At 56.3% G+C, this 138,153-nt stretch overlaps 7 protein-coding genes, 1 long non-coding RNA gene and 1 pseudogene across 9 annotated transcripts; 2 read left to right on the top strand and 7 right to left on the bottom strand.

The window, feature by feature from the left end:
- Window positions 1–3,742: 3,742 nt before the first annotated feature.
- On the bottom strand, window positions 3,743–6,432 carry LOC119249746 (leukocyte immunoglobulin-like receptor subfamily A member 5). The gene is made up of 6 exons (XM_054697388.1): window positions 6,359–6,432; window positions 6,180–6,215; window positions 5,714–6,001; window positions 5,269–5,571; window positions 4,383–4,569; window positions 3,743–3,882 (listed from the first exon to the last, which is right to left on the bottom strand). Exons 1-6 carry the CDS (start codon window positions 6,390–6,392, stop codon window positions 3,750–3,752), a joined length of 981 nt encoding a protein of 326 aa, XP_054553363.1. The 5' UTR covers window positions 6,393–6,432; the 3' UTR covers window positions 3,743–3,749.
- A 3,285-nt stretch (window positions 6,433–9,717) lies between these two features.
- LOC119249741 (leukocyte immunoglobulin-like receptor subfamily A member 6) lies at window positions 9,718–17,746 on the bottom strand. Its single transcript, XM_054697387.1, is given in 7 exon segments — window positions 9,718–9,860; window positions 11,011–11,310; window positions 11,587–11,868; window positions 16,490–16,792; window positions 16,936–17,223; window positions 17,450–17,485; window positions 17,627–17,746. Coding segments are annotated over 7 exon segments (1,386 nt in total). The 5' UTR covers window positions 17,661–17,746.
- Window positions 17,747–20,446: 2,700 nt separating this feature from the next.
- Window positions 20,447–33,911, bottom strand: LOC119249745 (leukocyte immunoglobulin-like receptor subfamily A member 6). The gene is made up of 10 exons (XM_037517206.2): window positions 33,160–33,911; window positions 29,086–29,229; window positions 27,212–27,320; window positions 24,296–24,492; window positions 24,068–24,103; window positions 23,581–23,913; window positions 23,142–23,441; window positions 22,657–22,938; window positions 22,084–22,383; window positions 20,447–20,946 (listed from the first exon to the last, which is right to left on the bottom strand). The coding sequence occupies exons 4-10, from the start codon at window positions 24,342–24,344 to the stop codon at window positions 20,759–20,761; spliced, it is 1,488 nt and encodes a 495-aa protein (XP_037373103.1). The 5' UTR covers window positions 24,345–24,492; window positions 27,212–27,320; window positions 29,086–29,229; window positions 33,160–33,911; the 3' UTR covers window positions 20,447–20,758.
- Window positions 33,912–50,059: 16,148 nt separating this feature from the next.
- On the bottom strand, window positions 50,060–68,312 carry LOC119248732 (leukocyte immunoglobulin-like receptor subfamily A member 6; annotated as a pseudogene).
- A 20,422-nt stretch (window positions 68,313–88,734) lies between these two features.
- CDC42EP5 (CDC42 effector protein 5) lies at window positions 88,735–93,589 on the top strand. The gene is made up of 3 exons (XM_037517205.2): window positions 88,735–89,148; window positions 89,466–89,606; window positions 93,057–93,589. The coding sequence occupies exon 3, from the start codon at window positions 93,057–93,059 to the stop codon at window positions 93,516–93,518; it is 462 nt and encodes a 153-aa protein (XP_037373102.1). The 5' UTR covers window positions 88,735–89,148; window positions 89,466–89,606; the 3' UTR covers window positions 93,519–93,589.
- LOC119249747 (uncharacterized) lies at window positions 90,227–92,152 on the bottom strand. The gene is made up of 3 exons (XR_005126211.1): window positions 92,048–92,152; window positions 91,817–91,943; window positions 90,227–90,613 (listed from the first exon to the last, which is right to left on the bottom strand). It is a non-coding gene; the product is annotated as an uncharacterized LOC119249747 (long non-coding RNA).
- A 977-nt stretch (window positions 93,590–94,566) lies between the features above and the next one.
- Window positions 94,567–96,440, top strand: LENG9 (leukocyte receptor cluster member 9). The gene has a single exon (XM_037515607.2). The coding sequence runs from the start codon at window positions 94,567–94,569 to the stop codon at window positions 96,037–96,039; it is 1,473 nt and encodes a 490-aa protein (XP_037371504.1). The 3' UTR covers window positions 96,040–96,440.
- Window positions 96,441–97,235: 795 nt separating this feature from the next.
- LENG8 (leukocyte receptor cluster member 8) lies at window positions 97,236–107,314 on the bottom strand. Its single transcript, XM_037517194.1, is given in 17 exon segments — window positions 97,236–97,403; window positions 99,275–99,482; window positions 99,559–99,688; window positions 99,761–99,829; window positions 99,914–100,015; window positions 100,547–100,832; window positions 100,992–101,022; window positions 101,025–101,131; window positions 101,208–101,486; window positions 101,867–102,055; window positions 102,257–102,398; window positions 102,626–102,878; window positions 103,567–103,677; window positions 104,372–104,473; window positions 104,792–104,966; window positions 105,596–105,686; window positions 107,185–107,314. Coding segments are annotated over 16 exon segments (2,385 nt in total). The 5' UTR covers window positions 105,634–105,686; window positions 107,185–107,314; the 3' UTR covers window positions 97,236–97,240.
- An 814-nt stretch (window positions 107,315–108,128) lies between these two features.
- TTYH1 (tweety family member 1) lies at window positions 108,129–126,720 on the bottom strand. Of its 2 annotated transcripts, none has more exons than XM_037517196.2 (13): window positions 126,508–126,720; window positions 123,371–123,549; window positions 121,420–121,531; window positions 120,611–120,831; window positions 119,417–119,512; window positions 118,324–118,396; window positions 117,917–117,992; window positions 117,441–117,496; window positions 117,235–117,327; window positions 116,969–117,061; window positions 114,121–114,263; window positions 113,740–113,820; window positions 108,129–113,623 (listed from the first exon to the last, which is right to left on the bottom strand). In XM_037517196.2, the coding sequence occupies exons 1-13, from the start codon at window positions 126,631–126,633 to the stop codon at window positions 113,590–113,592; spliced, it is 1,383 nt and encodes a 460-aa protein (XP_037373093.1). In that variant the 5' UTR covers window positions 126,634–126,720; the 3' UTR covers window positions 108,129–113,589. The 2 variants fall into 2 exon arrangements, with proteins under 2 accessions (XP_037373093.1, XP_037373094.1); XM_037517197.2 differs by lacking the exon at window positions 108,129–113,623 and adding an exon at window positions 113,953–113,998.
- Between the last annotated feature and the right edge of the window lie 11,433 nt (window positions 126,721–138,153).

The following is a 138,153-nucleotide window of genomic DNA, read 5'->3' as shown; positions in this document are numbered from 1 at the left end:
CCTTCTCACGTGAACGGTACTTGGGTAGAGAGAAAAGTAACACCTATGTTCTTAGTTGGGCATTAAAACGGGGAAAGGAGTAGTGGAAATATTCATGGATTCCGGAGGCGGAATGACCCAGTTAAAAGTATTATCATTGCAAATACTATCATTAAAGACCAGGCGACTTTCCAGGGAGCAATGAGCATTGCTTGGTTGCCTTCCAAGACCCACGCTGAGCCACATTTGTTAATGAGGAAACATAGTGTGGTATTAACTCACTACAACATGTGGGGTAAGTGTCTTGGCTTTATTCCCCATCCTTGTCTGAATGAGGAACACTAAAGTGACTAAGATTCTTTTCCACATCTCATTTTGCTCTTTTTTCAAACCTATTTTGGCTCTTTCATTTCAATGTCATTAGATTCCATTCTCTCCTGAGTTCCCATGAATAGGAGTGAGATCCTAAATTAGGCCCATGTGTAGGGTATTAAAAAACATTCTTGGGCCTCTAGGCTCAATCTTAACCCAGGAGTTAGCAAACTTTTCTGTAAATGACTAGAAAGTAAACATCACAGCCCTGGAAGAGAGGCCTGTGAGGTTGGCCCTGAGGTCTGAGCCAATTCTCTCCCCTCAGGCCCTGGCCACTTGAGCTCCTGAGCCTGAGTTTCCAGAACAAGGCTGGCAGCACCGCCCCACCAATCCCCCCCACCCCTCCCATGCCCCCCACTGACCGAGGCTGAGAAGAGCAGAGAGGACAGGGAGCGTGGTGCCCATTCCGAGCGCCCCTGCTGTGCAGCTGGAGGAGCCTCCGGGGTCTGAAGGACAGACACACAGCCTTGGCGGTCAGTGCTGATGGCCCCTGCCTGGCTCCGCAGCTGTGGCCCCCAGGAAGGGCTGCCCTCTCTGGGCCTGGCTCTGACTTCTCCAGGGCCCTCCAGGGCCTCTGCACGGCTCAGCCCAGGCGAGCTCTCCCCTGGGCCCCTCTGCCTGGCATGACCCCTGCTGGCGAGGCCGGGTTCCAGACTCGGCCCTGACAGGGTGACTCTCCCAGGGCACCCCACTTACGTCCTCAGCACCCCCACAACTGGATCTACTTTGTCTTCATCCATGACCAGCGTTCATGGTTCCCTCCCGCACTCACGGGGACGCACACGGGGAGAGCCGGGGCGCCATGGCCTGCTCTGTGGAAGGGAGGCCCCCTGAGAGGGGACAGGCCACAGGACGTCAGGAAGGACACGGCGCGTGTCGCTGACCACAGACGGGGAGCGGCGCCCAAAGAGCTTGCCTTGCATCCAGGTGGTTCGCGTGCCAGGCCGAGGGCCGAAGCTGACTTCCTGGAAATTGTTCAGACCAGCACAATGGATTCCGGATCACCCGCGAGGCCCAGACTCGCAGTGCAGCTTGGACCCCGTCCTCATGGGCCAAGTGATGAAATTCTGTATCCCGTTAAAGTTCTTTGTCATATTTTTGCTGTGGTTTCATATCGAAGCATCCAGGTCTTCACGTGTGATACACGAATGTGTCTGGTGTGTAGATTGGCTTAACTAAAAAAACAAGAGCCGGCCACACACAGGACCTCGTAAGGCAGCCCAGGAGAAACTCCTCCAGACCTGGCTGGACCCTGAGGACTGCTCAGACGGGGCTGAGCACATCCCCCTCCCCAGAGTGCTGCCTCCGCAGAGCCACTGAGTCCTGGGGTCTCTCAGGCCAGACCTGGGAGGGGCGACCCACCCCTCCTCATTCCCTGAAGCTCACCCAAGAGGAGAAGGGCCACAAGTGCTGGGGTGCGGGTGCTGCCTCCCATGATCCCCAGCAGCGCAGACAATGTGAGACCCTGGCAGGACAGACAGACCCAGGGTGTGACCAGTTCCCTGTCAGGTGACAAGAAGGGGTTCCCCGTGGGGCCTCACAGGAAGGGGAACAACAGCCCCTCTGTGGGGCCCTGCTCTGCTCTCAAGAGGGTGGTCCCCGGAGTCATGGGATCTGGGACCTCCCAGAGCAGATGTGAGACCCCGCAAGCCCCCAGGATCTCCCTGCCCGGTGGCAAACCCTCATCCAGAGCAGGCCGGGCCCAGGGCAGGAGCCGAGGATGCAGGAGGCCGCCTAAGACCAGGCGGGGCTGCTCCCCCCTGGCTCTGCCTTCCCAGCCCGGGCTGCGTTCAGCACAAGAGCCAGCCCCGGGGACTCTGAAACGCTCCTATTTCCTCCACGGCGTCGCTCCACACAAGGAAGCTGGGAGGTTGCTCTGGTGGGGGCGCGTCCCCGGCCGGCGGAGCGCGGTGCAGGCCTCTCCGCGCCCCGGCGCACCAGCCGGCGGGCGCCCCCGGCCCCGCTCACGCCTGCGTTTCGTTGCCCCGTGGAGCGGGCCAGGACCCCGCAGGGGACGCGGGGGCGGGATTCAGCCGAGGAGACCCGCCTGGGCAGCGGCTGCCGGGAGAACAAGGCCCGGCGCGGGCGAGGCCCGGCGGGGGCGGCAGGCAGGAGCGGAGGAGCCGCGGCTGGGCAGGGACCGTGGGCCGTGGGCGCGGGCGGAGCGCGGGGCGCTGGCGCCGGGGAGGCTGGTCCCCGCGCCCTCACAGGGAGAAGGAGGCCGGGCTGCCTGTGACACTGTCCGGTGACCCCCAGGAGGAGCCGCCGCCCCTCCCGTCCTGGGAATGTGGTTTCACTTCCCGGAGCTTCCGCTCTGCCTCGGGCTCTGCGGCTGCGGCACCTCGGGCTTCTCTCCGCAAGCGTCACCCCGGACCCCGACCCCGGCCCCAGAGGGACCGTGACTCCAGGCTGGGGCCAGGCCAGCTGGAGACCATAACGGGCTTAAACGACCCCGGGGGACAACACTGACCGTCCCCACCCCCCAGCCCCCACCCCTCCCCGTGGGCGTCCAGTCCTCCCGCTCTGAGCGAGTCCAGACAGGCGGCCCGCGCCGCAGAGGACAGATGTGGGGCGCGCACCCCCCGCAAGCAGAAGCGGGTCAGAAGCGCCCCGCATCCGGCCCGCAGCGCGGGAGCAGCATCCAGAGGTGCAGGGACGACCCCGAGGACGCTCACCTGGGCGGGAGCCGCCCCAGCCCAGGACACGGAGGCTGCTCTGCCCGGAGCCCAGCCAGGGTGTGGGGCCTGCGCTCTCCTCGCGTTTTCTTTTTCTTTCTTTTTTTTTAAAAAAAGATTTATTTATTTATGTATACAAGCACTGGGTACAGTCAGAAGCGCGGGAGGGCGAGAGAATTCACCAGAGCCAGAGCGGGGGGCAGAGCAGGCAGAAGGACCGAAGGACACTGCTGAGGGGGCAGCGGGCGGCAGGAGAGGTCTGCGCGCCATGCGGGACCCTCGCCAGCTGCCGGGGATCGAACTGGCTCTGCTGAGGCTGCAGACAGCCTGGCAACCCAGCGCCCAACGGCTGCGCCACCGGGGAGGCCTCCTCGCATTTTCTTTTACTAAAATCTGCCCACATCACGTTCAATTCACTTCAAAGACCCCATGGACTCACATTGGACTCACAATGTTAAGGTCTCCACGTGGATCGATTCCAGGCTATTTTCTTCACCCCAAAGGAACCCTGTGCCCCAGAAGCAGGCAGTCTCCAGCCCCTCCCCTCACAGCGTGAGTGTGACTGCAGCTCTGGGGTCCCCGTGTCTCTGGCTTCATGTAAACGTGATCACCACGTGTGAGGTTTACACAGAGCCCGTGGAAACAGGACTCTCCCCACTTGTGCTCATTGAGAAACTGCGTCTGTGTGTTGATAGAATGAGTGACATCGGCTCAATGATTCCTTTATTTTGAGTTAGAGCTGCAGCTTTGCTGTAGGTGACAGTGCACTCTCAAGAGGGAGTGCAGGCATGTTCTGAGGAGAACCTCCATGGTCAGTGTGTCCAGCAGCCTCCGTGTGCAATGACCACACAGTCCCCTGGGGGTAGAGCACACACTAGCTGTGACCCGGCAGCACCAGGGCGTCGAGGTGACTGTAGCAGGTTCCTTGGATGGGAGGGAGGGGCTGGGGGTGCCAGAGAGGATGCCGGGAGTGGTTCCAGATCCACTTCCTCCACATGAACCTGGTTTTTACCCCTTATTCACTTATTTACAGTGGATTTGGAGTTCTGGGGTATGGGGATGCAAATCAGGGAATGAGGAAATTAAAAATAAGGAAATAAGTTGACTAAACAGCAGAGAAAGCCAGGAAGGTGTATAAAGGGGAGAACCAAGGTGAGGCGGGGGCATCTCCCTGTCATGGGGTGATGGGACACAGCCAGGCCAGGAGAGCCAACATGGCAGGAGGGTGGCACCAGGAGGAATCCTCCTCTGCAGGGACCCCCAGACACTCTGTCCCCAAACACCGCCATGTTCTCTGCAGATTGTTCAAGCAAACAGGTCTCAGATTTTAGACTAGGATCTCCTGGGCACAGTCACCTCCAGGCTCTTGCGCTCTGGCCGGGGCCTTGTCCCCTCCCGGGCCCCCCTCCTGCCGCGTCTCGGGTCCTCCTGTGGCTGTGAAGAGCCTCCAAGAGCAGGACCCCCAGGGCCAGCAGGAGGAAGGCGGCCACGCCCAGGCGGAGGAGGTTCCCCAGCGTGTAGTCCTGGGGGCGCGGGGCTGGGCCTGGGGGAGAGAGACACGCAGGTCACGCAGGGGACCAGGGCACCTCCCGTCAGGACACGGGGTGAACGTGGGGAGGGTCCTTCTCCATCCGACCAGCCCCTCCCTGCGGGGCTGCAGACTCCTCTGCCCTGGCAACCCTGGTCCGCGCGTCCTGGCCCTGACTCTCCCTCCCGGGCGGACACTCGCAGCCGCAGCCCACGAGCAACGCGACTGTCCTGACCGGCGGGGACACGCAGAGGGACATGAGGCTGCGTGTCTGCCGCCTCAGCGTCGGGTCTGTGTGGCCCGTCTACGCGGGCCTCTGAGGGGTCCCAGTGACGGTCCCGAGGGAGACGGGACGGAGCCGATTCCTGGACAGAGGAGCCGAGAGGAGCCGGGACCAGACGGGCGAGGCTCAGGCTGCGGGACGGGCAGGTCCCCGGATGGTCTCAGCTGCTCTTCACCAAGGAAAGAGCCACCTTTGTGAGATGTGGGGTGCAGGGGAGAGGGGGGCTGAATATCTAGGGCTTCTGCCTTTGAAAGAAACCAGGGGGGACAGGACAGACCGCGGAGAATCACCTGCTCCTCCTCTTCCCTTGTCCCATATCTCCCACCCTCTCCTGGGCTGCGCCCACCTCAGTGGAGCCTCCGTTATTAGTGTCTCAAAGTCCCGAGGATAGGACCTGCGTGTCCGGCAGGGAGGACAGGGGAGAGCCTCACCTGAGACCAAGAGCTCCAGGGGCTCACTGGGGAGTGACCACACCTGGGGGGTGCTCCTGTAGTAACCATAGCACCTGAGCAGCCACCTGTGATTGGGGGTCACAGGGCCCACAGGAAACAGGGCCTGGAACTGCCCATTGGGGAGTTGCTGTGAGTCCAGGGTCCAGGAGGAATTGTGTTCTCCTTCCTCAGTCAGACGGAACCTGTCAAATCCCTGCCATGAGCCACACTGGAGGGTCACGTTCCCTCCTGAGGTCACCATGGGGCTTGGCAGGGCTGAGAGGCTGGGTATGGGGTAAGATCCTAGGAGAGGGGGAGACTGTGTGTTAAATGGGGACACTCCCACCACATCCCCCAGGGCTGGGCTGTGAGAAGGGAGACACCGTGAGAGCAGACCCCCTCCCTGAGTACAGAGCCTGAGGCTGGACCCAGAGTGTGCTCTCACCTGTCAGCACCACCAGCTCCAGGGGGTCACTGCGCTCTGACCAGCCAGCGGGGCTGTGATAGTCACAGAGATATCTCCCTGCATAGTCCCCTGTCACATGTCGGATGGGTAACTGGGCCTTGTCCCCCGGCTCCAGTGTGGTCCGTCCTTCCAAGGAGCCTGAGCTTCCCTCTTTATACACACGGAACTCCTGGGCTCCCAGGGTCCCCTCACACCAGATGGTCACAGGATCCCCCCAGAGGATCACAGAGCCTGGCTCAGCCCAGAGGGCGGGTTTGGGCAGCGCCCCTGGAAGGAATCAGAGGCTGGTCACAGGCAACCCCACCCCAGTTCCCAGCCCTCAGCCCAGACCCTCCCGCATGTCCCCTTCAACACCCCAGACCTGCTGTTCTCCAATGCCAGCTGCCCAGGGGTGGCCCCTCCCCAGTGAGGAGGTGGGACCCGGGACACCTGGGCACAGACTCACCTGCCTGCTCTGGGGTCCCGGGGCCCACACTCAGCCCTGGAAGAGAGTCCAGTGAGAGGCCTGACCCGAGTCCTGACAGAGCCTCCTCCCAGAGCCTCCCGAGTCCTGGGTCCCCTGACAGACCAGGCCTGGCCTTGGGGTCCCTCCAGACCAGGGCGCCCCTCCCTCCTCACACTCACCCAGGCAGAGCAGGGCCGTGAGGCTGGGGGTCATGGCGTCCTCTCCGTGACCTGGCTGTGCAGATGGAGGGCCCAGGGTGCCGGCAGGTTGGACAGACACATGGGTGGGGACACTGGGGACTGGTCCTCCTTGTCATGGGTTGTAAAGTCATCTCCCCACAGGAAGGGGAACTGTTCCCTTCCCCCTTTGGGCCCTCCTCTGGTTTCAGGGAAACACAAACAGAACTGGTGCCTCCTGAGGTACCCCATGTGGGAGGGAGACCCAAGGCGTGTCCTCCCTCAGAGCCTCCCCCTGGATGACCTCACCCTGCACCCGTCCACCAGCACATCCTGCGGTCTCACCCTAGGCAGGGTCCCCTGGCCCTGGAGTTCTCAGGGAGGGTCCCTGCTGCCTGCAGAGCTGAGGTCAGAAGGCCTCCGTTACTGTCCGCCTGAGCGTCAGGCCTGGACACGGATGACTGCCCAGGGGGACACTCAGGGACACAGGGGAGACTGGGCCTCTCCTGCCTGAGTGTGGCTTCTCTGTTCACAGCCCCTCAAGGCTTCTCTTTTTTCTGGCAGCAGCCTCCACCCTCACCTTCCTGGTGAGTCACTCTTGCGCCCCAGGCTGGCACCCCTCCCTTCCTGGGACTTTGGCCTAGAACTTAAGGGATGGGGAGTGGGTTAGAACCTGAGAAGTTTAAGGAAATTGCTGTTTAACTCACTGTTTGTCTACAGCCCTCCGTGTGTGAATTGAGGAGTCAATTCCCGGTCAGATTATTTTCCGATTTGTCAATGTGACTTCATTGTTTATTTACTAATCTGGAAGCTGATTTTTGTCTCTTGATGACCCTTAAGTTTTCTTACTGGCGTATGACCAAGTGTGGGTTTATTTGATGAAGAAAAACATCTGTAAGATTAAACCATACACAATAATTTATTCAAAGCGGATAAAGATATAAGATCTGAAACCATAAAACACTTAAAAGAAAACTCGGGGACACCCTCCAGAGCCGGCCCAGGGACACAGCCCAGCACAGTGGAAGGGATGCAGTTACAAATGACTGGTCTCTCAGATAAGAATTAAGAACTTTGTCTTCCCTCATCTCTTGCAATTCCCCCCTTATTTGTGACAAGTTTGCCTTCTTTATGACCCGGATCCCAGAGAAGCATTAGAAGTTTGTCTTCCCCTATTTCTTGCAATTACCCCTGGTTTGGCAGATTTCTCTTTATGGCCAGGCCTCTCAGATGAGCATTAACAAGTCCTCCTGCATTTCCAGGAAGAGGGAAGAAAAGCAAACTGGCGCCCACCTGTCTCCATCTACCCCATGCCCCTCCCCTTTGCAGACCCTAACCCATATCCACCTTTTTTTGTGTATAAAGACCCCTGCCCTCTGCCAAAGAGCAGGCCGGTTGTCTCTCAGACATGAGCCGGCTGCCCTCCTCATCTGAAGACAAATTAAACCACTTTCCTTTGCCTCAAACTCTTTTTCCTTTTGTTGGCTGAGGGAAACTGAGGCCGGCGTTCGGTATCAGAAGCAGATACACCAGCGGCTTTGGCGGAGGAAAGGAAGGAAACCTAAAGGAGGCATCACAAGACTGGAAGCCGACTCACACAGGAGGTGTGTAGGCGGGATGAGCAACAGCCATCAACCCGGGTACAGAAACCAACACCCTTGGGCATCAACTCCCAGATCAGGAGGCGCAACACCAGGCAGGCATCGGACTGCTGTAGGGGGTGTGAGAACACAGACCATCCACCCACGAAGAGGAGCCCCTCCCTACCGGAAGAAGATGATAAAACCTGGCACTGCCCCCACAAAGGGGCGGCGTCCGTCTGCCCCACTGTGACTGTGCAGCCGTCCCTCTGCCCTCCATGACTGTGCAGACGCTTGCTTTCACCACCTCTCTCCTCCGCAGGGCAGCGGCCTCCCGGTTGCCCGTGCCCCGTACCCTGCTGGGGCTTCTCAGCACTGACCTCCCTCAGCAGAGGCCTCTCTGCTCAAGGCCGTCCGCCTGCGACCATGCAGGCCTCTCTCAGCAAACCTCTCCCTCTCGGGCAGCTCTTCCTGCCCGCTTGTGTCTATGCAAGTGTCCTTTACTTTTCTGTCCCTTTTCTAATAACCTGCTCTTTAATATAACCAACATCTCTGTCTCGTGGAGAAACTTGCCTGGGAAACGCCGCGTGCTGCTGAAAGGGGAGCTCTGGGGACACCTTTCCCAGAGGGAACCCACGGACCCCGCACTCCAAACTCACCGCCTCCAAAAACGAAATTAGGGTGAAGTAAACTAAATTTTTTAAAGATTTATTTTATTTAATTATGCATACAAGAACCAGGGTGCAGGCCAGAGATGTGGGAGGTGAGAGAATTCACCAGAGACAGAGTGGGGAGCAGAACAGGCAGGTCCACTGAAACACAGTGCTGAGGGGAGTAGCAGGAGACAGGAGAGGTCAGTTCCCTGGCCTGGGATCAAACTCGTGCGGTGGAGAGCTTCACAGTGCCGAGCCTTAACCCCATAGGCCATCAAGTAGGTCCTGAACTAAAAACTTTTTGACTAAAAGAAAACCACAGGAACAAAGAAGAGCCTACCGCATGTGACAAGGGGGTCATTCCAAAACATACACCCCAATCGAAGATGGGCAGATGTCTAGATAGACACGTCTATTTCTTAGGGTGAAGGAATTTGAATAGAGTTGGAGTGGAGAGAGAGAGAGAGGATTTCAAGTAACAGTTTCCCAACAAAACACCAAATGTCGCAGGGAATGCCAGGCTCGGCCTGACGCGCGGCGCTGAGGCCAGAAAGTGGCCCCAGGTCTGAGGCCTCCTGGCGGGGACCACAGTAAAGACCCCAGAGGCAGCCCAGAGACGGCCGGAGAGACTCAGAATTCAAAATACGCTCCATCACCCAGCTTGGGGGCAGGATAACAGCTGCGGGTGTCCCGCCAGGACCAGGAGAGCCCCCGACGTGGCCTCACCCCTGCGCCTCCTCCCAGAGTCTCCTCCCAGGGTCTCTCCATGTTCCCCCACTGGGAACAACTGTCCGGCTTCTCTGATCATAAGGGAGACGCGGATCCAGCCACAGGGGGCGCCGCCGCAGCCTGGGGGCGCGGAGGCACCAGATGGTGGTGGGGACTTGAGGAAGAAGTTTTCACCTGCTATGGCCAGGATGCGAGCGCTGCCGCGGCCACGATCACCGCAGGGAGAGTTCTTCAGGAAATAAAAATGGAAATTCCATATCATCTAGCATTCCTCTCTTAGCTATTTGCCCTATAAATTAATTAATAAATAATTAGAAAATGGTGCTACAAAAAGACTCACACACTCCTAAGTCCAGAGCCGCACTGTCCGGAATGACCAAGGCATGGACCCACCCAAAGGTCATAAAGATTCATGGGTCCGCCTCTGGGCCCTCCTGTGGCTGTGAAGAGCCTCCAAGAGCAGGACCCCCAGGACCAGCAGGAGGAAGGCGGCCACGCCCAGGCGGAGGAGGTTCCCCAGCGTGTAGTCCCCGGGGGGCCGGGCTGGGCCTGGGGGAGAAAGACACACAGAGGTCAGAGCACAACACACCACACCCCCGTGTCTGCCTGACAAATCTGACAAGCTGGTAACTGGCAACAGGAATAGCGGGAAATACCAGGTGACACTGAGGTGGGTCCTGACCCCGAGCAGGACTCATGGAGGATGGCTGGAGGGGGAGCTGATCTGGCTGCAACTGGTCACATGGAAATCCAGGGGGAGCCCTGCTTGCTCCTCCCCCTGACAATGACAACCGCTGTTCCTAGAAACCGGACGTGACTGCAGTGAACCGAAGACCCCGGATGGAACTTCTGGACCTACTTTCACAGGAAGTCACTGACTTGGAAATTCAGAGCTTACTGAGTCTAGACATCCAGGATGCACTGGACTTGGATGAGAGGACAATGATTCCCGATATGGATAAGTTTTAACAACGAGCTCAGTGCCAGAAGGTTCAGCCAATTCCGCTCCGCTCATGCCTCCTGGGGCGACCACAGCCCCTGACCTGAGTGAGCCCCTCCTGCTCCCGCGTGGGCTGATCCACACATGCAAAGGACCAGGACCCCGGGCTCAGCACCAAATAGCGCTGAGACGCCTGCACTGTCCCATGTCAGCTGGGCTGTTGTCGGGTCCTCCACAGCCCCCAGCAGGCACCGTGACCCCAACAAGGCTGAGTCACACCCTCCCTAAAGTGCCACCTCCATGCCCAGTCTGGTGGGAACACCCTTCTGTGAGAGGGAACCTGAACAAGGAGAAGCTGGGATCCAGCCGAGGATGGAGGCACATGTCTCCTCCTGCCAAGAGGCCTCTGCTGCCCGCAGCCTGAGTGTCCCGAGGGTGCAGGGCTGCAGACAAATGACGCTGGACAGGGACAGGACAGGGCGAGGCTCCAGTCTCCTGCCTCCATCTCCCTCCTCTACGGCTGCTCCTCTCCCCCTGCCCACGCCAGTCATGGCTGTGACCTTGGGCGCGGGGGGCGGGGGTGGGCAGGAAGGCAGGAGGGGGTTAGAGTCACTGTCTTTCCCACCCTCTGTGGCCCCATAACCTGTGGATCCCCCCCTGGATGTGTCTTCCTTCCGACGCTCTAGAAACTACTGGAAAAGGATGAGGCTGAAGGCCTGGACCCTCCATGGACATGGGGTGGGGCCTCCTCACCTGAGACCTGGAGCCGCAGGGGGTCACTGGGGTGTGACAGCAGGAAGGGGGAGGCGCTGTGTGAGCTGTAGCACCTGTAGGTGCCCCCGTGGGCTGAGGTCACAGCCCTGAAGGTGAAGAGGGCCTGAGAGGGGGCAGCTGTGTCCTGCAGACGCAGGCGCTGGGGGGACGCAGGCGACCCCTCCTTGGAGAGGTAGAAGGTGTCCGAGCGGGCGTCAGAGCGACACTGCAGGGTCACGTCCTCCCCCGGGGACACGGTGGGCCCGGGCTGGGCTGAGAGGGAGGGTTTCGTGTCCATTCCTGGGGGGAGGTTTGGCATTAGAGACCCCCCCAACCCCACACCCCTGACCCTGCGCCGAGGGCCCCTGTCCTGCTCCGGGGCCTCTGGGACGCCTGGTCCTCCACTCCTGTGTGGGTCTCTCTATGTCTGTGCCCCTCACCCCCTTTCTCGCTCGCGCTCCCTCGACCATTGTCCATCTCGGCCTCTGCCAGGACCCTCCCCCTGGACACGCCACCCCCAAGGTGACCTGGGCCCGGGGCCTCAACAGCCCATCAGGACCCAGGGCGGCTCCTCACCTGCGATCAGGATGTCCAGGGGGGCGCTGGGGGCCGACCACGCGTGGGAGAGGTTGTGTCCCCTGTAGCACCTGTACTGGCCCCCGTGGGTGCGGGCGACAGGGCCCAGGGGGAAGTCGGGGCTGTGCTGCCCGTCCAGACGCTGGGGGCCCATGTGCCCCTCGTCCTTGGTCAGAGCGAACCTGCCAAAGCCGGCCCCCGAGCCGCACCGCAGGGTCAGGTTGTGTCCAGACAGCACCAGGGGGCCCGGCTGCGCCGACAGGGAGGGCTCCCCATATGCTCCTGGGGACATGGGGACAGTGGCACCGAGGGTCACCCCACATTGCCTATTGGGCAGCGGTGAGTTCTCACCGTCCCTCCCACACCCCTGCGCTGTGATCTGGACCCAGGAGTCCACGTCACTGGGCCCCACGTCACCCCCGGCTCCCCTGGACACGGGCTTAGCCAGTCCCTGGGGTGCAGCCTCACCTGTGACCTGGAGATGCAGAGGGGCGCTGGGCGCGGACCACAGGCCGGGGTAGGACATGGAATTATGGTAACATCTGTAGGTGCCCGCATGGGAAGGGCTCGAGGGGCCCAAGGGGAAGAGGGCCTGGTGTCTCCCCTGAAGGTACCAAGACCCGCTCTTGGGTTGGGGCAGGTCAGCGCCTCCCTCCTTCAGCAGATAGAAAGTGCCGGATGTGCCCTGTGATGTGCCCTGTGAGCTGCAGGCGAGGGTCACGTTCCCTCCTGCGGCCACCACAGGGCTGGGCTGGGCTGAGAGGGAGGGTACAGGGTACGCTCCTGAGGAAGAAGGAGGAAGCTGTGGAAAGGGGCCCAGCACCCCGATGTCTCGGGTATAGACATGAGGGGGGAGGTCCCCTGAGCCCACACTCCTTCCCTTCTGCTGGTGAAGGGGCCCGAGAAGGGAAGACACCCGGCTCCTTCTTACCTGTCACTTTCAGGACCAGGTAATTGCTCCGCTTTGACCTGCCATGGCGGCTTCGATAATGACACCAGTACGATCCCTCCCAGCCGGCATCCATAGATTCGATGAGGAAACTGACCCTGTTCCTGAAGTTCTGAGGTGTCTTAATCTCGATTCGAGAGCCCCCCTCTCTGTGCAGACAGTAGACCTGCGCCTGCTGAGACCCCTGACACCAGAGGGTCACAGGGCTCCCCACGGGGACCACGGGGCCTGGGTCGGCCCAGATGGCGGGTTTGGGGAGGGTCCCTGCAAAGGAGTCCGGTGAGTGTCGGGCTGCCTCTCCCTCAGTTTCCCCAGCCGTCACTCAGCCCCTCCAGGCAGGTCCCATCGCCCACACCACTGTGCTCCCCCCACTGTCCGGGGGCCCTGGGCTGAGGCAGGAGGTGTGGGGAGCACTCACCTGCCTGGACCTGGTCCCGTGGGCCCCGACACAGCCCTGGAAGAGAGGCCTGTGAGATGCATCCCCCCATGGGGAGCTCCTGGTTGGGCCCTGAGGGCTGCTCAGATCAGGGGCTGAGCACATCCTCCCTCCCCAGAGAGCTGCCCTCACAGAGCCCCTGAATCCTGGTGTCTCTCAGGTCAGACTCACCCCCTGTTTTCCCCTGAAGCTCACCCAGGAAGAGAAGGGCTGTGAGGATCGGGGTGGGGGTGCTGCCTCCCATGGCCCCCAGTGGTGTAGACGATGAGAGTCCACAGAGCCCGGCAGGGCAGACAGATCCTGGCAGGACAGGCACCCCCAGAAGGTGTGACCAGTTCTATGTCATGTGACAAGGCGGGGGTTCCTCATCTGCGGTCTCACAGGAAGGGGAACAGTCCTTGAGGGGCCTCCCACTGATTTTCCTGAGGGGCACGGGGAGACGGGAGCTCTGGGCCTCCCAGAGAGTTGTGGGTCCAGCAGACCCCACACGCCCCGCCTCTGACAGGCTGTCCTGGGAGGGCCCTGGCCAGGGCGGAGGCGAGCGGGCGGCAGCGTTGACCCGAGACCATCTCAGCTCCGTCTGACTCTGCCTTGCAGAACCCCGCGAGTGCTGCCTCACTTTCCGTCCTGCCCCTTGTGGGCACGTCTTCCCTCCAGGCGATCGCCCCATGTTGGCGCGTCCCGATGGAGACCCGGGGTGTAGCTGCGGGCCCTGCCCTGGACGCCTCAGCTGCGGGTGGCAAGTGTGGTGAGAATGTCTGTGCAGGGGACCCTCTGCCCGCACTCTACGGCTCCACAGGCAATGGAAGAACGCGACGGTGAGACTCGGTGGGAAGTGCGTCTCCCCCCAGTGGCGGCGTGGGGACCTTCTGAGAAGGGGAGACCAGGATTAGAGGGGAGACAGGCGTGGGGGCGTGGTGTCCTCTGCAGGGAACCTGGGGACCCTAAGAACTGCAGCACAGGGCCTGGGCCTGGCGTCAGCGGCCTGCACACCTTGTCAGACGCGCCCCTCCAGACGCAGACGTCTTCAGCGACGAGTCTGAGCTACTGCTGAGGCCGGGCCCTGCGCACAGCAGGAGACACCTGTGGACAGTACCAGGGACAGACCCAACGGCCCCTGCGCCGGCAGCGGTGGGCTCCTCCTGCAGCCCCTGCAGAATCCCTGCCCCGGGCAGCAGGCCCGCGGGACACCGGGGCGGGGACTCGCCGTCATCGTCACGGCTGCTGGCCAAGGGGCCGACGGGCCTGGGTCAGTGAGGAGCGGCCTGAGGACCCGCAGTGTGGTCGTGGCTCAGGGCGTGCCTGAGGTGGAGGCTGGGGTGAGTGTGGGGTGTGGGGGGCCGTCCGTGCTTGGTCAGGGACTTGGGCTCGACCTGGGCATTGGACCCGCGCAAGAGCAGTGGAGACTCTGTGTGTATTTAGGGGCGGTGGGGCCCACAGGAAGGCTCTGAGGGGAGACCCACAGCAGACAAGGCTGAAATCATGAGAGGAAAATCCTTCATCAGTGAACGCGGCCCTGTCTTAGGAAACAACAAGACTGAGGTGGGGGTGCCTGAACCCCAGCTGTGGCTGCGGGGTGGGCCAGGCCTGGAAGGAGGGCGGGCAGGTGGGTGCTCCTGGCATGTGAGCTGGGAGGGGGCAGGGATGGGGCTCTTCCCGGGGCCTTGCCGACCTGGGGTGCCAAGGGGGCCCTCACAGGAGGAGACTGGATGAGAAAAGGGGGTTGCGGATGTTGGAAGCTGGTGCTGACCACAGAGCAGCCGTCCCTCCCGGCCTGGCGCGCGGAGCTTCTCCACCCCCGTCCTCCCTGACTTCCCGGAGTCTCAGCACCTCTGTCCGTCACATCGTCCAGGGCTCTGCCTCGTCGCATCCGCCCGCCTCTCCCCGACCCGACCCTCTGGGGTGCGCGGAGGGTGTCCCAGCGTGGCCGACGCAGTCGCTGGGCAGTCACGGGGCCTCCTTCGGGTGTTTGCCGTCGCCCCTTCCGGCGCCCGGGCCCGTCCTCCTGTCTGCCGGGACGGACTCTGAAGGGGCGCCGGACTGTCTTTAGGCAATGAAGCGGAGCTCACAAATAAATAAACACAAATTTAAAGTATAACTTATTTAGAAAAGAAAAATGACTTTTTGCATTTTTCTTTGCTCTTCTTTTTCTTTGCGATTCCTTTCTCTTGGCCTTACGGCAGCGGGAGTCGTCCACGAGGCGACGTCTGCTGGAAACGTGTGTGGCTGCTCGGGGCTCTCCCCCGGCTCGGAGCGGCAGGGAGCGGCACGCAGCGCGCTAGAGACGAAAAACACGGCGTCACCGAGCCTGCCCGGGAAGCGAGAGTCTCGGGTCACCTGATGCATGGAAATCTGGAGGGACCTGAGCTCACCCCACCGCGGCTCCATTTCCAGGTGGGCTCACCCTTCCCCTCAGCCTCGCCCATATTTGCTTTTCTTTTCTTCTTTGACGGCGAACACATTCATAGCCGAGGTAGCCCGTTGGGCTCCGTTCACACCACCCTGAGTTCGTGGGAGACATCGAAATCACCCGGGACCTGCTGCACCTCCATCCTCTCTCTTGGCAGGTGTGAGCAGGGGTTGAGCTTGGCCACCTCAAGGTCACAGAGCCCTCTGCCCCGGGCCCAGCAGCAGGGCACTTGGTGACTCAGTAGCGCCCAGGCCCGCTGTCCTCGGCCGCCCCAAGGGACTCTCAGCGGGCTTTGGGGTCAGAGCTGAGGAGCTGGAGACTCCACTACGGCATCACGGCGTGGGGTGACTAGAGAGGGAGAAACTGAGTCCCAGGAAGGCGCACTGAGCCCGACAGTGTGTGGGGCATGGCCCCAGCCTTCCGGGTGGGATGAGGCCGATTCACAGAACGGGACAGGAGGGGAGCCATGGAGCTGATGCAGCGTGGTGGGGAGGGGAGTCCCACGTTTAATGACAGGAGGGTCCAGACCTTCACCTGCTCACAGCAAGGTCCCTCCACCTCCCAGGGACCCACAGACAGTCCCCGCGCTGCCCAGACCAGCTTCTGGCCTCCAGCACAGTCACCTCCAGGCTCATGGGCTCTGGCCGGGGCCTTGTCCCCTCCCGGGCCCCCCTCCCGCCGCGTCTCGGGTCCTCCTGTGGCTGTGAAGAGCCTCCAAGAGCAGGACCCCCAGGGCCAGCAGGAGGAAGGCGGCCATGCCCAGGCGGATGAGGTTCCCCAGCGTGTAGTCCTGGGGGCGCAGGGCTGGGCCTGGGGGAGAAACACATGCAGGTCACACAGGGGACCAGGGGACCTCCCGTCAGGACACGGGGTGAATGTGGGGAGGGTGGGGCTGAATATCTAGGGCTTCTACCTTTGAAAGAGACCAGGGGGCACAGGACAGACCGCGGAGAATCACCTGCTCCTCCTCTTCCCTTGTCCCGTATCTGCCACCCTCTCCTGGGCTACGCCCACCTCTGTGGAGCCCCCGGGGCCTCTGGTATTAGTGTCTCAAAGTCCCGAGGACAGGACCTGAGTGCCCTGCAGGGAGGACAGGGGAGAGCCTCACCTGAGACCAGGAGCTCCAGGGGCTCACTAGGGAGTGACCACACCTGGGCGGTGCTGTTGTAGTAGCCATAGCACCTGAGCAGCCACCTGTGATTGGGGGTCACAGGGCCCACAGGAAACAGGGCCTGGAACTGCCCATTGGGGAGTCGCTGTGAGTCCAGGGTCCAGGAGAAATTGTGTTCTCCTTCCTCAGTCAGATGGAACCTGTCAAATCCCTGCCATGAGCCACACTGGAGGGTCACGTTCCCTCCTGAGGTCACCATGGGGCTCGGCAGGGCTGAGAGGCTGGGTTTGTGGTAAGATCCTAGCAGAGGAGGAGACAATGTATTAAATGGGGACACTCCCACCACATCCCCCAGGGCTGGGCTGTGAGGGGAGAGACACCCCGACAGTAGGCCCCCTCCCTGAGAGCAGAGACTGAGGCTGGACCCCTGAGTGTGTTCTCACCTGTCACCATCACCAGCTTCAGGGGGTCACTGTGCTCTGACCAGCCAGCGGGGCTGCCATAATCACAGTGATATCACCCTGCATAGTCCACTGTCAGGTGTGGGATGCGGAACGGGGCCTTGTCCCCGGGCATCAGTGGGGTCCCTCTGTCCCAGGGCACAGAGCTTCCCTCCTTATACAGACGGAACTCCTGGGCCCCCAGGGTCCCCTGACACCAGATGGTCACAGGTTCCCCCCAGGGGATCAGAGAGCCTGGCTCAGCCCAGAGGGTGGGTTTGGGCAGGGCCCCTGGAAGGAATCAGAGGCTGGTCACGGGCATCCCCACCCCAGTTCCCAGGCCCCAGCCCAGAACCTCCCAGACATCCCCTCCATCACCCTAGACCTGCTGTTCTCCACCCATCACCCTAGATGTCCCCTCCATCACCCCAGAACTGCTGTCTCCACCCCCAGCTGCCCAGGGGTGGCCCCTCCCCAGTGAGGAGGCAGGACCCGGGACACCTGAGCACAGACTCACCTGCCTGCTCTGGGGTCCCGGGGCCCACACTCAGCCCTGGAAGAGAGTCCAGTGAGAGGCCTGCCCCGAGTCCTGACAGAGCCTCCTCCCGGAGCCTCCCGAGTCCTGGGTCCCCTGACAGACCAGGCCTGCCATGGGGTCCCTCCAGACCAGGGCGCCCTCCCTCTTCACACTCACCCAGGCAGAGCAGGGCCGTGAGGCTGGGGGTCATGGCGTCCTCTCTGTGAGCTGGCTGTGGGGATGGAGGGTCCAGGGTGCCGGCAGGAGGGACACACAGAGTGGGGACACCGAACACTGGTCCTTCCTGTCACGGGTTGTCAAGTCATCTCCCACAGGAAGAGGAACAGTTACAGGGCAGGGAGAGGGGCAGCCCAAACCCTGCAAACCTGCCTATTCTAAATGGGTTCTGCCCTCCGCCGCATCAACACAAAGCATATGAGACTTTAATGGGAAGGAACTTCCATACAATTAGGAAACAAGACAGGAAAGGCAAAGAATCTAGTTTCTAAATCAAGCACCCAAAGTTGCCCGTCCCCTCGTGGATAAAACTCCATTCAGATGGCATTGGCCCAGAGCAAGGCCCCAAAGCCTGCCACAGTCTAAAGCATCTTCCAGTGGGGACCCACAGAAAAGGGTCAGAAACAACCAGACAAGCCCAGAAGGAAAAGAGCAAAATCAAGATAAAAGCTGCCATTGTCACCTCCCCACGGGTCTCACCCACATCTGTGTCACCCAGTCCACGACCAAAAGACAAGCGCAGTTTCTTCATGTGTCTCTAGGCTCCATGCGCCTCCTCCAGGTCTCCTTCTGGCTCCATCCTGCTTCCTTCCTTCCTCAGTCTCCTCTGCAGCTTCTTCTCTCCCTGCTCAGCTCCACCCTCCCTTGGGTGGGGCAGAAAACCTGGAACCTCCCCCTTTCCTGGGGACCCCCCTGTCACAGAACTGTCCTCAGGGCCCAGCTCTGGTTCATGGGAACAGCAAATAGAACTGGTGTCTCCTGAGATGGCCCTTCCTGGGAAGGGAGACCCAGGACACGTCCTCCCTCAGAGCCTCCCCCTGGGTGTCTTCACCCTCTACCCGTCCATCAGCACAACCTGTGGTCTCACTCTGGACAGGGTCCCCAGTCCCTGGAGTTGCTCAGGGAGGGACCCTGCTGCCTGCAGAGCTGAGGTCATGAGGCCCTTGTTACCATGCACCTGAGTGTCAGGCCAGGTCACGGATGACTGCCCAGGGGGACACTCAGGGACACAGGGGACACTGGGCCTCTCCTGCCTGAGTGTGGCTTCTCTGTTCACAGTCCCTCATGGCTTCTTTTTCTTGCAGCAGCTCCACCCTCACCATCCTGGGGAAGTCACTCCTGCCCCCTGGGGCTGACGCCCCTCCCTTCCTGGGACTTTGGCCTAAAATTTATGGGACAGCCAGTGGGTTAGAACCTGAGCAGTTTAGGGAAATTGTCCTTTAAATCATTGTTTGTCTACAACCCACTCACCGAGTGAAGTGAGCACATTCATGGTCAGATTTCTTTCCCATTTGTCAATGTTACCTCATTGTTTATTTGCTAGATTGGAAGCTAATTTTTGTCTCTTGGTCACCTTTAAGTTTTCTTACTGGCCTATGACCAAGTGTGGGTTTGTTTGACGAAGAAAAACATCTGTAAGATGAATCCACACACAATAATATATTCAAAGTGGATTAAAGATGTAAGAACCGAAACCATAAAACACTTCAAAGTAAACATGGCGACACCCTCCAGGACAGCCCAGAGCCGGCCCCAGGGACACAGCCCAGCAGCAAGGGCAAGGGGAGCAGATAAACCAGCAGGATGAAGTAAACCAGAAACTTTCTGAACCTCAAAGAGAATCACGGAGATAAAGAGGAGCCTGCAGAATGGTGGACGATAGATCCCAGCACATATGGGCTAATCCCTAATATACACCCCAATCCAAAATGGGCAGATGCCTAGATAGGCAATTTTCATTTATTTCTTTAGTGTGAAGGATTTTAAATGGAATTGGAGTGGGGGGGGGAGAGAGAGAGAAAGATTCAAATAATAGTTTCTAATAGAACTCCAAATATGGCAGTGAATGCCAGGCTCAGCCCGAAGTGTGGTGCTGAGGCCAGAAAGCTTGACCCAGGTCTGAGGCCCCTCCTGGCGGGAACCACAGTAAAGACCCCAGGGACAGCCCCGAGAGCTGAGGGAGAGACACAGTCAGAGACGGAAGACGGGGATGCAAGAGCTGCCACCTCCATGGGAACCAGATGGAAAGTTCTTAAGGAAGTAAAAATGGAAATTCCATCATTTGCCAAAAAGAAAAACCGCTACAAACAGGCTCACGCACTCTGAAGTCCAGAGCAGCTGCTGGAAAGGCCAAGGCGTGACCCACCGTGACGCCCGCCAACAGCCTGATGGCTACAGACGTGGCGGGGAAGTGCTCAGCGGCATATGACGCAGCTATTAAGCAGATGAAGCAGCGCCTTTAGGAACAGAACGGATGGAGCTGGCAGCGCTGCACTAAGTGAGTAAGTCAGATGGGAAAGTCATACGGGAGATCTACCCGAACTGCGAAACAGAATGACAAAACAAGCAAAGAGACAAAACGCACACTCTCAAATGACAGCAAAAAAAAAAAAAATCTTGTCCAAAGTGAAAAAAATGTGCTGGTTCCCGAGGGACAGTGGGAGGAAGAAGGGGTGGAGGCGTGGGCGGGCACTGGCTCAGGTGGTTGGTGGGGGAGAGAGGGATGTGTGCACAGGGGGAAGAGTAGATGCACCCCCAAAGTCATCATAATGAGCTGTAGCACGTTGGCCACAGAGGACAGTGTGGTCAGATAAACTACAGTGTGTTGACAGCGTGACTGGATGGAGAGAAACACAAGCTCCCCTTCAGACGCTGCTATAAACTATCTCATGAGGTCAAAATAGTGAAGTGTCTAGTAGGACAGCACGTGTGTGAAAACCAGGGGAGGGAGAGGGTCCTCAGGAATGTCCTCCTGGATCCTCGATGCCTCGGCCCTGTGATCCTCTTTCTGTGAGGAGAATAAGAAGCCACCGTGGTGTTTGCCTCTGCAAAGGGCCGCTGGGTGACGGGGAAAAGCAGACAGACCTTTCATGGAGTAACCGAACTTGTACAGAGTCCAGCACATAGACCTGTACAAAATCTAAGCACAAAGCTTAAAGAAGTGGGCTAATTCTTTTAAAAAGGTTCGGGTTTATCTTCCATACTGCTTTGAATAACCGAATAGAGAAATACGCTGGACTAGAGTTGATTTTGTTTGATGATTTCAATTTTCAGTGCAGTTCATTTAGTCGTTCAAAGGTCATAAAAATTCATGGGTCCGCCTGTGGGTCCTCTGGGCCCACCTCCTGCCACATCTCGGGCCCTCCTGTGGCTGTGAAGAGCCTCCAAGAGCAGGACCCCCAGGACCAGCAGGAGGAAGGCGGCCACGCCCAGGCGGATGAGGTTCCCCATAGTGTAGTCCCCGGGGGGCCGGGCTGGGCCTGGGGAGAAAGACACACGAGGTCAGAACACAACACACCACACCCCGGTGTCTGCCTGACAAATCTGACAAGCTGGTAACTGGCAACAGGAATAGCGGGAAACACCAGGGAACACTGAGGTGGGTCCTGACCCCGAGCAGGACTCATGGAGGATGGCTGGAGGGGGAGCTGATCTGGCTGCAACTGGTCACATGGAAATCCAGGGGGAGCCCTGCTTGCTCCTCCCCCTGACAATGACAACCACTGTTCCTAGAAACCGGACGTGCCTGCAGTGAACCGAAGACCCCGGATGGAACTTCTGGACCTACTTTCACAGGAAGTCACAGACTTGGAAATTCAGAGCTTACTGAGTCTAGACATCCAGGATGCACTTGACTTGGATGAGAGGACAATGATTCCCGATATGGATAAGTTTTAACAACGAGCTCAGTGCCAGAAGGTTCAGCCAATTCCTGCTCCGCTCATGCCTCCTGGGGCGACCACAGCCCCTGACCTGAGTGAGCCCCTCCTGCTCCCACGTGGGTCGATCCACACGTCATGGGGCCGGGGCTCCAGGCTCAGCACCAAATAGCGCTGACACACCTGCGCTGTCCCATGTCAGCTGGGCTGTTGTCGGGTCCTCCACAGCGCCCAGCAGGCACCGTGACCCCAGTAATGATGAGTCACACCCTCCATAAAGTGCCACCTCCATGCCCAGCCTGTGTGGGAACACCCTTCTGTGAGAGGGAATGTGAACAGGAGAAGCTGGGACCCCGCCCAGGATAGGGTCACTCATCCTGTCTCCTTGTGCCGAGAGGCCTCTGCTGCCCACAGCGTGAGTTTGTCCCGAGGCTGCGGGGCTTCAAACTAACGACGCTGGACAGGGACAGGACAGGGCGGGGCTCTGAGTCTCCTGCCTCTACTCCCTCCTCTGTGGCTGCTCCTCTCCCTCGTCCTCTCCCCCTGCAAATTCCAGCCCCTCGTGGGAGGGGTGTAAGGCAGGAGGGGGTGAGAGTCACTGTCTTTCCCACTCTCTGTGGCTCCATGACCCGGGGTTCCCCTCCCAGATGCGTCTCCTTCCAAAGCTCCAGAGGCTACTGGAAAAGGCTGAGACTGCGGGTCTGGACCCTCCACGGACATGGGGTGGGGGCTCCTCACCTGAGACCTGGAGCCGCAGGGGGTCACTGGGGTGTGACAGCAGGAAGGGGGAGGCGCTGTGTGAGCTGTAGCACCTGTAGGTGCCCCCGTGGGCTGAGGTCACAGCCCTGAAGGTGAAGAGGGCCTGAGAGGGGGCAGCTGTGTCCTGCAGACGCAGGCGCTGGGGGGACGCAGGCGACCCCTCCTTGGAGAGGTAGAAGGTGTCCGAGCGGGCGTCAGAGCGACACTGCAGGGTCACGTCCTCCCCCGGGGACACGGTGGGCCCAGGCTGGGCTGAGAGGGAGGGTTTCGTGTCCATTCCTGGGGGGAGGTTTGGTGTTAGAGACCCCCCAACCCCACACCCCTGACCCTGCGCCGAGGGCCCTTGTCCTCCAGGGCCTCTGGGACGCCCGGTCCTCCACTCCTGTGTGGGTCTCTCTATGTCTGTGCCCCTCACCCCCATTTCTCGCTCGCTCTCCCTCGACCACTGTCCATCTCGGCCTCTGCCAGGACCCTCCCCCTGGACACATCACCCCCAAGGTGACCTGGGCCCGGGCCCTCAACAGCCCATCGGGACCCACGGCGGCTCCTCACCTGCGATCAGGATGTTCAGGGGGGCGCTGGGGGCCGACCACATGTGGGAGAGGTTGTGTCCCCCGTAGCACCTGTACTGGCCCCCGTGGGTGCGGGCGACAGGGCCCAGGGGGAAGTCGGGGCTGTGCTGCCCGTCCAGACGCTGGGGGCCCATGTGCCCCTCATCCTTGGTCAGAGCGAACCTGCCAAAGCTGGCCTCCGAGCCGCACCGCAGGGTCAGGCTGTGTCCAGACGGCACCAGGGGGCCCGGCTGCGCCGACAGGGAGGGCTCCCTGTACGCTCCTGGGGACACGGGGACAGTGGCACCGAGGGGCACCCCGCATTGTCCACTGGGCAGCGGTGAGTTCTCACCGTCCCTCCCACGCCCCTGTGCTGTGATCTGGACCCAGGAGTCCACGTCACTGGCCCACGTCACCCCCGGCTCCCCTGGACACGGGCTTAGCCAGTCCCTGGGCCTGGAGGGACGTGACGAGGTGCAGCCTCACCTGTGACCTGGAGACGCAGAGGGGCGCTGGGCGCGGACCACATGAGGGGGTAGAGGTAGGAATTATGGTAACATATGTAGGTGCCCCCGTGGGAGGGGCTCGAGGGGCCCACGGGGAAGAGGGCCTGGTGTCTCCCCTGGAGAAAACTTGAGTTTCTTTGTCGGGGCGGGTCTGAGTCTCCCTCCTTCAGCAGATGGAAAGTGCCCGATACGTTCTGTGAGCTGCAGGCGAGGGTCACGTTCCCTCCTGCGGCCACCACAGGGCTGGGCTGGGCTGAGAGGGAGGGTGGGGTCCCCGCTCCTGAGGGAGGAGAGAGTGTGTTCGAGGGGGACCATCACCCCAATACCCAGTGAGGACAGTGAGGTCTCCTGAGCCCGCTCTTCCTCCCTCTGCCCGTGAGGGGGAGCCCCAGTGGGAGGGGACCCAGTTCCCCACTTACCAGTCACCACCAGGGCGAGGGGGTCACTCCTCTCGGAGAAGGCGCTGGTGCTGTTTTCGGAGGAGGCGCTGGTGCTGTTTTCGGAGGCGGCGCTGGAGCTGTTATAGGCGCACTGGTATCGTCCCGCATCGTGCGCACTTGTGTGTTCCCTGTGGAAGCCGACCCTGTCGCTGGAGCTGTGTGGGCGCTCCGTCTCCACGGCTCCAGAGACCCTCTCTTTGTACAGATGGTAGACCTGCGCCTGCTGAGACCCCTGACACCAGAGGGTCACAGGGCTCCCCACGGGGACCACGGGGCCTGGGTCGGCCCAGATGGCGGGTTTGGGGAGGGTCCCTGCAAAGGAGTCAGGTGAGTGTCGGGCTGCCTCTCCCTCAGTTTCCCCAGCCGTCACTCAGCCCCTCCAGGCAGGTCCCATCACCCACACCGCTGTGCTCCCCCCACTGTCCGGGGGCCCTGGGCTGAGGCAGGAGGTGTGGGGAGCACTCACCTGCCTGGACCTGGTCCCGTGGGCCCCGACACAGCCCTGGAAGAGAGGCCTGTGAGATGTATCCCCCCCAACTGGGGAACTCCAGGCCTGGCTGGGCCCTGAGGCCTGCTCAGATCCAGGGCTGAGCACATCTCCCCTCCCCAGCGTGCTGCCCCCACGAAGCCCCCGAGTCCTGGGGTCTCAGACCTGGGAGAGGGGACCCAACCCTCCTCATTCTCTGAAGCTCACCCAGGCAGAGAAGGGCCATGAGGGTGGGGGTTGGGGTGCTGCCTCCCATGGCCCTCAGCGGTGCAGACGATGTGAGCCCAGCAGGGCAGACAGATCAGGGGTCTTGACTACTTCTCCATCCGAATGACAGGCAGGGTTCCTCTCCTGGGCCCTCACAGGCAGGGAGCAACCCTCTGCAGGGTCTCTCTCTTCTTTTCCTGAGGACAGGCCACCGGGGATCTGTGAGTCTCCCCAGGCCCGACAGGCTCTCCTTCCCCTTTTTGGCAAACCCAGGCCCAGCAGGCAACCCAGACCCAAAGGAGGCCAAGGACACTGGGCGGGGCCTGAAGACAAATCACTTTCAGTTCTAATTTCCTTCTGCCCATTGCTTACCAATTTTTTTAAATAAATTTTATTTTTATATTCCCCATACAATTGCAACCCCCTTATTTTGACCCCAATGCCTCCCCCTCCCGCCTCCCACCCCCATAGAGTGTCTCTGGTTCATAGTATTTTGTTCATTTTGATTTTCACTTTCTTATAGTTATTCATTTTCCTGGTCCCTTATTTAGGTTTTCTAGATTCCTGCTATGAGTGAGACCATCCGGTATTTTTCTTTTTCTTTCTGGCTTATTTCGCTGAGCATGATCCCTTCCAGCGCCATCCATGTTGCTGCAAATTGCATGTGTTTCTTACCATTTTTTAAGTATATTTTCAGAGGCCGCCACCCTGTGAGTACAGTGGCGAGTGCCCTGGCCTCCTTCAGCCTTTATAGACGCTGCGTGGAGTTGGAAAGCTCTTCCTCTCCTGAGCTTCTCTAGATGCAAGTTTTCGTCTTTGATTCCTTCCCCAGACTTCCAACGTCCCTGAGCAGTGACGTGTTCAGAGAGTCCCTGGGGAGGCTGGCGGCCCCTTCCCTAGACTCACCACTGTGGTTGTGACGACAGAAACATGCGCGTATGGTTGATAACTGGCAACAGTTTTAGAAATTGGCAGGAAAAGCGAGGGCAGTGAGCATGAGTAATACCTGGACATCCAGCATCTGAGTCACGGGGTGCAGGACCTTCAAGAGAAGGGGAGACCAGGGGCAGACAGGGTCGGCGCAGGTGTGGGGGGGGACAGCATCCTCTGCCAAGAAGCGGAGCATCCTAAGAACTGGGCCATCAGGTGGCTGGGCCTGCTCTCACAGGGCTGGCCTCCCTGGGAGCACACCTGGATGGTGTCTTTCAGGTAACAGGTCATCTTAAGTTGCGGTGCTAGCGAGCTGATGGCTGGTGGAGAAGGCCTCCCGTGAAGAGAATGGACGTCGGATGTCGTGGGGATGACAGAGTGATAGAATCCCAACATTACTCCAACCCCTAATCACGAGCGATCATAGATGGTTCATGAGAATTTTCACGTATCCTCTATACGAATCCTACACCTCAAACCCTTCAAGCTGTGTGGGGGGGAAGGCAAGAAGAGTCTCGTTTTCATGGTCTGTGTGGTTTGGAAAGTCACTGCGGTGGTGAAATACTCAGAGAGCAGCCCCTAGATGCCCAATTGGGGTGATGGCAGGATGTGGGGGTGGGGTGTCCTGGGGTCAGTGTGGGTTGTTCGAGGAGCTGCTTTCCTGGGGCTGTTCTGACTCACTCAGCTGGACCATCAGCCACAAGCAACATCACATGAGATTCTTGGATCTTACTGGAGAAGGAGGAGGCCTGTGAGGGCTTGTGCAGGGATCACCGGCAGTAGATAAATTTGCTGCCGACAAGACAAAGCACCTCAAGAAGAAGTGGGCCCTGCAGCAGGAGGCCCAGGTGGAGGCTGAGGTGGGGGTGCCTGAACCCCAGCTGTGGCTGTGGATGGGCCAGGCCTGGAAGGAGGGCAGGTGGGTGGGTGTTCCTGGCATGTGAGCTAGGAGGGGGAGGGGCTGGGGGCTCTTCCAGGAGCCTTGCTGAATTGGGGTGCCAGCAGGGCCCTCACAGGAAGAAGACCAAGGGGAGCAGAAAACTGGGGGATGTTGTAATCTGGTACTGACCACAGGGCAGCCACCCCCCATTCCCGACCTGGTGCGCAGAGCTCCTCCACCCACTTCCTCCCTGACTTCCCGGAGTCTCAGCCCCTCTGTCCACCTCATCGCCCAAAGCTCTGCCTCTTCGCATGCTCCTGCCTCTGCCCCTTCGACCCTTCGTCTGCTGTGAGTGTTTCGTTCGCACCTTGGGCACAAGTGCTATCTGGGGACAGTTGCTGGTTTGGTGCGTTTCCTTGCATCCCTTCTCGCCATCTGAGGGCCTGGAGCTGCCGTCACTGTCGTGACGAGTCGTGCTATGAACGCGTTGGCAGAGGGGCTGGATTATTTGTAATTTCATTTCTGATTTTTTTTCTCTTCTGGATAAAATGTGATTCCAGTGACGTCACTGACAACATGTGATGCATGTGATGGGACACCCATACACACTCCACAGCGACCTTCACCCACAGCCAATTTTCCACCCTCCCATCATAAAGGCAGCCTGGTAGAGGCAGGTGTTTGCCAATCACTTCTGAGAAGGATTTAATATTTAAAATTATAAAGAACTAATAGCTCAACATCCGCCAGTCACAAAAAACAGATTAAAAATAGGCAGAGTGGGGCCTCCCTGGTGGTGTAAGGGGTTAAGATGCAACCTATGAAGTTGTCTGCAGCCTCTGCAGCACGAGTTCAATCCCTGGCCAGGGAGCTACCCACATGGCACAGCAGACCTCTTCTGACTCGCCCACTGCTCCCCTCAGCAGTGTACTTGGGTCAGGCTGCCTGTTCTGTTCCCTGCTCTCTCTGGTGAATTCTCTCACCCTCCCCCACACCTCTGGCCTGTACCCCAGCTCTCGTACACACAAATAAATAAATCTTAAAAAAAAAAAAGGGCAGACTCTCGAATACACACTTCAGCAAAGAACACATGGAAACACACTCACCCTCGATTATCAGGGAAATGCACAAGGAAATCGCAGCACGTTATCCCCGCAGGCACAAGCGGGAAACCTAAACATTGCTGGTAGGGATGGCAGACTGGCACCGTCACTGCTGGGAAGAGTATGGAGGGTCCTCAGAACATGTAAGAGCATGTCTTTGTTGATTGCTGAGTCATAGTCCATTGTGTATGCAGACCACATCTTCTTGATCCAGTCACCTATTCTGGGGCATGCCAGTCACAGCAACATGGATGGAGCGGGAAGGGATCATGCTCAGTGACATAAGCCAGAAAGAAAAAGAAAAATATCAGATGGTTTCACGTATAGGAGGAATGTAGAGGAACCACATAAGGGATCAAGAACAAGAAAGTAATTATAATACTTTAAAAATCAAAATCAACAGGCAACTATAAATCAGAGACACTCTGCACGGGGGAGAAGGAAGAAGGATCAAAACAGAAGAGCACAAGGGACTATGGTGATGGGACCCGGGTGAACGGGGGGTGGGTTTTTCACAGGGGCTACACCTGGGAGGAGAAAGCATGCACTGTACAAAAATGAGGACTGATGTAAAACATATATTAAAAAAAACCCTGAAGAGTAGAAGTATCGTAGGATCCGCTACCTCTCGGATAGGTTTTTACCCAAAGACATAAAAATGCTCTGCAAAAATGTGTTCACTGCAGCACCTCCTGCAAGAGCTAAGATACGGCAACAGCCTGACTGCATTCAAGGGGAGGCTGAGCGAGAAGGTGTCGTAGGTGCACGCGGTGCGATACTACTCAGCTGCAACAACAACAAAATCCTGCAAATTGCACCAACATGGATGGACCTGGAGGGTACTTTGCTAAGTGCAAGTCTTCTCCTTGTGGTGGAGACACATGATGTGGGATCTACCGTGGTACAAATGCTCCTGCAGTAACATCCTGTGGACTACAGGCGTGGGCTTGTACTGCTAATTTCGAGAACTTGCTAATCTTGCACAACTGAAACTTACACCTAAAAGGAAAATTTCTAGGTCACACGGTGGTTCTGGCCTTGACTTTTCAGGAAGGGCCAAGCCGCAGTCCACAGCAGCCGACCCGTTTCACATCACCCCAGCCCAGCGCGTGGGTTCAGATTCCTCCACGCGCTCAACAGCACTGCTCACTTTCCCCAAATGATGACCCATCTAGGGGGTGTACCCTGCCAGTTACTGTTCTATCTTGTAGAATTATCTTCCCTTATTTGTAGGGTTTCACTTAAGAATACACACACTCCTAAATTATTCATGGTGTCTTCTTTGCAACTTCAGGAAGCGGAATAATCGTAAACACAGAGTTCTCTCAATGTTCTCACACTTCACCCATCCATCAGGTTTGGCCATTTGCAATTTTTGTTTATTTTCACCGACACAGAATTGTTGAATTTCTTCACAGAACACCACATTTCTATCTTCTATTTGATACTTCCATCTTCTATGTTGATTAATACTGTGGGCAGTGTTTTAATTAAAATTGGCTGATACTATCACTCTCAGTGTCCTTGTGGCTGGAGCTGGTCCATTCGTGCACGTCTCTGAGGCCTCCCTGGAGACCACAGCGCGCATCTGCACTTTAGCAAGGGGGGCCCAGTGCACCCGGTCAGCCTCCAGCCCCAGGGGCAATCACTCTCGTTATCTCTTTGCCTCAGTCTGGACCAGCTAGAGGTAGAACGTGACATCAGTGACCCTGTGACATGAAGCAGGAATAATCCTGAGGGTAAGGAACAAGGAGGCGGGGCCTGGGTGTGGCACCTCAGGTGTCCTCAGCTTGCAATTGTGACCTCAATTCTGCAAACTTCCCCGATCGGCCTGGTGGCCCCGTCGCACCCCCCAACCCCCCATCGCCCCGGGGCACCTTGATGTTGGCGTGAAGGGAGAGGAGGCACCACAGAGACTCGTAAATCTTCAAAACTTCGTGTTCACAGGGGTCTCCAGGGGCGTCTGCCCGGAGCTGTCACCTCAGATAAAGGGTCTTGAGTCCCAAACCTACAGGGGGAGCCTGATAATAAAGGGGAGGTTGTGGGGGTCAGATGGGCTCAGGCACCGTCTAGATTTAGCTCCTCGGGATGGATCTTTGTGATGCCAGTTTGATGATGGACTAAACCAGATCTCGTGGTTGAGCTGGCATGTGGTGACTAGAGAGGGAGAAACTGAGTCCCAGGAAGGCGCACTGAGCCCGACTGTGTGTGGGGCGTGGCCCCAGCCTTCCGGGTGGGACGAGGCCGATTCACAGAAAGGACAGGAGGGGAGCCATGGAGCTGACGCAGCGTGGTGGGGAGGGGAGTCCCGCGTTTAATGACAGGAGGGTCCAGACCTTCACCTGCTCACAGCAAGGACCCTCCACCTCCCAGGGACCCGCAGACAGTCCCCGCGCTGCCCAGACCAGCTTCTGGCCTCGGGCACAGTCACCTCCAGGCTCATGGGCTCTGGCCGGGGCCTTGTCCCCTCCCGGGCCCCCCTCCCGCCGCGTCTCGGGTCCTCCTGTGGCTGTGAAGAGCCTCCAAGAGCAGGACCCCCAGGGCCAGCAGGAGGAAGGCGGCCACGCCCAGGCGGAGGAGGTTCCCCAGCGTGTAGTCCTGGGGGCGCGGGGCTGGGCCTGGGGGAGAGAGACACGCAGGTCACACAGGGGACCAGGGCACCTCCCGTCAGGACACGGGGTGAACGTGGGGAGGGTCCTTCTCCATCCGACCAGCCCCTCCCTGCGGGGCTGCAGACTCCTCTGCCCTGGCAACCCTGGTCCGCGCGTCCTGGCCCTGACTCTCCCTCCCGGGCGGACACTCGCAGCCGCAGCCCACGAGCAACGCGTCTGTCCTGACCGGCGGGGACACGCAGAGGGACATGAGGCTGCGTGTCTGCCGCCTCAGCGTCGGGTCTGTGTGGCCCGTCTACGCGGGCCTCTGAGGGGGTCCCAGTGACGGTCCCGAGGGAGACGGGACGGAGCCGATTCCTGGACAGAGGAGCCGAGAGGAGCCGGGACCAGACGGGCGAGGCTCAGGCTGCGGGACGGGCAGGTCCCTGGAAGGTCTTGGCAGCTCTTCACCAAGGAAAGAGCCACCTTTGTGAGATGTGGGGTGCAGGGGAGAGGGGGGCTGACTCTCTGGGGCTTCTGCCTTTGAGAGAGACCAGGGGGACAGGACAGACCGGGGAGAATCACCTGCTCCTCCTCTTCCCTCGTCTCCTCATCATTCTCTCTGTGTCTCTCTGTTTCTCTCTCATCCGCCTCTGGAAGCCCTCTACGTGGTCAGGAGAAAAGACTAATAATTTGACTTTTGCCTTCACACATCCTCTGCCCATCCACAGCAAACGAACAGAGCCCGGAACCCAGCGTCTGTTCACACCCCGAAGGACACGGATCAGTGTTGTTACAAAACTGGGTGAACACAAGAAACGCTTTCTTGTGACCCGATTTTGAACAGTTTCCACAAAATAACTTTAAAATTAAGGTCTGTCATCACAGATTCAGTGTACAATGTTTTCAATAAGCTTATGCATATTTCAGAAAATATAAATATATAAATAATCTACAAATGTTTGACATAACCGGAATTGAAATCATCTCACCATAGTTCAAAACTAGTGGAAAAATAAAATAATTGTGTACATTATGCAAATATTTTTACTAAGTGAGAAACGCCTAATATAATTTAAAATATATTTTATGTAATAAAACCCTGATGTCTCGGAGTAACGAACTGAAGTGACAAGTGATCGTGGTACATATAGAAAAAATATTTTCAGTATAGTGGCCTGAAAATACTTTGGGCTGATCATAAAGGGTTTTCATAAAATCACACAAAAGAACGTATGAATTTTCACACTGTCGTCGTGACACAGCATTAAAGAAAAATAAATTGGTGGAAAATCCAGAAATGAAGTTACAGTTCAATCTTGTCTCCCCTCCTCCCTGTCCCCTGTCTCTCTCCCTCCCTGGGGACCCTGAACCCCACCTCCTGTCCATCATACCCGGGGCTCCCCTATAAAAGCCTGTGCAGACCGGGAACCTGCGTAGTGAGGGGAGGACATCGCACACCACCACAGAGAGACCAGGGGTGCAGGGTGGGTCCTCCACACACACCTTCTCCACCCTGACCCCAGAGTCACTGTCACTCATAGCCTGTCTCTCTGGCCCAGGAGCCCCTGCCTCACCCCACCCTCTCATGAGATTCTCTGAGAACAATGACCCAACTGTTACAGTCCTTAGATGGGGCCAAGATGGGGACCCTCACCTGAGACCAGGAGCTCAAGGGGCTCACTGGGGAGTGACCAACCTGCGGGGTGCTCCTGTTGTAGCCATAGCACCTGAACAGCCATCTGTGACTGGGGGTCACGGGGCCCACATGAAACAGGGCCTGAACCTGCCACTGGGGAGTCACTGTAAGTTCAGGGTCCAGGAGGAATTGGGTTCTCCTTCCTCAGTCAGACGGAACCTGTCAAATCCGCGGCCTGAGCCACACTGGAGGGTCACGTTCCCTCCTGAGGTCACCACAGGGCTTGGCAGGGCTGAGAGGCTGGGTTTGGAATAAGATCCTAGGAGAGGGGGGGAGTCTGTGTTAAATGGGGACACTCCCACCACATCCTCCAGCGCTGGGCTGTGAGAGGGGAGATATCCTGAGAGCAGACCCCCCTCCCTGAGGGCACAGCCTGAGGCTGTACCCCAAGTGTGCTCTCACCTGTCAGCACCACCAGCTCCAGGGGGTCATTGCGCTCTGATCAGCCAGTAGGGGTGCCATAGTCACAGAGATATCTCCCTGCATAGTCCCCTGTCATGCGTCAGATAAAGAACTGAACCTTGTCCCTGGGCTCCAGTGTCATCTTTCTCTCCCAGGGTGCTGAGCTTCCTTATTTAGCAAGACGGAACTCCTGGGCCCCTGGGGCCCCCTGACACCAGATGGTCACTGGATTCCCCCAGAGGATCACAGAGCCTGGCTCAGCCTAGAGGGTGGGTTTGGGCAGGGCCACTGGAAGGAATCAGAGGCTGGTCTCAGGCGTCCCCACACTAGATCCAGCCCCAGCCCAGACCTTCCCAGATGTCCCCTCCATCACCCAGAGCTGCTGTCTCCACCCCAGCTGCCCAGGGGGGGGGCCCTCCCCAGTGCGGAGTCGGGACCCGGGACACCTGGGCACAGACTCACCTGCCTGCTTCGGGGTCCCAAGGCCCACAATCAGCTCTGGAAGAGAGGCCAGTGAGAGGCCTGGCCGAGTCCTCACAGAGCCTCCTCCCGGAGTCTCCCGAGTCCTGGGTCCCCTGACCAGGCCTGGCCATGGGGTCCCTCCAGACCAGGGCGCCCCTCCCTCCTCACACCTCACCCAGGCAGAGCAGGGCTATTAGGCTGGGGGTCATGGCGTCTTCTCTGTGACCTGGCTGTGGGGATGGAGGGCCCAGGATGCCGGCAGGATGGACAGACACACGGGTGGGGACACTGGTGGGTTGTTCCTTCCCACCCAGTGGGACACTCAGGGACACAGGGGAGACCGGGCCGCTCCTGCCTGAGTGTGGCTTCTCTGTTCACAGTCCCTCACCACTTCTCTCTTTTTCTTGCAGCAGCCTCCACCCCCACCTTCCTGGTGAGTCACTCCAGGCCCCTGGAGCTGGCTCCCCTCCCTTCCTGGGACTGTGTCCTAAAACTTAAGGGATGGGAAGTGGGCTAGAAACTGAGAAGTTTAAGAAAATTGCTGTTTAATTCAATGTTTGTCTACAACAACTCACTGTGTGAATTGAGCAAATTCATGATCAGGTTATTTTCCCATTTATCAATGTTATTTCATCAAAGCTGATTTTTGTCTCTTGAATCACCCACCTATGATCAAGTGTGGGTTTGTTTGATGAACAAAAATATAAGATTAACTCCACATACAATAATTAATTCAAAATGGATTAAAGATATAAGCACCAATGCCATGAAACAAAAGAAAACATAGGGACACCCACCAGGACATCAGCCAGAGCAGGCCCCAGGGACACAGCCCAGCAGCAAGGGAGATGGTAGCAGAGAAACCAGCGGGATGAAGTAAACCAGAAATTTGTGAATCTAAAAGAAAATCACAGAAGCAAACAAGAGCCTGCGGAATGGTGGATGATAGTTGCCAGCACATGTATCAGGGGTTAATCCCAAATATAAACCGCAGTCGAAACAGGCAGATGGAATCTACCCAAAGGACACAAAAACCTTAATTCAAAAGGACACCTGCACCCCTGTGTTTATTGTAGCACTACTTACAACAGCTAAGCTATGGAATCAACCCAAATGCCCAAAAATAGATTCCTGGATCAAGAGGAGGTGGCACATATACACCATGGAATATTACTCAGCCACCAAAAAGATAAACTCAGGCCATTTGCAGCAACATGGATGGAGCTGGAAGGGATCATGCTCAGCGAAATAAGCCAGAAGGAAAAGGAAAAATACCAAATGGTTTCACTTATGGGAGGAATGTATGGAACCAATGAAGGGATCAAGAAAAAATAACAACAATAATCGAACAACAAAACCAGCAGGCACCTGTGGGTAGGAGACATTCTCTGATGGAAAGAAGGAAACGTGTCAGGGCGGGGGGGAGAAGGGCACAAGGGCCTATGGTGATGGTTCGTGGGTGGAGTGGTGGTGGGAATTTTATGGGGACTGCACAGTGATGTAAAAGATAGGAATAAAAAATAAATATAAATTAATAAATTTTAAAACGTAAAAAAATGGGCAGATGCCTTGGTAGACATTTTTCTTCTATTTCTTTCATGTGAAAGATTTTTAATGGAGGTGGAGTTCAGAGAGAGGGAGGGGGTTTCAAGGAACAGTTTCCCAGCAACACTCCACATGTCGCAGTGGATGCCAGGCTCAGCCTGACGCGGCGCTGAGGCCAGAAAGCGGCCCCAGGTCTGAGCCCTCCCGGCGGGCACCACCGTCAAGACCCCAGAGGCAGCCCAGAGACGGCCGAGAGACTCAGAATCAAAACAGGCCCCATCACCCCCCGGGGGGCAGGGCCAGGGCCGCGGGTGCCCCGCTGCGGCGCCACCCCGTCCTACCCGCTGGGTCCCTCACCGGGCCTGGCAGCGGGCGGCGTCCTCGCGCTCTCCGCTGGGCGTCACAGCACCGCGTCCACCCCGCCCGCTCCGACCTCGGCACCCCGCGCGCACGCCCGCCGCGCCACGCCCGTCGCGCCACGCCACGTCATGCCCCGCGCCACGCCACGCCGCGCCACGCCACCACGTCACGCCGTTTGTCAGAGTGCGCATGCGCCATGGGAGGGCTACCGGCCTGAAGCTTTTGACTTTTACTGAACCCCCCACCACCGGGACCAGGAGAGCCCCCCACGCGGCTCCAGCCCCGCGCCTCCTCCCAGTGTCTCTCCATGGCCCCGCCTGACGCTCAATGACATTTCCTCAGGAGACCCTCACGGCCCCGCCTGCGAACACCGGCCCGGGATCCCTGATCATAAGGGAGACGCGGAGCAGCCGCTGGGAGGCGCCACCGCAGCCTGGGGGCGCGGAGGCAACAGATGGTGGTGGGCCCCTGAGGAAGGAGCTTTCCCCGCTGTGGCGGGATGCAAGAGCTGCCGCCGCCGCTGGAGATGCGTGGGGAGTTCTTAAGGAGATAAAATTGGCCTCCCTGGTGGTGCAGGGGATAAGAAACAACCTCTGAAGCTCTCCTCAGCCATGGCAGAACGAGTTCCATCCCCTGCTGGCCAGGGAGCTACCCACATGGCGCGGCAGACCTCGCCTGGCTCCCCGCTGCTCCCCTCAGCAGTGGGTTTTGTCCGTCTGCCTGTGCTGCTCCCCCCCCCCCCGTCTATGGTGAATCCTCTCACCCCCCACACCTCTGGCCTGTACCCCAGTTCTTGTGTGCATAAATAAATAAATCTTTAAACACACGCACGCGCGCGCACACACACACACACACACGCAAAGTACAGAGGAAAAAAATTCTTCTACATAGTGAAAAAAATGTGCTGGTTCCCTGAGGGACAGTGGGAAAAGAAGGGGTGGAGGGGTGGGCGGGCATTGACTCAGGTGGTTGGTGGGGGAGAGAGGGATGTGTGCACACGGGGAAGAGTAGATGCACCCCCAAAGTTATCATAATGAGATGTAGCATGTCGGTCCACAGAGGACAGTGTGGTCAGATAAACTACAGTGTGTTGACAGCGTGACTGGATGAAGAGAAACACAAGCTCACCTTCATACGCTGCTATAAACTATCTCATGAGGTAAAAAATAGCAAAGTGCATAGTAGGACAGCACGTGTGTGAAAAATAGGGGAGGGAGAGGGTCCTCAAGAATGTCCTCCTGGATCGCAGGTGCCTCAGCCCCGTGATCCTTGATTTGTCTGTGAGAATAAGAAGCCACCGTGGTGTTTGCCTCTGAAAAGGGCCGCTGGGTGACGGGGAAAAGCAGACAGACCTTTCATGGAGTAACCGAACTTGTACAGAGTCCAGCACATAGACCTGTACAAAATCTAAGCACAAATGAAAGCTTAAAATACGGGCTAATTGTTTAAAGATGAGCATGGAATCTTCCATTATTTTTTCAATAACAAAATGGAGAAATTTTCTGGGCTAGGGTTGATTTTGTTTGATGATTTTAATTCTCAGAGTTGATTTTGTTTGATGACTTTGATTATGTAGTTAATTTGTCTTTCAAAGGTCATAATGATTCATGGGTCCGCCTCTGGGTCCACTGGGCCCACCTCCCGCAGCATCTCGAGTCCTTCTGTGGCTGTGAAGAGCCTCCAAGAGCAGGACCCCCAGGACCAGCAGGAGGAAGGCGGCCACGCCCAGGCGGAGGAGGTTCCCCAGCGTGTAGTCCTGGGGGCACGGGGCTGGGCATGGGGGAGAGAGACACGCAGGTCACACAGGGGACCAGGGCACCTCCCGTCAGGACACGGGTGAATGTGGGGAGGGTCCTTCTCCATCCGACCTGCCCCTCCCTGCAGGGCTGCAGACTCCTCTGCCCCTGGCTATCCTCATCCACTGGGGCCCTGTGCTCTCTAATGCTGCCCCAGGGGACACCGCTCTGGCTCCTGGTTCCTGGACTGGTGGGAAGGCCTGTCCCCCTGTCCCCTGTGCCCGCCTTCTCCTTTAGCGACACCTGAAGTACCTCCTCTCTGTCTCATCACTCGCAGCCCTCAGAGACGGCAGGGGACTGAGCGCCACACCACGGGGTGCACTCTGCACTCCCTGACCCCATATCCAGCTAAGACCCCAGGGAGGGCAGGGAGGGTGTCTCAGGTGTGTTAGGGTTTTAGGGAGAGACAGAACAAGTTAGGAAAGAGGGTGCCCCATCCACCATGAGCTCGTCTCTCATGGTCGAGTTGGCAGCACGACGCGCTCTCGCTGCAGCTCCCGGCAGACAAGCAGCGGGTGCTGGGCGGCAAGTCCACTCCCGACGGCAGCGGTGAGAATTCACCCTCCGCTCCGCGCGCCAGGGAAGAGTCTGCGCACACGGACAGGACAGCGCGGCCCAGAAGACCGGTGGGCGGTCCTAGGGGAGACAGTTGCTGACTGGGTGTCACCCTGAAAGTAGCTGTGATAAGGGATGAGTGAACAGCACCCACGGCCAAGGCACAGTAGGAAGAGCTGTGAAGGCTGGTGGTAAGAGCCCAACATGGTAACAGCAAAATAGGACTCCGTTTCCTCCCCCGAAACAGGGCAGGGCAGGGCCTGAGTTTCAGAATCACGAGGATTTTCCTGCCCGACCCGGGCCGCGTGGAGGCGGAGTGGACGGAGCTGGGCGGCCACCGCGGGAAGAGGACACGGTGGGCGGCGCCGCCCCCGCTCTGAGGCCGCACCCCGCGAGCTGGCAGCAGGCAGGACAGCTCCTTCCAAGGGCTGCTCTCCAGGGTCCCACGTAGGACCTGTGACTTCTGCTTTTTCAGAAAGCGCGGGCTGTTAACCCCAGTTCTGGATCCTGGCGCCCCCCAACCCCCTTAGCCAGGTGAGCTCTTGTAGCTCTGGTCAGCATCCCGCGGGTTAGTGGGGACAGGATGAGCTGGGACAGGAGGAGTTTCACACTCTCGAACCTCCTAATTTTAACTGCTACTCCGAGGCTGGGAATGTGCTGAAGAGGGACAGCACTGGGAGTGCCTGCAGGTCTGGACTCATGGCTGCCGGGCAGGGCGGCCTCACGTGCTGCGGGCCTGGGTCTGCGGCAGAGCAGCCTGCTCAGCAAGCACAGCCCTTCCCGAGAGGAACACCAGCCTGGAGTCCCAGACCCAGGAGGGAAGTGGCAGCCACGCTCTGGTGGACTCTCGCCTTCTCCAGACACCATGTCCCCAGGGCAGAAGGCATGCAATGGGGAGGGGGTGTCGGACACAGCGAGCGTGGGGAGAGGGCGGGGCTCAGTGGAACAGGGTAGAAGCCACCAGTGGTTCCTGAGGAGGCGTGAGGTGGGAGGGAAGCCTTTGTGGGTTTTTAAGTGAAAGGGCAGTTCAAAGGGAGCTGCAAAATGTGCTTGTCAGGAAACAAAGCAGTGATGAATGTGCACAGCTGGGGAGGATCAGCAATTCTCTGGCGTTTCTTTACATTTTGCGCACAATATCGTTGTCTTTGGTCCCTCCGTTGTCCAGTTGGAGACCACACTGCACTCAGCTCCCATTCCAAGCTGGCTCCTCAGCTCCGGGCGCCTTCTCTCCGATCTCAGAGAGGGCTAATAACAGCCCAGTCTCTCTTCAGCAAGCCGCTTTGGAACTCCATAGAGGATTCCTGACTAGACCAGGATCCTGCTTTTGAGTCCCTCAAATTTTGAGTAATTTGACTTTAAAGCAGCATCAGCTGTTCACTTTATCTGCAGCTCCAGGTTTTGGTAAGAGATCAGATCAAGTCAAAGTGCACAACCACCTGGAAGCGTGTTTTTGTGCCACTGGGCACTGCTGTGTAGTCTTTCTGCTGTGCCATGTGGGTCAGCTCCCCGGCTGGGATGGAACTCAGGCCTCAGTGGCTGGCGACACCTTGATAACGCTAACACAACTCCTGCCACCAGATAGGCCCAAACAGAATCAAGATTAAGATGTGCCACGGAGAGTGTGTGCAAGGACTAGATGGGAGTGTTTGGACGGAACCAAATAGTATTTGCACGATAGTAACAGCTGCTTTGAGGCTTCATGTTTAAATAGTCTTTTAAAATGCAACAGAGGGGCCTCCCTGGTGGCGGGAGGGGTTACACATCAGCACTATGGAGCTGTCCGCAGCCACTGCAGCACGAGTTCGATCCCCTGCTAGGGAGCTACCCACATGGTGCAGCAGACCTCTCCTGTCTCCCCACTGCTTCCCTCAGCAGTGGATTTCGGTAGATTGACCTGTTCTGCTCCCCACTCTGTCTCCTCTCACCCCCATACCTCTGGCTTACACCCCAGTTCTTGCATACATAAATAAGCCTTTTTTAGAAACAATAAAACACAACCGAACGCTAATAGCAGGCCTTCTGGAACAGGTTTCTAGCTTTTCTTTGCAGTGAGCATGAGACACTTGCGCCCCCTCGTGGCTCCGGGTAAGGTTCCGTTTTAAGCCGAGCCGTCCAGGGTCTGACCCCGTGAACACCCACCTCCCATCACAGCGACTCGGGGCTCTCCTAGCCAGGGCGCCGCGACCCGACATCCTGGACGGCACAGTCGGTGGCGCCCGGAGTCGTGGTCTGCAGGTCCCGGTGTGTCTTTGCTGGGAGAGCCTGGGGCACCTTTGTGAGCAGCCAGGGAGCGTCAGCGAATACCTGAATAAGACGGTGGGCGGTTCTGGGGGAACCGCGAAGAGCGAGGACAGATCCAATAACGGAGGGACGCGGAAAGGAAGAGGGGTCGGTCGCTTTGCACCCCACGGGCCCCGCGGGTTCAGTGCAGCGGGTCAGGGAGAGGGCGTGAGGCGCCAGGGGTGAGTCAGGGTGTCTGCGTGGGCTGGACACTGCGGCCTGGTGCGGGGAGGAAAAGTAGAACCTGGGAACTGCTCTCTGTCCACCACAAGGGAGGTTCTGGGGTCACAGCCACCAGGGCAGCTGCACCCTGGTCTGGGCGAAGCCCCGTATCAGGGTGTGATTCAGGGGGTATCTGTGAAGCCAATTACCCCCCTAGTAGCCCCAAGGACCCACTAAGTCCCCACTCCTTGCCCAGCAGGCAAGTTCAGGAGGCTTGAATAGAGAGGCAAGCTATACGGTTGCCACGGAAATCGGGCCATAAGACCCAAGGCCTCACCAGAAACAGCAGACCAGCTCCAGGAATGCAGAAGCAGGACCAGGGCACATTCCCTACTGAAGACCGGTGCCCCAGACCAGACATCCCAGCAGATAACTAGTGCAAAGCCATGCCCAAGTTAGAAAGTTCCATGAAAACAGAGTACACAAGAGACCCTCAAATCTTTCTTCACAGGCGAAAGTGTATCTCCCATCTCACCCCGCTCCCTTTCAGGGCACTTCAATAAGTCAACCTGCTTCGTCTTCCACTCTGTCTCTGATGAATTCCTTCACCCCAGTATTAATTAGACTGCCATAGTTTCCATGACTCCTTCTTTGCATCCAATTAATTGGCTAGAGTGGCTCAAGAGAACTCAGGAAAGCCATTTACATGCTAGATCCCTGGTTTACTTGCTACAAGAGAACATACTCAGGAAGAGCCAGATGAAGAGATGCACAGGGCAAGGGACGGGGGATGTTGCAGAGCTCTGTGCCCTCTCTGTACCACCCTCTGTGCCCCTGTACCACGGTCCTCAGCTCTCCAAAGGTCTCCAGCCTGGGATTTCTCTGAATCTCCTTCTCTTGGATTTTTATGGGGGCATCATAACTCAGGCATGAGAATGATTAAATAGTTGTCCAGTGGCCATTGATTCAACCTCCGGCCCTTCTTCCCTCCTAGGAGATCAGGGTGTGGAGGATGAGAAATACTAACCCTCTGATCACAAGGTTGGTTCTCCGGCAATCTGCCTCCACCCTTAAGTGGGACTTAAAACCACCTCATTTGCAGTAACAAAAGACTCCTTGCTCACTCAGGAAAGTCAACACTTAGGAAATTCAAGCATTTTGGGAGCTGTGGGCCAGGCAGTGTGGAGGAAGCTCAAACATACAAGAGAAATTTATATTTGGAAGGAAGGGGGGACAGCGTGGGAACAAAGGTTGAGGGGGCGCCACGGTCTAGGGTAGAGGAATCTGGGTGCTTGGATGGTGGGAGTGGGATGGAAACATACATCTGATGCGGTATGAACCTAACCCCCTAAATCATATACAGTGTTGTAAACCGATGTCACCTCAATAAGGGGGGGGGTAGGGAGAATGCATAGTAGGAAATCTGCACACCCATTGTTTATGGCCTGTCTGCTCTGAGCTAATTTTCCGGCCCGAGGACATGTCTGGAGGGTGTGGGGAGCAGTGCTATCTGCAGGCCACCCTCAGCACCGGGGGCCGAGCCTGAGGCCAGGTGTCCAGGAGGGCGATAAGGAACTCTGGGTGGACATCACCAGCTCCTGGCAGCAGAGAAGCCTGCCCACTGCTGGACTGCCTTTGGTCAGCGCACTGTAAAGAGCCAGCTGTAGATGAAATGCGAAGGCGGCTTCTTTAGGGTGTTACCCATCTTCCCGGCCACCGGCTGCCAGATTGAAGAGCATCTTCAAGATTCAATTCCTGTTTCCACTTTATTGGCATTTGGCAGTGACAGGTGGCCTGAACTCCAGCCTTCTGGTTACAGAGGCTCAGCAAAATAGACTTCTACTCACCAGGCTGGCCTGCGACAGACACCACTGAGTGTCCAGTCTGCAGCAGCAGAGACCACCCTGAGCCCTGGTGTGGCACCGTTCCCAGGAGTGATCAGGCAGCCACCCAGTGGCGGATTGATGACAATGGACTCTTCATCATGGAAGGGGCAGTGCTTCGTCTTACTGCAATTGACACTTAATCTGCATATACGCTTCTCTCTCCTACACACAATGCTGCTGCCAAAACTACTATCATCAGACTTATAGAACAGCTTGTTTGCAACTATGCTATCCCACACAGCATTGCTTCTGACCAAGGAACTCAATTCCCAAAAAAGTGGGGCAACGCACCCACGCTCATGGGATTCACTGGTCATGTGTCCTGAGGACTGGCTTGACAGAACAGTGGAAAGCCCCACGAGAAACCCTGTCACAGTGTCAACGAGGTGACAGTACCTTGCAGGGTTGATGCCAGGGTCTCTACAAGGAACAACTGTATATTACACACAGTCAGCATGGACTATATGTGCTGGTTTTGCAATAATCCCGATTCATTCACAAGTCTAGGATTCAAGGATAGGAATGGAAGTGGCATCACTCACTACAACCCCCAGTGTCCCCCCAGACGAGACACCCACCCTATTGCACCAGCAGTACCCAACTCCAGGAGAGTGGGTTCTGCTGTTGCTGTCCACTGTGCTGACTGGGGCCTCGCCATTAGATTCTTATTTCAGCACCATGGTCAGAGTCTACGGGAGCCATATCTTTCACTATTTGAGGGTGTTCCGTTGGCAAGTTTGCATAAACTGAGTCCAAAATAGCCTCCATGCAGTATTCTGACATAATATTCAGTCAGAGAATGCGTTGATATTGATTCAGACTGCCCGTGCGTCTTGAACAGAGATGGAATTCAGATCCTCGGGATGTTGGCCCCTCCCACACACAGCATGGCAGCCACAGAACAGACCAGGGTGTGATATAACGTGAGCTCTCCCCTTCCCTCCCAAGACTATCTCTTACCAGACCAGTGCAGGACACAGCTGCTGGGCATGAACAAAAGCTAGCAGACTTGGGGTCACACCAAATTCTTTGCAAAACTTCAACCTGCCTCTTGCTAGCTCTGTGTATTTGGGAAAGTGACTTTGCCTCTCTGCTTTTTTTTTTTTTTTTGGCTTAGAAGAACTGGGGTGTAGACCAGAGGTGCGGTGGGGGGGGGTTGTGAGGATTCATAAGAGACAGGAGTAGGGAGCAGAACAGGCAGATCGATGAAATGCACTGCGGAGCAGCGGGAAGACAGGAGAGGTCTGCTGCACCGTGTGGGTCAGCTCCCTGGCTGGGCATTGAACTCAGGCTGTCGTGGTTATAGTGCTGAGACTTAACCCCTAGGCCAGCGGGCTGCCATAATCACAGTGATATCTCCTGCATAGTCCACTGGCAGGAATGGGATGCGGAAAGGGCCTTGTCCCCGGGCATCAGTGGGGTCCCTCTGTCCCAGGGCAATGAGCTTCCCTCTTTATACAGACGGAACTCCTGGGCCCCCAGGGTCCCCTGACACAGATGGTCACAGGTTCCCCCAGGGGATCAGAGAGCCTGGCTCAGCTCAGAGGGTGGGTTTGGGCAGGGCCCTGGAAGGAATCAGAGGCTGGTCACGGGCATCCCCACCCCAGTTCCCAGGCCCCAGCCAGAACCTCCCAGACATCCCCTCCATCACCCTAGACCTGCTGTTCTCACCCATCACCCTAGATGTCCCCTCCATCACCCCAGAACTGCTGTCTCCACCCCCAGCTGCCAGGGGTGGCCCCTCCCCAGTGAGGAGGCAGGACCCGGGACACCTGAGCACAGACTCACCTGTCTGCTCTGGGGTCCCGGGGCCCACACTCAGCCCTGGCCTGACCGAGTCCTGACAGAGCCTCCTCCCGGAGCCTCCCGAGTCCTGGGTCCCCTGACAGACCAGGCCTGGCATGGGGCCTCCAGACCAGGGTCCCTCCCTCTTCACACTCACCCAGGCAGAGCAGGGGCCGTGAGGCTGGGGGTCATGGCATCCTCTCTGTGACCTGGCTATGCAGATGGAGGGTCCAGGCTGCCGGCAGGATGGACACACAGAGTGGGTACAAGGAACACTGGTCCTTCCTGTCACGGGTTGTCAAGTCATTCCCCACAGGAAGAGGAACAGTTACAGGGCTAGGAGAGGGGCAGTCCAAACCCTGCAAACCTGCCTATTCTAAATGGGTTCTGCCCTCCACCACATCAACACAAAGCATATGAGACTTTAATGGGAAGGAACTTCCATACAATTAGGAAACAGGACAGGAGAGGCAAAGAATCTAGTTTCTAAATCAAGCTCCCAAAGTTGCCCGTCCCCTCGTGGATAAAACTCCATCCAGATGGCATTGGCCCAGAGCAAGGCCCAAAGCCTGCCACAGTCTAAAGCATCTTCCAGTGGGGACCCACAGAAAAGGATCTGAAACAACCAGACAAACCCAGAAGGAAAAGAACAAAATGAAGGTAAAAGCTGCCACTGTCCCCTCCCCACAGGTCTCACCCACATCCGTGTCACCCAGTCCACGACCAAAAGACAAGCGCATTTTCTTCATGTGTCTCTCGGCTCCATGTGCCTCCTCCAGGTCTCCTTCTGGCTCCATCCTGCTTCCTTCCTTCCTCAGTCTCCTCTGCAGCTTCTTCTCTCCCTGCTCAGCTCCACCCTCCCTTGGGTGGGACAGAAAACCTGGAACCTCCCCCTTTCCTGGGGACCACCCTGTTACAATCTCCCCTTTTAATTTTTATTCCACCATATCTATGGTGGCACAGATCTCAGGGTGTAGTCTTAGGAGACAGTCTTTTTTCAGGGTTACAATGTGTGTAAGAAGAGCAACAATTAGTCAAGCAGCACTGTTCATGAATGTCCAGGATGAGAGTTTCCATTGCTGGAAGATAGTCCATTATCCAAGCCAAAAGGAAAAAAAAATCTGGAGCATTAGCTAAACAAGACAGCAAACATATCAAAATCACAGGGGAAAAAAATCTTAAAATTGGTTCAACTTACGCAAAAACCGAATTCTCTCAACCTCGAGCCAAACTTTTTAACAGCATAGCAAAGTTTGCAAACTAAATCTACTTTTAAACCATTTTACCTATTTTTGCATAAAATCACAGGGCAGAATAACTAAACAGCATTTTCGCTGGCTTTGCTGGAATACTCCATATAGGATCAGAGCGAACCGTTGGCATCCGGTCCATGTAGGCTTCAGGAACAAGCTGGTCTCATCAGACTCCACCTGGGCTTTCCTCTTCTTGAGGGTACCAGGACTTTTTTGTTGGCCGGGTTGTCCAGTCCTGCCAATGGAGGCAAGCTTCCTCACCTTCTTTGGAAGTCTCTGGAATCCTACGAACAAAGCAAACAGGTTCTCCTCTTCTTGGTTCAGCTCTGCTTCAACTTTCTGGAAGAACTCCTCTCAAAGCCACACAATGAAACTCATGTCCAATTTTTTTTTTAGTTTAAGCAGACAAAATCCCTATGGAAGTTATGCAAAAACAGACTCTGAGATAAGTAGCAAAAAAGAAATTACTACCACTATTTGTATGCTGTGTTGGTTTCAAGGTGGGGAAAATGTGACACAAGTTAGCTTTGCTGGAAAAAAAAACGCAACCTTCCTGCAGGTGCTGGTCACTCCAAACAAAAAAAAAAAAAAACTTTGTGGATTCAAAACAAAATGCAAAAATTATCAGTATTATGTCAAAGAATACTTTGAAAATACCAGGTGTATTCAGTCCTGTGTAGGAAATTTGTACTCTCAACAGTTCCATCAATAGGAATCTGTTGAGGTCTTTTCTCCCTATTTTTCAGAATCAATTTCTGTCAATAAATAATCGAAGTGTACAATAGTACAAGGTGACAATCCCCATTGACAATTTACATACAGATCAGGTACTGAGAGGTTTTATACACATTTTAGAAAACCAGTGTTAACATTTCTGTACATGCCAAAGTTTTACCATTTTCCCAACAGACGATGCTTCCCTTCCAGTGTTACTTCACTGGATAAGCCAAATAGGACAAATTCATCTAATGCCTTTCCCAGGAGGAAAGGGAGAGACTTTGTGGAGTGTCCCAGGAGCTCTATTGAGGTTCCACAAAATTTCCTTGATCAGCCAAATGACAGGCTACCAAATTTGTGCTTGAATTTAGATTTCTGGGCAGCTTTGCCATAAATATCAGGAAAATAACAGAAACAACAATGTTCAATCTCTATGAAGGCACCGGCTTAGTTCAATAGTACAATGTTAACAATGAAACCATAACCTTTGTGTTTTTCTCATAACTGGAGACTTTTTTTTTCAACGTCTATGCGCACCGTGTCTACCAATTTTTCAACCTCTCGAGGCCAGACAGACAGAAGGACATACAGACATACAACATATAGACAATGACAGTTTTTTTTTAGTTATGCCATGTGGAATATCTTATGTAACTGCAGTTTTAGTCCATCGGCTCAGAAAAAAGGGTCAAAGTCCAAAAAAAAATGTGGAGTGTTGCTGGCAGAAAACAGTTTCCAGTTGTCATCCTACAAACCTAAGACTTTGGAAATAGGAAGGAAAAGTTTTATTAATCACAAGAGTTACATGACCTGTTTATCACGTTAGGGTTTTAGTGTTGAAGACTTTTATTAGAAGTCAATCCTGGGGTATACTGCACAGCAACTAAGAGCAAAAGTACAGTTCACTTTTAAGTAAAAGGAGTCATCTCTTGTTAGCCACCAAGCAGGCAGTCCGTGGGTTTCCTGGAATAGAACTGAAAACGCAAAATCACAATATCAGTAATTAACTTTCAATTAAAAGGAGTCATCTCGGGCCTCCCGGTGGCGCAGCGGTTGAGCGCTGGGTTGCGAAGCTGCCGCGGCCTCTGTGGCGCCGGTTCGATCCCCGGCTGCTCCCCGGCCACCGGAGGAGGGTCCCACGTGGCGCGCAGACCTCTCTGCCACCCGCTGCTCCCTCAGCAGTGTACTTCGGTCCTTCTGCCTGCTCTGCTCCCTGCTCTGGCTCTGGTGATTCTCTCACCCTCCCGCGCTTCTGACTGTACCCAGTGCATGTATAAACAAAACAAACAAATAATATAAATAAATAAAGCATGCCTCTATTAAAAAAAAAAAAGTTTTAAAAAAAAAATAAAAGGAGTCATCTCCTTACTTCTGTTAGCCACTCTGGGACAGAAGCTGAAAGAGCAGATTCAACATCTAAGCACAGATGACACCTCCCCACACTAGGGAGGGACAACAACAACACAGGCATGAAAACCTGGTACAGTTACACGATGCACCCTAAAGAGTGCTTTCCACAACTGACCTTCCTCAATAGGAAGCAGAAACTTAGAATCTTGTCTTACACTAGTAATTGAACAAATCCAGGATTCAAAATGGCAAACATGCCCAGAACAAATTGTGTAGACAAAATTCACAGCAGCAAATCCTTTCAGACTCAGACAAAATCTTGTTAATTTTTCTGATACAGACTTTGCAAAAATTCAAGTTATCTCCAAGAATCCATCAAGGCTACCAGCACTTACCAGTTAACTTTTGTTAACACCCAGGCATACATTTGCTAATTTAAACACCACTGCTCCACAGTTGACTTGCAAATCCCTCAGGCAGAGGTCAGGAAGTAGTCAAAGACAAAGCAACATAGCACTGAAGAATCATTATTGCCTTTAGAAATGCTAATGAGACAGCAGAGATTACAAAAAGAAAGAAAAAAAAGTTCCAAAGTCCTAGCAACAAGAACCTCTGAATTTTACAAGAGCCCACCAAGTGGCCTCAGACACCATCTTTGATCTGGCCACATGGTCCAATGTACTGCCTAATCTTGAGTAAAACTGTTGCACAGAACAATTTCCACAAAATCAAATGTCTTAGCAAGTCACTACAACAAATTACATAGAGACACACAGATCTTCACAAAGCCCAAGCCAGTTTTTCAACAGCAAATCTACATATGATACAGACACACCAGAGAAACCAAAAATCACATTTGCGCTTATGGTAGCCAGTGCCAAGGGAAGCCCAAGTTCCCATGGGGCTAATTATGGATGGGTCTGTCCTAAATCATGTTGGGCACCAAATCTGTTACAGGACAGGGGAGGGGGCACGCCAACCCTGCAAACCTGCCTGCTCTAAATAGGTTCTGCCATCCGCCGCATCAACACAAAACATAAGAGACTTTTAATAGGAAGGAAATTTAATACAATTTGGAAACAATACAGGAAGGCAAAGTATCTAGTTTCTAAATCAAGCACTCAAAGTTGCCCGTCCCCTCGTGGGTAAAAGTCCATCCAGATGGCATTGGCCCAGAGCAAGGCCCCAAAGCCTGCCACAAGTCTAAAGCATCTTCCATGGGGACCCACAGAAAAGGGTCAGAAACAACCAGACAAGCCAGAAGGAAAAGAACAAATCAAGATAAAAGCTGCCACTGTCACCTCCCCACAGGTCTCCCACATCTGTGTCACCCAGTCCACAACCAAAAGACAAGTGCAGTTTCTTCATGTGTCTCTAGGCTCCATGCGCCTCCTCCAGGTCTCCTTCTGGCTCCATCCTGCTTCTTCCTCAGTCTCTTCTGCAGCTTCTCCTTCCCTGCTCAGCTCCACCCTCCCTTGGGTGGGGCAGGGAACCTGGAACCTCCCCCTTTCCTAGGGACCACCCTGTTACAGAACTGTTCAGGGCCCAGTCTGGTTCATGGGAACAGCAAATAGAACTGGTGCCTCCTGAGATGGTGTTGTAGAGCACCCCGATACAAAACGGGGTGCCTACTGTGGGTCCTCACCCGCGCGTTAAAAGGACTTATCAATGCTCTACTGCAGGCACAGTGAAAGGTTAAAAAAAAAGGTTTTATTTACAAGGGAGGGGAAATGAGAAATGTACAGCTCTGGGAGAAAAGTGGGAGACAAAGTTTAAATGAGTCCTACCGATCCGCCGATCAGGAATCCCAAAATGGCGCTCTCAGAGTTGGCCACCGCAGGAGCGGTGAAGCCAGGAGGCGAGCGATCGCTAGCCAGCGAGCCCAAGGCCCACGTATTTGGTTTTTTATATCCAACCTGGCTGCCCAACTCCACCTCAGTCCAGCCACCCTCCCTTGGTGGTGATGGGATTTGTCTTTCCAGAGCCTTGATGGCTTTAGTCTGAAGTGGGGTGGATCCACAAAGCCTCATGGGATTAACTCAGACTCATTTCCCCTAACAATGGCCCTTCCTGGGAAGGGAGACCCAGGCACATCCTCCCTCAGAGCCTCCCCTGGGTGTTCTCAGCCTCTTGCCCGTCCATCAGCACATCCTCAACAGTCTCACCCTGGACAGGGTCCCCAGTCCTGGAGTTGCTCAGGGAGGGACCCTGCTGCCTGCAGAGCTGAGGTCATGAGGCCCTTGTTACCATCCACCTGAGTGTCAGGCCAGGTCACGGACAACTGCCCAGGGGACACTCAGGGACACAGGGGACACTGTGCCTCTCCTGCCTGAGTGTGGCTTCTCTGTTCACAGTCCCTCATGGCTTCTTTTTTGCAGCAGCTCCACCCTCACCATCCTGGGGAGTCACTCCTGCCCCCTGGGGCTGACGCCCCTCCCTTCCTGGGACTTGGGCCTAAAATTTATGGGACAGCCAGTGGGTTAGAACCTGAGCAGTTTAGGGAAATTGTCCTTTAAATCATTGTTTGTCTACAACCCACTCACCGATGACGCGTGGCACATTCATGGTCAGATTACTTTCCCATTTGTCAATGTTACCTCATTGTTTATTTGCTAGATTGGAAGAAGCTGATTTTTGTCTCTTGGTCACCTTTAACTTTTCTTACTGGCCTATGACCAAGTGTGGGTTTGTTTGAACGAAGAAAAACATCTGTAAGATGAATCCACACACAATAATATATTCAAAGTGGATTAAAGATGTAAGAACGAAACCATAAAACACTTCAAAGTAAACATGGCGACACCCTCCAGGACAGCCCAGAGCCGGCCCCAGGGACACAGCCCAGCAGCAAGGGCAAGGGGAGCAGATAAACCAGCAGGATGAAGTAAACCAGAAACTTTCTGAACCTCAAAGAGAATCACAGAGATAAAGAGGAGCCTGCAGAATGGTGGACGATAGATCCCAGCACATATGGGCTAATCCCTCATATACACCCCAATCCAAAATGGGCAGATGCCTAGATAGGCAATTTTCATTTATTTCTTTAGTGTGAAGGATTTTAAATGGAATTGAAGGGGGGGGAGAGAGAGAGAGAAAGATTCAAAATTAGTCTCTAATAGAACTCCAAATATGGCAGTGAATGCCAGGCTCAGCCCGAAGTGTGGTGCTGAGGCCAGAAAGCTTGCCCCAGGTCTGAGGCCCCTCCTGGCAGGAACCACAGTAAAGACCCCAGGGACAGCCCCGAGAGCTGAGGGAGAGACACAGTCAGAGACGGAAGACGGGGATGCAAGAGCTGCCACCTCCATGGGAACCAGATGGAAAGTTCTTAAGGAAGTAAAAATGGAAATTCCATCATTTGCCAAAAAGAAAAACCGCTACAAACAGGCTCACGCACTCTGAAGTCCAGAGCAGCTGCTGGAAAGGCCAAGGCGTGACCCACCGTGACTCCCGCCAACAGCCTGATGGCTACAGACGTGGCGGGGAAGTGCTCAGCGGCATATGACGCAGCTATTAAGCAGATGAAGCAGCGCCTTTAGGAACAGAACGGATGGAGCTGGCAGCGCTGCACTAAGTGAGTAAGTCAGATGGGAAAGTCATACGGGAGATCTACCTGAACTGCGAAACAGAATGACAAAACAAGCAAAGAGACAAAACGCACACTCTCAAATGACAGCAAAAAAAAAAAAATCTTGTCCAAAGTGAAAAAAATGTGCTGGTTCCCGAGGGACAGTGGGAGGAAGAAGGGGTGGAGGCGTGGGCGGGCACTGGCTCAGGTGGTTGGTGGGGGAGAGAGGGATGTGTGCACAGGGGGAAGAGTAGATGCACCCCCAAAGTCATCATAATGAGCTGCAGCATGTTGGCCACAGAGGACCGTGGTCAGATAAACTAGTGTGTTGACAGCGTGACTGGATGGAGAGAAACACAAGCTCCCCTTCAGACGCTGCTATAAACTATCTCATGAGGTAAAAATAGTGAAGTGTCTAGTAGGACAGCACGTGTGTGAAACCAGGGGAGGGAGAGGGTCCTCAGGAATGTCCTCCTGGATCCTAGATGCCTCTGCCCTGTGATCCTCTTTCTGTGAGGAGAATAAGAAGCCACCGTGGTGTTTGCCTCTGAAAAGGGCCGCTGGGTGACGGGGAAAAGCAGACAGACCTTTCATGGAGTAACCGAACTTGTACAGAGTCCAGCACATAGACCTGTACAAAATCTAAGCACAAAGCTTAAAGAAGTGGGCTAATTCTTTTAAAAAGGTTCGGGTTTATCTTCCATACTTCTTTGAATAACCGAAGAGAGAAATATGCTGGACTAGAGTTGATTTTGTTTGATGATTTCAATTTTCAGTGCAGTTCATTTAGTCGTTCAAAGGTCATAAAAATTCATGGATCCGCCTGTGGGTCCTCTGGGCCCACCTCCTGCCACATCTCGGGCCCTCCTGTGGCTGTGAAGAGCCTCTAAGAGCAGGACCCCCAGGACCAGAGGAGGAAGGCGGCCACGCCCAGGCGGATGAGGTTCCCCAGCGTGTAGTCCCCGGGGGGCCGGGCTGGGCCTGGGGAGAAAGACACACAAAGGTCAGAGCACAACACACCAGACCCCGGTGTCTGCCTGACAAATCTGACAAGCTGGTAACTGGCAACAGGAATAGCGGGAAACACCAGGTGACACTGAGGTGGGTCCTGACCCCGCGCAGGACTCATGGAGGATGGCTGGAGGGGGAGCTGATCTGGCTGCAACTGGTCACATGGAAATCCAGGGGGAGCCCTGCTTGCTCCTCCCCCTGACAATGACAACCACTGTTCCTAGAAACCGGACGTGACTGCAGGGAACCGAAGACCCCGGATGGAACTTCTGGACCTACTTTCACAGGAAGTCACAGACTTGGAAATTCAGAGCTTACTGAGTCTAGACATCCAGGATGCACTTGACTTGGATGAGAGGACAATGATTCCCGATATGGATAAGTTTTAACAACGAGCTCAGTGCCAGAAGGTTCAGCCAATTCCTGCTCCGCTCATGCCTCCTGGGGCGACCACAGCCCCTGACCTGAGTGAGCCCTCCTGCTCCCGCGTGGGCTGATCCACACATGCAAAGGACCAGGACCTCCGGGCTCAGCACCAAATAGTGCTGACACGCCTGCGCTGTCCCATGTCAGCTGGGCTGTTGTCGGGTCCTCCACAGCGCCCAGCAGGCACCGTGACCCCAATAATGATGCGTCACACCCTCCAAAAAGTGCCACCTCCATGCCCAGCCTGTGTGGGAACACCCTTCTGTGAGAGGGAATGTGAACAGGAGAAGCTGGGACCCCGCCCGGGATAGGGTCACTCCTCCTGTCTCCTTGTGCCGAGAGGCCTCTGCTGCCCACAGCGTGAGTTTGTCCCGAGGCTGCGGGGCTTCAAACTCATGATGCTGGACAGGGACAGGACAGGGCGGGGCTCTGAGTCTCCTGCCTCTACTCCCTCCTCTGTGGCTGCTCCTCTCCCTCGTCCCTCCCCCTGTACATACCAGCCCCTGTGGGGGGGGTGTAAGGCAGGAGGGGGTGAGAGTCACTGTCTTTCCCACCCTCTGTGGCTCCATGCCCGGGGTTCCCCTCCCAGATGCGTCTCCTTCCAAAGCTCCAGAGGCTACTGGAAAAGGCTGAGACTACGGGTCTGGACCCTCCACGGACATGGGGTGGGGGCTCCTCACCTGAGACCTGCAGCCGCAGGGGGTCACTGGGGTGTGACAGCAGGAAGGGGGAGGCGCTGTGTGAGCTGTAGCACCTGTAGGTGCCCCCGTGGGCTGAGGTCACAGCCCTGAAGGTGAAGAGGGCCTGAGAGGGGGCAGCTGTGTCCTGCAGACGCAGGCGCTGGGGGACGCAGGCGACCCCTCCTTGGAGAGGTAGAAGGTGTCCGAGCGGGCGTCAGAGCGACACTGCAGGGTCACGTTCTCCCCCGGGACACGGTGGGCCCGGGCTGGGCTGAGAGGGAGGGTTTCGTGTCCATTCCTGGGGGGAGGTTTGGTGTTAGAGACCCCCCCAACCCCACACCCCTGACCTTGCGCCGAGGGCCCCTGTCCTCCGGGGCCTCTGGGACGCCCGGTCCTCCACTCCTGTGTGGGTCTCTCTATGTCTGTGCCCCTCACCCCCTTTCTCGCTCGTGCTCCCTGGACCACTGTCCATCTCGGCCTCTGCCAGGACCCTCCCCCTGGACACGCACCCCCAAGGTGACCTGGGCCCAGGCCTCAACAGCCCATCGGGACACAAGGCGGCTCCTCACCTGCAATCAGGATGTCCAGGGGGGCGCTGGGGGCCGACCACACGTGGGAGAGGTTGTGTCCCCCGTAGCACCTGTACTGGCCCCCGTGGGTGTGGGCGACAGGGCCCAGGGGGAAGTCGGGGCTGTGCTGCCCGTCCAGACGCTGGGGCCCCTGTGCCCCTCGTCCTTGGTCAGAGCGAACCTGCCAAAGCCGTCCCGAGCCGCACCGCAGGGTCAGGCTGTGTCCAGACAGCACCAGGGGGCCCGGCTGCGCCGACAGGGAGGGCTCCCCGTACGCTCCTGGGGACACGGGGACAGTGGCACTGAGGGTCACCCCACATTGCCCACTGGGCAGCGCTGAGTTCTCACTGTCCCTCCCACGCCCCTGCGCTGTGATCTGGACCCAGGAGTCCACGTCACTGGCCCCACGTCACCCCCGGCTCCCCGGGACACGGGCTTAGCCAGTCCCTGGGCCTGGAGGGACGTGACGAGGTGCGGCCTCACCTGTGACCTGGAGACGCAGAAGGGCGCTGGGCGCGGACCACATGAGGGGGTAGGAGTGGGGATTATAGTAACATCTGTAGGTGCCCCCGTGGGAGGGGCTCGAGGGGCCCACGGGGAAGAGGGCCTGGTGTCTCCCCTGGAGAAAACTTGAGTTTCTTTGTCGGGGCGGGTCTGAGTCTCCCTCCTTCAGCAGATGGAAAGTGCCCGATATGTTCTGTGAGCTGCAGGCGAGGGTCACGTTCCCTCCTGCGGCCACCACAGGGCTGGGCTGGGCTGAGAGGGAGGGTCGGGGCAACACTCCTGAGGGAGAAGAGTGTGTGTTACAGGGGGACCATCACCCCAATACCCAGTGAGGACAGAGAGTGAGGTCCCCTGAGCCCGCTCTTCTTCCCTCTGCCCGTGAGGGGGAGCCCCAGCGGGAGGGGACCCAGTTTCCCCACTTACCGGTCACCACCAGGTTGAGGGGGTCACTCCTCTCGGAGGAGGCGCTGGTGCTGTTTTCGGAGGCGGCGCTGGGGCTGCGGTAGACGCACTGGTATCGTCCCGCATCGTGCGCACTTGTGTGTTCCCTGTGGAAGCCGACCCTGTCGCTGGAGCTGTGTGGGCGCTCCGTCTCCACGGCTCCAGAGACCCTCTCTTTGTACAGATGGTAGACCTGCGCCTGCTGAGACCCTGACACCAGAGGGTCACAGGGCTCCCCACGGGGACCACGGGGCCTGGGTCGGCCCAGATGGCGGGTTTGGGGAGGGTCCCTGCAAAGGAGTCCGGTGAGTGTCGGGCTGCCTCTCCCTCAGTTTCCCCAGCCGTCACTCAGCCCTCCAGGCAGGTCCCATCGCCCACACCACTGTGCTCCCCCCACTGTCCGGGGGCCCTGGGCTGAGGCAGGAGGTGTGGGGAGCACTCACCTGCCTGGACCTGGTCCCGTGGGCCCTGACACAGCCCTAGAAGAGAGGCCTGTGAGATGCATCCCCCCGCACAGGGGAACTCCAGGCCTGGCTGGGCCCTGAGGGCTGCTTAGATCCAGGGCTGAGCACATCTCCTCTCCCCAGCGTGCTGCCCCCACGAAGCCCCAAGTCCTGGGGTCTCAGACCTGGGAGAGGGGACCCAACCCTCCTCATTCTCTGAAGCTCACCCAGGCAGAGAAGGGCCATGAGGGGGGGGTTGGGGTGCTGCCTCCCATGGCCCTCAGCGGTGCAGACGATGTGAGCCCAGCAGGGCAGACAGATCAGGGGTCTTGACTACTTCTCCATGCGAATGACAGGCAGGGTTCCTCTCCTGGGCCCTCACAGGTAGGGAGCAACCCTCTGCAGGGTCTCTCTCTTCTTTCCCTGAGGACAGGCCACCGGGGATCTGTGAGTCTCCCCAAGTCCGCAGGCTCTCCTCCCCTTTTTGGCAAACCCAGGCCCAGCAGGCAACCCAGACCCAGAGGAGGAGGTCAAGGACACTGGGCGGGGCCTGGAGTCAGATCACTTTCAGTTCTAATTTCCTTCTGCCCATTGCTTACCATTTTTTTTTAAATAAATTTTATTTTTATATTCCCCATACAATTGCAACCCCCTTATTTTGACCCCAATCCCTCCCCTCCCTCCCCCCACCCCCATAGAGTGTCTCTGGTTCATAGTATTTTGTTGATTTTGATTTTCACTTTCTATAGTTATTCATTTTCCTGGTCCATTATTTAGGTTTTCTAGATTCCTGCTATGAGTGAGACCCTCCGGTATTTTTCTTTTTCTTTCTGGCTTATTTCGCTGAGCATGATCCCTTCCAGCTCCATCCAAGTTGCTGCAAATTGCATGTGTTTCTTACCATTTTTTAAGTATATCTTCAGATGCCGCCACCCTGTGAGTACAGTGGCGAGTGCCCTGGCCTCCTTCAGCCTTTATAGACGCTGCGTGGAGTTGGAAAGCTCTTCCTCTCCCGAGCTTCTCTAGATGCAAGTTTTCGTCTTTGATTCCTTCCCCAGACTTCCAACGTCCCTGAGCAGTGACGTGTTCAGAGAGTCCCTGGGGAGGCTGGCGGCCCCTTCCCTAGACTCACCACTGTGGTTGTGACGACAGAAACATGCGCGTATGGTTGATAACTGGCAACAGTTTTAGAAATTGGCAGGAAAAGCGAGGGCAGTGAGCATGAGTAATACCTGGACATCCAGCATCTGAGTCACGGGGTGCGGGACCTTCAAGAGAAGGGGAGACCAGGGCAGACAGGGTCGGCGCAGGTGTGGGGGGGACAGCATCCTCTGCCAAGAAGCAGAGCATCCTAAGAACTGGGCCATCAGGTGGCTGGCCTGCTCTCACAGGGCTGGCCGCCCTGGGAGCACACCTGGATGGTGTCTTTCAGGTAACAGGTCATCTTAAGTTGCGGTGCTAGCGAGCTGATGGCTGATGGAGAAGGCCTCCCGTGAAGAGAATGGACGTCGGATGTCGTGGGGATGACAGAGTGATAGAATCCCAACATTACTCCAACCCTAATCACGAGCGATCAGTATCCTAGATGGTTCATTAGAATTTTCACGTAACCCCTATATGAATCCTACAGCACAACCCTTCAAGCTGTGTGGGGGGGAAGGCAAGAAGAGTCTCATTTTCATGGTCTGTGTGGTTTGGAAAGTCACTGCAGTGGTGAAATACTCGGAGAGCAGCCCCTGAGATGCCCAAGTGGGGTGATGGCAGGATGTGGGGGTGGGGTCGCCTGGGGTCAGTGTGGGTTGTTCGAGGAGCTGCTTCCTGGGGCTGTTCTGACTCACTCAGCTGGACCATCAGCCACAAGCAACATCAGATGAGATTCTTGGATCTTACTGGAGAAGGAAGAGGCCTGTGAGGGCTTGTGCAAGATCACCGGCAGTAGATAAATTTGTTGCCGACGAGACAAAGCACCTCAAGAGGAAGTGGGCCCTGCAGCAGGAGGCCCAGGTGGAGGCTGAGGTGGGGGTGCCTGAAGCCCAGCTGTGGCTGTGGGTGGGCCAGGCCTGGAAGGAGGGCAGGCAGGTTGGGTGTTCCTGGCATGTGAGCTAGGAGGGGGAGGGGGTGGGGACTCTTCCAGGAGCCTTGCTGACTTGGGGTGCCAGCAGGGCCCTCACAGGAAGAAGACCAAGGGGAGCAGAAAACTGGGGGATGTTGTAATCTGGTGCTGACCACAGGGCAGCCGCCCCCATTCCTGGCCTAGTCACAGAGCTTCTCCACCCACTTCCTCCCTGACTTCCCGGAGTCTCAGCCCCTCTGTCCATCTCATCGCCCAAAGCTCTGCCTCTTCGCATGCTCCTGCCTCTGCCCCTTCGACCCTTCGTCTGCGCGAGTGCTCCGTTCGCACCTTGGGCACAAGTGCTAGCTGGGGACAATTGCCGGTTTGGTGCGTTTCCTTGCATCCCTTCTCGCCATCTGAGGGCCTGGAGCTGCCGTCACTGTCGTGATGAGTCGTGCTATGAACGCATTGGCAGAGGGTTGGATTATTTGTAATTTCATTTCTGATTTTTTTTTCTCTTTTGGATAAAATGTGATTCCAGTGACGTCACTGACAACATGTGATGCATGTGATGGGACACCCATGCACACTCCACAGTGACCTTCACCCACAGCCAATTTTCCACCCTCCCATCTTAAAGGCAGCCTGGTAGAGGCAGGTGTTCGCCAATCACTTCTGAGAAGGATTTAATATTTAAAATTATAAAGAACTAACAACTCAACATCCGCCAGTCACGAAAACCAGGATTAAAAATAGGCAGAGTGGGGCCTCCATGGTGGTGCAAGGGGTTAAGACACAACCTATGAAGTTGTCCGCAGCCTCTGCAGCACGAGTTCAATCCCTGGCCAGGGAGCTACCCACATGGCACAGCAGACCTCTCCTGACTCGCCCACTGCTCTCCTCAGCAGTGTACTTGGGTCAGGCTGCCTGTTCTTTCCTGCTCTCTCTGGTGAATTCTCTCACCCGCCCCCACACCTCTGGCCTGTACCCCAGGTCTCGTACACATAAATAAATAAATCTTAAAAAAAAAATGGGCAGGTCTCCCCGGTGGTGCAGCGGTTGAACGCTGGTTTGCGAAGCTGCCCGCAGCCTCTGCAGCGCCGGTTCGATCCCGGCTGCTCCGGCCACCAGAGGAGGGTCCCACATGGCGCAGACTCCTGCCGCCTACTGCTCCCCTTAGCAGTGTACTTCGTCCGTCTGCCTGTTTTGTTCCCTGCTCTGGCTCTGGTGAATTCTCTCACCCTCCCGCGTTTCGGACTATACCCATGCTTATATAAATAATAAAATAAATAAATAAATCTTAAAAAAAAAAGGGCAGACTGTCGAATACATACTTCAGCAAAGAACACATGGAAACACACTCACCCTCGATTATCAGGGAAATGCACAAGGAAATCGCAGCACGTTATCCCGCAGGCACAAGCGGGAAACCTAAACATTGCTGGTAAGGATGGCAGACTGGCACCGTCACTGCTGGGAAGTGTATGGAGGGTCCTCAGAACATGTAAGAGCATGTCTTTGTTGATTGCTGAGTCATAGTCCATTGTGTATGCAGACCACATCTTCTTGATCCAGTCACCTATTCTGGGGCATGCCAGTCACAGCAACATGGATGGAGCTGGAAGGGATCATGCTCAGTGACACAAGCCAGAAAGAAAAGAGAAAATATCAGATGGTTTCACGTACAGGAGGAATGTAGAGGAACCACATAAGGGATCAAGAACAAGAAAGTTATTATAATACATTAAAAATCAAAATCAACAGGCAACTATAAATCAGAGACACTCTGCACGGGGGAGAAGGAAGAAGGATCAAAACAGAAGAGCACAAGGGACTATGGTGATGGGACCCGGGTGAACGGGGGGTGGGTTTTTCACAGGGGCTACACCTGGGAGGAGAAAGCATGCACTGTACAAAAATGAGGACTGATGTAAAACATATATTAAAAAAAACCCTGAAGAGTAGAAGTATCGTAGGATCCGCTACCTCTCGGATAGGTTTTTACCCCAAGACATAAAAATGCTCTGCAAAAATGTGTTCACTGCAGCACCTCCTGCAAGAGCTAAGATACGGCAACAGCCTGAATGCATTCAAGGGGAGGCTGAGCGAGAAGGTGTCGTAGGTGCACGCGGTGCGATACTACTCAGCTGCACACAACAAAATCCTGCAAATTGCGCCAACATGGATGGACCTGGAGGGTATTTTGCTAAGTGCAAGTCTTCTCCTTGTGGTGGAGACACATGATGTGGGATCTACCGTCGTACAAATGCTCCTGCAGTAACATCCTGTGGACTACAGGCGTGGGCTTGTACTGCTAATTTCGAGAACTTGCTAATCTTGCACAACCGAAACTTACACCTAAAAGGAAAATTTCTAGGTCACACGGTGGTTCTGGCCTTGCCTTTTTAGGAAGGGCCAAGCCGCAGTCCACAGCAGCCGACCCGTTTCACATCACCCCAGCCCAGCGCGTGGGTTCAGATTCCTCCACGCGCTCAACAGCACTGCTCACTTTCCCCAGATGATGACCCATCTAGGGGGTGTACCCTGCCAGTTACTGTTCTACCTTGTAGAATTATCTTCCCTTATTTGTAGGGTTTCACTTAAGAATACACACACTCCTAAATTATTCATGGTGTCTTCTTTGCAACTTCAGGAAGCGGAATAATCGTAAACACAGAGTTCTCTCAATATTCTCACACTTCACCCATCCATCAGGTTTGGCCATTTGCAATTTTTGTTTATTTTCACCGACACAGAATTGTTGAATTTCTTCACAGAACACCACATTTCTATCTTCTATTTGATACTTCCATCTTCTATGTTGATTAATACTGCGTGCAGTGTTTTAATTAAAATTGGCTGATACTATCACTCTCAGTGTCCTTGTGGCTGGAGCTGGTCCATTCGTGCATGTCTCTGAGGCCTCCCTGGAGACCACAGCGCCCATCTGCACTTTAGCAAGGGGGCCCAGTGCACCGGGTCAGCCTCCAGCCCCAGGGGCAATCACACTCGTTATCTCTTTGCCTCAGTCTGGACCAGCTAGAGGTAGAACGTGACAGCAGTGACCCTGTGACATGAAGCAGGAATAATCCTGAGGGTAAGGAACAAGGAGGCGGGGCCTGGGTGTGGCACCTCAGGTGTCCTCAGCTTGCAGTATCCTGTGACCTCAATTCTGCAAACTTCCCCGATCGGCCTGGTGGCCCCGTCGCACCCTCCCAACCCCCCATCGCCCCGGGGCACCTTGATGTTGGCGTGAAGGGAGAGGAGGCACCACAGAGACTCGTAAATCCTCAAAACTTCGTGTTCACAGGGGTCTCCAGGGGCGTCTGCCCGGAGCTGTCACCTCAGATAAAGGGTCTTGAGTCCCAAACCTACAGGGGGAGCCTGATAATAAAGGGGAGGTTGTGGGGGTCAGATGGGCTCAGGCACCGTCTAGATTTAGCTCCTCGGGATGGATCTTTGTGATGCCAGTTTGATGACGGACTAAACCAGATCTCGTGGTTGAGCTGGCGTGTGGTGACTAGAGAGGGAGAAACTGAGTCCCAGGAAGGCGCACTGAGCCCGACTGTGTGTGGGGCGTGGCCCCAGCCTTCCGGGTGGGACGAGGCCGATTCACAGAACAGGACAGGAGGGGAGCCATGGAGCTGACGCGCGTGGTGGGGAGGGGAGTCCCGCGTTTAATGACAGGAGGGTCCAGACCTTCACCTGCTCACAGCACGGACCCTCCACCTCCCAGGGACCCGCAGACAGTCCCCGCGCTGCCCAGACCAGCTTCTGGCCTCCGGGCACAGTCACCTCCAGGCTCATGGGCTCTGGCCGGGGCCTTGTCCCCTCCCGGGCCCCCCTCCCGCCGCGTCTCGGGTCCTCCTGTGGCTGTGAAGAGCCTCCAAGAGCAGGACCCCCAGGGCCAGCAGGAGGAAGGCGGCCACGCCCAGGCGGAGGAGGTTCCCCAGCGTGTAGTCCTGGGGGCGCGGGGCTGGGCCTGGGGGAGAGAGACACGCAGGTCACGCAGGGGACCAGGGCACCTCCCGTCAAGACACGGGGTGAACGTGGGGAGGGTCCCTCTCCATCCGACCAGCCCCTCCCTGCGGGGCTGCAGACTCCTCTGCCCTGGCAACCCTGGTCCGCGCGTCCTGGCCCTGACTCTCCCTCCCGGGCGGACACTCGCAGCCGCAGCCCCACGAGCAACGCGTCTGTCCTGACCGGCGGGGACACGCAGAGGGACATGAGGCTGCGTGTCTGCCGCCTCAGCGTCGGGTCTGTGTGGCCCGTCTACGCGGGCCTCTGAGGGGGTCCCAGTGACGGTCCCGAGGGAGACGGGACGGAGCCGATTCCTGGACAGAGGAGCCGAGAGGAGCCGGGACCAGACGGGCGAGGCTCAGGCTGCGGGACGGGCAGGTCCCTGGAAGGTCTTGGCAGCTCTTCACCAAGGAAAGAGCCACCTTTGTGAGATGTGGGGTGCAGGGGAGAGGGGGGCTGACTCTCTGGGGCTTCTGCCTTTGAGAGAGACCAGGGGGACAGGACAGACCGGGGAGAATCACCTGCTCCTCCTCTTCCCGCGTCTCCTCATCATTCTCTCTGTGTCTCTCTCTTTCTCTCTCATCCGCCTCTGGAAGCCCTCTACGTGGTCAGGAGAAAAGACTAATAATTTGACTTTTGCCTTCACACATCCTCTGCCCATCCACAGCAAACGAACAGAGCCCGGAACCCAGCGTCTGTTCACACCCCGAAGGACACGGATCAGTGTTGTTACAAAACTGGGTGAACACAAGAAACGCTTTCTTGTGACCCGATTTTGAATAGTTTCCACAAAATAACTTTAAAATTAAGGTCTGTCATCACAGATTCAGTGTACAATGTTTTCAATAAGCTTATGCATATTTCAGAAAATATAAATATATAAATAATCTACAAATGTTTGACATAACCGGAATTGAAATCATCTCACCATAGTTCAAAACTAGTGGAAAAATAAAATAATTGTGTACATTATGCAAATATTTTTACTAAGTGAGAAACGCCTAATATAATTTAAAATATATTTTATGTAATAAAACCCTGATGTCTCGGAGTAACGAACTGAAGTGACAAGTGATCGTGGTACATATAGAAAAAATATTTTCAATATAGTTGCCTGAAAATACTTTGGGCTGATCATAAAGGGTTTTCATAAAATCACACAAAAGAACGTATGAATTTTCACACTGTCGTCGTGACACAGCATTAAAGAAAAATAAATTGGTGGAAAATCCAGAAATGAAGTTACAGTTCAATCTTGTCTCCCCTCCTCCCTGTCCCCTGTCTCTCTCCCTCCCTGGGGACCCTGAACCCCACCTCCTGTCCATCATACCCGGGGCTCCCCTATAAAAGCCTGTGCAGACCGGGAACCTGCGTAGTGAGGGGAGGACATCGCACACCACCACAGAGAGACCAGGGGTGCAGGGTGGGTCCTCCACACACACCTTCTCCACCCTGACCCCAGAGTCACTGTCACTCATAGCCTGTCTCTCTGGCCCAGGAGCCCCTGCCTCACCCCACCCTCTCATGAGATTCTCTGAGAACAATGACCCAACTGTTACGGTCCTTAGATGGGGCCAAGATGGGGACCCTCACCTGAGACCAGGAGCTCAAGGGGCTCACTGGGGAGTGACCAACCTGCGGGGTGCTCCTGTTGTAGCCATAGCACCTGAACAGCCATCTGTGACTGGGGGTCACGGGGCCCACATGAAACAGGGCCTGAACCTGCCACTGGGGAGTCACTGTAAGTTCAGGGTCCAGGAGGAATTGGGTTCTCCTTCCTCAGTCAGACGGAACCTGTCAAATCCGCGGCCTGAGCCACACTGGAGGGTCACGTTCCCTCCTGAGGTCACCACAGGGCTTGGCAGGGCTGAGAGGCTGGGTTTGGAATAAGATCCTAGGAGAGGGGGGAGTCTGTGTTAAATGGGGACACTCCCACCACATCCTCCAGCGCTGGGCTGTGAGAGGGGAGATATCCTGAGAGCAGACCCCCCTCCCTGAGGGCACAGCCTGAGGCTGTACCCCAAGTGTGCTCTCACCTGTCAGCACCACCAGCTCCAGGGGGTCACTGCGCTCTGATCAGCCAGTAGGGGTGCCATAGTCACAGAGATATCTCCCTGCATAGTCCCCTGTCATGCGTCAGATAAAGAACTGAACCTTGTCCCTGGGCTCCAGTGTCATCTTTCTCTCCCAGGGTGCTGAGCTTCCTTATTTAGCAAGACGGAACTCCTGGGCCCCTGGGGCCCCCTGACACCAGATGGTCACTGGATTCCCCCAGAGGATCACAGAGCCTGGCTCAGCCTAGAGGGTGGGTTTGGGCAGGGCCACTGGAAGGAATCAGAGGCTGGTCTCAGGCGTCCCCACACTAGATCCAGCTCCCAGCCCAGACCTTCCCAGATGTCCCCTCCATCACCCAGAGCTGCTGTCTCCACCCCAGCTGCCCAGGGGGGGGGCCCTCCCCAGTGAGGAGTCGGGACCCGGGACACCTGGGCACAGACTCACCTGCCTGCTCTGGGGTCCCAAGGCCCACAATCAGCTCTGGAAGAGAGGCCAGTGAGAGGCCTGGCCGAGTCCTCACAGAGCCTCCTCCCGGAGCCTCCTGGTTCCTGGGTCCCCTGACCAGGCCTGGCCATGGGGTCCCTCCAGACCAGGGCGCCCCTCCCTCCTCACACCTCACCCAGGCAGAGCAGGGCTATTAGGCTGGGGGTCATGGCGTCCTCTCTGTGACCTGGCTGTGGGGATGGAGGGCCCAGGATGCCGGCAGGATGGACAGACACACGGGTGGGGACACTGGTGGGTTGTTCCTTCCCACCCAGTGGGACACTCAGGGACACAGGGGAGACCGGGCCGCTCCTGCCTGAGTGTGGCTTCTCTGTTCACAGTCCCTCACCACTTCTCTCTTTTTCTTGCAGCAGCCTCCACCCCCACCTTCCTGGTGAGTCACTCCAGGCCCCTGGAGCTGGCTCCCCTCCCTTCCTGGGACTGTGTCCTAAAACTTAAGGGATGGGAAGTGGGCTAGAAACTGAGAAGTTTAAGAAAATTGCTGTTTAATTCAATGTTTGTCTACAACAACTCACTGTGTGAATTGAGCAAATTCATGATCAGGTTATTTTCCCATTTATCAATGTTATTTCATCAAAGCTGATTTTTGTCTCTTGAATCACCCACCTATGATCAAGTGTGGGTTTGTTTGATGAACAAAAATATAAGATTAACTCCACATACAATAATTAATTCAAAATGGATTAAAGATATAAGCACCAATGCCATGAAACAAAAGAAAACATAGGGACACCCACCAGGACATCAGCCAGAGCAGGCCCCAGGGACACAGCCCAGCAGCAAGGGAGATGGTAGCAGAGAAACCAGCGGGATGAAGTAAACCAGAAATTTGTGAATCTAAAAGAAAATCACAGAAGCAAACAAGAGCCTGCGGAATGGTGGATGATAGTTGCCAGCACATGTATCAGGGGTTAATCCCAAATATAAACCGCAGTCGAAACAGGCAGATGGAATCTACCCAAAGGACACAAAAACCTTAATTCAAAAGGACACCTGCACCCCTGTGTTTATTGTAGCACTACTTACAACAGCTAAGCTATGGAATCAACCCAAATGCCCAAAAATAGATTCCTGGATCAAGAGGAGGTGGCACATATACACCATGGAATATTACTCAGCCACCAAAAAGATAAACTCAGGCCATTTGCAGCAACATGGATGGAGCTGGAAGGGATCATGCTCAGCGAAATAAGCCAGAAGGAAAAGGAAAAATACCAAATGGTTTCACTTATGGGAGGAATGTATGGAACCAATGAAGGGATCAAGAAAAAATAACAACAATAATCGAACAACAAAACCAGCAGGCACCTGTGGGTAGGAGACATTCTCTGATGGAAAGAAGGAAACGTGTCAGGGCGGGGGGGAGAAGGGCACAAGGGCCTATGGTGATGGTTCGTGGGTGGAGTGGTGGTGGGAATTTTATGGGGACTGCACAGTGATGTAAAAGATAGGAATAAAAAATAAATATAAATTAATAATTTTAAAACGTAAAAAAATGGGCAGATGCCTTGGTAGACATTTTTCTTCTATTTCTTTCATGTGAAAGATTTTTAATGGAGGTGGAGTTCAGAGAGAGGGAGGGGGTTTCAAGGAACAGTTTCCCAGCAACACTCCACATGTCGCAGTGGATGCCAGGCTCAGCCTGACGCGGCGCTGAGGCCAGAAAGCGGCCCCAGGTCTGAGCCCTCCCGGCGGGCACCACCGTCAAGACCCCAGAGGCAGCCCAGAGACGGCCGAGAGACTCAGAATCAAAACAGGCCCCATCACCCCCCGGGGGGCAGGGCCAGGGCCGCGGGTGCCCCGCTGCGGCGCCACCCCGTCCTACCCGCTGGGTCCCTCACCGGGCCTGGCAGCGGGCGGCGTCCTCGCGCTCTCCGCTGGGCGTCACTGCCCCGCGTCCACCCCGCCGCCCGCCTCCGACCTCGGCACCCCGCCGCGCCACGCCCGTCGCACCATGCCACGTCATGCCCCGCGCCACGCCACGCCGCACCGCGCCACCCACGTCACGCCGTTTGTCAGAGTGCGCATGCGCCGTGGGAGGGCTGCCCGGCCTGAAGCTTTTGACTTTTACTGAACCCCCCACCACCCGGGACCAGGAGAGCCCCCCACGCGGCTCCAGCCCCGCGCCTCCTCCCAGTGTCTCTCCATGGCCCCGCCTGATGCTCAATGACATTTCCTCAGGAGACCCTCACGGCCCCGCCTGCGAACAGCTGCCCGGGATCCCTGATCATAAGGGAGATGCGGAGCAGCCGCTGGGAGGCGCCACCGCAGCCTGGGGGCGCGGAGGCAACAGATGGTGGTGGGCCCCTGAGGAAGGAGCTTTCCCCGCTGTGGCGGGATGCAAGAGCTGCCGCCGCCGCTGGAGATGCGTGGGGAGTTCTTAAGGAGATAAAATTGGCCTCCCTGGTGGTGCAGGGGATAAGAAACAACCTCTGAAGCTCTCCTCAGCCATGGCAGAACGAGTTCCATCCCCTGCTGGCCAGGGAGCTACCCACATGGCGCGGCAGACCTCGCCTGGCTCCCCGCTGCTCCCCTCAGCAGTGCGTTTTGTCAGTCTGCCTGTGCTGCTCCCCCCCCCCCCGTCTATGGTGAATCCTCTCACCCCCCACACCTCTGGCCTGTACCCCAGTTCTTGTGTGCATAAATAAATAAATCTTTAAACACACGCACGCGCGCACACACACACACACACGCAAAGTACAGAGGAAAAAAATTCTTCTACATAGTGAAAAAAATGTGCTGGTTCCCTGAGGGACAGTGGGAAAAGAAGGGGTGGAGGCGTGAGCGGGCATTGTCTCAGGTGGTTGGTGGGGGAGAGAGGGATGTGTGCACACGGGGAAGAGTAGATGCACCCCCAAAGTTATCATAATGAGATGTAGCATGTCGGTCCACAGAGGACAGTGTGGTCAGATAAACTACAGTGTGTTGACAGCGTGACTGGATGAAGAGAAACACAAGCTCACCTTCAGACGCTGCTATAAACTATCTCATGAGGTAAAAAATAGCAAAACGCATAGTAGGACAGCACGTGTGTGAAAAACAGGGGAGGGAGAGGGTCCTCAAGAATGTCCTCCTGGATCGCAGGTGCCTCAGCCCCGTGATCCTTGATTTGTCTGTGAGAATAAGAAGCCACCGTGGTGTTTGCCTCTGAAAAGGGCCGCTGGGTGACGGGGAAAAGCAGACAGACCTTTCATGGAGTAACCGAACTTGTACATAGTCCAAGCACATAGACCTGTACAAAATCTAAGCACAAATTAAAGCTTAAAATACGGGCTAATTATTTAAAGATGAGCATGGAATCTTCCATTATTTTTTCAATAACAAAATGGAGAAATTTTCTGGGCTAGGGTTGATTTTGTTTGATGATTTTAATTCTCAGAGTTGATTTTGTTTGATGACTTTGATTATGTAGTTAATTTGTCTTTCAAAGGTCATAATGATTCATGGGTCCGCTTCTGGGTCCTCTGGGCCCTCCTCCCGCAGCATCTCAGGTCCTTCTGTGGCTGTGAAGAGCCTCCAAGAGCAGGACCCCCAGGACCAGCAGTAAGAAGGCGGCCACACACAGGCGGATGAGGTTCCCCAGCGTGTAGTCCTGGGGGCGCCGGGCTAGGCATGGCGGAGAAAGATGTCACAATTCACACAAATGACCAGGGGACCTCCTGTCAGGACACGGGGTGAACGTGGGGAGGGTCCTTCTGCCATCCGACCTGCCCCTCCCTGCAGGGCTGCAGACTCCTCTGCCCCTGGCTATCATCCACTGGGGCCCTGTGCTCTCTAATGCTGCCCCAGGGGACACCGCTCTGGCTCCAGGCTCCTGGACTGGTGGGAAGGCCTGTCCCCCGGTCCCCTGTGCCCGCCTTCTCCTTTAGCGAGACCTGAAGTACCTCCTCTCCGTCTCATCACTCGCAGCCCCTCAGAGTCGCCAGGGGATGGAGCGCCCACACCACGGGGAGCACTCTGCCCTCCCTGACCCCATGTCCAGCTAAGACCCCTTCGCATCTGCAGACCCAACAGCACACAGACATTTCATGTGTATCTGTGTCCCACGTAGAAGACCTAACTAAACCTCTTGGCCAACCGTCAAGAGAGACCATAGGAACACTCTGCAGACGAGGAGCTGGGCTCAGAGGGACGGGGCATGCCCAGGCCTGGCCGGGAGGCGCAGGGAGAACATGCACCCTGCTGTCTGACCCCCGCCCCAGCTTGTTTTTGGTGACTTGGACCTTTTTCCTGTGATAGGACAGGCTGCGCACACAGTCTGCAGGGAAGACCACGCATCACATGTCCCCGCTCTGTTCATCCCGACAGCCCCCCGTGAGTTAGACCTGAGGGCTGGGCAGGTTCTCCTCCGTGACAAGGGGAGACGTGGAGGCCAGAGTCCGGGGAGGCTTCCAGCATCTCCATCAGGGAGACTGGAAATAACTGGTGGACCCCAAGCCCCACCTCAGAGAGCAAGGCCGGGCAGCATCCTCCCTGCTAAGGCCCCTGACCTCCCCCAGGGAAGACCTCTATCCCCCACTGAGCAAGACCCCAGTGATTCACAAGCTTGGGTCCAGGAGTCGGGGGGCTGGGCTCCCCAGAAGATCCTGGGAAAAGACAAGAGGATGGAGGGGCTGGAGCTTCCCCGAGACCCAGAATCTGTTCAGACTCCTCTTGTGTCTACCCTTGATCCCCAAGGTCCCCTCTGACGCCGAGGGAACTCCTGGTGATGGATGGTCAAGGGGAGAAGTGGGAACACACTTGTGTCCCCCAACCCTCTGAGGGTGGGCCAGTCAGGGTGACCCTCCTTGGAACCCTCTCACTCATAGTCAGGAAGGGGGTCACCTGGACAGTACCATGAGCAGAGGGGACATAGCTGGGGACCTTCACCTGAGACCAGGAGCTCCAGGGGCTCACTGGGGAGTGACCACACCTGCGGGGTGCTCCTGTAGTAGCCATAGCACCTGAACAGCCACCTGTGACTGGGGATCACGGGGCCCACAGGAAACAAGGCCCGGAAATGTCCACTGGGGTGTCGCTGTGAGTCCAGGGTTCTGGAGAAATTGTGTTCCCCTTCCTCAGTCAGACGGAACCTGTCAAATTCCTGGCCTGAGCTACACTGGAGGGTCACGTTGCCTCCTGAGGCCACCACAGGGCTCGGCAGGGCTGAGAGGCTGGGTTTCCTGTAGGTATCTAGGAAAGGAGGAGGCAGTGTGTGAAATGGGGACACTCCCACCACATCCCTCAGGGCTGCACCATGAGAGGGGAGACACCCTGAAAGCAGACCCCCCTTCCTGAGGGCAGAGCTTGAGGCTGGACCCATGAGTGTGCTCTCACCCGTCACCACCAGCTCCAGGGGGTCACTGTGCTCCGACCAGCCAGCAGAGGTAAGATAGACACAGTGATATCTCCCTGCACAGTCCTCTGTCAGGTGTGGGATGGGCAACTGGGACCTGTCCCCGGGCTCCAGTGTCATCCGTCTGTCCCAAGACGCTGAGCTTCCCTCTCAATCAAGATGGAACAACTGGGCCCCCCGGGCTCCCTGACACCAGATGGTCACTGGATCCCCCCAGGGGATCACAGAGCCTGGCTCAGCCCAGAGGGTGGGTTTGGGCAGGGCCCCTGGAAGGAATCAGAGGCTGGTCACAGGTGTCCCCACCCCAGTTCCCAGCTCCCAGCCCAGACCCTCCCAGATGTCCCCTCCATCACCCCAGACCTGCTGTCTCCACCCCAGCTGCCCAGGGGTGGCCCCTCCCCAGTGAGAAGGCGGGACCCGGGACACCTGGGCACAGACTCACCTGCCTGCTCTGGGGTCGCGGGGCCCACACTCAGCCCTGGAAGAGAGGCCAGTGAGAGGCCTGCCCCGCGTCCTGACAGAGCCTCCTCCCGGAGCCTCCCGAGTCCTGGGTCTCCTGACAGACCAGGCCTGGCCGTGGGGTCCCTCCAGACCAGGGCGCCCTCCCTTCTCACACCTCACCCAGGCAGAGCAGGGCCGTGAGGCTGGGGGTCATGGCGTCCTCTCCGTGACCTGGCTGTGGGGCTGGAGGGCCCAGGGTGCCAGCAGGATGGACACATGGGTGGGGACACTGGGGTTGGTCCTCCTGTTGTGGGTTTGTCACATCGCGTCCCCACAGGAAGGGGAACTGCCCCACGAGGCTGACTCTCGTTTCCCCAGGGCAGGGCTGGGCTGAGAGTGGATGTGGGGATGTTCTGACCACACCTGAGGCTTCTCTGCCCCTGAGTTGCTGTCCCCACCTGACTCCTGTTCTTACTGTCTGCATGCACCTGCCCCAGGGCCACGTCTCAGACAGGTTCACACTCAAGCCAGCAGACCACCCAGCGCCCCCCAGGCCCCTGGTTAATCACACCTGAAGTCCCTCCTGCCCTGGGGGGGAGGAGACACAGGCCCAGGTTCCAAGGACCGGACCCGCCATCCCCACAGGCCCCTGCCCTGCTGCTGACGCCTCAGACACTCCCTGCCCCGTCTCCAGTAAACCACTCTGTTCTCGAGGGGTGCTCTGCGGGCCCCACTCCAGGTTGTGGCTAGGGGCGCCTCCCCAGGAGGGAGCTCCTGTCCCGTGGTCACTCCTGCCCACGGCCGAGCCTCCGTCTCCCAGCCCAGGAGCGGCCGCAGCTGACTCACGAGGAGATGCGTCCTCTGCAGAAACGGTGTCGTGTGGCCGAGCAGCGCCAGTGTCCCCGCGAGGCTTGTCTGTGCCCCCCCCCAAGGGCTCGGGAAGGGCCTCATCCACACTCACGCCCGGAACAGCCCCGGAGCTTGGGTCCTGCCGCTCTGCCCGTGCAGTGACCGCTCCGGGTCGGGCCCCTCAGCCCCGCAGCCGTCCAGGCTCAGGGAGGGGGCCGGGGCGGCCAAGGCTGCTGCTGTCCCAAGATTCCAGGCTGCTCAGGGGAGTTGGAGAGTCTCCTTAGGAGGAGGCTCTGGTCACAGGGAGTTTCCCCAGGCGTGGGGCGTCTTCACCACTCAGGCTGCTGCAGCCCAGGGGTTCTGAGGCAGCAAGAACCTGAAGTTGGGGAGATTCTCTTTCCCAAGTCCCCTGATCAGCTGCTACTTCTGTTTTGGGGAGCCAGGATCTACTGTGCTGTGGGGTGAGGGGTCAGCGGGCGAGAGGGATCCACACCTCAGCCTGGATCACAGTGCCCAGTGCCCATGCAGGTGAGGGTGTGGGGACGCTGCTGATACTGACAGCCCGAGGCAGCCAGAGCCCCCAGCCTCGTGGAGCCCTGGGGAGAAACCCTTCACCCGCACAGGCTCCTGCAGGAGGGGCCTGGGTGCCTCTCACAGGGACTCCTCAGCCCACAGGAACCCACATCGAAACCACCCCCACAGCGGAGCACACTCAGCTCCAGCTCTGGCCACCTCTGTGCTGGCCCAGCAGGGAGTGGCAGGGGGTGTGGGGGCTCCTCCAGGGACTTAACCCTGGGATCCAGGAATCCTGTGATCCTGTGCTAGGAGAGGCCCTGTGGGGCCTGCACCTCCTCCTGCCATCCGGTCTCCTTCTCACACGTTGGAAGCCACAGCCGTTTTTGAGGAGTCTGTGCCTCTGAGGTCCCGGACTAGAGAAGCAACTGCACGTGGTCCAGGGACCCCAGCGGGTCTCCACGGCACCCCCTGAAGCTCCCACTCTGGCTGCAGACGCCAGTAGTGTGGGGTCTCCAGAGAAAATGGACAGGGAACTCAGGCCCAGGCTCAGGCCCCGAGGGCAGGGCAGAAATGCCCACAGGAGGCCGCGGGGCTCACTCGGAAATGCCCACAGGAGGCTCGCCAGGGAAGAAGGCTGAGGTCTTGCATGACGGCCGCAGCCCCTGCCGGCTGGAGGGCCTGTGCTCAGTCTCAGCCCCCCATCCTCAGCCTCCGGTGCACTGTTCACACGGCACATGGGGGAGGCGCGGAACACAGACGTCCCTCCTCGCAGGGACACGGCCCCCCGGAGAGTGCCCCTCTGCCCGAGGCTGGCTGGGAATCCCCACTCTGTGGCTCCCTTTTCAGAGCAGGTGTCAGGTGTGGAGCTGCCACTCCTGGTGATCCCCACGCCGGCTGGTGGAGATCTCCACGGTGGCCCGTGCCCACCCCAGCCTGTCCTGGACCCGCACCTACCGCCAGACCCCTTCTCCGGGGCCCTGGCCGTCTCCCCGCACCCATCCACCCCTCAGGCCTGGGAACCCTCCTCTGGTCCTGTTTCGCGCCAGCTGCGGGCACTGTCTAGATCTTGGCCAGGGAGGGCAGGGAGGGTGTCTCAGGTGTGTTAGGGTTTTAGGGAGAGACAGAACAAGTTAGGAAAGAGGGTGCCCCATCCACCATGAGCTCGTCTCTCATGGTCGAGTTGGCAGCACGACGCGCTCTCGCTGCAGCTCCCGGCAGACAAGCAGCGGGTGCTGGGGCGGCAAGTCCACTCCCGACGGCAGCGGTGAGAATTCACCCTCCGCTCCGCGCCAGGGAAGAGTCTGCGCACACGGACAGGACAGCGCGGCCCAGAAGACCGGTGGGCGGTCCTAGGGGAGACAGTTGCTGACTGGGTGTCACCCTGAAAGTAGCTGTGATAAGGGATGAGTGAACAGCACCCACGGCCAAGGCACAGTAGGAAGAGCTGTGAAGGCTGGTGGTAAGAGCCCAACATGGTAACAGCAAAATAGGACTCCGTTTCCTCCCCCCGAAACAGGGCAGGGCAGGGCCTGAGTTTCAGAATCGCGAGGATTTTCCTGCCCGACCCGGGCCGCGTGGAGGCGGAGTGGACGGAGCTGGGCGGCCACCGCGGGAAGAGGACACGGTGGGCGGCGCCGCCCCCGCTCTGAGGCCGCACCCCGAGAGCTGGCAGCAGGCAGGACAGCTCCTTCCAAGGGCTGCTCTCCAGGGTCCCACATAGCACCTGTGACTTCTGCTTTTTCAGAAAGCGCGGGCTGTTAACCCCAGTTCTGGATCCCGGTGCCCCCCAACCCCCTTAGCCGGGTGAGCTCTTGTAGCTCTGGTCAGCATCCCGCGGGTTAGTGGGGGACAGGATGAGCTGGGACAGGAGGAGTTTCACACTCTCGAACCTCCTAATTTCAACTGCTACTCCGAGGCTGGGAACGCGCTGAAGAGCAACTGTGTTGTCTGAGCGGGGCGGACGGGCTGCTTGGGGGGTTGAGTTGCAGGGAAGGGGGCTGGATTCCTGTCTGGACCTATGTCCGGCACGGAAGGCCTGTCCACACAGGAAGTCTGTGCCTCCCTCCTGGGTCTCCATGTGTGTCCTTGACATGTGAAATCTCTCACAGCTCCAGCAGGTCTGTCCTCCAGTGGCCCTGCGTTCTTGACACCTTTTAGGGTTCTGGTTCTTCTAGGGGGTGAACGGCATCCACTGGAGGCTGAACTGTCCGGTGGCCTCGGCTGACATTTCGGCTCACCTGCTCACATGGAGCCTGAAGCCTGAGGCCCTGGTCTGCTCTGGAGCTGCTGAGGCCCAGGGACACAACCCCGGGGGCAGCAGCCAGCACAGAGCAGGGGCCAGAGAGGGGACCTGGACTTGGAAGGGATGGCCCAGGGCTGTGGAGGGTCACAGCCCAAGGAAGAGGTGCCTAGGAGAGCTCAGGCAGAGCCGCGTCTTTGGGAAGGACTTGGGGTCCTGGGCTCAGCCAGGAGCGGTCTGATGGGGCTCAAGGATCTGCAGTCAGTGGTGTGACCTCCTGGGATGGGTGGGGCCCAACTCCAGGGCATAGACCTGAGGCTTCTCTGACCTCATGCTCAAGGCCCTGTGGTGACTTTGTTCAGGGAGAAGACAATCAGCCTCAGGCACCTGCACCCCTGCAGACACGAGGCCAATGTGCTTTACGATTCTGGCCTGAACCCCACCTCTGCCTGGTGCAGGCCTAGTGTCCCAGCCCCACCTGGCACCTCTGAGACCTAAGCGCCCAGACCCAGCCAGTGCCCAGGGACAGCACTGGGAGTGCCTGCAGGTCTGGACCCATGGCTGCCGGGCAGGGCGGCCTCACGTGCTGCGGGCCTGGGTCTGCGGCAGAGCAGCCTGCTCAGCAAGCACAGCCCTTCCCGAGAGGCACACCAGCCTGGAGTCCCAGACCCAGGAGGGAAGTGGCAGCCACGCTCTGGTGGACTCTCGCCTTCTCCAGACACCATGTCCCCAGGGCAGAAGGCATGCAATGGGGAGGGGGTGTCAGACACAGCGAGCGTGGGGAGAGGGCGGGGCTCAGGGAACAGGGTAGAAGCCACCAGTGGTTCCTGAGGAGGCGTGAGGTGGGAGGGAAGCCTTTGTGGGTTTTTAAGTGAAAGGGCAGTTCAAAGGGAGCTGCAAAATGTTGCTTGTCAGGAAACAAAGCAGTGATGAATGTGCACAGCTGGGGAGGATCAGCAATTCTCTGGCGTTTCTTTACATTTTGCGCACAATATCGTTGTCTTTGGTCCCTCCGTTGTCCAGTTGGAGACCACACTGCACTCAGCTCCCATTCCAAGCTGGCTCCTCAGCTCCGGGCGCCTTCTCTCCGATCTCAGAGAGGGCTAATAACAGCCCAGTCTCTCTTCAGCAAGCCGCTTTGGAACTCCATAGAGGATTCCTGACTAGACCAGGATCCTGCTTTTGAGTCCCTCAAATTTTGAGTAATTTGACTTTAAAGCAGCATCAGCTGTTCACTTTATCTGCAGCTCCAGGTTTTGGTAAGAGATCAGATCAAGTCAAAGTGCACAACCACCTGGAAGCGTGTTTTTTGTGCCACTGGGCACTGCTGTGTAGTCTTTCTGCTGTGCCATGTGGGTCAGCTCCCCGGCTGGGATGGAACTCAGGCCTCAGTGGCTGGCGACACCTTGATAACGCTAACACAACTCCTGCCACCAGATAGGCCCAAACAGAATCAAGATTAAGGTGTGCCACGGAGAGTGTGTGCAAGGACTAGATGGGAGTGTTTGGACGGAACCAAACAGCATTTGCACGATAGTAACAGCTGCTTTGAGGCTTCATGTTTAAATAGTCTTTTAAAATGCAACAGAGGGGCCTCCCTGGTGGCGGGAGGGGTTACACATCAGCACTATGGAGCTGTCCGCAGCCACTGCAGCACGAGTTCGATCCCCTGCTAGGGAGCTACCCACATGGCGCAGCAGACCTCTCCTGTCTCCCCACTGCTTCCCTCAGCAGTGGATTTCGGTAGATTGACCTGTTCTGCTCCCCACTCTGTCTCCTCTCACCCCCATACCTCTGGCTTACACCCCAGCTCTTGCATACATAAATAAGCCTTTTTTAGAAACAATAAAACGCAACCGAACGCTAATAGCAGGCCTTCTGGAACAGGTTTCTAGCTTTTCTTTGAAATGAGCATGAGACACTTGCGCCCCCTAGTGGCTCCCCGGGTAAGGTTCCGTTTTAAGCGGAGCCGTCCAGGGTCTGACCCCGTGAACACCCACCTCCCATCACAGCGACTCGGGGCTCTCCTAGCCAGGGCGCCGCGACCCGACATCCTGGACGGCACAGTCGGTGGCGCCCGGAGTCGTGGTCTGCAGGTCCCGGTGTGTCTTTGCTGGGAGAGCCTGGGGCACCTTTGTGAGCAGCCAGGGAGCGTCAGCGAATACCTGAATAAGACGGTGGGCGGTTCTGGGGGAACCGCGATGAGCGAGGACAGATCCAGTAACGGAGGGACGCGGAAAGGAAGAGGGGTCGGTCGCTTTGCACCCCACGGGCCCCGCGGGTTCAGTGCAGCGGGTCAGGGAGAGGGCGTGAGGCGCCAGGGGTGAGTCACGGTGTCTGCGTGGGCTGGACACTGCGGCCTGGTGCGGGGGAGGAAAAGTAGAACCTGGGGAACTGCTCTCTGTCCACCACAAGGGAGGTTCTGGGGTCACAGCCACCAGGGCAGCTGCACCCTGGTCTGGGCGAAGCCCCCGTGTCAGGGTGTGATTCAGGGGCTATCTGTGAAGCCAATTACCCCTCCTAGTAGCCCCAAGGACCCACTAAGTCCCCACTCCTTGCCCAGCAGGCAAGTTCAGGAGGCTTGAATAGATGAGGCAAGCTATACGGTTGCCACGGAAATCGGGCCATAAGACCCAAGGCCTCACCAGAAACAGCAGACCAGCTCCAGGAATGCAGAAGCAGGACCAGGGCACATTCCCTACTGAAGACCGGTGCCCCAGACCAGACATCCCAGCAGATAACTAGTGCAAAGCCATGCCCAAGTTAGAAAGTTCCATGAAAACAGAGTACACAAGAGACCCTCAAATCTTTCTTCGCAGGCGGAAGGGTATCTCCCATCTCACCCCGCTCCCTTTCAGGGCACTTCAATAAGTCAACCTGCTTCGTCTTCCACTCTGTCTCTGATGAATTCCTTCACCCCAGTATTAATTAGACTGCCATAGTTTCCATGACTCCTTCTTTGCATCCAATTAATTGGCTAGAGTGGCTCAAGAGAACTCAGGAAAGCCATTTACATGCTAGATCCCTGGTTTACTTGCTACAAGAGAACATACTCAGGAAGAGCCAGATGAAGAGATGCACAGGGCAAGGGACGGGGGGATGTTGCAGAGCTCTGTGCCCTCTCTGTACCACCCTCTGTGCCCCTGTACCACAGTCCTCAGCTCTCCAAAGGTCTCCAGCCTGGGATTTCTCTGAATCTCCTTCTCTTGGATTTTTATGGAGGCATCATAACTCAGGCATGAGAATGATTAAATAGTTGTCCAGGGCACTCTCCGACCGGCAGAGAGGAGGAAACAACAAACCAAAACGACCCACAAGAACAAACGACGCAGCAAGCGGGACTGTGAGTGGAAAGGAACTATTGCAGCCACCACACCCCGCGAACGGGAGCTGAGGCGAACCCTGCAGGATCCGCCACAGCGGTGAGCGAACAGCTCCTGGCGCCATTAGAGAAGAACAAAGACTCCGGGAGACGCGCACACAGCCCGGGCTGCCGGTAAGCTGGCGCGGAAACGAGGCGCGCTCGGGGAGCTTGAAAAGCAAGTGCAGACCTGGATCGCGGCTGCCCAGGTCCCCGCACCTGCGACCTAGGCTTGCGGGGAGACGCACGGAGGTCCTCACTGAGGTGAAGGTCCCTCCCTGAGTGAGCAGGAACCAGGCGCCCAGGCACGGGAGCTGTGCAAAAGGCGCCATTCCCGCGCCACTGAACTGGGCTACAGCCCGCGTCCTGGAACTGAGGGCTTTGAACTGAGACCCGGGGCACGAAAATTCGGGGCGTGGTTTCTCCACGACGGTGGGGCACAAGGCAGACACAGCACCCCAAAGCTGTTGAGGTGTACCCTACCATTCCCGCTCTGTTCTCTGTCCCACGGGGTGGGGGGAGGCGAAAAACAGCCCCCCAAGGACAATAGGAGAGATCTCTGGCGCCACCTAGCGACCAGGAAAAAAAAAAGTCGCTAACACCCTATAAAACAGGACATTTCTTATGACTGCTTGAAAAGGGCAGAAGGTTTCTGGAGGACCCAGTGGCCAGCCGGGAAGTTATTCCACGCCAGGCCCCTTCCGACCAGCAGTCTGAGCCCACAGAGGGAGCAGGCACCCACGTCCGGGGCAGACCGGGGGCGCAGAAGAGTGTGCCTGAAACCGGAGGCGCAGGGACTGCATCCCGCTTCGCCATTTGAGAACAGGGACATTTCTTCAGTAAAAACTGCCTAAAACCAGCAGAAAGCTCCCCCAGAAGACAGAGATGGCTCCTGGAAGAGCCAGAGGGGAGCGGAGAAGTTCACCCAAGATGTCAGTCAGTCCGAGCAACACAGTGTCCCAACGCATACGACAAATTAGAAAACAGACAGTAGGGAGTAGAAGAACCACACGCAACCTAACAACTCCTCAGGAAAGAAGCACACCACAAAAAGAAAACCACTCCCCAGATTGCAACGACAGCAACTTGGAAGAACTTCTGAGCCTTCCAGAAAGAGAATTTAAAATTGCCATGATTAAAAAAGTGATAGATCAGAAGAAGGAAATTGAGTCCCTAAAGAGGGAAGTAAGAGAAATGCAGGAGATCAAAGAATTAATGGAGGAACTAAAGAACTCTGGGAAAAGCAATGAAAGCAGAATAGATGAAATGGAAGAACGAATAAGTAATCTTGAAGACACAGAAATAAAAAGAACCAAAACAGAAAAGGAAAGAGAAGTACGAAGGAAAAAGAATGAAGAAAGACTTCGGGAACTATCTGACTCCATGAGGAAAGGAAATATAAGAGTTATAGGAATTCCAGAAGGAGAGGAGAGAGATGTAGGAACAGAGAAAATATTCCAGGAGATAATTGAAGAGAACTTCCCAAATGCGAAGAAGGAGCTGAAAATTGATATACAAGAAGCAAGAAGAACACCAAACTTCCACGACGAAAGGAAAAACACAGCAAGACACATAATAGTAAAGCTCCCAAGAATCCAGGACAAGGAAAAAATAATGAAGCTGACAAGAGGGAAGAAACAGATAACATTCAAAGGAAAACCAATCAGGCTGACATCAGACTTCTCTGAAGAAACACTACGGGCAAGGAGAGAGTGGAGGGACATAGTCAACAGACTCCAAGAAAACAGATGCCAACCAAGAATACTCTATCCCGCAAAGCTCTCTTTCCTCCATGAAGAAAGAATATGGACCTTCCCAGACAAAGAGAAACTCCGGAATTTCATTGCGACTAAACCCCCACTCCAAAAAATACTACAAGGAATCCTAAAGCCAGAACCTCAGAGGGACGAATAACAACGAAAGAAGACCAAAAAAAAAAAAAAGTTATTAAAAGAATAAATAAATAAAATCAAAGGAAAGACAAACATAATGGCAAATACAGATGCTAACATATCAATATTAACTCTAAATGTAAATGGACTAAACTCTTCAATAAAAAGACACAGAGTTGCAGCCTGGATTAAGAAACAAAACCCAACCTTTTGCTGTCTCCAGGAAACACATTTAGCTACAAAAGATAAAAATAGGCTCAAAGTCAAAGGATGGAAAACAATCCTACAAGCAAATGGGCCAAAAAAGAAAGCAGGAACAGCTATACTTATATCAGATAAAACAGACTTCAAACTCAAAAAAATAAAAAGAGACCCCAATGGTCACTACATTATGATTAAGGGGACAATACTTCAAGAAGAAATAACACTCATTAACATATACTCACCAAACGAAAGAGCACCAAAATATATCAGACAACTGTTGTCCTCTCTGAAAAGAGACATCAGAGAAAACACATATGTAGTGGGAGACTTCAACACACCACTATCAACAATGGATAGATCAACAAGACAAAAAATAAGTAAAGAAACTAAAGCTCTAAATAAGGACCTAGAGCATTTGGGCTTAACAGACATCTATAGAACACTAAACCCAAAAAAAACGGAGTACACATTTTTCTCAAGCGCACACGGATCATTCTCCAGGATCGATCACATACTGGGGCACAAGACAAACATCAACAGATACACCAAGATTGAAATCATACCAACCATCTTTTCTGACCACGAAGGCATCAAACTAGAAATAAATCATAAAAAGAAGGCAAGGAACTATCCTACCTCATGGAGATTAAAAGCCACACTACTGGAAGACCACTGGACTAACGAGGAGATCAAAGAAGAAATTAAAAAATTCTTTGAATTGAATGACAAGGAGGACACCGATATCCTAAATGTATGGGATGCAGCAAAAGCAGTAATAAGAGGAAAATATATAGCAATAGAAGCTCACATCAAAAAACAAGAAAGAACTCAAAGAAACAACCTAATCTCGAAGCTCAAAGATCTAGAAAAAGAACAACAAAAAAACCCCAGAACCAGTAGAAGAAAAGAAATAATAAAAACCAAAGCAGAAATAAATGAAATTGAAACTAAAAAAACAATCCAAAAGATCAATGAAACCAAGAGCTGGTTCTTTGAAAAAATAAATAAAATAGACAAACCCCTAGCCAGGCTCACAAAGGAAAAAAGGGAGAAAGCACAAATACACAGAATCATAAATGAAAGAGGAGAAATCACAACGGACACAGCAGAAATCAAAAGAATAATCAGTAACTACTATGAACAGTTATATGGAAACAAGTTCAACAATCTAGAGGAGATGGACAAATTCCTACAACTCTACAATCACCCAAAGCTAGATAAAGAAGAAATAGAACACCTAAACAGACCAATTACAAGCAGCGAAATTGAAATGGTAATTAAAAACCTCCCCAAAAACAAAAGCCCAGGACCTGATGGATTTACAAATGAATTCTACCAAACATTCAGAGACGAATTAGTGCCTGTCCTTCACAAACTCTTCCAAAAAATTGAGAAGGAAGGGACAATACCAAACACGTTCTATGAAGCCAATATTACACTAATACCAAAACCGAATAAGGACAACACAAAAAAGGAAAACTATAGGCCAATCTCCCTAATGAACACTGATGCAAAAATCCTCAATAAATTTTTAGCTATCAGAATCCAACAATGTATCCATAAGATAATTCACCACGACCAAGTTGGATTCATTCCAGGGGCACAAGGATGGTTTAACATCCGAAAATCAATCAACGTTATCCAACACATCAACAAAAAGAAATATAAAAACCATATGATAATATCAATAGATGCTGAGAAAGCTTTTGACAAAGTGCAACACCCATTCATGATAAAAGCCCTTGAAATTCTTGGGATACAAGGAACATACCTCAACATCATAAAGGCCATCTATGACAAGCCAACAGCCAGTATCATTCTCAATGGTGAAAAGCTGAAAGCAATTCCATTAAGATCTGGAACAAGACAAGGATGTCCACTCTCACCACTGCTTTTCAATATAATACTGGAAGTCCTAGCCAGAGCAATAAGACAAGAGAAAGACATCCAAGGAATCCAAATAGGAAAAGAAGAAGTCAAACTATCACTATTTGCAGATGATATGATAATATACATAGAGAACCCCAAAATCTCCACAGAAAAACTAATTCAACTCATCAATCAATTCAGTAAAGTGGCAGGATACAAAATCAACACGCAAAAGTCAGTAGCCTTCCTATACACAAACAATAAATCTGAAGAAGAAGAAATCAAAAAAACCACCCCTTTTATTATCGAAACAAAAAAAATCAAATATTTGGGAATAAATCTAACAAAAGAGGTAAAGGACCTATACAAAGAAAACTATAAAACACTGTTAAAAGAAATAGAAGAAGACACAAAGAAATGGAAAGACATCCCCTGCTCATGGATTGGAAGAATAAACATTATTAAAATGGCCATCCTACCAAAAGCAATATACAGATTCAATGCTATTCCAATCAAAATCTCAATGGCATTCTTCAAAGAAATAGAACAATTATTGATGAAATTCATATGGAATCACCAAAAACCCCGAATAGCCAAAGCTCTACTGAAAAAAAAAGAAGGAAATGGAGGCATCACACTCCCAGACTTCAAACTATACTACAAAGCCATAATCATCAAAACTGCATGGTATTGGAACAAGAACAGACATACAGACCAATGGAATCGAATAGAAAATCCAGAAATAAACCCACAGATTTATGGTCAACTAATCTTTGACAAAGGAGCGAAGACTATGCATTGGAGCAAAGAAAGTTTGTTCAATAAATGGTGCTGGGAAAACTGGGTCGCTACATGCAAAAGAATGAAGCTTGACCACTACCTCACACCATACACAAAAATCAACTCAAAATGGATTAAAGAACTAGACATAAGACCTGAAACCATAAAATACATAGAAGGAAATATAGGCGAAACACTACGGGATTTGCACATCAAAGACATCTTTACAGACACATCACCCAAAGCAGTGATAGTGAAGAGAAAGATAAACAGCTGGGACTACATCAAATTAAAGAGCTTCTGCACAGCAAAAGAGACAATAACAAAAACAAAGAGAAACCCCACCAACTGGGAGAACATTTTTGCACCCAACACTAATGATAAAGGACTGATCACAAAAATCTGCAAAGAGCTGATGAGACTCAGCAACAACAAAGAAAATAATCCAGTCAAAAAATGGGCAGAAGAGCTAAAAAGAAACTTCTCTGAAGAGGAAATGCAAATGGCCAACAGACATATGAAAAAATGTTCAACATCACTTGTCATCAGGGAAATGCAAATCAAAACTACCATGAGATACCATCTCACACCAGTGAGAATGGCACATATTAAAAAAACTAGCAACAACAAATGTTGGCGAGGATGTGGAGAAAAAGGAACTCTTGTGCACTGTTGGTGGGAGTGCAAACTGGTCCAACCACTGTGGAGAGCTGTGTGGAGATTTCTGGACCTACTAAACATAGAGCTTCCATATGATCCAGCAATTCCACTCCTAGGTATTTACCCAAAGGACACAGAAACATCAATTCCAAAGAGCACCTGCACTCCTATGTTTATAGCAGCACTGTTTACAATAGCTAAGCTTTGGAAACAACCCAAATGCCCAAAAATAGATGACTGGATCAAGAAGATGTGGTACATATATACCATGGAATATTACTCAGCCTTCAAAAAAGATAAACACATGCAATTTGCAGCAACATGGATGGCACTGGAAGGGATCATGCTCAGCGAAATAAGCCAAAAAGAAAAAGAAAAATACCGGATGGTCTCACTCATAGCAGGAATCTAGAAAACTTAAATAAGGGACCAGGAAAATGAATATAAGAAAGTGAAAATCAAAATCAACAAAAAACTATGAACCAGAGACACTTTTTGGGGGGTGGGGGGCGGGAGGGGAAGGATTGGGGTCAGAATGGGGCGTTTGCAATTGTATGGGGGAATATAAAAATAAAATTTAATATTTAAAAAAAAAAAAAAAAAAAATAGTTGTCCAGTGGCCATTGATTCAACTTCCGGCCCTTCTTCCCTCCTAGGAGATCAGGGTGTGGAGGATGAGAAATACTAACCCTCTGATCACGAGGTTGGTTCTCCGGCAATCTGCCTCCACCCTTAAGTGGGACTTAAAGCCACCTCATTTGCAATAACAAAAGACTCCTTGCTCACTCAGGAAAGTCAACACTTAGGAAATTCAAGCATTTTGGGAGCTGTGGGCCAGGCAGTGTGGAGGAAGCTCAAACATACAAGAGAAATTTATATTTGGAAGGAAGGGGGGACAGCGTGGGAACAAAGGTTGAGGGGGTGCCACGATCTAGGGTAGAGGAATCTGGGTGCTTGGATGGTGGGGGTGGGATGGAAACATACATCTGATGAGGTATGAACCTAACCCCCTAAATCATGTACAGTGTTGTAAACCGATGTCACCTCAATAAGGGGGGGGGGGTAGGGAGAATGCATAGTAGGAAATCTGCACACCCATTGTTTATGGCCTGTCTGCTCTGAGCTAATTTTCCGGCCCGAGGACATGTCTGGAGGGGTGTGGGGAGCAGTGCTATCTGCAGGCCACCCTCAGCACCGGGGGCCGAGCCTGAGGCCAGGTGTCCAGGAGGGCGATAAGGAACTCTGGGTGGACATCACCAGCTCCTGGCAGCAGAGAAGCCTGCCCACTGCTGGACTGCCTTTGGTCAGCGCACTGTAAAGAGCCAGCTGTAGATGAAATGCGAAGGCGGCTTCTTTAGGGTGTTAACCCCATCTTCCCGGTCGCCGGCTGCCAGATTGAAGAGCATCTTAAAGATTCAATTCCTGTTTCCACTTTATTGGCATTTGGCAGTGACAGGTGGCCTGAACTCCAGCCTTCTGGTTACAGAGGCTCAGCAAAATAGACTCCTACTCACCAGGCTGGCCTGCGACAGACACCACTGAGTGTCCAGTCTGCAGCAGCAGAGACCACCCTGAGCCCTGGCGTGGCACCGTTCCCAGGGGTGATCTGGCAGCCACCCAGTGGCGGATTGATGACAATGGACTCTTCATCATGGAAGGGGCAGTGCTTCGTCCTTACTGCAATTGACACTTAATCTGCATGTACGCTTCTCTTTCCTACACACAATGCTGCTGCCAAAACTACTATCATCAGACTTATAGAACAGCTTGTTTGCAACTATGCTATCCCACACAGCATTGCTTCTGACCAAGGAACTCAATTCCCAAAAAAGTGGGGCAACGCACCCACGCTCATGGGATTCACTGGTCATGTGTCCTGAGGACTGGCTTGACAGAACAGTGGAAAGCCCCACAAGAAACTCTGTCACAGTGTCAACGAGGTGACAGTACCTTGCAGGGTTGATGCCAGGGTCTCTACAAGGAACAACTGTATATTACACACAGTCAGCATGGACTATATGGTGCTGGTTTTGCAATAGTCCCGATTCATTCACAAGTCTAGGATTCAAGGGATAGGAATGGAAGTGGCATCACTCACTACAACCCCCAGTGTCCCCCCAAGCGAGACACCCACCCTATTGTACCCAGCAGTACCCAAGGCCAGGAGAGTGGGTTCTGCTGTTGCTGTCCACTGTGCTGACTGGGGCCTCGCCATTAGATTCTTATTTCAGCACCATGGTCAGAGTCTACAGGAGCCATATCTTTCACTATTTGAGGGTGTTCCGTTGGCAAGTTTGCATAAACTGAGTCCAAAATAGCCTCCATGCAGTATTCTGACATAATATTCAGTCAGAGAATGCGTTGATATTGATTCAGACTGCCCGTGCGTCTTGAACAGAGATGGAACTCAGATCCTCGGGATGTTGGCCCCTCCCACACACAGCATGGCAGCCACAGAACAGACCAGGGTGTGATATAACGTGAGCTCTCCCTTCCCTCCCAAGACTATCTCTTACCAGACCAGTTCAGGACACAGCTGCTGGGTATGAACAAAAGCTAGCAGACTTGGGGTCACACCAAATTCTTTGCAAAACTTCAACCTGCCTCTTGCTAGCTCTGTGTATTTGGGAAAGTGACTTTGCCTCTCTGCTTTTTTTTTTTTTTTTTGGCTTTGAGGAACTGGGGTGTAGACCAGAGGTGCGGTGGGGGTGGGTGAGAGGATTCATCAGAGACAGAGTAGGGAGCAGAACAGGCGGATCTACTGAAATGCACTGCTGAGGGGAGCAGCGGGGAGACAGGAGAGGTCTGCTGCACCATGGGGGTCAGCTCCCTGGCCGGGCATTGAACTCAGGCTGTCATGGTTATAGTGCTGAGACTTAACCCCTAGGCCACCACAGAGGCCCCAAAAGTGACTTTTGGGGGGGGCACACAGTCAGGAGTTGGCACCAGAATGCAAAGTCCAGCCTGTCTAACGCCAATGCATGGGTTCTTGCCACAATCTTACCTGCCCAGAGTGAGCATCAAGGCAGAAGGAATCACAGCAGTCCCCTCCACTGCCCACAAGAGAAGACTGATGCTGGCAGGCCTTGATCAGGAACTGGGAACACCTATTTCTTGGCTCCTCCCTCCCCCTTCGGCTCTGCCAATCACACCAAGAAGCAGGACTGCAGGACTTTTCCTAGTGGGGTGGAAAGCCAAGAAGGGGGAACTGCAGATATGCTGAGCTTCAGGGGCTATGGCACTGGAAGGTGGCTCTGCTGGGAGGAGGCAGGAGCTGAGATCCATGAGGGGGAGTTCCAGAGAGAGGGCTCAGCTGTCCTTGGAAGAGGGCAGTTTGGCTGCAGTCCAGTTCTGGCCATGACTTCACCCCAGGCGCCCTCTGAAGGCAAGGCTCTCTCTCTCTCTGTCTCTCTCTCTCTGTCTCTCTCTTAGTCTCTCTGTCTCTCTGTCTCTCTCTGTCTCTCTCTATCTCTCTCCTCCCCCTTCCTCCCGTCAGCTGACCTGCCCTTAAATGTTCCAGACATGGGCTGGCAGCACTGGGACCAGAGAAAAAGGGCATCTGGTAACCAGTGCTTACTTCCCCTTAACTCAACAAAAATTAAATAAAATTTAATTTTCCATTTTCAGCCCCACTAGCCACATTTCAAATGCCCATATTAGGCAGTGATAACAGAACTTGTCTATCGTCCCAGAAAATTCTGTTGAACTGTCTTCCCTGCTCGACCACAATCCCCTGCACCCTGTATCTTCCATCTCTCCTTTGTCACAGCCAGTCTGCCAGACACAGCTTCAAAGCTCCTGTACAACTTGGCAGCTGCATTAACTAAATGCCTGGGGGGGAAAAGAAAGAATTTTGTGCCTCAGTTTCCCCATCTGTAAATGAGGATAATATCAAACCTCCTGCCACAGAATCATTGCAAGTTTTAAATGAAGGTGCAGAAGGAAAAGACTAGACCAGCTCCTGGTAGATTTGAAGAAATTGGGAACTGTCAGTGGCTGTGAGTGCTCTTGTTATCCTCATAGCTGCTGTTACAGACTTTCTGTGCTGCGCTGAGATAAGGTCACAGCTCACACCTTTAAAAATTTGTCCATAGTAAAAATGAATGGTTCCCAAAACAAACTGCTCAGCAGGTAAACAGTGGTGTCCCCCACTCCCCCACCCCCTGACCCCCAGCAGGTGTTCCTATTTGCTTATGTAAAATGCATGACATGTTTTCTTTGGAAATCATCTCAATACCCCACCACAGTAGGGCTTTGGAAACATTGTGGGAGCCCAGGGTGGGGGGAGGATCCTCTATTGACCCCTAGTGGACAGAGCCCAGGGAGGCTGCTTAACTTCCTGCAGTGCAAAGGAGGGACAGGCCCCCAGATGAAGAGCAGGACACCCCACAACAAAGCCATCCTGTCCTGATGACAATGGTGCCAGGCGGAGACCCCTGGTATGTGTTTGTAAGATCCCAGCCCTCTGGGAATGTGCACATCCCAAACTAATTCCAGAGGATACATGAGATGGGGATTAGAGTAGGTCATCAACACCGGTTAGAGAAGATTCTTTGTGTTTCTCTATATAAATGTGTTCATTTGTCTATGTAACTAAAAATTACCTTGTCCACAATGAAACAAAATAGTGGCAAATATATCTAAACTGACCAGAGAAACAAAATTCCTTTTATGAACTCCATCTTCCTCCAAATGACCTCTCTATCCCCCTGCCTCCCTCCCTCCTCTCTCTCTCTCTCTCTCTCTTCCTCTTTCTCTCTTCCTCTCTCTCTCTCTCTTCTCCCTCTCTCTCCCCCCCGCTCCCCCTCTCTGCCAAGTCCTGCCCACCCCCTTGCCTCCTGTCTGGACTTTGCCTTCCTGCCACCATCTGGCTTCTGCTGCCACCAGGGCCTCTGGGATATTACCAAAGCCAATGGATCTTCTTATCATGCTGGGTTGCCATAGAGCTGGCCAGGAGGACCTGTGCATCCTCCTTACCCTCCCTGGGCTTCTGGAACACACTTCAGATATGTCCCTTCTTCCCCCAGCCTCCTTTCCTCTCTGACTGCTACATGGCCTTGTCTAAGACCCTTTCTCTCCTCTTATCTCTGCCAAGCCAACCTTCTCAGATGCCCATCCCAGGCCTCTGCTCTGCGACACTTCAGTCCAGAGCCAGCTATGTGATTTGTGGCACGATGCAAAAGAAAATGGATGTTCCTTGTTCAAAATTATTAACGATTTCAAAGGGGCAGAGTTCTTCTGAGCACCAGCAAGAGGGGCTGCCAGGTCACCCTCAGAAGCTGTCCTCACCTCTCTTCGGGCCTGGAATCATACCTGCTCCTCCTCCAGGCTGCTCACCCTGGGGTGGCCCAGCCCCCCAGCCCTTGCCTGGCGGCGTCCTGGGGTTGGACAGAATGCCCTTCTAAAGGCGCACAAATCCCCAAACCTACGGATCTGTTATGTCAAGTGGCAAAGGGACTTTGTGGATGGGATTTAATCTAGAGCCGTGAAAACAGGGAGATTAGCCCATGGGAGGGTTGCTTTTTGGTCATTCAGTAGACAATATCCTGGGGTGCCTTTGTGGGTGCGGCTGACATCCCTTACCTTTGAGACTGTGGGTGGGCCCCATCTCATCAGTTGAAAGGCATTAAGAGCAAACCGTGGGCTTCCCAGAGGAAGAGGGAATTCTTCCTAGACAGCAGTGCCTAGTCCCGCCTCCTGGAGGACAGTTTCCCGGCTGCCACGTGGATTTGCACTTCTCTGCCCTCATCGCCAGATCCAGCCCTCGAAATCAATTGTGTATAAATATAAATATATATAAAGTTTTACTGATTACCAAGTGATAAGTATTCATTGTACAATGATAGAGTAGGTGTGTGTTATCTGTGTATAATCTGTGTATAAGGTAAGTTTCTGCATCGTGGATGTGCACATGTATTAATAGACACATATTGCTGATCTAACAGACAGGTGTGCCAGGTGGAGATGTGCATTACTATGGCATGTTGGTATCAGTAATTATAAGTATAATTGTGTAAAGCTATATATAACATCTTATATATAAAGATAGGTACCTTAATCTTCAGATATCGTAATTACGTATCTTAATATGTGTGTGGACATATGTGTGTGGAAACACGTAGGGGAGCTATAGGGCACCCACACAAGGGTACTGTCTCCCTGCAGGGCTCTCCGGTGGCCCAGTCAAACCACATGGCCATTCAACGCCTGGGCCCTCTCAGGCTGCAGGCAAGAGAGAGAGATGGAGGAAAATGGCAAATGAGGGAGATTTGACAAATCAGGGGGACTTGGCGTATATCACTGGGGTGAGCCAAGTAAAGGCTGCAGGCAGCCCCTAGCAGTAGACCAGCTGCCTGACTGACAGCCAGCAAGAGCCAGGGACACACAGACTGGTCCTGGGTCCGAGGAGAGTTGGGAGGGCTCTCCTCCCAAGGCAGGGCCCTACCTGTTGGACATGCGCATTTCAGCCTCCAGAGACCCTCAGGACCCAGCAGGTGCGGCTGACTTGCAGAAACTGTGAAATAGTAAGTGTGGGTGGTTTAAATCATGGGGGGTTAGAGGTTCTTAATCTTAGCACCTCTCTTTTGAAACCCCGTTCGTTTGGCTCCAAGGCCAGGGAAGCCTGCCTCCTGAACCCCTCTGGGGTCTCCACCTCACCTCAGCTCAGGTCCTTCCTCAGGCTCCCTGCACCTTGCTGGGGCCAGGACTAGGGTAAGGCAAAGGAAAAATCAAGGAGGCACCGAAGATTCAGTAACCAGGATAAACAACACCATAATGACTGCAGCGTGTGAAAAAATAATAAATAACAATCTACAACAGGTGCTATGTCGCATATTAAACGAAGACTGGGTTGGTGCTATTGACTTTCCTTTTGCTCAGGCCCCAACAGGACCATCACATCCTCACCCCGTCTTCAGTTGAAGTTGGATAGTTTCATTAGGGATTTCGAGGCATTCATTTTTCAAAAAGGTGTTTCATGAAAACAGCATTGATCTTCGAATGTGCTCCACCCACCCCATGGGCTAGCGCCTGGCCATGAAGAGGAATGAAGCTCTCCTCCCGGATGCAGCTCCCTTGCTTGTTAAAGGACACTGTCTCTTCAGACCCACAGCCCCAGCTCCCAGCTGAGCCGGCCTCCTCCCCGCCTCTACTCACCACCATACACACATCCAGACACACTCTCGTGTGCACACGCAGCCCGACTGAGCCGACCTCCTCCTGCCTAGGTGTCTGCCCACCGCACATACCTCAAACATACACTCGTACCCCTACCGAGCCAGCCTCCTCCCTGACCTCCTCCTTGTCTTGCTGCTGCTGCTGCTGCTGCTGCTGCTGCTACTGCTGCTACTACTGCTGCTGCTGCTGCTGCTACTACTACTACTACTGCTGCTGCTGCTGCTACTACTACTATTACTACTACTACTGCTGCTGCTGCTGCTGCTGCTACTGCTGCTACTGCTGCTGCTGCTGCTACTACTGCTGCTGCTGCTGCTGCTACTACTACTGCTGCTGCTGCTGCTGCTACTACTACTACTACTGCTGCTGCTGCTACTACTGCTGCTGCTGCTGCTGCTACTACTACTACTACTACTGCTGCTGCTGCTACTACTGCTGCTGCTGCTGCTGCTACTACTACTACTACTACTGCTGCTGCTGCTACTACTGCTGCTGCTGCTGCTGCTACTACTACTACTACTGCTGCTGCTGCTACTACTGCTGCTGCTGCTGCTGCTACTACTACTACTACTACTGCTGCTGCTACTACTGCTGCTGCTGCTGCTGCTACTACTACTGCTGCTGCTGCTACTACTACTATTACTACTACTGCTGCTGCTGCTGCTGCTGCTGCTGCTGCTGCTACTGCTACTACTACTCACACACACACACACACACACACACACTCTCTCTCACTCTACTGAGTCAGCCTCCACCTTGGAGGAGCCACCCTCTTCTTCCCCACCCCCCAGTCATCCTGGCTGCGGAGGGGTCTTCCTGAAGCCCAGATGTGACCCTCTTCTGGCCACAGTCACAGGGGCTCAGCGGGGTGGAAGGGCCTTCCTGAGCAAGAGCTTCAGACAAGGACACTCACCCAGGGAGCTCCCTGCAAGGGTGGGGAGGGCTGCACCCCGCAGACTGCCTGCTTCTCTCTCTCTCTCTCTCTCTCTCTCTCTCTCTCTCTCTCTCTCTCTCTCTCTCTCTCTCTCCCCCTCCCTCTCTTTCACCCCTTCCCCCTCCCTCTCCCTCTCTCTCCCTCCCTCTCCCTGTCTCCCTTTCTCCAAACACCACACACTCCCCCAACAGCTGCGGAGCTGCAATCTGGAAGAAATTACTCTTCGAAAAAGCCAGACTTCCCCAGTTTCAGGAAATTCCAGGCCGGCAGGGGAGGGGCCGGCTGGGGGCGCGCCCGTCCAGCCCCCTCCCGCTCGGCGTGCTCTGCGCTCGGCCCTGGCCTCCTCCCGCCCCCACATTCAGCCGGAGGGGCCTCCACTTTTCCACTGCTGCTTTCTAGGCCTTTAAATCCTGGAGGCAAACTTTTTGGGGGAATACAGAAGGTTGGGAGGGGCGAGCGCCCGCACCCTCTCTGCCCCAGACGACCAAGCCAGACTGGGCGGTGGCTCCGGGCCCACTGGGCTCTGACCATGGCCCCCGGGAGGGGCTGACGCTTTAGAGCCCGGCGCAGGTAAATAGGGGATCCATGCCAGGCCCCAGGGGTGCAGCTAGGCTCCTGGACTGGGGGTGGAGGGGCTCGGGCTCCAAAGGGTTTAAGGGGGTAAGGTATGGGACCCTAATTTCTGGAATGAGGGAAGGGGACTGGGGGCCTGGATTCCTAGGTCTAAGGGGGGAGGGGAGGGCTTGATCCTTTACCCCAAGCTGGGAGGAGTAAGAGAGCCAGGACCCCTGGCAGCTGGAAGAGGGGGGCTGATGAGGCGACCCTGGAGAGTGGACACCTGAGTCCTGGTTCCCCCTCGAGGTCCCACATGATACTTCCTTTGCCAGGTGAGTCCCGCCCGGAGGAAGGAGGAAGAAGGCGAGCGCCCGCCCGGGACTAGCAGGCAGAGGCGGGCTCTGGAGAGGAGGGGTGGCCCAGCTTGAGCCTGAGCGCTAGAGCCGCCCGCCTGCGCGGCAGTAGCTCCGGAGGTAAGGGGCGGCGGCGGCCGGGTCCGGGTCGGGTCTGCACCGGAGCGGGACAGATGGCCAGGGAGACGGTGACTGCTGAAGTCACAGCCACGGCCACGTGGACTCAGGCAGCGTGCCCTGCAGCCCCCAGGGGACTGGGGTCCCCCCTCTCCAGGGGTCCTGGCCCCCTAGGCCGCAGTGCTTCCTCGCCTCTCCCAAAAGTCTGAGAACCAGTTGGGCTGGATCTGGAGCGGGTTGTTATTTCCGCGCTGGCGGGATGTGGCCTGGAGAGGACTGAGTTGAACCAGCTGTGCCTCCCACCCTTCCAGCTGCGGGTGAGAAGGGGGCGGCCACAGTGATAGGAGGCCACGGGGTCAGGGACTCGCTGGGTTCCCATCGGTCACAAACAACAGCCCTTCTGTGGGAGCCAGGCCTTCGGACATTTTCCTGAGCTCCCGGGCTGGAGCGAGCAGGCCTACTGTTTTAAGAGGTCTGGAGGCCTAGCTTGGTGTGACATGCATCTAGTTCTAAGCACTAGGGGGGGTGGTGGGGGTTGGCATTCAAAATTGCTTTCTAACTCATGGTTCCCTGCAATGGAAAGAAAAAAGAGAAGAAAACAAACACAGACAAGGCTATAAGAAAATCCCTGACCTTTATAATAAATCAGTGTTTGCCATAGAGATGCCAGCAGCTGCTGCCCTATCCTCTTGGCGGGGGAGGGGCATGAGCAATATAATATCTGCTGACTGATATAATATCAAATCTGGCCCCCAACATTTGCAAATGCTGTGTGACCCAGGGCAGGTTACTTACCCTCTCTATGCCGCAGCCTCCACAGCTGTAAAACACACATTCTAATAATAGTCTTCCCCCTCATTAGGTTGTTCTGAGTATTTAACGAGCTCATTCCTCGGTGGGAACTGGTGCCTGGCCCAAAATAAGTCTTTGGAAAGTGCAACAGGCATTCTGAGTCCGGCTTGTCAGCTTTGTCAATTGTGGGTAAAGGTTGAGGAAGTCAGTTCAGGGTCCTGTGGAATGGAAATGCAGGTCAGGGTGCTGGAGGATGGCAGGCATCTGGCCTTGTATGAATGAGGGTAGTCAGGGGGGCTGAATGGGGGGCAGAAGCTAAGAGCTGTCCAGGGAGGGGTCAGCAGTGGAAGCAGAAACTCTGGGCTGTGCAGTCCCGCACTGTGGCTTTGTGACCTTGAGCAAGTCACATACCCTCTCTGAGCGCCTTGCTTGATCTGAAGTGGGAGTCCTAGGAGCATGTACTGAGCACTTGCTGTGTAACAGGTCCTGTGCTAAATCCCCATGGGCAACAGCCCGCCAAGTCTTACAAAGAGGTTCTGATGTGTCATAGGTGTGTTCATTTTGCAGAGGTGAAGGGGGAGGGACGCCAATTGTCTGCCAGGTTGCCATCAAAACATTTATTCAACCACCTTGAGGTTAGAGAAATTTGAGAAACATGGCAGAAGAGGTAAATCAAGCCTAGTTTTCTAGGGAAATAAAGTGTGTGTGTGTGTGTGTGTGTGTGTGTGTGTGTGTGTGTGAGAGAGAGAGAGAGAGAGAGAGAGAGAGATAGAGAGAGAGAGAGTGTGTGCGTGTGTTTGGGGAGGGGGAGAGGACACGTCCAGCCACAGTCACAGTCAGCCCTCTGTAGCCGCACCAGTTCTACATCTGGATTCAGCCAACCCTGGATGGACAATCCTTACTATGTAGCAACACGTAGGACGGTGACTTCTGTACTGAACACATACATTTTCCTTTCTTGTCATTCCCTAAATAACACCATGTAGCGCCTATTCAGACCACAATGGCACTGTGCTGGGCACCATGAGCCATCTAGGGGTGCTCTGAAGCATATACAGGAGGTGCATAGGGTGTGTGCAGACACTGTATATAGGGGCTTTAGCCACCATGGATTTGGGTCGCCCTTGGGGTCCTAGAACTTATCCCTAGTGGATGGCTAGAGACAATAATATTTGAAATTCTTTTGGCTTTGATTTCTCTCCACATTGCCGCTGATCTTTCCCGGCATGCTGGTTCCTAAGAGAACAGTGCTGGCTGCTTTGCCTTCCCAGCAGTGTTTAATCGGATCTAAAATTTGTCCCACAGTAGCTGTCTGAGGATGGTCGCCTCCCCAACGAGGGCACTATCAGTGGGTGGACACTATCAGAAATAGTCTCTTTGAGATGTTCTGTGTGCCCCACAGAAAGGCAGGGTGATTTTACCTGTTTTACGGAGAGGACACAGACGAGTAGAGGCCATGTCCGGTAATTTATTCCAGTTCACACAGGCGGCAAAGGGTGAGGCGTGGGTTCCCAGAGAAAAAAGTCTTCGTTACAATAATAACAGCGGCTGTGAAAACAGACGCACAAGGTCATCAAAGTCCCTCCCAGAAGTTTCATAGAAACAGCCCAGTTCCAGGAATTGGGCAAAGGTTGGCAGGCCTTCCTATTTACCTTGCAACTGGCAGAGCCACAATAGGATGCCTGGTTTATGATTCACAAGTGCCCAGCTTTGAGTCCATGCCATTCTGGCCATTTCTGTACCACAGGGAAATTAGTTTTGTCATTCAAAAAGGCAGGCAATATAGCCTCTCTTTCAAAACCAGACAATCCCCATTATAGGACGCTGTGTAAATAGGCACAGTCTCAGGTTCATCCTAAATTTCCTGAATGTGAAATTGCACAATACAGGCCTGCATCGTAACAAAGCCTTCAGGTTTCTTTTTATAGAAATAGACATATAGATCGGTATAGATCTGTAGATGTAGGTAGGTGCTACATATAAATATAGATGGATGATACAGATATTAGATATAGATGATGGGCAATACAATAGATGATATAGATATTTAGATCTTGATAGATGATATGGATTATAGCTATAGAGAACAGATGACAGCTATGCAGAGATAGCTATAAAATGGCAGTGTATGTATTTATACTTTGCATATAGTATATATACTTTGTATATAGTGTATATACTTTGTATGGATACTTCGTTCTATATACAAAGACAAGCAAAAACCATGCATTTATTTTAGAATAAATTTAACATCTTGGGCACCCCTGGAAGTGTGGTGGGCACTGGGCACTGTCCCCTGCTCCTGAAAGACAGAATCAGGCAGTCTTCATGAGAGGGACCTGGGAATATCCATCTTTGACAAACAAGTGCCCTGGTCTTTAGGGGGCGTCCATGCAGCAAGCTGCCCTTTTCCTGCTTTCTGTTGAACATTCAGGAGTCAGTACCTAGCGAATCAGCACAGCGGGGTGGTCAGGGGTATGCGTAGGTTTGACCCTGAGATTTCAATCAAGCAGCTGAGGCCTCCTGCCTGTAAAATGGGAGAAATCACACCCTTCACCTGGTCTTTTGCGGTGCTGGGAAGGGGCCAGGGAAGGGGGCGTCTGGAGCTCGGGGTGGCGGCCTCGCTGACTCGCCCCTTCCCTGCATAACCCTTCCCTGCAGATGCCGGTGCTGAAGCAGCTGGGCCCCGCGCAGCCTAAGAAGCGGCCGGAGCGCGGCGCCCTGTCCATCTCCGCGCCCCTCGGCGACTTTCGGCATACCCTGCACGTGGGGCGCGGCGGCGACGCCTTCGGGGACACGTCGTTCTTGAGCCGCCACGGCGGCGGGCCGCCCCCCGAGCCGGGGGCGCCTCCCGCCGGGGCCCCGTGCTCCGCGCCCCCGCCCGCCGTTGCGCAGCCGCCGCCGCCCGCCCTGCGCGCCCCGGCGCCCGCCGACCCGCTGCTGTCCTTCCACCTGGATCTGGGCCCCTCCATGCTGGACGCGGTGCTGGGCGTCATGGATGCAGAGCGCCCCGTGGCTGCCGCCGCCAAGCCCGACGCGCACCCCGGTTCCGGCACGCAGCACTCCAGGGCGCGCTGCCGCCCCAACGCGGACCTCGAGCTGGACGACGTCATCGGCCTGTAGGCACCCCCACCCCCCGCGCCCTTCCGTGCGACTCCCCACTTCTTTATACATAAATGGCCACGGTCTGTGCCTCGGGCGATGTCTGCTCCCTTTGCACGTGGGCGGAGGAACGGGGTGGGGAGTTGACGGGGTCCTGGCGCCTTTCAGAGCCAGGGGCGTCCCCTGGAGTTCCGGCGCCCGCGGAGGCTGGCCCGGCCGGCGGGGTCCCTCGGAGGAGCGCCGGGCGGAGGCGAGAGGCAGCCCCCGGGGCGTGGCTGGGTGGCGCCCTCCTGGGAGGCGGGGGTCCGACGCGGCCGCCTTTCTCCGTCTTTGTGAACGGAGCGCCGCCGCGGGCCAGACCCGCACCCCGGCGGCCCGCCTCCCCCCAGGGGTGCGGCCGGGAAGGCGGGCGAGCCCGCGTGGCCCGCGCGCCCTGCCCGGGTGGAGCTGCCCTTTCCCCTGGGAGCGGCTGCCCCGCGAGTGGCCGGGAGAGGCCCGGGCCTTCTCCCCAAACACCAAGCGTGCGGGCGTCCGGGGTCCCGGCCACGGAGGGCGCCTGGCGCCCGCGCCGCAGACCCGAGGGCCCGTGCCAGTCACGCGCGGGGCGGGCCGGGCGCGCGGAGGGCCGCGGAGGGGCCGGGGAGGGGGCGGCACGCGCAAACCCCAGAGGCGGCGGCTCGGGGCCGGGCCCGGGCGGGGAGGGCCGCCCGCGCGCGGGAGTGAGAAGGTGGGGCCCGGCTCGAGGCCGCGGTGGAGCCCGACCCCGCGACGACGCGGAGGCGCCGGGGCTGCACCGCCAACCCCGCGCGCCAGGGCGCCGCGCCACGCTCTCTGGGGCGGCGAGGCGGGGCTGCTGCGCGAGGCCACCGCCCGGGGCGGGGGTGACAAAGGCCCGCGCCCGGCCGCGGAGGGGCGGGGTTAGGGCCCTCGAGAACGCGGGCTGCGCTCCTGGGGGCGGGGCGCGGGCGGGATCCCCGTGACGTCACAGCGGGTCACCCCTCGGGCGGGGCCGGCGCCCGGCGCCCGGCAGTCTGGGCGGGTCGGGCGCGCCAGCCGCACCCTGGCTCCCATGGCGGCGACCGGGGAGCCGGGGTCGCCCCGCGAGGCCCCTGCGGGGGAGCCCGCGCCGCCCGCGGCCTGCCGCTTCTTCCTGGAGGGCCGCTGCCGCTTCGGGGCCCGCTGCCGCCAGCCCCACCCCGGGGCGCCGGCGCCGGCGCCGGCCGCGGCGAGCCGCGGGGCCGAGGCCGCGGCGGACGCCGAAGCCGGGGCCAAGAAGCCGCCGCTGCGCACGGCCGAGGCCGTCATCCAGCGCATCCGCTGGGACCCGCGCCTGGACCCCGCCGACTTCACGGTGGGCTACGTCGACCGCTTCCTGGGCGTGCGCGAGGAGCCCTTCGGCGCCTTCTGCTGGGACGAGCCGCTGGCGGCGCTCGGGCCGGGCGTGCTGGCCGTGCCGCGGCACCGCGTGCGCTTCTTCCGCCACCGCGGCCGCCTGGTGTGGGACCGCGCCTCGCGCACCGACCTGGTCTTCGGCTCGGGCTCGGCCGCCGGCCGCGGGCCCACCATCCTGGACGTGCTGGACCGCGGGGGGGGCGCGCCCGGGACGGCGGAGGCCCACGGCGGCGGGGCTGGGGCGGAGGGCGCGCCCCGCACCGACGAGGCGCAGGACGGCGGGGGCGCGCGGGCAGGCGCCGGAGCCGGAGGATCGCGAGAGCCGGCGCGTGAGGAGCTCGGAACAGCCCCGGCCCAGAAAGGCGGAGGCCCCGAAGCCGGGTTCATGGCGTGGCTGGCGACGAAATCCCCGGAGCATGAGCTGAGCGGGGCCGGAGGCCAGACTTTCGGGGGGACACAGCCAGAACGGGCGCGGGCTGTCGCGGCCATCAGGGCTGAAGAGCCAAGGGCCGAGGCCCCAGGGTGGCCCGCGGGCGAAGGCCCCGCAACGGAGTGGGGTCTCGAGAGCTCCGTGAGCCGGGCCTCCGCCCCTCGGCAGCCCCGGCCCTCGCACTTCGTGGCGCTGATGGTGACCGACCCTGACCTGCAGGCAGCAGTGGCCAGGGCCCAGGAAGAGCTGGTCCGAGCCTCGCCGGCCTGCGAGGCATTCAACGTGCCCCCGCAGGCCCTGCACCTGACGCTGGCCCTGCTCCGCCTGGCCGGCCCTGGGGAGGTGGAGGCTGCGGTGGGTGCCCTCAGACGGGTGGTACCGGGGCTTCAGGCACCCCAGAGGCTGAGCTTTAGGAACCTGGAGCTCCTGAATCCCCACGTTCTCTGTGCCCCACCTTCCCCCTCCCTGCAGAGCATGGCCCAGGAACTGAGCCAGAGACTGGAGGCCCAGGGCCTGAGAGTGCTACAGCCCCCAGAAGGGCTGCATCCCCACCTCACCCTGGCCAAGGTGCCCCAGGGCTCCCCAGTATGCCTCCCCAAGCCCGAGCTCAGCCCCAGGCAGGAGCTGGGCAACCAGCCCCTGGGGAAACTCTGGCTGTGCCGCGTGGGGAGGGCAGGCGACACATACGAGCCAGTGGCAGAGATCCCCCTGGAGGGATAGTCCAGACCCCACGGGACACCTGTTGGCTCTCAACCCCCACAGAACACAGGACCGGGACCCAAAGGAGGCCCAGGCCAAGCAGCGGGACAAGTGTGCTCTCTCTCACTCTCTCTTTAATTTTGGTTTCTCTCAAGCTTCAAATGGTGCTCAGAGCTCCAAGGAAAAGAATGAAGAAGGAAAGGGGGGAGGAGGGGAGGGGGCAGAGGAGAAACATCTGGAAAAAAAGCAGCCTGACAGTCCAGCTGTTTGCAAACGCATTGCACGCCCTCCAGTTACATGGCAGAAGAGGGAGGGAGGGAGGGCCGAAAAGAAAAGGGGAGGAAGAAGAAAAAATAACTGAAATAAACACACACAAAAAGAAAAGAGAAGGAAACATGACGTGAGCTGGTGATCCATGGAGGTGGGAGGGGAGGGAACTGCTTTACCTGTGCTGAACCGAGGGAGGAGAGGGGCAGGAAGAGGAGGGAGGGGAGGAGGAAAAAAACCAGGAGAGACATTGGGGGTGGAGGGAGGAGGGACACGAGACAACTTAATACAACTGCAGCTGAGGCGGCCGGCCGGCGAGGTCCCGCGAAGGCCTCCGGGTCCTCGGAGCGCTGTGGCGGTGGGGATCTGGCAGTGGCGATGGCGTCGGCGTTTCTGGGGTGGGGGGCCGAAGGCAGGGCACAGTCTCTACGTGGCTCCCCTCACCCCAAACACTGTGGCCCCGGAGGGCTGGGCAACAAGAGTCTGTGGAGAGGCCGAGGAGGCGGCGGCGGGCGGGCGTGCTGGTGTCCCCACCGCAGCGGGCACGGGCGGAGCGGCCGGTCCTCTTCCGCTGGCCCCCAGCTTGGGACAGGCCAGCGTGCCGGGTCGGGTGCCGGAGTACAAGCTCGAGAGAGAGAGAGAGAAAACACTGAGACAGCATTAGTGGAGGTGCCGGGTGGAGAGACGAGCCTACAGACCGTGCCCCCCACCCCCCGCTGTCCTGCCCCCCTCCCCCCATCCCGACCCTCTGAGACCAAAAATAAAAATGTAGAAAAAAATCTCTGTACAGACTCCCCGGTGGGAAAACGGGGGCAGGGAGGGTGGCTCTTCCTGGAGCCCACTCCCCACAAATTAATTTACAACCCAAGTCCATGGCTCAAAAACAAACTCCGCAGAGGCAGCGCTGTGGGGCGCAGCCCTGCCCCCCCCCCCCCCCCCCGCCCCGTCGCGGTGCTCAGAAGGCTGACAGCTGCGCCAGGCTGAGGCGGCAGTCGATGCTGGCGTTGTCCGGGCCCGTGTAGGCCAGGCCCAGGGGCTCTAGGAAGGCCCGGCAGGCGGCCTCGCCCTCGAAGGCCAGCTCGGCCTGCAGGTAGGAGACGGGCAGCGCAGGGCGGAAGCTAGGAGACAAGAGGAGAAGGCGATGAGGGGGGCAGCGGGCAGGGGAGGGCCCCACAAGCAGGTGGTGGGTGCCCCCCATTCGGGCACCCAGAGGGTTTCCTCAGTACGTTACCTGCCAACTCTCACCCTTAGCCCACCACCCCCCTCAGGGGCTTGGGGGGGCCCGGGTGCCATGGCGGGCCCAACGCCGGCTGCGCCCCCCCTTACCCTCACTTACCTGTGCGGGAAGTGGGAAGGTGAGGGGGTAGGAGGGAAGGGCCCAGCTGGCTCCTCCACTGGCTTGAGGGCTGAGCAGACCCTCAGCACGGGGCCCGCTGTGGTTGAGGGGCAGGGGCCAGACAGAGACCCACTCCACTGTGGGCTCGAGGGAGGTCTGACAGCTATCTAGGGACACCCCTCAAGGCTTCCTGTGCCCTGCCTGGAGTCCAAGTGCCTTCTGGAAGGCCCCAAAGTGTCTCAATTCACAGAGACTGCAATTTCTGGTCCAACAGGAAGACACTGAGCACAGCCCCAGCACAGGAAGCTGTTAGCTCCCTCGCTGAGTTCTCCTGCTTGGGTGTCATCTGCCTCTATCGACACACAGAGCAGAGCGCCCCAGAGACAGGCACCTGCGGTGTCACCAAGGGAGCAAGAGGCACAAAGCACGTGACCGAGTCCTGCTTGCTGCCCCTGCTTCACTGGGACCCTAGGGTCCCTGACGGAGCCCAGCACCTCATCTGCATGTGGTCTCTGGACGCCCACTATGGGGGGTCTGGGGGGGATGCACGTGTGTGCCAAGGAATGGCAGTGTCACCTGCGCAGGTGGGAGGTTATGTGGGTAAAGGCCAGAAATGGGCCAGGGCCCGCTTCCACAGGGCCCATTCCTGGCTGCATCCCCCATTATAGCCAGTCACCAGCCTGTAAGCAGCACAGTGCCGTCGCGACCCTGCCCTCAGGGCTGCCGAGGATGGGTCCGTCCCATTCCCAGGTCCCCAGCCCAGCCCCGTGCACTGGCCTGAAGGCTCTACCCTGACCCGCTGTCTACCATGGGCCCGTCCTGTCACTCTCAAATCTGGGCTGAAACCAGGCCCTCGAGTGATGTCTTCCCAACCTCGAGCCAAAGGCAGCTCCAAGCAAGCCGTCGCCTGGCTTCCAGCTGCCACCTGACAGCAAGGCCCCCTTGGGCCCACTGATGTCTCTCCGGGGTTCTCACTACTGGCCAGGCTGACATGCGGAGTCAGATGATTCCTGGTGGGGTATCCAGCCTCCGAGGCTCCCCCCTCACTAACTGCCAGGCACCGCCCTGGTTGCCTAATGTCCTCTGGGATACAGAGAACCTTCCATCTAACCTGAGCTGAGAAGCCCCGGTGGACACACGCAGGGCCTGTCACCAGGCCTGGAGCACCAGGGTGCTCAGGACACCACCAGACGGGCTGTTTCCCTAACTCGTCACACTTTCATGGTGACAGCTCAAGGGGGAGCGGGGCATGGTCCTGCAAGAGCAAGGCTGTCTGCTCCGGCTTGTCTCCACAGAACAGGAGCACGGGGACAGAAGTCAGGAAAGGTGGAGAGAAACCTCAAAGTGGGGGGGCCCAGAGGAAGGAGGCCGTCTGGGTCTGGGTGACATGAGCAGGAGTAACAGAGGCCGAGAGTGGAGAGGGAGCCCAGAGTCGTGTGTAGAGAGGCGGAAGGAGAGTCGGGGGCCTGGAACAGGGCAGGGAGGCTGTGCGCAGGACAGCAGCAGGGAGGAGGACACAATGGGAGAGGGCAGGACGTGAGGGAAACAGGCCAGCGCATGGGCCGGAGCAGGCCTCGTGGCCAGGAGTGAACAGGGACGAGGGGCCAGCGGGGCCGGTACAGCAAGGCAGAGGGAGAGCTCAACTGCACATACGTTTTGATCATGGCCTTGAGGGCGGCCTTGCGCTCCCGGTCTGCAAACTTGTCCACGAGGTAGCCAGACATACAGGGCGCATGACAGTAGAGCCGGAAGAAGCGGTGGTAGTTGCCCAGAGCCCAGGCTGCCCTGAGCGCCAGGGCGTGGGCCACACAAGGGTCCGTCTTCAGCTCCCGCGTCAGGTACGCCAGCTCCGTGGTGATGTCTGGCCGAAGACCAAAGGAGGTCAGCGAGGTGTCCCCGGGGCTTGGCAATCACCCGTCCAGGGACGTGCCTCTCACCTCCCGAGTTCTTGGTGAAGATGTAGTAGAGGATCCGGTAGGCAGTGAATTCGCCCACGTTGCCTGGCACGTTCTCAGCATACAGTGACTTGAGCTGTGTCTGGCACTGGTTGAACTCTTCGTGGTCACCCTAGAGGGCGAGATGGGGAGTGAGGCCAGGAAGGGGTGGCAGGGCCCAAGGGGGCTGGGTCAGCAGACTCACCTTCTCCAAGGCGATGCGGGCGTGGGTCTCATACACCTCCACCGTGAACTCGGTGCGGACGCCTTGCACCTGAGCAGAGGAGAAGGCAGTCAGGCCAGGGTGGGGGTGGGAGGGCCACCCACCAGCGCAGGGGTGCTCCAGCCCGCGCCTCACCGTCAGGTCCTGCCGGATGGACTTCATCTGCTCGCAAGCGAAGGCGTAGTCCTGCTTCTCCTTCCAGTGTGACTTGACCATACACAGGGATTTTTTCAAAACCTGGGAAGGGGACCCGACTCAGACGCTGGGACTCAGGCAGGGAGAGGACGTGCTAAAGCCCATCGCGGTTGCGCTGACTCAGTGATGTGACGTGAGGGCTGTGACCGCACACCCACCCAACCACCTGCTACCAAGTCAGAAACCCCCAAAGCACAAGACCAGAGCGACGACTGCCAAGCCGAGTTCCCCCCGCAGGCCTGTGTGCTAGACGGAGGACTAAACAGGGTTCCACGCCTACGCAGGGCATCAGCCTCCCGCGGTCCCTAGGGCCCTGGCCTAGCAGGCAGCTTCCTTCTCCCTATGTCCTGGGTCATAGAGGTGCAGAGGCTGAGCCAAGCTCCCACAAGGCCACCAGCCTGGACTCTGGCTGGAAGAGCTCGTCTGTCTCTAGTTCACTTTGGTGCCCAAGGCTCTAGGGCCTCTGGCCAGGCCCCACCCGCCCCCATGTCGTCTTCGCTGTCCTGCCTGAGCTGGTGCCGGGACCTCATGGCAGCACCAGGCTTCACGGAGACAGACCTCTCTGGCACTTACTGACACGGGGCGCACGGTGGACGGGTCGGGGGCACAGGTGAGACGCAAGTAGTGTTTGGTGATGTCGGGGCAGGTCCCCACAATCTGCAGCTCCTGCCAGTCAGGGTCAGCCCCACTGCTCTCCAGGCTGCCCATCTGTAGCACCAGGGGCTCAAGGCGCAGGCGGCGGGAATGTCCATGCTGGAAGCGGGCTGCCCGCTTCTGCTTCTTCAGCTCACGCTCTGGGTCCTCACACTCCAGGGCTGCCATCTTCTTGCGGCTGCGCTTGGTGGGAGCTAGATCGTGCCTGGGAGGAGCAAGGGGGTGACGGGGCAGGGGGTGCACCCTCAGCCATGCTGGTAGCCAGTATGGACCTCTCCAGTGCTCCCCAACACTCCAGCCCTGCTCTTCCTCCAGAAACACTGGCCCCAGGCCCTCCTCCCTGGTCGCCCACCCAAAGTCTCACCTCTTCCCACGCTGCGCCCGGCCTCGGCCCGATCCATGTGGGCCCCCCGACCACCCCGGCCCTTGGGGGGCGGGTTCCTGCGACCCACAGGGTGACACTCGTTCCCCGAGTAGGAGCTGTCAGAGTCCGAGTGGGAGGCACTGCACAGAAGTAGCAGGAAGGTGAGGCCTCAGGAGCCACCCCCAGCCCTGCCCCTCCCACCAGGAGCCCTCGCACCTTCGGCGGAAGTGGCGAGTCGGGGACCGCGAGGAGGAGCGGGAGCGGGAGTCCGTGCTGGAGGAGGAGCTGTTGTCCTTCATGAAGACATTGCGGTTGCCAAACTTGGCGAAGCTGCTGCCCCGGGCTCGGCCAGCACCCCCAGCCCCTGGAGTCCCTCGCTGGGACTGGGCACCCCCGCCCCTTGTCGCTGAGCCTGCCCCCCTGGGAGGGTGAAGGCTGCTAGGGGCCTCCCACCGCTTCTTCTTGGGGCTCTCAGCCACAGGCTCCCGAGTCAGCCTGAGGATATAGTAGGGCAGGACATCACCAACCCAGCGCCCCACAGCCCCCACGTCTACCAGCCCCCCGGGACGCACTCCCTTGGGAAGAAAGGGCACTTACCCAGGCGACTCAGCTAACACAGCGCAGAAATGGGGCGAAGCCCAGGTGTTCTGTGGCTGGCGGGCGCCCTCTGCGCTGAGGAAAAGGCCTGCAGCGCCCCCTGCCCTTGCTGGGCTGATGTGAATCCCAGCAACTCCTGGGCCTCAGCTCCAACCTCCTGACCTCCCTCTTCCAAGACCCCATTCTCCTGCTCGCTCCTCTGCAGGGCCCCAGGCACCTAAGACTGCATCTCCAACCTCTGCACAGGGCCCACCACCCCGGCCCCCTCCCAAGCTCACCCCGGCAGAGGCTCCCGGCTCCAGTCAATGGTGTAGGCCGAGCCGTCCTGGAGCCGGGCCTGTAGCACCTCCTTGAGCAGCTTCTCCGTCCGGTCTTTGTCCTCCTCAGACTCACAGGCCGTGAAGCAGCGCTCCACATACTCTTTCATGTCCTGTGGCCAGTCGTCAGGCTTCCCAGACAGGCTCCCCCTGGGGAGGGCAGATGTGTGAGGCAGCAGGGAATAGCTCGCCGGTCACCGCTCACCCTGAGTGGGCCCACAGGCCAGACACCTGAGCTTTTTCTTCCCTCTCCTGGCGATCTCAAGGACCACCCTCCATCTTAGCACCCAGAGCGCAGACCTGCCAAGGGACGGTTCACAAACAACGGGGACAGCACACGCGCCAGTTCACCTGTGGTTCTGGGCCTTCTCGGGGTTGGGCTGGGGGCCAAAGCTGCCGTGCTGGCCCTCTGAGGCAGGGCTGAAGTTCTGGCCGGTGACAGCAAAGGGCCGTTTCTGAATGTTGAACTTGAGACCACCAGTTCCAGGGGCCGCTGTGAGGGCAGAAGCTGGGGTCAGGCCTTTCTAGGCCTGCCGGGGGGCTATGCACCCCAGAAACAGCGGCCAAGGTGCCGAAAAGGGCCCCAGTGCAGCCACAACCTTGGCATAGCCCCAGGACAGCTGAGACAAGGACCAGCACCACCACGAACTCCACCTAGGCGTTCTGGAAAGTCTTTTTCCCAACCCCATCCCTCTTTCCACACCCACAGTGCCCACTCACGCTTCATGCGGTTCCACAACTGCTGGCCCTTCTTGGGCTTGGCGGGCTCAGTGTAGGTGTGGGGCCCGTAGGCCTGGCCTGAGGCGGGCCCTGCCTGGCTGTGCTGGGTGGCAGGAGCTGTCCCAGGCTGAGGGCCGCTGCTCAGTGTGTGAGCCCCGTGCGGGGGGTTAGACGGCTGTGGGGGCTGGGCTGCAGGCAGCTGCTGGGGGGCTGCCTGGTAGGACATAGTTTCATCCATGCCAGGGACAGGGGGCTGTTGAAGGAAGCCAGAGCTGAGGGCAGGCGCTCAGCCCACCAACTGCCCTCACCACCATGTCCACCGCTCAGCCCTTCATGACCTCATGCAGCCTGTCGTGCTGAACCTCGAGAAACTCTGAGGGACACCCTTTCATCATCCCCTTGTTACAGCGACAAGACTCAGCCCGAGACGCGGCAGCTTGCTCCGGCCCGGCTGGCCCATGCGAGCGTTAGATCCGCTTCCATGTGAGCCCTGCCCACCTGGCGCTGCTGTCCGAGTGCCACCCAGCCAGTCGCCACTGGCACTGAGGACACTGGCACTGTCCTCACAGACAGAACCCCATAATGAAGAGATCCCCACACCTGACAAAGCTGGCTGAGATGCAGAAGCCCCGTGACTCGTCTCCATGCCTCCAGCCCCGCCCTGCATGTGTGTGTACATGGGTCATATGGGCGTGTGCGCGTGCAGACAGGGCAAGACAGACTGCTTTACACCAGTGGCCCCAACATCACCTCAACACTCATCCCGGGGCCTGAACCCAACCTGTCTTCAAACACTACGCTCTGTCCTTTTCATTCTCAGCGCCGCTCAGCAGTAGAGAAAAGGTGGTGGCGGGGGAGCTGCTTTGACAACACAGGCCGTCTCCACTACACCCCCGACGACCTTACCCTGCCGGAGCAACCGGAACGGGTAGGGTGGTTACCTGGTTCAGTGTCCCTTGGTGCTGGGGTGCTGACTGCTGCTGGGGGGTGGCTGAGCCATAGGAGCTGGCCATCCCGTACTGGGAAGGGGAGCCGTAGCTCTGATACATGCTCTGCCAAAGGCACAGGAAGGCAAGGGTTAGTGGCGCCCAATTCCTTCCCTTAAGTCTAGGCCTGAGCCCTCACTCCTGCCCACAAGCCATGACACTCTACTAGGCTCACCCGCTCCCCTTCCCTCCACTGCAAAATATATAAAATTTGTGGATGTTAAAAGAAAATACACAATAAAAGAAAACCCCAATCAACTCCGTATTTCACTTTTCCTAGTTTTCCAAAGTATCTCTCTACCTAACGACTATTTGTCCAGTTCTAACTCCTTTAACTACTACAAATGGAACCAAGAAAAAAACAAAAACCCCTGCTTTAAAGCCGTTCACACAAGCAGAGCTGCAAACACGCAGGTAATAGGCAGAGAGGGCAGGCCAGACAAAGAAACAAAGTGGCGGAGTGAGATGTGAGATCAAGGCTTTAAATTAGAGCACAGCACATAGCAAGTGTGGGAACATGGGGGGCTGCCACCGAGCAGTGGGTGTGTACCTGGCATCTGGCTACTGGCAGGGCTCTGTGGCAACTGTGGCAAAACCAGGGAGAGCAAAGGTGGCCAGACCAGGGAGGCGGGGTGTGGGGGATGGTAGGAAGCTAGCAGTTCTCATGGCTGTCTTCAACCATCACCTCCCCCTAGCTCCCCACTGATATTTGCCCCCCTCCATCCCACCCCCCCCCAGCCCATACCAGGCCCCCACTCACCACCGGGTAGTAGTAGCTGTAAGGGTAGGCATAGTTGTACTGCTGATACCACTGGTAGTACTGCTGCTGCTGCAGAGCAGAGGCTTCTGCCTGGGACACGTACTATGGGGAGAGAAACCATGGGCTGGCGGCAAAGGAGCAGGCCTACTACCGGCAGCTGACAGTCAAGGAAGGGAGCTGGTCCACCTCACTCCCAAGAACCACCATCTCCACCAATAAATGAAGCGCCCTGAGGAGTGAGAGCATGTCTCCCTCTTTGGGTCAGTTCCTGGGGACAAGGAGCACATGGGGCCCTGGGTTCTTCAAGCCAACAGACTTGGTGTCCCCTACTCCAAGGCTCCTAATTGCCTTCAGAGCACCCTGTGCTGGGGACACGGGGAGTGTCCCTCTCCAAGACCCCCACGCAAGCGACATTCTCACTTGTGCATTGGCCACAGGTCCATTGCTGCTGGCCTTGGCGGAGCTGCCGGCGGCCCCTGCCTTGCTGATGCTGGCCAGGGCCTGGCGGGCCTTCTCCCACTCAGGGTTCTCGTGCATGGGGGTCTCCAAGCCATTCTCTCTGCCTGCCCCAGCCACCATGCTGTACTGAGAGGACCTGCAGAGGGGAACCGAGTCAGCCTGTTCTGCCCATAAGGTGAGCCAAATACAGGCAGGTACGCAGCAGAGTTGAATCTAGCTCTACCTCTACCTGCTGGCACCTAAATTTTCTCATTGAAGACACACAGGTAACCTCATACCACTTCAGGCTTCTATGATGTGTATGTGACAGACCTACCTGAGGTATTTTCAGGTGCCCAGTACACAGTTCTTAAAAATCAAACATCCACAGACCTTAAAAATGAACCTGATGCCTAGTAGGTCCAAGTGTTTTATGAATCAATGAATTTTGGCTGATTATCACCCTACACTATTCTAGGAATTAGTAAGTATTAACAGAAAAATAAGAGACTACTAAAGGCTGCAGACTACCTTCCCATCCCAGCTGATGGGATGAGTAACAACTTAGTGAAACAAGCACTGTGCTGTGAAAATGAAACCGCAGCTTGGGGAAGGTCTGACCCGCTCCTTGGTACCTTCATCCTTGTGGTCAGAGGAGGGCCTCATCCCCACCCCAGGGACTATGAACCACTTTTGCCACACCTTGTGAGGGCCCAAGTCAGAGGCCAACACTGCTTCCTCTCACATACCCTCCCCGCCAGCCTCTGCCCCTCTAGGCCCACTAACCAATCCGTGCTACGTTGATCACCCACGTTGGCCGCCATCTGGACCTTGGGGTGTAACGGGTGGGCCTCGGGAGCCAGACTGCTTTTTCTGTCTAGTGAGAGAAGAATCTGTTAGAGACTGAAAAAAAGAGTAGAAACAGGTTACCAAGTGGGGAAGAGAAGAGGGACTCATAAGCAGCCAGGCAGTAAGAGAGAGTCTGAGAAAGTCACTGAGGTACAGAATGTGAAAAGGATTCCCGGTGTGAAACAAAAGGGCTACGAGAGGAGGGGAAGACCTTGCCTCCTAAACACAGCTCTCTAGGTAGAAAATGAAGGCTCTTTCCAAGAGGGAGAGGATGTGAAACCTATGTGAGAAAGAGGGGATTTGAGGGAAACCCTGAGATGGGGGGGGGGAGGGGAGTGTGGGGAGTCCTCAGTCAAAGGGAAGGAGTCTAAAGAATTACTGAGGAAACCGAAAATAGGGACACACTAATGAGCAAAGTCTGAGTGACCCCTGAAGGCTGTGAACACTGGAAAGCTTTCCACGGGGAAGCAGAAGAGAGAGAGAAACCTGAGAAACCTGAGCAGAATTCTGGAAGATACTTCGGGCATCAGGGAGAAGCTGAGGATGTGCACAGGAGAACCCCTGAAGGGAAGAAATGAGTCCTTAGACAGCTCTTAAGAGAATGAGTTCAAAAGACCTCGGAGGAGGAAGAAAACTCCTAAATGGATGGTTCCAAGAAGCTGCTAGGTTGGCAGAGAGGGGAGCAGCCGTCAGCCCGAGGCGTGGGAGAAAGCTTTGCGGCGACCTCAAGAGAACCAAGACTTCTTTAGGAAGAGCAGGGTGGAGGTCGGGGAGAAAGCAGGACCGTGGAGGCAGGGCCCGACGGCCTAAACCTGAGGGTCGTGCGGCTCAAATGGGAGTCCCGCGGGAGAACCGAGTTCTACAAGTGAGGGGCCGACAACAGGGAGAAGCCCTAGAGGAGAAACCAAGTGGCATCAGGGGAAGGGAACAAGAAGGGAACAAGGGCTCCTGCGCAGGACGGCCGGGGAGCTCCGGCGCAGGAAGGAGACTGGGGAATAGGCCTGGGCAGGGGCCGGGCCGGAGGGCGGAGACTGGAGCCGGGCGCGGAGCCCGGGAGGCGAGGGGCACCTGGCCGACACGCAGGCCCGGGAAGGCAGGAGGCCGCCGGGTGGAAGAACCCGCCGATCCCGAGAGAGGCCCGGGAAACAGCGCCCGGGCCGCGCCGCGCGTGCGCACCACTTCCCGGAGGAGCGAGAAATCCGGAAGACGAGGACCCGACGGGGGCAGCCCGTAGCCCCGGGCAACGCCGTGGAACCGCCCCGTCAATGGCAGGGTGTGCTTAGGGGCCTAGGAATTCCGAGGGGGGGGTAGAAAAGGCCCACTGCGCAGGCGCGAGTGTAAGCGGCCGCGCGCCCCACCTCTGGTGCGCAGGCGCCGTGGGGCCCTGGCTGCGCCCCACCCTGTCGACGCTCGCGCTCGGCGGCCGTTGCTGCGACGGCCGCCGAGGCCTCGGGAGCCGCGAGGCCTAAAGCCGAAAGGAGACGCCGTCTCCGCCCGCCCGCCCGGCCGCCGCTCCCCACACTCACCTTGGCCGCTCGCCCCTGGGACTCGTCAGCAGCGGCCCAAGGCGCTAACGACGCGGCCGCGGGACTGCTCGCGACCCGGCAGGCTCCGGTCTTCCTAGGGCTGAGACGTCCGGACCGCAGCGTTCTGACGTCACACGGAGGCCGCGCCCCCCGCCCCCGGCGCTGCACAGCCAATGAACGCCGCGCTCGGTGCAGGAGCCCTCCCGCCTACGCAATGACGCCGGGTCGCTTTAAGGCCAGCCGGAAGGCTGGGTGGGTACGGTGGCCCTGAGGGGACATGCGAGGCCGAATTGACAGGCCCTGTTTGGGCTGGGTCAGCAGGAGCCGTGGTTATTCTTAGGCCTAAGCTAGGGTGCGGAGTCCGTGCAGTTTGTGGCCGCGCGGGGACGGGAGCAGCCTCCACCGGGAAAGGGAGCCGCCCTAGGGAAGGCCCACCTGGCGGGAGGGAACGCGTCTGCGGATCTCAGCGGGGACGCAAGGAGCTGGGGGGCCGTGGAAGGAGCCAGGGGTTGTGCTGAACCCAAGAGGGGTGAGGCCTCAGAGGCTGCGATTAGCTGACCCTGAAAGGCCATTGATGCCCTGCCTGGGAATGGCGAGGCCTCTCTATACACGCGCCTTTCTTATCTTTGAGCCTTTCCAGCCTGTAGCCTGTTTCCCTCCGGGGGTCTAGTTCAGGGACGGGTCACTGGCATCATAGCCGGGTGATTTCCTTCCGCTTTTCCATAATGAACTTTTCTGTTGATAATGATGTATTATTTTGTTACTGTTAGCATGGTTGGTATTTTTCCATCCTTTTTTTTTTTTTTTAATTAAAATTTCTGTCCCAGAGCAGTGTTAGGTTTACCAAAAAGTTGCAGAGATAATATATTAAGTCCTGCATCCAGAGCCCCCCCCCATGCTGTCATCTCACAGACTGTGCTATAGTTGTGAAAATTAGGAAACCACATCAGCCCATATTTGTAACTAAACTCCAGACTTTATTTCAGTTTATCACCTTCCCCCCTGAAGTCTTGTTTCTGTGTCAGAGTCATAGCCATGGGCCCCCACTGTACTTAGGCATCCCTTCACCTTAAACTATATGTTTAAGACAGGTTTCTTGTAGCTAGCATATTGTCGGATCTTGTTTTTTTACCCAAGCATACAATCTCTGCCTTCTAAAGGGCGTGAGTAACTGTGCTTTCAATGTGATTATAGGTATGGTGATGGTTAAACATACCTTCTTGTGATTTTCATTTACTTTGTCCCATCTTTGTTCCTCTCTTCCTGTCTTCTTTTGGTTTGAGCATTTTTAAAAAATATTTCTTTTAGAGAAGTTTCAGGTTCACAGCCAAATTGAAGGGAAAAGTACAAGATTTCCTACTTATCACTTTTCACACAGGCACAGTGTCCCCGACTATCAACATTGCTCGCCAGAGTGATACTTTTGTCACAACTAATGAACCTACATTGACATATCATTATCCCTCAATTCCACAGTTTACATTCAGGTACATTCTTGGTGGTGTACAATCAGTGGGCTTAACAAGTGTGTAACAATACAAATCCACTGTTACAGTATCATACAGAGTATTGTCACCACCAGAGTATTGTGCTCCACCTACTCACCCCTCCCACCCGTCTTTTTACTGGCCCCATCATTTTGCCTTTTCCAGAATGTCATATATTTAGACTCACACAGTGTGTGGCTTTTTCTGATTGGTTTCTTTCACTTAGTCAAATGCATTTAAGTTTCCTCCATCTCTTCTCATGCCTCAATTGCTCATTTCAATGCTGAGTAATACTCCATTGTCTGAAGTGACCACAGTTTTATCCATTCACCTCCTGAAGGATAACTTGGTTGCCTCCAAGTTTTGAACAAAGCTCCTCTAAACATCTGTGTGCAGGTTTTTGTTGGACATAAGCTTTCAACCCATGTGAGTAAATAATAAGAAGCATACTTGCTGATGGTTTGGTAGGAATGTGTTTAGTTTTTTGAAGAAACCAACAAAACTGTCCTCCCATTTGGCTGTACCATTTGGTATTTCCAGCAGCCATGAGAATTCCTGTTGCTCCACATCTCTCCCAGCATTTGATGTTGTCAGTAGTGGGAACTTTGGCCATTCTCAGAGGTGTGTCATGGTGTCTCATTGTGATGTTTACTTCCTGATGACACACCATGTGGAGTATCTGCATATGCTTACTTGCCATCTCTAGCTTTGGTCAGGTGTCTGTTCAGCTCTTTTACTCATTTTTTAATTGGGTTGTTTTCTTATTGTTGAGTGTTGCATTCCATGTGTATTCATATTATAGTCCTTTGTCAAAAGTTTTTTCAAGTATTTTCTCCCATTCTGTGACTTGTCTTCTTATTCTCTTGACAGGTTTCGCAGAGCAGACATAATGGTCTCAATGAAACCCAGCTTATACATTTTTTTCATGTTTCCTGCCTTTGGTGTGGTATCTAAAACTTCATCACTAAACCTACGGTCATGTGGGTTTCCTCTTATGTTCTAGAAATTTCATAGCTTTGCATTTTATTTTTTTAAGATTTATTTATTTGTGCATATAAGAATTGGGGTATAGGCCAGAGGTGCGGGGCGGGGCGGGGGGTTGTGAGAGGATTCACCAGAGACAGACTGGGGAGCAGAACAGGTGGGTCTACTGAAATACACTGCTGAGGGGAGCAATGGGGAGACAGGTGAGGTCTGCTGAGCCCTGTGGGTCAGCTTCCTGGCCAGGAATCGAACACAGGCCACAGCGGCTGGTGAAAGCTTGATAGCACTGAGACTTTTAACTCCTGCACCACCAGGAAGGCCCAGTTTTGCATTTTAATTTAGGCGTGTCATCCATTTTGAGTTAACATTTTGTAAAGGGTATAAGCATTGTGTCTGATTCTTTTTTCTTTTTCTTTCTCTTTTTTTTTTTTTTTGCAAGTGGACATCCAGAACCAAGGTTGTCCCAGCACTGTTTGTTCCAGAGATTGGCGCTTTTGTTACAAAGCCATTCTCTCTCCTTTGTTGGCTCCACGGTACACATCTTGGGGCTATCACAGTCTACCTTCCACTGACTGATATTGTACCACTCCACGTACAATGTAAGAACACTACAACATTATTGCTCTGGAGAAATGTTGTTTCGCCACTCTCGAATTTATGTTACAACAGGGACCCTAAGTTGATGATGTTTGGATGTGGGACCTTCGGGACAGAGTAGGTCAAGAGGGTGGAGCCCACATGAACGGATGAGTGGCCCCAGAGAGCTCCCCTGTGAGGGGAGGCACAGTGAGAAGGCACCATCTGTGGACCAAGAAACAGGCCTCATCAGACACCGACATTTCCAGTGCCTCCACATCTGTGAGGAATAAGTTTTCTGCTTTTTCTAAGCCACCCCGTCCTTGATATTCTGTTACAGCAGCTCAAACTAACCAAGACAAATATATTTCTATTTCCCTTCTTCCAGCTTTTATGCTATGATCACTATTTTTTGTTAAAATACTCAATTATCTTCTAAAGAAATTTTAGAAATAACATGGGATTTACCATTCCAGGCCTTTCACTTCTCTGTGGTTGAAATCATGTCCATCCTGTATCTTTTTTTCTTTCTGAAGTGCTTCCTTTAATGTACCCCAAAACGTGGATTCTTCCAGCTTCTATGTCTGGAAAAGTCTGTTTCATCTTCACTTTTGAAAGATACTTTTGCCGCATCTAGAATTCTATGTTCACCTTTTTCCCCCTTCACTGCTGTAAGGATGTTGCTTCACTGTCTTTCTCATCTGCATGGTCCCTGAGGAGAACTCTCATGTTATCCTCATTTTTGTTCAATGTAAGGTTTTCTCTTGAGCCATTTGGCAGAGATGTGCTCTGGTCTGCTTCTTTTCACGGCGCTTGTGCTGGGGCATGGAGGGCCTCGGCTCCGTGCGTTTATAGTTTTCAACAAATTTCAAAATTTTCAAGTTATTGTTTCTTCAGGTATTTTTTACTGTCCCTTCTTTTCTTTCTCCTGAGGTCTCCTGTCACGCATATATTAGGCTGCTGGAAGTTATCCTGTAGCTCATTAATCGCTTCTCTTTTCTTACTCTTTCTTTTTCTCTTTTATTTGCATGTCTTCACGTTCAGGAATCTTTCTTCTTGTGATGTCAAATCTGCTGTTCATTCCATCCAGAGCATTTTTATTTTCAGACAAGGTAGTTTCTACAAGTCATATTTGGATTTTTTTACAACTTCCATCTTGCTCTGAGTGGGGGCCAGGTGTAATGACTGCTAGTGTTCTTACCTGCTAAATCTACCACCTGTATCAGTTTCAATGAATTGATTTTTTATCTTCATTCCTGCTTCTTCACATGCCTGACAATTCCCAATTGCATAATAGATGTTGCGAGTTTCACCTTGCTCTGTTGCTGGTTGTTCTGCATTCTACAAATGTCCTTGAGCTTTGTTCTAGGAGGCAGTTATGATTATTTGGGGAACTATCTTTTGGGGAACCCTTTTAGGTTCCACATCTAAGGTTTGTCAGTGGGAGCAGTGCAGCATGGGGCCTGATTATCCCCCATCACTGACGTGAGGCCCTTCTGAGCACCAGTGTCCCTAGGATGAGGTGGTTTTCCTGGCTCAGCTCAGGGAGCAGGTACTGGGCGAAGCCTGGTGTGAATATGTGTGCCAGTCACTGCTCCTGCCCAGCTGATCCTCTCCTGGCTTTGCCTACACCTGTGATCCAATGTGGCTTGCAGTGCCTACACTTACCACAACCTGCAGGGCCACGGAAGCAACCCTGCATGTCTCTGTGGGGGCAACTAAATCCCCTGCAGCGGGGAAGGATGCAGGATGACATAGACCAGGCCCGCCAGGTGTTGCTGCCCTGAGGTTGCCAAGACTCTTGGTCCAGCAGCGCTGTCTGGACTTCGCAGCTGCAGAGGAGGAACAGGTTGCCGTCTGCAACACCTGCTGAGTAGAGGTGGGTTCATGGTCTAGCCGTCAGTGGTGGCCATCCTTGTCCATCCATCCAGGTGAGAGTAGCAGGGCCAGGCCCACCAGGGACTCACCTCACTGGCTCCTTAACTCTGCGCTGGCCACACCCCTGCTGTCACTACCAGCTCGGTCCCTTTCTCCCCACCTTTCCCTACAATCCAGAACCTAGGCAGGGGCAAGGTGTTCCAGGCGTCCTGCCACCTGGCCTCTCTCTGAGGCCTGACTATACAGGTTTTGGTGATTGTCACAGCAAACAGCCTCCAACGCCCATCCTTGTCCCCATCTGCTTTCCTTCTGTGATAAGGTTCCCAGAAGTAGGTCTTCGGCTCCGAAGGTCTCCACAGCTGGGTCTGATCCTGGGAGGAGAGCTGGGCCGCCAGGCTGCCTCCGCAGGTCCAGGGCAGCAAATGTGAGCCCCTGCCCTTCCAGGTTGGCAGGTGCCTTTCTCACTCTGGTCTCCCCATGCAGTCCGGGCGGGCGACACAGACCTGCTGTCTCCTGAAACTTCCAGTGGCAGTTCTGACACCATCTGTTCCCTGGCGTTTGGGATTTTCCTGTTGGGATGTTCACCTCACCTGCTTATCTCCAAGTCCTCTTGTTTCTTTCACTGAGGATTATGTGTTCATGTATAAAGAAGAACACACTTTTGCTGTATTTCATAAAACAAAAACAATTTTCTCCAGACTATTGGTTTGCTTCTTGACTCGATGGTGTTTTTCTCATTGCAGTTTGTCCAGTAAGTCACCTTCCCGGTGTCAGTAGGCCTTGCCTAACCCTCCCCTTCCCGGCCAGGACGCACGATATAGATGCTCCCAATGTCTTGTGAAGAGCCTGGCCCTCGGTGGGTGCTCCCTCAGATCGTCCCGTCCGCGTGTGGGTGGGTGCGCTCCATGCAGAACGAGTCCCATCAGCTGCGCCCCCGCCCAGACTGCCCGCTTCCCAGAAGCTGTCTCTGCCAGAGCCGTGCACGCTGGGGACGGCGAGGCCGCCTGTTCTGCCCCAGGTGCGTCGGGACACCTGCGCTACTTTTAGACGTGGGGGAATGTTCCCTATTTTTTAAAAAGGAACAAGCCCTTTGGAACCACTGCAGAGCTGGACAGGGGCAGAAGCACCTGGTAGCCACGGGCTGAGGGAGGGGCCTCCCCAACCGGGCGGCCAGTTGGGGAGGGAGAAATGAGAAGGGCCCAGCTGCTTGTAAAATAAAGTCTTCCCTTTTATTTCAAATCACCCCGTTCCCAAGTTAGTGCAGCAAGTTAAGAGCGCCCCAAGCTGCTAGGCAGAGTGTCGTGTCCCTTCGGGGTGGGACCTGGGGCTGGTGGCTGCCCCCTCCCTGCCAGGGACTGGCCCGCCCCCTCACCTTCTTCCCAGGGCTCAGACATGTTGAGGGGGCAGGACAGTGAGCAGTGGTTTGGGGTGTCCGTGGCCAGGGCTGCTGTTAGCAATGGTGGGCGCCCGTCAGGCAGGGTTAGTGGGGTCTTCTCCGGCAGCCAGGGAAGGAGCTGCAGGGAGAGAGGCAGAGACAGGTCCATGCAGTGGAGGCCATTGGCACCGGGACGGAGGCGGAGGTGGGAGGGTAGGGCTGGCTAGGGAACAGGGTGTCACTCTGGAGGCTCACCGGAGAGGGGGGGCCGCCGCCCGTCTGGCCTGGAGAAGGGGCTCAGATAGATGACTGCCACTGCACGAAGCGCTTGGATTCCTGCCCCGAAGGAGATGGGAGACAGATGATAAGGGCTTGGGCTCCTCAGACCCGGGGCCCAGGCCCCACCCTCCTCCCTCAGGCCCAGGAGTCCGGCCCCGGCCTCTCCCCTCACACCCAGGAGTCCAGTACCTGAGGGTTGAAAGGGTCATCATCGTCTGTGTCATCATAGTCGTCACTGGGGTGCGATGGGGAGGAGTGGCAGAGAAGCAGGATGGGGGATCCATCAGGAGGCTGACCCCCCCCAGCAGGGGCCTGAGGGCCCTCCCCGCCCCCGGCCCCTGGCCCCTCCCTCCTGACCTGGGTGGGAAGAGGGCCCAGGCCCGAGGCAGGCTGCAGAGGGCGGTGGCCAGGGCCCCAGCAGACAGGAGGGAGAAGAGCAGCAAGAAGAGCAGCCCCTCCAGAGCGTCCTCACACAGCCCCCGCAGGGCGGCGCCATAGTCCTGGGGAGGAGGGGGCCGTCAGCGGAGAGGCCCCCCCACGTGCACGCTGTGTGCCGACTCAGACTCTTCCCCCAAGCCGTGCGATGCTGGGCTAGTCACCCAGCCTCTCTGCCTCAGTTTCTTCCGGTGCTCAGCAGCGCCTGGCACAGAGCACGCGCTCAGCTGCAGCAGGTGCCGCAGCCACCATTCCATCACACCCGCAGCTGCGTTCCCGCTCTCGGCCGCTCCACCACCGAGTCCTCTGCCCCTGCGTGGCCTGTCTCCTGCAGGGCCCAGCCGCAGGCCGCTCCCCTGGGCCCCACGCACTCAAATGCCAGGAATGTGCCCTTCCCAGTGGTGACACCTTGCAAGGTCCCCCCCCCCCTTCTCCACTGTCCCCTGGGCAAAGCGCTGCCTGGAACTTTGACTACACACAGGGTGCCCTGAAAATGCGGCCTGTCCTCACTGTCACCTGGAGATGGCAGCGCCGTCATCGGCCGGCTGCTGGGCCATACCCACCTGGCAGGGCGGGCCAGGGCCTGCTCCAGGGGAACTGCAGTAGCCCAGCCCCGGCAGGTCATTTCAGGCCACAGAGGACCAGAAGGCTGGCCCAGGGCCCTGCCAGCAGAGAGGCAGCCCCAGGAGGGGGCCTTGCCCCCCTGAGGCCTCAGCATCAGCCGCCCTGAGGGGAGGGCCCACAGGCCCTGGGAGGTCGGGCGAGGTGCCACTTTAATCCGCGGGCAAGGAAATTGCTGGAGCATTTTGAGCAGAGGAGGAAAGACTTGATCAGATTGTGGTTTTAAAGGCTTGCTTGGCTATTGGCTATGTGGGGAAGGGAGGGGAGGCAGGCCAGACAGGAGACAGGGCATGGGCTCTGGGGCCTTTGGGCAGGAGGGGTGGCGGGCAAGAACTAGGGTGGCCGTGGCGACAGTGAGCCCGGATAAGCTCAGAGGAAGGGCCGCGGGACTCGCTGGTGGAATGCTGTGGATGGTGTGGGTAGAGCAGAAATGATAGTCCTAGGTGCCTGGCGTGGGCCCCTGGTGTGGGGGTGCCCAGAACTGCCACTCAGATCAGGCACCTGCACATCATCCTTTTGCCCTCCAAAGCCCAGCGAGGCAGAGATCAGCTCCCACCCCCACTGACGCATTCTGCAGTGGTCCAGGGTGACGCCCAGGGAGGGCCAGGCGCTCACCCTGTCACAGCCGGGAAGGGGCAGAGCTGGGATCAGAGCCAGGGCTGTCAGGCTCCTTCCACCTCATCCCTGAAGCCCCTGTCCTGATTTTAATATGTGAGATCCTGAGGCCCAGATGGGGAAACTGAGGCCCAGGGTCACCTGGTGCGTCAGTGCAGGGTAGAGACTCTGACCCCTGCACCCCTTCTCTTCCCCCCTTCACAAAGCAGTCTCAGGAGCTCTGATCTGGCCCAGTGGGACCCGCACCAACCAGAAATGCGGGGGTCCTGGTTTGCCCTTGAGTTAAAGGGTTACCTTGGAGGAGGCCCACCTTCTGGCTCCTGTGCTCAGCTCATCTGAGTAGATTCTGTGCTGCCCCTACTCCACCCCCGCCACCCCCATTAAAGTGCCAGTTTCAGAAGCTTTAGGGGCAGTGGGGAAGGAGTCCTGGAAGGCATCAGAACCAGCAAGGCCCAGCTCAGATCCATGCCGGGTGGGTGGGGGAACAATGGATCTCTCTGGGTACAGTCATCAGATCAAACCCAGGCCAAGTTAGATTTGAATTTCAGACACCCGACAAATAAATTTCTCGGTAACAGCAGCTCCCCGGGAGGGTCTGGGACAAGCTTATTACGGTCCAATTATTTGTTTGCTGGACCTGGCAACCCTATTCAAGAGTCGAGGGCCCGAGATGGGGACCCTGAAAGGAGTTGGGCGTCCATGGCAGAGCCAAGCCTGAGATAGCTCCCACCTGGGCGGATGGAGATACTCTGGAAGCAGGAGGAAGGAAACTGGGCGCCTTTCTGGCTGTGTGGACCGGGGAGGTAGAGAGTTCCCTGCCTCCTTCATGGGCTGGGGCGCCTTGGGTGCCCCAACTCTACCCCTCATGGTGCAGGTCAGCTAGCTGGGGTTGCAACAGTGGCGGTTTCTAGATAGGATGACTAAGGAGCCACCACAGGGGGTGGCTGGGGAGCTCCTCATGGGGAGACAGGTTCTCTCCAGCCCTCACAGCCGCCGGTCCAGCAGGCCTCCTCTTCCTCCCCTTGCAAGTGGAAGCGGGAGTCAGCCTGGGCAGGGCGCCCAGCAGGCACCTTCCTCCTGCGTGTCCGCCCACCCTGCCGCGCAAGACGATGCACTGACAGAACTTTGCAGGTATTGGGTCTCCAGCCCCGGTTTTGTAAGTGAGGAGGCTGAGGCGCGAGGCATTGGTGACTTGCCTGAGACTGGCACCCAGGCAGCCTTGCTCAGAGCCCACGAACTCCGCACAGCCTCGAGGACGGGGAGGAGGGGAGAGGAGGAGGAGGAGCACGGAGGAGCGGGAGGGAATGCAAAGGTGGAGGACTGGCGGGGGAAGAGGGACGTAAAGGGGCGTCAAGGGGGACTGCAGAGGACAGGGGCGGAGGGCTAGGCGGAGGTGGGCGCAGAAGAGCCAGACAACAGATAATAGCTACGGAGACAGGGAGATTCAAGGGGCAACGGGAGAGAGACTGGAAGGGGCCAGGGTGCAGGCAGAGGCTCCCCGTGAGAGACGAATCCGGGAGGGGGCAGGGGTCACCTTGTGCAGGCCGCGACAGTGCAGCAGGGCCACGAGCTGGTGGAAGTTTCCTTCGGTCACGTTCAGCGTCTCCTCCAAGGACAGCAGAGGCTTCTGCGACGGCAGGGAGACATGATCCCACCGGCCCCTCAGTCTGCCCACCTGGGTGCTGCCCGGGCCCTCAGGCCCCGCCCAGCCTGGCGCCCCGCCCCTCCGTGCAGGCCCCGCCCACGACGCCCAGACTCCCCCCTTGGATTGGGTCTGTGCAGGAGGGTCCCGAGCCCCACCTGCGCAGCCGGGAACTGGGGAACGGCCTCCCGCTCCAGGCCCTGCAGCTGCGAGTGGATGCTGGCCAGAGCTCGCTGGGACAGCGTCAGCCTCTGCGGGAAGACAAGCGGGTGGACCCAGGGGTCGCAGTCCCATCTGCGGGCCCGGTGCCTGCAACACCCCCCAGAACCCGCCGCCTCCCCTCCCCCTTGCCCTCGGCTCTAACCTGTTGAAAGGGGTTGGACACGGCCTGGTTGCAGAGGAAATAATAGTTGAGAATGTCTGAAGCAGGAGGGAGGGAAAAGGGGAGGCCATGAGCCTGGGCCCCAGCCTCCAGGGGACGGTGGGAGGGGAGCGGCGCCAGAGGCCCCTCCCCCACTCAGGACCCCTCAGTGGTGCCAGTGGCCTGGCCTTCGAAACCACCTGCCCAGCGCCTGCTCCCGCTGCTCCAGCAGGCACAGCATGCTGGTCTCCTAGCTTGCCCCGGAAACCGGGTTCTGCTGCTCCCCACATTTTCTCACAAGTGGCCAAGTCCTCCCAGCTGCCCCCTCTCCTGATCCCAGCAACAGCAACCCTCTTGCTTTCCCAGCCCACCAGCAGGATGCAGAGAGCTCCCAGGGCCTGGCTGATGACTGCGCTCCCACCCCACCAGACGGGACAGAGCACAGAGGCCTCAGGGCCAGTACCAGTCCATGGGATCACCTGAGCCAAGCCCAGTCTCTTCCTGGGTCAGGTTCAGGACGTAGGTGTCTGGACTGGAGCAGAAGTCGCTGAGGCCCTGGTGTGGCAGAGGAGGGGGAGTCAGACCAAAAACTGCAAAGTTCCATGCTTCCTCAGAGCTCAGGGCCCAGCTCCCACCCAGTCCTGGGAAGCCAGGAGTCCACCCCCCAGCCCCTCTTCCCCCAGACTCGGGAGTCCAGGCCCAAGCCCGTCCTCCCACAGACCGCAAATTTCAGGATCCCAGTACCTCAGGACCTAGGCAACCAGCCCCAGCCTCAGAACCTGTGACCCTGGCCCCCAGGTTCCTCCTCTTAGGACCTAAGGTAGTGGAATGCCCCCACCCCCAGATCTAGGAGTAGGGTGCCAGCCCTCATGGCCCCAGCACTCACCACAGCTGTGGCTGCCTCCAGGCCCATGGAGCCCCAGCTTAGCACAAGAACAAGGAGACTCATCACTGTCATCCTGTGGGGGTGCAGTGGGGTTGCAGGACTCTGGGTTACTGACTCTTCCCAGCTGTCTCCTCTCTTCCGCCCCAAACCCCAGCACAGCACCACCTCCATCCCCACCAACCTCTGGAGCCAGAAGATCAGAATTAGGGCAGAGAAGAGGGGACTGGGGGCCCATGATGGTTGTCATCAGGGTGACCATCTGGGCCCTGCCTGGGTGAGGGGAGGGGGCCCTGGGCTGGCAGGCCCAGACCTGGACCCCAGCCAGGCTCTGCCCCCAACCTTGATTTGGGATTGGGTGGGGGGCTGGTAACTGTGCTCCATTTATACAACTTTGGGCTTTGACTTGCAAGGATCTGGGCCCGTGTCCCCCAGAGCTTGGGCAGCCTCCCTTCTGTCTAGCACACTCCTCTTCCCAAGAGTGGAGACAGCCTCTGGGCTGAAATAGCCTCCTGGCTTCTCTCTGGGGATGGGCTTTAGGGGAGTCAGCATGGGGGAGGGGTTCAGCAAGCAGGAAGACATCCTGAGGGCCCCAGACTAAGCTGAGGGCCCCAGACAAAGCCATCTGGCTGTGCAGTCTCCCAGCCTAAAGGGGGCCCGTGGCGGGTGGGGCGGAGTGTGGAGTCATCGGTGGGCTCAGCATGGCCCCTCAGAAGCAGGAGGAGATGAGGCTGCGATGCACAGCCTCTCTGAGAACTGCCTCCCCGCTGGCACACAGGGAGAGGGAGCCTGCCTCTTCAGGACTGGTGGGGGACTCCATGAGTTACAGATTAGAAGCCAAGCGTGGAGAGAGCACTGGGCACCTAGAAGGAGCGGTCAGGGAGGAGGGTGGGCCTGCAATCCAGCCAGATCGAGCCCCGAAATAGTCACACAGCCACGGACTTGGCGGCCTGCTGCCTCCGGTCCCACATCTGCAGGACAGTCCCCTGGGGGCCCTCCTTCACCAAATGATTGAGGCAACTGAAGGGGCGCCCACAGCCCTCAGTAGATAGCCACAGTCATCCCCCTGCCCCTGGGGAGGGCCGCCCAGACTCACACGATCACCAGCCACTTGCTCTGCTTCGCCAGGCCCAGGAGCGTGAAGAGACAGACCAGCAGCTCCAGCAACAGCAGGAGGACGTAGGCCAGCCACCTGTGGGGATGGGGGTTCAGGTGTGAAGCAAACCCCACCTTCGGTGCACAAATGGTGCCAGTATACCCCATACTCATGGCCACGTGCTGTCCAGGACTCCGGGCCACAGCCCAAGTCATCCGTGAAATGGGGGCCCTGGGTGGAGGCCCACGTCATGTTTGGAGCACAGAGAGGTCCCAGGGGCCCTGGGACCGCACCCAGCAGGACTATGCATGAGCGCTGGGACCTGGCCTCAGGGGCCACAGCGCCCCCAGGCCCTGCAGAGTAGGAGGGCCATGCCCAGGCTCCAACCAGATGGATGACACAGGGGACGCCCTGAGGACACTGTGCTCCAGAAGAGCCTACATGGGCTCCAAGCCAGCCCCCCACTTCCTCACTACTTGTAACTCAGTAACTTTGCCTCCTGTGCCTCAGTTTCCCCCCTGTGAGGCTGCTGAGGGGAGAAGGCTTCAAGTTCTTAGAAGAGCGCAGGCACAGAATGAACTTGACTCAGCCAGAGTGTGAGTCGGCGCCTGGGAGGCTGTTGGCTCCTAAGCAAGCGGTGGCGTCACTCACTGACTAGAACAGAGGGAGCGCCTGCGGCCACAGCACCACGCCTAGCACCTGCTTAGCGGGCCACAGAGGCCTGACCTTTGTGCCCAGCACAGCTGTGCAGGAGCTGGGCCACCACAGTGGCAAGGGGAGAGTCACCCCCGCCTCCACGCAGCCTCTGCTCTGACCCTGCAGGGCTGGCTGCCCGCCGCCCCCACTGCCAGCCCCACGCTCCCTGGAGGCGGCCATGGGCTGAGTGAGCGCAGGGGTGGCTGAAGGGGTGAGTGAGTGAGCGTGTGAGCACCCGGTGCGAGGGTGGCCCAGAACCACTTGACCCCTCTCTAGACAGTCCATCTCTCAACCTTGTGACTGCCGGCAGGGGGGGATGGCCAGTCCTCTGCCGGGGAGCCACCGGGGGCACTGTAGGGCATCCCTGATCTCCACCCACCCGACGCCTATCACATACCCTTCCCCGGGGATGACATCCAAGCAAGGCCAGGCCCCGCTGCGTCCCTGGGGGTGCGGCCACCCAGGTGGGCCGCTCAGGGCAGAAGGGCAGCCGCTCACCTATACTCCTCCACGAAGGACACATCTTCGGCCACTTGCGTGGGGCTCAGGGGCACGCCCCGCCAGAAGGCCAGCCCCTGGAGTTGCTGGGCCACGGTCTCCGCCTGCCGTCGAGCACCCCGGGCAGCCGCCACCAGCTCAGTGCGCTGCGCTAGCACCTCCTCCAGAGAGGTCAGCTCCGACCTCACGGCCTCGCCCAGTCTCTCCACCACCTCCGAAACCTGGACACAGGGGCCTGCGGTCAGCAGAGGCTGTGCTGGGGGAGCCAGGGGTTCAGACACAGGGTTGTGGGGTGCAGACGAGTGAGCTATGGTGGGTGTCTGAGATCTGGGGACTGGGGTTTCTGAGGATGGAGAAGAGATGGAGGAGGCTCTGCAGTCCATTTAGTGGGGGCTCTGTGGCTCCAGGCCAGGTAGAGTCTGGATGCCCGGCGTGACCTTGGCATCAGCTGTCCTGAGTCTGGGGTCTCGATTCTGAGCTCTGTTGTCCCGGGACTGTAAGTGGACAAGAAATCTAAGGTCTGCGGTCAGGGGGTACTGACCACAGGGTCTGGAATCCTGGGGCTGGGGATTGAACCCCCCACCTGGGCTGACGTTCTAAGGTTGAGCTGCAAGATTCTAACTTGCAGTCAAGATGGGCGCAGGTGTGTGGTCTGAGGTCTGCAGGTTTGAACCTGAAAGTCTGAGTCAGGGGGTCCCCAGTTTCAGGTCTGGGTTTTGACTCTGACTCAGGTCCCCTTCCCCCCAGAAGGCGGTGCGGGGGCCCAGTGTGGGCACGGGTCTGGGGTCTGGCCGGCGCTGGCCCCTCACCAGGTAGTCAATGGCGCTGAGCGTGTGGTTGGCATGCAGTAGGGCCGAGCTGAGCTGGGACACCCCATCACTGGTCTCGCTGTTGCCATAGAAACCGATGCCAATGCCCGCGCTGTGAAGGGGGGGAATCACAACCCTGGGACCCTGGGGGACACCTTCTCCCGCCTCCTCACACACCCCATCCGTCTCCTACCCCCATCCCATTGGTCCAGGCTGTCGTGGGAAAGAAACGGCTCCAGCCTGCCCCCCCCCGTTGCCAAGGCAACAGGAAGGTCCCACTCCCCCGGCCAGGCACGTCATTGTGATGCTAATGGTGGGTGGAGTGGTGGCAGAGAGAAGGGGGTTCTGGAGTTAACTCGCGCCTCACCAAAGCGGAGTCCCAGTCGCGCCACCCCGGCATGGGAATTCCCAGCCCTAATGGCTGCAGGCCCCTCACTGGCCTCTCCTGCCGCCAGCATCTCTAGCACCAGTCCCTTCAGAGCCAGGCATCCCCTCTCCTGCCTCTGGGGGGTCATGGGCATGCAGGCCCCCAGGCACCAAGACCAGGGGCACCCTGAGCCTGGAGCTTCCAGCCCTCCCCCGCCCCAGGACCCAGCGCCTGGCCAGCTGGGAGGACAGCAAGGGAATGTGGGACGAGGGACCAGCCCCCGCCCCTCCATGGCCAACACACAGAGCTCCATTGTGGGGCCTGAATACGGGCCCACCCCCCTTCTTCAGCGCCCCCCTCCGTGTGTCCCTCCTCGGAGTGGCCAGGACCCAACCAGGGAGGAGGGAGGCCCACGCCTCCTTCCAGTTCCCAGCCCCCGACGACTACGCAGGCTCCCACCCCAGCCCCGGCCCTGGGATCTGACACCCTGCCCGGCACCCCCACCCCATTGTTCACAGCCCCACAAAGCTTCTCTTGTTCCCAGGCCCGGGGGACCAGCGGTGTCTCTCCCCCGCAGGGCCTTTGTCCACCCCCGCTTCCACCCTCACTAGGGGAGCCTGAAGAGGAAGCATCTTGGAGATGGGATGCCCATCTCCCCCCTCATACACCCCCCAAATACACACACTGCTGCTCCCAGCACTGAGAGGTGGCAGAAACCAGCAGGGGTGGGGGTGGGGTACTTGCTTCCAGACAGCTCCCTCTAACCTGTGCGATAGGAGAGCAGAACATGCCTTGGCGGGGTTGTGGGGGACAAGCCCTGTGCCCAGAGCTGGCTCCTGATCAATGGCTGCCCTCAGATCTCAGTTCCTCTCTCCTAGGGGTGTCCCAGAAGGCCCCTGGGCCTACTGGGCTTGTGGGTCTGGGTGAACGACTTGGACCTGTGGCCTTGAACAGTTGCCTTCTGTCCCGCTTGGCGCAGACCTCTGACAAGCCGAGTGACAGCCCCACTCCAGCAGTTACTGGAGGAGCTCCGGCCACCTGGGGTCTGGCCAGGGCAGGTGCTCTGGGACTGAAAACACACTTGGTGTCTGTCTCCCTGAGGGCGGGGCCTAGCCTGACCAGTTCAGTAGCTCCTGGCACATAGTAGGTGTGCAGAAAAACGGTGTGTGAAGGAGTGAGTGGATGAGTGCTGTCACCAGTTTACACTGAGGCAGACAAAGGTGAGCCAGGCCCGGCCAGTCCTTGTCCAGTCTGACCGTCACGGGGGGCAGCCGGCACTATAATGCCCAGTTAGAGGTGGAAACTGAGGCCACTGCATTACTCCCGGGGTCACACCCCCCATTGCTAGCAAGCCGCCAAACCCAGCAGGCTGGTCGCTGCTCTTCACCAGGACCCTGTCTTGCCAGGGGCCAGCTGCCCTTTGGGTGAGAAGTTACTGCCCTTGCACCTCAGTTTCTCCAGCCCACAAGTAGGAACGGTTCTCTGGGCAGCGAGGCTGGAGTGGGGTTGCGGACACCTCCGGGAAGACCGCCAGAGCTGAGGAAACCCCGTCCCCGTGCCCCTCCCACCCCGGGGCCCCTTTACCAGCCGACGAGAAGGGCCGCGATGCAGCTCCAGGTGACACAGCCTCCCCCAGGCGGGGGGCTCTTGGCCCCAGGGGGCTCTGGGAGCCGGCAGCAGCAGAAGCGGATGAGGTAGACAGCGATGAAAATGAGGCTCAGGCCCAAGCCCAAGCCAGCCAAGGCCACCACCAGCAACAGGGCCTGGAAGGGGGGACCACAGCAGTCTCAGGGGGTCCCGCAGCTCTCTCCCCCCGTGGCTAGAGGTTCCGACCACGGGATTAGGGCAGACGGGGAAGGTGTCCCTCCCTAGGTGGGGGCCATCCTGTGCTATCCAGGTTTGTAGGGAAACACGAGGTGCCCAGCTCCACCCAAGCTGGCAGCTGGGATCCAGGACTTGGGCTGGGTGGCTGGAGGCTCTTCCAACAGGGAGGCCTGGTCTGCCTCCAGGGGCTGTGTGATCTTTGGCCAGGGCCCCTCTTTGAGCCTCAGTTCCCCCCTACACACACACCAGATGGTTGGAAAGGGCATCTTCCAGAACCTGGGGAGACCTGGGTTACGGAACAGTGGGGGGCTCAGGGGGTGGCAGGGGCAGGTTCTTGGCCACAGGTTGGGGGTGGCGGCTTCCTAGTCCCTCCTCCCTGCCCACCCTCCCTGCTCACTGCTCTCTCCCCCCTGCTGGTGAGCTCCACACACCCACCCCATGCGAGTCTGTCACCCAGGCACTCATGGGGTGGGGGACGTGAGAGCATCCGTGACAGTGAGTGCACATGCGTGTATGTGTGTGTGCAAGGCTCCAAGGGGGAGACAGGGAGATAGAGAGAGTGAGGACCTGGGAGTGGGGTGAAGGAGAGGGAGACAGAGGGAGAACGCCTGTCTGTGCAGGGAAGCCTTGCAGAGCAGAGTGGGATAAATATAAAGCAGGGTTTCAAGCAGCCCCGGGCAATGTCTTGTCTTGCTTCTCAGACGCCCCTGAGGCCGGGCCGGGGCTTATCTGGAGTCACACAGCACAGTAGAGGCAGCCCTGGGGACAGAATCAGACCCCTGGACTCACAAGGCTGTTTCCCCTAAGCCACAGTGTTTCAGCCTTTGTCCTTGCCATGAGGAATGTGTGAGTGTGACTGTGTGTGCCTGGGCGATGAGTGTGGTGTGTGATGCATGTGGTACATGTGGCACACACTGTGGGCTGTCCGTGTTTCTAGCTGTGAGACTGGGTATCTCCGCTTTGTGAGTCCATCTGCTGGGTAAGGCCATGCAGGTGAGTGTGTGTCTTGGTCTGCAGGTGTGGGAGTGGCCTGTGGGCATTTGTGTTTCTGGGCATGGTTTCTTAAGTCTGCGAGTGGTCTCCGGTGGTGTATGTGTGAGTGAGAGAAAAAGAAAGCGTGTGAATGTGTGCCTGTGTGATGTGTGAGTGAGGGTGCATGCCTATGTGAATGTATAGGCGTGTGAGTGTGTTATGTGTGTGGGAATGTGTGGACATGAGTGTGTATATGTGAATGTGAGTGTGTGCATATATGCATGCATGTGCATGCTAGTATTTTCACGAGTATACGTGTGTGAGGGTGTATACGTGAATGAGGACCTATATGGGCGTGTATGTATAGGTGAGTTGGTACATGTATGTTTATAGATGCAAGTGTGTATATGTGAGTATATGTGTGTGTCAGTGTGTGCGGGTGTGTGAACATGTGGGTGCATCTATATATGTGCATGTGATGTGTGTGTGCATGTGCATATGTTAGCGCGTCTCTGAGGGTGTGGGTGTCTGTGTGCATACGTGAATATGTGAGTGTGCATGCAAGTGTGTATATGGGTGAGTGTGCATGTGTTATGGGTGCATGTGTGGATCTCTGTGTGCCTGGTTCTGAGTTGGTGGACATGCATGTGTGGTGCATGTGTGGATATGTGTGTGTGTGATGAGTGTGTGGGGAGGTGTGTATGCATGTGTGTGAATACGTGTGTGCATGAGTCTGTGGACCTGTGTGAGAATGTGGGTGCCCTCCCCCTGTGGCCCACCCCTGGTCTCCCCGGGGCAGTGCCCCTCCTGGGAGGAGCGCGAACACTGGGGGCAGAGTGAGCTCTCCAGCGCCGGCCCTGACCCTGTGCCAGGACCCCACTCACGGCTGTGCGGCCCGCGTGGGAAGGTCTCCCTGCGGGCGCGGGCGCGGGCGCGGGCATGCGTCCCAGGCGCTGGGGGTGTGATTGTGTAACCCTGGCTGTGGGTGAGGGGATGCGGCCGCTGGTGGTGGGGAGAGGGCAGCGCGGAGCAGGCGGGGAGGAGCTGCCCAGGCTGGCACAGCCGTGACCCAAATAGCTCAGCACACTGCACACAGCCCATCTCCGCCTCGCTGGACCCCCCAACTCTCCAGCCCCAGGCCCCGGACTCGGGAGCCGCCTAGACAGACCCACAGGGAGCCCGGCCCCTCCCCGGCCCCCGGGGCCCCAGCGCCCCCCGCCCGCCCCCGCCGGCCAAGCCTTTCTCCTCTCTAGTCTCAAAGTCAAGGGCCGAATCAAAGTGGGTCAGGGGACGGCTCTGCTCCCCCCTGGAGCTGAGCCAGCCGGGGCCCCTTCCCCCGGGCTCCGGGCTCTGCTCGGCTCCCACGCCGGCCCCACCCTCCGGACGCGCCGGCGCCCCTGCCCCCACCCTCCCTCCGCGCCCCGGGGCCGCCGTCCTGGGACGGGCTGCCGAGCCGCCTCCTCCCGCGCCTCCGGCGCACCCCCAGCGCGGCCCTGCGCCCCGAACCCCTTCTCCATTTCAGTCTCAGCCGAGTCCCCAAGCCCGCGCGCCCGCGCTCCCCACCCGCCACGACCCGACCCGCCGCGGCACCCGAGCAGGTGCGCGAGCGGAGGGAGGGGCGGCCGCGGACCGGGAGGCCAAGCCCCCGCGGCGCCCCGACACGCGAACCCTGGGGGCGTCCCTCCCTCTCTGGGACCCCGGTCCAGGCCCCGAGTCCCCCCGCGAAGGAGCTAGGGGTCTGGTCCCCCAGAGCTCGTCCCGGGGGAACCTCCAGGTCCGGACCCCACACTCCTGCTCCTGCAGAGACCCCAGAGTCCGGCCCGGTCCTCGCCCCCGGAGCACGGACATCTCCCCGCAGCCCCTGCTCCGCCGACCCAGAGGCTCTGCCCCCCGCGCCCCGCGCCCCGGCCCCGGCCCGCTCCCACCTGCTGGTACTCCTGCTCCCGGGGCGCGAAGCCGCTGGGCACCGGGCGGAGCTGGAAGTCGGCTCGGGGCAGCTGGTGGAGGAGATGCACCCACGCCGAGGGGCGGTAGCCCGGGGGCGCCCCCATGGCCCCCGGGGAGGGCGCAGCGGGGCCGACGCCGGGGCTGCGGGAGCCTCGGGAGCCGAGCGGGGCGCGGGCGGAGCGGGGTCTGGCCGGGCTCGGGGAGCGGCGCGGGGGGAGGGCGAGGATGGGGGGCGGAGATTGGGGGAGAGCGGGCCGCGCGGGCCGGCGGGCACGACACTGCCCCTGGCGGCCGCGGGGGGCACTGCGCCCCTGGGCCGCCCACCGGCCTCGCGGGCGGCGCCCACCTGCCCGCGCAGGTGCCCAGGTGCCGCGGCCGTCCCAGGGCGGCCCCGGGAGAGCGCGGCAGGCCAGAGACGACGAGAAAACCACCCTTCCTTGCCCATACGAGGCCGCGCGCGCAGGGCGATCACCCACGGCATACGGTTCCCTTTACATTTAGGAAGAACCTTCAGGTCCGTGCCAAGGTCGCCAGCACTTGCTCAGCATTGTACAAAAAAGGCAGTTGCATCAAAAAAAAATTTTCCTCCCGTGTGTGTGCTCGCACCTGTAAAGGACGCCACCATCTGGTAAGAGCCCTCCCCAGCTTTGAGAAGGACAACCCCTAGAAGGCCCCAAACCTTCCCTCATAAATACCCCATCCCAGGGGGTACAGCGAGCCCAGGTGTAAGGACCCCTCACACCTGCAGGACTCCTCCTGCCAAAGAACAGTCTCGCTTATCCACGCAGCGACCCCTCCCGCCTTTCTAGGGATGCCTCCCGCGTGTTGAAGAGCCTCTCCAAACTGACCGAGGAGGGGGTGACTTCCAGGAATATAAGAATCCCTCCGCCCCTTGCCATTTTACCGTTTACTAGTATTTTCACAGTCACGACCTACATCCATCCACGGGAGCCCACTGCGGCCACACTGTCACTCTCGGAGGGGACCTGGCCACTTGGCAGCGCCCCCCAGACAGTCCCTGTCGGAACTAAAACTAAGAACCCTGGGAATCTAGCCTGGGGTCTCCCATCCCTGTGAATCAGGACTAGATTCTTCACGCAGGGTGCCCACACCTGGTGTCTCCCGGGGGGTGGGGGTGAGACTAGCCGGGTGGGGAGAAGAAAGGGGAGGTTAGTGTTACACCTACTTCATCCCAACACTCTGCCCGAGACTGGAGAGAAAGGGCTGCGGGAGTTGCCAGAGAGGACAATAAAGACGGTGGGGGGCTGAGGATGAGGATGGTGGTGGTGAGAACGGTGATGAGGACAGTGAGGATAATGAAGACGGTGATGATAATGAGGTGAAGGTGGCGAGCAGGGATGGTGGTGATGACGAGGAGGAAATTGCTGGCACCAGTGACGGTGGACCCAGGAAGAGTAGGGCAAAGACTCATCGTCCGCCCTGGGTCTCCTGCAGGCCACCTCCGGTTCTTGCTGAGTCATGTCCCACCAACCCCAACCAGCTGGCTCCATGGCCTGGAAGATCCCCGGATGAGCCTCTGTGTGTCGCGCTGAGTTACCCTGGCCCAGTGATTTCTTTTGATGGGGTCTCTGATCCCCTCTTTGTAAAATGAGGGGGAAAGGGATGAGATTAGGTTGCCCAAAGACCTGGACTGGACAATCTCCTATGTCATGTCCACAACCAGTGTTTGCTCCACAAGCTGAATTTGCTAAAGGGGAGAAGGTTCCAATGTCATGGTGTGTGTGGCTGGACATGTATATGTGGGTGGGGGCATCTTAGCGACTCATGACTCTGTAATCAAGAATACCTGGCGGTTGTCTCTTGCCTATGGGATCAAGTCTGACCTTTCATGCCTCCCACCAGACTGCTGTGAACCCTTGCATTGATAGTACTTGAGGGCAGTGGGTTTCTAAAGTGTGGCCCTGAGGCCCATAGCTGCATCTGCCACGGTGATCCGGAACAGGCACACCCATGGGCACCACGTAGGGAGTTTCATGAGCCAAAGCGGGTTTCCACTGTGGGTGGTGCTCACAGACATTCTCTACTCCGCATTTACTCATTTCTTACATAAAATCCTGGTCACAGCCTCCGACATTGTTCACACCTGGCTGATGGTTCTTGACCTGCAATTTGAAAAACACTAATCTCAAATTCCAGAGATCAGTTGGGGTTGGTGGTAGAACTGGAAGTAAGTTCTATTAACTTCCAGGAGGAGTTCAACACACTCTGTTTCTGCACCACCCTGCGCATGGGTACAGGCGCACACGCGCATGCATGTACTCACACACATACGCAGTCATGCATGCACACAACTCCCTTTCACTTCCCCAAGAGCAGCATTAGGATGAACTGAATCTTCCTCTTTCACTGCTCTTCACTTTGCCCCTTTCTCTTGTGGCCATCTCCCTGTCTCTCTCTCATATGATTTGGGTCCCAGAAGGTTTACTTTCTCACCTCTTTAGAGAACAGCTTTCACCTGTATCAGTCAAACCCAGGGCCTCCTGCGATGGATGGCAGATTTGAGCTGTGCCTGCTAGAAATGTGGTCTCTTTGACCTTCTCCTGCCCTTGTGCCCTGGGTCTGTTTCTCCTGGGGAAGACAGGTGGTTATTCTCCAGGGGGCCTTGAGCATTGAGCATTTCTAGGTTTTTCGGCTGATGCCACTGCAACACCATCTTAAGCCCCATAGGTGTTCATTCAGGGTTTGGATGCAGGAGAATCTCTGGGCAGGGAGGGGCGGCAGTAAGGGGTGCTCTGAGCACATGGTGTTGCTACTTATTTTCAGCCAATGCTTGCCATATGGGAAGAGGGACATAGCATCGCCAGATGTTCCGAATTGCCAAGAGAAGACAGAAATATGGATATTTTTAAAAGCAAAATCCTTCAGCTTTTAAATGTTAAAACTAATTCAAATATATAAAAAAAAATACTGTGTGGGCCAAATAAATCCCATCCGTGGGCTGGAGCTGGCAGGTTTGGAAGTTCTGGTAGAGCCAGACGCTGAGCAGCCCTAGCATGGAAGGGGCAAGCAGAGGAATAGGGGCCCACAGTTAGGCAGAGAAGGAGCAGCCAGACAGGCAGGAGGAAAGCAATGCCTCCTCCTCCAGGAAGCCCTCTGGACCCACTCCTCTTGATAGAAGACAAGGGCAGGTCCTGGCTGGAGGGCTTGGCCTGTGCCCCTACCCGCTCCAGGACTTAACCATTGGGCCACTCGGCAGTTTAAGGAGACTTTTGTGAATATATATTGTATGAGTCCCTTTAGATGATGTTCTGGAATAGACGAGTTCATAGTTGGTGGTGGTAAAAATAATCAGAATGGTGGTTATGGCTGGCGGGGGAGGGGGCAGGCCTGACTGGGAAGGGAGCTGAGGGGATTTGAGGGGGAATGGCATTGTTGTGTGTTTTGATGAGTTTGGGTTGTACAGGGGTTCACACTGGTGGCACACTTAAGACTTGTGTATTTCCTATTCGCAGCAACAAGAACAGGGGAGCAACCAAAGGCCCACTGAGAGGACTGGGCCAGGAAGAGGTGTTCTCCATGCACAAAGGAGTAGTTCAGCCACAATGAAAGACAAAACACTGCTATTTGTGGTAACACGGTGGGAGGTGGAGGCTCTTATTTGTAGTAAAGCAAGTCAGAATGACAGGGACAAATGTTGGACATTTGCATAGCAGACAATTTGACAAGATACAATAAAAACTAGTGGACATGAATAGATGAAGTGAGGCTTCTGAGGCTGAGGAGGGCAGGAGGGAAGAGACGAGAAGATGTCAGGGAGTAATAAAAGGGACCTGCAATTTCTTAAGTTTGACAAACTGCTGTGAAGATTGTCACTGAAACAAATACAGTATTTTATGGAAAAAATTGTTAAAGTGGGAAATTTTATTATGTGTCTTTTACCACAATACAAAATACACAAAAAGCGTAAAAGACAAATCTGTTTAAAAAATAGATTTGTGCATATCACTGCAAGTTTTACCTCAGAATAAAAATAAGAAGGCCAGCGAATGATTTGAATGCTTAAGTACCGAGGGGTAGTAGTGATGTCTGGGTTGTTTCTTTTTTTTTGAAATGGAAAAAAGAAAAGAAGGTGGATCAAAAAATTTTGAGGACTATTTTTGATATGTAATAAAGCGAAATACTACTGGCAGAGTGCACGGTGGGTGTCTAGGTGTTCACGGTAAGGTTATTTTTCTGTCTTTACTGAGATGTAGTTGATGCGCCACCGGCGTGAGCCTGAGGTGTACATGTAAGGACTGGTTCTGTGTTTAGTGCAAAATGATGTCCCACGTCGGTTGCTTCACAGAGTCACATCAACCAAGACGATGAGGAGCCCGCCTGTCCTTGACCAGGTTGGCTTCTCACTCGTTGCCGTGGGAGAAAGAGCTCGTCATGGGGTCCGAGGTGATGCCCTGAGTACCAGGGGCTATAAGCGCCCTGATTAGAGATCACATACACACGGTGCCCCCGAACACATGTCATACAGGCATAGTACCCCTGATTACATGTTCTATGTGCCTGGTGCCCCCCAATTTTATACACTATATGCTTGGTGTCCCCTATTATATGTGGTACACACCGTGTCCCCCAAATCTTGATGAGGTTCTCCACTCTAGCACCTTGGATGTAACAATGTGGAGAAAGAATCTTTAAAGAGGTGGTTAAGTTCCAGTGAGATCACTGGGTGCGCCCAGACACTTAGACCCGGTGTCTGGTGTCGCTAAGAAGAGATGGGGACCGCACAGCAGGGAGACCACATGAGGACACCAGGTGAGCGAGGGAAGGGCTTGGATCTGCACACGAGTTACAGTGTGTGTATTCTTCACGCCACCATTCTCTGCACCAACCACTTAGACTGAATCACGACTGTGGAGACAGCACCTGATCACCCGGGTAAACGGCTCAGCCCGCTAATATGGCCCTGTGCCCCTTCAGACACCAATTGTGAGTCCAGATTGTCACCTGTGCTCTGGCCAGCTGCAGATCAGAGGTTCCCAGGAACCCAACTCAGGTTGCATCTAGAGCGGCTGGCAGGACTCAGGGAAACATTTCACTCACTGAATCACCAGTTTCTTGAAAGGGAATAACTGGGCCAGAGAGATGGAAGAGATGTCTGGGGCGGAGTAGAAGCACAGGGCCTGGAGCTTCCGGCCAGTCCAAGCACACCCTCCAGAGCCCTTTTTCTGGGTTTTTATGGTGGCCTCATTCCGTGAGCAGGAGGGGTTAACTCAGTGAACACCGGGCTCCCCGTTCAACCCCCAGTCCTCTCCTCCCCCTGAAAGTCAGGGAGGGGGGCTGGAAGTTCTAATCCTGGAGTCACAGCTCCACTGCAGCGAGCCCCCGGGAGGGGCGCTTCTGAGAGTCCCCTCATTAACACAACAAGACACGCTCTCAGCTCCCAGGAAATTCCCAGGGATTTGGAGCTTTGAGCTACAAGTGCAGAAAAACAAATCGCTCTTTCTTGTGCACGAATCCAAAACCACGGGCTCCATAGACTAGCCCCACAGCAAGGCCACAGAAGGAGGCCACCCCATGACACCCTCCACCCCGATCTTGGACTTCCCGCCCCAGGACCCAACACAGAACATTTCTGTTCCTCCAGCCCCTTCTCTTTCGTGGTGCGTGGCTGAGGCAGCCGGGCCGACCCACGCGGTGGGTACCAGATGCTCTGCCAGGACTCGGATTTTCTCGGTCATTTTGAGTGAGAGCGTGTTGTGGGGCAGGGCGGTTCTGATGTCCGCACGTCCAGAATCTCATCTGCTGGAGGGCGGAGGATGGGAGGAGCGGGGTGAGGCTGCACTTGAAAAGGAGCCCTGACAGGAGTTGCTTGGCGTTTGGGCGGCGGCACGTGATGCCGATGGAGGGGGCGCCGACAGACCGTCCCGTCGGCTCTTCTTTTCCCACTCGGAAGCAACCGGCCCCTCTGCCGCCCCAGCACCTGTGTGGACTCCTCTCTGCACCCTCTAGCCTCAGCCGCAGGACGGCTAGGGGAGCTGCGCTGAGATGGTGGGGACCCTTCCGGGCTTGGAGGGACGATCCCCGCCTTGTGACCCTGTTCTGTCCCCCACCACTGGCAGCTGAGTCCTGAGTGACCACGGGAGGGTCCTGAGTGCCCACGTGACCCTGTCACGAGGAGGAATTACGTGCCAGCCCTCCGAAGCAGTTCCCGACGGTGCACCCCTCTCCCCCATGTGCTCCAGGGCCCACACCTGTCACCCACGCGCCTCCTCGCCCTGGGACACCCCCTTCCGGGTGGCTTCTGTCCAGGCCCATGGTGCAAGCTGGGGACCCGGGGCGCTGGCTGTCTCCCCCATCCCAGAGAACATTTTTCTCCTCTTGGCCTGCAGCTGACTTCTTGCTGTGTCCTCATGCAGAGAGACAGATGGAGACACAGGGATGGAGACAGAAACACAGCAGGTACAGAGACAGAGAGACAGACACAGAGATAGAGATGGAGACAGAGACAGAGCGACAGAGACAGAAAGAGACACAGACACAGAGGGGAAGAGACACAGAGGGAGAGAGCCACACACACTGGGACAGGGCCATGCAGTGACACACATCTGAGAAACAGAAATAGAGACAGAAAGGGGCTCTCTGGTGCCTCTTCCTCTGCGTAGAGGCCCTGTGGGTCCCCACCCTCACGACCTCATCTAACCCTAATCACCTCCCAAAGCCTCCCCATCTAATTCCTTCCAGGTGGGAGTCACGCCATCCCAGGCAGCCTCCTACCACCAGGGGGTGCTCTCCCTGCAGTGTGCATCCCCGAGAACCCACCCTCTTCAGTCCATCCAGCCTCCCTGTGGGCTTCACCCCGGTTGTGACAAGTTTCTGGGGCTGTGTGTGAAGTCTGTCTTTGGAACAGGAGGACATTTGTCCCCCAGAGGCCTCATCATTGGAACCTCAGCCAAAGGGCACAGGTCATGAGAAAATCCCCTCTTTTTAAAAGCACCTTTGTTGAGGCATATTAGCTGTCCACATTTTGTGTATCCTGTTTATCTTTACATGACTGCTGTTACCATTACTGCAACTACTGGGAATGTTTGCAGAAGATGATGGAAAAGATGGTGTTCTCAGTTGCAACACACTCATCCCTATAGAGATGTGTAAAAACCTAGACAATATGGATGAACGCACGTCTGTATTTCCAATAACACTTTCTTTATAAACATAAATAGGGGGTCATAACCAAGGGTCTCCTGCCCTAACATGACATTATCTTCTAGTCACTCTTGAAGAAATCTCCCAAGATCCTTGCTTTTCTTGTTTTGTGTTTATAGATATGTGTTAAGACATCTCACTAGAGTTTTGCAGATTCACAAACGTGACGTTGCTCTCGATGTGCTGGAAAACCAGGCCAGGTGCCAAGAAAGAAGGGGGCTATTAAAGCTAAGATATGAAAACAAATTAAAGCCCCAAAGCAGATAACTAGATCAAGAAGATGTGGTCTATACACAGAATGGAATACTACTCAACAATCAAAAAGGATAAACTCATGCCATTTGTGGTCACATGGATGGAGGTGGAGGGGATTATGCTAAGTGAAATATGTCAGAAAGAAAAAGATAAATATCAGATGGATTCACTTTTATGTGGAATATAAAGAAACTGAGCAAAGGCTTCGGAAAAAGACAAAACTTGCCAGCTGACCATACATCTGAGGCCTACAGCAAGGGAGGGGAAGGAAGAGGAGTCAAAACAGGGAGGGAAGAGCACAAGGGATGGGGGAGACGGATCACGGGGACTACACATGATGGGAGAAATCAAATATTGTCCTAAAATTAACGATAATGTAAGAAAATAATTAAAATTAAAAAGGGATACTATTAAGAGACTAAAATGAACCATAGGCTTTTTGTGTATTTGTTTTTATTGAATTCATGGCCAAAAAAAATATCCTGCGTCACGCAGACAGTCTATTCCAAAATAGAGTTGGAAGGGCTGAATGGGCCCCTGTTTGATGGCCTTGGACTCCAGGGAGATTGCATTGTGGGTCTTAGGGAACTGGGCAAACACTGAAGGTGGGCGAGAAGGATGCATCACAGTGAGGGGGGAGGATCACGAAGGGAAGCAGACTGGACACCCCAAGACACAGTGATAAAATCCACAGATTAAATTGCTATAAATTTAATCTATACAAGTCAACAGCTTTCATACGCACCAATGCATCACAACCTCACCTTGCTTATCAACACCAACAAAGGAAAATTCTAAGAACACATTTACTACGTAATGTGCAAAATTATACACGCACACAAATATGAACCTTTCCAACATCCCTGCATTGCACAAAACTCAGACTGTACAAAGGAGAGACATGCTCGTCATTGGACATACTCATGTCATCAAAAGCGTGAGTCCTCCACAGGTTAATTTATAAATATGTTCAGCCCCAACACCCAAACTTTTCTTCTCAATGAAGTGAGATGGTATTAAGGTCCAAATGGAGAAATAAAAATGTGAGATTGTCTCCTAGGAAAACATTAAAAAATAGTAATGGGGGCCTCCCCGGTGGCGCAGCGGTTGAGCGCTGGGTTGCAAAGCTGCCCGCAGCCTCTGCAGCGCCAGTTCGAAAATACAAATCCCAAGTTACCAACTGAAACATTATTTGCACTTGTGATATGTTGTAAAAGAAGCTCAAAATGCCCAAGAATTGTACTAAATAAACTCGGGTTCTTACTCAAAACAGAGTCATCTGCACCCATGAAAGACAGTAAGAAGGAGCCTCCCTGGTTTAAGTGTCAGCACTATGAAACTATTGGCAGCCACTGCGGCCTGAGTTCAATCCCCGGCCAGGGAGCTGACCCACAGGGTGCAGCTGACCTCTCCTGTCTCCCCGCTGCTCCCCTCAGCAGTGGATTTCAGTGGATCCCCCTGTTCTACTCCCCACTGTTTTTGGTGAATCCTCTCACCAAATAAATAAATAAATAAATAAATCTTTAAAAAAATAAATTTAAAATAAAATAAAATAAAATAAAAGTCAGTTATATGTCAATTGCATATCAATAAGCCTGGAAAAAATAAAGTGAAAATAAATGTTTTCATTAACAGTTAAATATAGTTGAAAATCCAGATGCAGTAGTAATAAAGTAAAAGAGATTGGACTACACAAAAATTAACATTTTTGCATGGCACAAAAAATAAGAATAATTAAAACACAAATGTAACACTAGGAGAAAATCTGTATAATGCACAACAAAGATTATGTATGTATGTATATATACGTGTGTATACATATATAATGTCTATTATTGCACTAAATGTAAACAAACGGAGAACTGAACGAACAGGAAATCAAGAGAAACGTTCTGTTGGACTATCCATATTGGGAGCTAGTTGTCAGTATCTACCGAACAACTAGCTATGCAAGACGTGCTGTTGCTTGAGGAAAGGTCTTCAAGGCGTTTTCCTCAAAGGCACACCTCAAATTCATGAAAATACAAATCCCAAGTTACCAACTGAAACATTATTTGCACTTGTGATATGTTGTAAAAGAAGCTCAAAATGCCCAAGAACTGTACTAAATAAACTCGGGTACTTACTCAAAACAGAGTCATCTGCACCCATGAAAGACAGTAAGAAGGAGCCTCCCCGGTTTAAGTGTCAGCACTATGGACCTATTGGCAGCCACTGCGGCCTGAGTTCGATCCCCGGCCAGGGAGCTGACCCACAAGGTGCAGCTGACCTCTCCTGTCTCCCCGCTGCTCCCCTCAGCAGTGGATCTCAGTGGATCCCCCTGTTCTACTCCCCACTGTCTTTGGTGAATCCTCTCACCCCTGTACCTCTGGCCCACACCCCAGTTCTTAAATTTGTAAATAAATAAATCTTAAAAAAAAAAAATACAGTGAGAAGTTGTCTTTATACGGAGTGTGTTTTAGGGTGTACGGGTAAGTGAAAAACCAGAGAAGAGAAGAGAAAACATCTGGAAGGAGATTAGATGTTAATGAGAATCATGGGGATATAGGAAAGTCTAGATGCTTCTGTTTACTAAGGCAGAAGCACAGGGATTATTAGCCACATTTCACAGTCATTTGAAAGCACTAGAATTTTCATAAACAATATTATTTAGATATAAAGGCAGACATTTGGAGGACAGCAACATGGCCAGTAGCTGCTAAAATGAATGAGTGCACATTTCATGAGGAATGGCTCTGTTCTGCTCTTAAGGTCCCTCCTCCTAAATTAATTATTAATCGCAGGGGCACATAGCAGCTTTACTGTGGGGAAACCTGGGTGATGCCACTTCACTGAGCTATGAAAACTAGAATCACCAATAGGGCCTGAGGGTGTCCACTCACGTGGGCTGACTGAATGGACATGTGAGGCGCCAACTACTCCCGCCTGTTGGTGTCTGTCCTGGCCTCCCCCTCTCCAGGGGTCCCCTCCCCCGCCAGCCCTGCCCCACCCCCTCATCTGCCTTCAACCGGTGGGCTCCCATGACTGCTGGAGGCGAACCCCGACTATGAGACTTGAGCAGAGGAGGCTGCCTGGAGGGGAGCCGTCATCCTTGGGCATTGGCCCTACAAGAGCTCACCTGGCTAAGGGGGTTGGGGGGCACCGGGATCCAGAACTGGGGTTAACAGCCCATGTTTTCTGAAAAAGCAGAAGTCACAGGTGCTATGTGGGACCCTGGAGAGCAGCCCTTGGAAGGAGCTGTCCTGCCTGCTGCCAGCTCGCGGGGTGCGGCCTCAGAGCGGGGGAGGGCGCCGCCCACCGTGTCCTCTTCCCGCGGTGGCCGCCCAGCTCCGTCCACTCCGCCTCCACGCGGCCCGGGTCGGGCAGGAAAATCCTCGCGATTCTGAAACTCAGGCCCTGCCCTGCCCTGTTTCGGGGGGAGGAAACGGAGTCCTATTTTGCTGTTACCATGTTGGGCTCTTACCACCAGCCTTCACAGCTCTTCCTACTGTGCCTTGGCCGTGGGTGCTGTTCACTCATCCCTTATCACAGCTACTTTCAGGGTGACACCCAGTCAGCAACTGTCTCCTCTAGGACCACCCACCGGCCTTCTGGGCCGCGCTGTCCTGTCCGTGTGCGCAGACTCTTCCCTGGCGCGCGGATCGGAGGGTGAATTCTCACCGCTGCCGTCGGGAGTGGACTTGCCGCCCCAGCACCCGCTGCTTGTCTGCCGGGAGCTGCAGCGAGAGCGCGTCGTGCTGCCAACTCAACCATGAGAGACGAGCTCATGGTGGATGGGGCACCCTCTTTCCTAACTTGTTCTGTCTCTCTAAAACCCTAACACACCTGAGACACCCTCCCTGCCCTCGCTGGGGCAAGATCTAGACAGTGCCCGCAGCTGGCGCGAAACAGGACCAGAGGAGGGTTCCCAGGCCTGAAGGGGTGGGCAGCGGGGAGATGGCAGGGCCCTGGAGAAGAGGCCTGGGGGTAGGCGGGGTCCAGGTCAGGCTGGGGTGGGCATAGGCCCAGGTCACCGGCTGGCGTGGAGATCACCAGGAGTGGCAGCTCCACTGCTCTGAAAAGGGAGCCACAGAGTGGGGATTCCCAGCCAGCCTCGGGCAGAGGGGTACTCTCCGGGGGGCCGTGTCTCTGCGAGGAGGGACGTCTGTGTTCCGCACCTCCCTCACGTGCGGCATGAGCAATGCACCGGAGGCTGAGGATGGGGGGCT

This window comes from Talpa occidentalis, unplaced genomic scaffold (assembly GCF_014898055.3).
Source record: "Talpa occidentalis isolate TD23 unplaced genomic scaffold, MPIMG_talOcc4v2.1 talOcc4.17, whole genome shotgun sequence".
Classification (NCBI taxonomy): domain Eukaryota; kingdom Metazoa; phylum Chordata; class Mammalia; order Eulipotyphla; family Talpidae; genus Talpa; species Talpa occidentalis.
The sequence above is the reverse complement of the archived record's forward strand: the minus strand, read 5'-3'. Positions and strand labels throughout refer to the sequence as shown.

Excerpts from the sequence above, each read along its gene's own strand:
- LOC119249746 (XM_054697388.1), bottom strand. The coding sequence starts at position 6,392 with ATGACCCCCAGCCTCACGGCCCTGCTCTGCCTGG. Across the intron at positions 6,002-6,179 it reads CGGGACCCCAGAGCAGGCAG|GGGCGCTGCCCAAACCCGCC; the intron begins GTGAGTCTGTGC and ends GATTCCTTCCAG. Across the intron at positions 3,883-4,382 it reads CAGAGCGCAAGAGCCTGGAG|GGGACTGTGTGGTCATTGCA; the intron begins GTGACTGTGCCC and ends CTCTACCCCCAG.
- CDC42EP5 (XM_037517205.2), top strand. The coding sequence starts at position 93,057 with ATGCCGGTGCTGAAGCAGCTGGGCCCCGCGCAGCCTAAGAAGCGGCCG.
- LENG9 (XM_037515607.2), top strand. The coding sequence starts at position 94,567 with ATGGCGGCGACCGGGGAGCCGGGGTCGCCCCGCGAGGCCCCTGCGGGG.
- LOC119249745 (XM_037517206.2), bottom strand. The coding sequence starts at position 24,344 with ATGGGAGGCAGCACCCCAACCCCCACCCTCATGGCCCTTCTCTGCCTG. Across the intron at positions 24,104-24,295 it reads CATGGCCCTTCTCTGCCTGG|GGCTGTGTCGGGGCCCACGG; the intron begins GTGAGCTTCAGA and ends CCTCTCTTCCAG. Across the intron at positions 20,947-22,083 it reads CCTGCGGCTCCAGGTCTCAG|GCCCAGCCCGGCCCCCCGGG; the intron begins GTGAGGAGCCCC and ends CTTTCTCCCCAG.
- TTYH1 (XM_037517196.2), bottom strand. The coding sequence starts at position 126,633 with ATGGGGGCGCCCCCGGGCTACCGCCCCTCGGCGTGGGTGCATCTCCTC. Across the intron at positions 120,832-121,419 it reads TCAGCGCCATTGACTACCTG|GTTTCGGAGGTGGTGGAGAG; the intron begins GTGAGGGGCCAG and ends CCCTGTGTCCAG. Across the intron at positions 117,993-118,323 it reads TGGAGGCAGCCACAGCTGTG|GGCCTCAGCGACTTCTGCTC; the intron begins GTGAGTGCTGGG and ends CTGCCACACCAG.